The 112141-nt window shown below is 47.0% G+C and overlaps 1 protein-coding gene across 1 annotated transcript; it reads left to right on the forward strand.

Moving 5' to 3' along the window:
* Positions 1-15398: 15398 nt before the first annotated feature.
* Positions 15399-93660, forward strand: PARD6G (par-6 family cell polarity regulator gamma). Its single transcript, XM_055559201.1, has 3 exons — positions 15399-15854; positions 56734-56956; positions 90865-93660. The coding sequence occupies exons 1-3, from the start codon at positions 15783-15785 to the stop codon at positions 91683-91685; spliced, it is 1116 nt and encodes a 371-aa protein (XP_055415176.1). The 5' UTR covers positions 15399-15782; the 3' UTR covers positions 91686-93660.
* The last annotated feature ends 18481 nt before the right edge of the window (positions 93661-112141 follow it).

Here is a 112141-nt window from a genome sequence, read left to right on the forward strand (position 1 = left end):
CCACGGGATTTATGTTGTATTGACATCTTGCCCTAAAGCATACAACATCATAGTAATTTGTCGTGGGCAACATGACCAGAGAGATTTTTGTCATGATTTTAATTACAATGACACGCTACTGCTACTGCTGCTGCTAAGTCGCTTCAGTCGTGTCCGACTCTGTGCGACCCCATAGACGGCAGCCCACCAGGCTCCCCCGTCCCTGGGATTCTCCAGGCAAGAACACTGGAGTGGGTTGCCATTTCCTTCTCCAATGCATGAAAGTGAAAAGTCAGTGAAGTCGCTCAGTCATGTCCAACTCGTAGCGACCCCGTGGACTGCAGCCTATCAGACTCCTCCAGCCATGGGATTTTCCAGGCAAGAGTACTGGAGTGGGGTGCCATTGCCTTCTCCAACACTGACACGCTACTGTTGGTTATATTTAAACATGTTTTACCTGCAGAAATTATCTCACAAATAACCTGCAATAACTTGAAATGCATACCCTTTTGAACACTTCCTTTTCTCATGAATAAATTAAAATGTTTGCTGCATTTTGCAAAAATAAAATAAAATATATCTTTGACCCCTTTTTTTTCTTCACTTGAAGTTTTAATTTGCCCAAGGCTGAGGTCTCAGGCAAAGCTGGCTGTGTATTTCAAGGACATGGAAAGGGTTAACTTCAAGCTTTCCCCTGGGCAAGTCTTTTTACAAGCTCATTGTTTTTAATTGCAAATGCAAAAAGAATTGGTTTTGTAGTTTCCAAAAAGAAAAATTTCTCTCACTCTGTTCAATCAGCCATCACGCACTCACAATCATCAGACGCTATCACAATGCTTTCCTTACCCTGAGTCCCCAGGTCTCCCTATCTGATGCTCCCTTCCTGGGAGTCCAAGGAGGTGATCAGTCTCCTCTTCCACCCTTTGGGGTAGGTTCCTGCCTGGGGATTGGCCCTGGGGCCTTACCTTATCCTGTGGCCATTCCTGGTGAGTTGGTCCGTCCCTCCAATGAGTACGGTTGGGGCTCGGCTGTCTGGAGAGTCGGAACGCCGGTCCAAAAGAGAACCCGGAATACCGTCAGGTGGCGCGCCTCCTCCTTCATCTCGGGGTTCCTTCACTCCAGCCTGGCCGAGCCACCAGTCTGGCGCCTCAAGGGCCTAGCGTGGTTGGAATCTCGCTGGGGCCTTCAGAAATGTTGCAGAAACCAGTACTCAAGAAACCAAGCACCACGCTTGGAGAGTTGGAGAACTCAGATTTATTATGCCAGCGGGCCCAGAGGAGTTAACACTCCAAGCTCTGAGCCCAGAACAAAGGGATTGCAGAATTTTAATAGACAGACTGTAGTGGACAACACTAGCTGTTAATAGGCTGTTTAAACTAAGGGGTTTCGCACGCATGGGAACAGTGGTCAAGATGGGGAGGGGGATGCCTGACCTGGACAGGCATGATTAAACAGATTGGCAGGGGCTGGGTGATTGCAAAGAGCAGGAAAGGGTGTGTAAGATAAACCCCAGTTCCTAGTATTGCAAGTCCCCACTTTGTGAGACTACGTGATCCAGACTTTGCAAGGGGCAAGGTGAGTTACAGAGGCAGAAGGAAGTAAAATTTTAACTTTTCCTCTTCAGGAGGAGAAGGGGATAACAGAGGATAAGATGGTTGGATGGCATTGCAAACTCCATGGACATGAGTTTGAGCAAGCTCTGGGAGTTGGTGGTGGGCAGAAAAGCCTAGCGTGCTGCAGTCCGCAGCGTTGCAAAGAATCAGACATATCTGAGTGACTGAACTGAACGGAACTGGACAGCAAAGAGATCAAACCAGTCAATCCTAAAGGAAATCAACCCTGAATATTCATTGGAAGGACTGATGCTGAAGCTGAAGCTCCAATACTTTGGCACCAGATTTGAAGAGCTGACTCATTGAAAAAGACCCTGAAGCTGGGGAAGATTGAGGGAGGAAGAGAAGGGGGCAAGATGGTTGGATGACATCACCAACTCAATGGACATGAGTTTGTGCAAACTCTTGGATTTAGTGAAGGACAGGGAAGCCTGGTGTGCTGCAGACCATGGGGTTGCAAGGAATAGACGCAACTGAGCAACTGAACAACAATAAAAATGAAATTACCAAAGAAAAAAAAATTGGGGCATGAAGAAATGCTGCCATCTTGTAGCCATTCACTGTAACAGCAACTTTTAAGGTGTTTGTGGCTCAGTTGTGTCTGAGTCTTTGCCACCCCATTGATTATAGACTGCCAGGCTCCTGTGTCCATGGAATTTCTCAGGCAAGAATACTAGAGTGGGTATACATTCCCTTCTCCAGGGGATCTTCCCAACCTGGGGATTGAACCCAGGTCTCCTACATTGCAGGCAGATTCTTTGCCATCTGAACCACCGGGAAGCACTTAAAAGGTGTGCTGATGGGCATTTAATGTTCACACAGCCTGCAGGGCTGTAAGTAAAACTCACCTGCCCTCAAGAAATGTCATAGGCATGGTCATTAATTTTAAAAAATCCAATACACAGCAGAAGTTCAAGAAGCCAATTTCAAGAGACATGTTTCACTCACACCCTTTCAAAAAAATCACATGAAAAGAAAGATGTCAGCATTGCTAAATATTAGAGAAATGCAAACCAAAACCACACCGAGGTATCACCATAGAGTGGTCAGAATGGCCATTGGCAGAAACCCTACAAAGGATAAATACTGGAGACAGTATGGAGAAAAAGGAACCCTCCCACACTGATGCTGGCAATGCAAATTGCGAACAGCCACTCTGGAGGACAGAGTGGCGCTTTCTCAAACAATGAAAAGGCCAGTGAAATTAGAATACTCCCTAACACCACACACAAAATTAAACTCCCAACAGTTTAAAGATCTAAACCTAAGGATGGGTACTATAAAACTCCTGAGGAAAATATAAGGAAGATGTAAATCACAGCAAGTTCTTTTGGGATCTACTTCTTACAATAATCAAAAACAAAACAAGAATAAACAAATTGTGCCTAATTAATCTTAGCATTTGCACAGCAAAGGAAATCCTAAAATAAATTCATTTCTTCTTCTCCAGAAAATAATTTAGGATGCCCTGTATATATAACCACAAACTGAGTCAAATATTACAGTAATGCTTTCCTATTATCCAGACAAAACATATCTTAGAGATGTTTTCTTAGGAAACATATGTATATATATGTGTGTGTGTGTATATATATATATATCAGTAACAGATATTCACATAAAAGAGTCACCCACTTGATTTTCTCCTAACCCCCACCTTTACAGATTAAAGTCTTGGTGACCAGTGACTATTTAATAAATGCATTTAAGAAATTCTTGGCAGAGATGGCTCTTTTAAACAATAACTTATAGTTATATCTCAGAACATAACTTATCTACAAAAAACACTTTAAGTATAGGGACAGATTGCTTCTGTTTCCCTCGGCTGCAGGGATGACTGCAGCGGGGTGCAGTCTCCCTCACGCATCACCCTGGGCAGGCCTAACCCTCAGTCGCTCGCTGGAGCTCAGCTGCAGGGCTGGCCCAAGGAGCCTCTTCTGTCGAGGGGGATTCAGACTCGTGCTCCCCTAAGAGCCCACAACACGTGGACCTAGGAGTGCTCACTGCAGCCCCCAGGTTACGTGGTCTCATGAGGAGCTACTGTGGGAACAGAGGCAGTTCAGGCCTACACTCCACATCAGTTCGATTTACCAACTCTGATTTGTGTCCTGAACTGCTTTTCTTTTCTTTTCTTTTTCTTCTTTTAGAAAGCTATTTTTCTGGTTTTATTTGTATTTGCTTATTTATTGGTGTCATGGTATGGTTTTCAGGATCTTAGTTTCCTGACCACACTGGTGCCCCCTTGCAGGGGAAGCCGGGGAAAAACCACAAGGGAACTCCCTGGAACTGCTGTTCTTGGGGTGGTTCTGCTCTGTCTGTCTTTCACCCTTTAATTTTACATAATAACCATTGGAACCAGTTTGTAGTTGAAGACAAAAGGATGATTTTTCACTGGGAATTAGCCAGTTATTTCGTAAATCCCTTGGGAATTCAAACATTGATGGGTATTCCTATTTGCAAACAGTTATTATACAAGACTAAATGCCATGTTACGTGGTTAGACGATGTTGTCATGCAGAATCCACTTGCATACAACAACTTGCACCTGGAAGGACCAAGAAATCCCAGGCCCCACCTTGTCCCAGGCCCTGCACCCACCGAGGCTGGGGGCACGTAGAGAGAAAGGTTTGCCCTGCGCATCCTGTTCTAGGACTGCCGGTCCAGGATCCAGGCAGCTATCGTCAGTCAGCCAGCACACCCAATGGAAATTCACATCCAGTGGAAAGGACAGACAGAGAAACAGAAAATGACAATGTGGTGTGGCACGTGCTACGAGAGGAGACATTCAGGGGAACAACTCAGACAACAGGAGGGCCAAGGCGGTGTGCAGGGCCAGCCAGATCTGGTGGAGCTGTAGAGGCTCCAGGAGGTGGACACAAAGGTTTCCTTGAACAGCACAGGGGTCGGTGTGACCAGGAAACAAGTGGCAGGGGATGCTGAGGAGCTGACCAAGCACCAGGAAGAGATGACGGTTGGCCTAGCTCAAGACAATCAGCCAGCACCTTGGGTCACCCAGGCCTGCTCTGGCCTTCTGTTTCCCCGGACACAGGCCACCTCTCGAGACAGCTCTGGGAAAAACTGTGTCTTCACCCACCTCCACCCAACTCCCTCCTCACTCACCTCAGGTCTTGCTGAGCCCAGAGCGACAGGGATGCCCACCATCCTCCCAGTTGAAGCCCACCAGCCAGCCCTTCGAGGTCCTGCCAACACACTTACATGGGCGGTCACGAGATGCAGCTGGAGTCCAAATCGCACAGTCCACTCATTTCACCTTGAGTTACTAGGAAACAGCTCTTTACCCATGAATCATACTTTGCATTTGCACTTTCACACATTTCTGGTCCTTTACAAAACACATTTTCTTAGGGACTTTTACACTAAAGTGTCTTTTGCAAAGCAAACATTCAGTTATAACGTTTATTTTGGTACAGTTTCCTTTTATGTGCATAGATGTGTAGTTAAAGAGGGCCATGTATAAAATGAGCTGCTTAGTTTGCCATTTCTTTAAAGTCTGAGGCACCTGAGGGTGAGCTCGCCTGGTGTTTAGGATTGTTTTCTTAGTGTACTGTCTTCCCACCTTCATCTCCAGACACAAGGGAGATGACAAAACAGGTCTGCATGCTGCAAAATGTCTTCAGGAATCTTCAAACCCAGCTTCTTCCAGGAGTTCAAGGTTAGGGACCAGGACAGTGAGCGGGTGTGTATGGGAGGGAACAGCAAGTCACCGAAACCAAGTGTCTGTGACCAGCCCACCTTCTGTCAGGGGCACCACCTGGAGCTGGTCTCCGCATGGGCCAGCCCTTGTGCTGAGACGGGGGAGCAACTGACCCCAGAAACCACCAGCTAAGTGCCTGTGGGACCGACTGTCAGCCCCGAGCTAAGGTTGAACCATGACTACATTTACCTGCATATTTACTGTGAGTGGCTGTATTCTCCCCTATTCTATCTATTTTCTATAAACCCGCTTAAGCTGAGTTTGGAAATAGGTTACATCCATGAAGCCATGACCACAGTCTACACAGTAAACATTTATTTATAATTACCAGTATCATCATCATTTATGTGTACAGTAAGAATACTTAAGATAGGATACATCTTATCGTAAATTTTAAGTACACAGTGCAGTATTGTGAAGTACAGGAGCCATATTTAACAGCCAACCTCCAGGACTTATTCATCTGGCGTCACTGAAATTTGTGCCCTTGCACCAGCACCTCCCAACTTCTCAGGGACTCAGGAGGGTGAAGCATTTGCCTTGGGCCTTTATAGCTGGGATTGTAGCAGCAGAGACTTGGTGTCTTCCTGCTCTGTCCAGACCTACTTGAGGTTGGTAAATGCTCTGCTCCCAACCCCAGCCCCTTGCTCACACACTCTGGTATAGAGCCCTGAGTTTGGACCCCACGCCCACCCATTCACTAGCAACAGAAGCCCTTGCTCCCTGGACCTCTCTGCTCCTCTCTTCTGGTCTTCTTTCCCCCTAACATGCCCCTCCTTGCTTTCCACCGGAGAAGGAGCTGGTGGAGAAAAGGGAAGCCATCAGGCTACAACCATGGCTCGCACATAGGTGTTTCCTGGCGTGAGGGGCTGCTCTGTGTGTCCTGTTAATCTTCACGACAACCTCATGAGGGGAGTTCTCATCACTACGTCTGCTTCACGGATGAGGGCCTGAGGCGGGGCAGTGCGGGAACATAGCCACCCTCGCACACAACGAGACCCAGACGTCCTTAACCTGTGGCTCACCTGGCTCCAGCCACTGCCTCCTTGCGTTCTTGGAGACTCTGCTAGGACCTTTCCACAAATCCCCTCAAGACTTACAGGCTCTTAACTAATCTATGTGGGCAAGTTACTTCAAGTTTGCCTGAAAAACAACCCCAGGCAGGTTTCTACCCAGCTATGAGCACACAGAGAAACTGAAGACAGACGGGAGAGCCCAGGTCCCAGCAGACAGGAAGCAGCTGGTTTCACTGGAAAAGCAGAGACAGACCTTGGGACTGGACAAGAGGAAATGGGCCTGGGAAGGAGGGGCAGCGATACCTCCTCACAGCTGCGTCCTGCACTCGAGCACAAGTCCACAGCAGGGCGCTGGCTCTGCAGTCAACACACTGAAGATGACATGCCCCGTGGGCCAAGGCCAAGTGCCGGCCAACATCCACAGAGGCGAAGGAAAACATGAAACAAAGAGCTGTGCTCTGAGTTTTTGAGATTGAACTGTGATGGGCAACAGCAGCATCACCCCTCTCTAGCACATGTCTGTGCCCAGAGTGGCATTCTCCAAGGGCATTTGTGGACATTTATGGACATTGTTGTTGTTGTTCAGATGCTCAGTCGTATCCGACTCTTTGTGACCCCATAGACTGCAGCACGCCAGGCCTCCCTGTCCCTCACCACCTCCCGGAATTTGTCCAAGTTCATATTCATTGCATCCGTGATGCTGTCCAACCATCTCATCCTCTGCCGTCCTCTTCTCCTGCCCTCAACCTTTCCCAGCATCAGCGACTTCTCTAGTGAGTCGTCTGTTCGCATCAGAGGACCAAAATCCTGGAGCTTCACCTTCAGCATCAGTCCTTCCAGGGAATATCCAGTGCTGATCTCCCTTAAGATTGACTTGCTTGCTCTCCTTGCTATCCAGGGGACTTTCAGGAATCTTCTCCAGCCTTCTTCGAACCACGGTTCAAAGGCATCAATTCTTTGGTGTTCTGCCTTCTTTTCGGTCCAGCTCTCACACCCATACATGACCACTGGGAAGACCGTAGCTTTGACTGTATGAACCTTTGGCGGCAAAGTGATGTCTCTACTTTTTAACACACTGTCTAGGTCTGTCATCGCTTTCCTGCCAGGAAGCAATCATCTTCTGATTTCATGGCTGCAGTCACTGTCTGCAGTGATTTGAGAAAACTGAGAACCACAGAACTCAAGTCTCCCAGAAAGGAGCGTGCCCTGTCTACAGGTTTTAAGTTGTTTCAGAAGGTCAGCACTGCTGGCCAGGCCCCAGCTTCACACAGAGGGTCAAAAGTCGGGCAGGATCCTTTTGCAAAGCTGCCCCACTAAGCTTCCACTCTAAGAAGGTCTTGATTACAGAAATGTATACTCATGCAGATGTTTTTACAATGCAGAAAATAATGGAGAGGAAGTCAAAACTCCCTGTGATTCCATCCCAAGAGATACTCGCCACTAACCTATGGATCTATGTCCTCTCCGCCTCAGGCTGACTGACCCCTCTGACCTGGACTTTAGTCTGGGATGGACATCACATCCCTCACTACCCCTAGATGTCCAGGGCAGAGCTGGCAACACACTGAGGGTCGAGGTGGGGGTGTCTGGCTGGGAGAGCCGTCTGAAGGGGCACACTCTGAAGGGCCTGGGCTGCAGACTTGGTGTGAGTCTGTGTCCTCGTCAGACCTCTGTTTATCAGCTGACCCCAGAGCCATGTGACTAAAGGGTTCTCCACAGAGCAGCCACAACCTCACTACTAACTGGCCCAGTCTGTCTCTTTCTACCCCAAATTCCACATTGTGTATTACCAGTGAGACCAAGACCAAGCCTGCTAGCACCAAGCCCAGCAGCACCCCCTGACTTTTCAGACCCTGCTCCACAGCAGAGGAGAGGGCAGGGAATTGGGGAGTTAAGCAGGCCCTCGATTTCCAACTCCTGAGGCCAGGCCACCAGGTCATTCACAAACACTGGACAACAAAATGTCCTTAAGTCTCACCAAGCTACAGGAGAGGCTTGTCCCTGACTCGTGGGCAGAGAGAGGGATGGGCTGTCCTCCTTCTCTGCAGGCTGGCATTACACATGCCTAGGCTTCTCCCCCTCAGCATTGCTGACATTCTGGACTGAACTGCTCTGTGTAGGGCTGTCCTGGGCACTGAGTGTCCCGGCAGGGAGGGCCACATGGTTCTGCTCTGGAGCCCCGCACTTGCCCTCCTGCTCTGGTCAGCCCAGGGCGCCCGCAGGCAGGACTCACCAGGCACTCTGGAGTCGGGGGTGGGACTGGAGTCTCTTCTCCACCACAGTTGGCATCCAAAAATCCTAACTGCTGATTCAGTAACTCATGTGAGGTTGACATTTCTCCTGTCTGTTATCAGGGTCTTAAAATCAATTTATCTCTGTGTTTTCATTATTAAATCCCTTTTCATTCTGATGAAACACCTTTGGTCTTCAAATACCTAGAAGTTTTGGGGGTTTTTTTAAGATATCCTTTTTTTTCCATTTATTTATTTGGCTGCACTGGTTCTTGGATGCAGCATGCAGGACTTGAGTTGCAGGATACTATCTCTGGGTTGCAGCCTGTGGGATCTAGCTCCCTGACTAGGGATCACACCTGGGCCCCCTGCATTGGGAGTGTGGAGTCTTAGCCACAGGACCACCAGAGAAGTCCCTAGTGCTTAGGATTTTAAATCTACTGCTACTTCCATTTTGGATACTGATGACTGTGAGGGCATACCCAGGACTTGGGGAAACACATTTCCCTGGGTCTGTGGCATGTTTCCCTCGATACTGGGGGGATGGGTACCAATTTCGGATGGACTATTTGAAGCCATAGACATGAGGAGGACTGCACCCCTACACCTGCCCATTTTCCTTCTTGGTCTCTGTCTGTAACTAGTCTGTAGCCGTGTACACATGGGGAGTGTGAACCTCTGCAGCTGGGCCTTCCGTGCAGACTCCCGACACCCTCTCCACGAGACCCAGCCGCGGCTCAGGGAAGGTGCAGCCACTCTGACTGACAGACCTCTTTAAAGACTTCAAAGTGGGGCCACGTGGTGTTCTTTTGCTGCCAGGATACGGCCAGGAAGTGGGTGAGGGAAGAGCCGCGGTGCCCACCTCACAAACAGAGAAGGCCGAGGCTCAGCTGAGAGGACGGTCCAAGCTTGCCTAGACCCAGGGCCCTCATGGGTGCCTGCAGGACGCACGTCTGAAGTAAAAGGCCTCCCCGTGCTCCCAGCCCCCTGCTGAGGGCCTTCTCATTTAACGGCACTCACAGCTCTGGACACCCCACTGAGGCAGCCAGCTCAGTGATGACTAACAGAACGGCATCTTATGTCGGGATTGGGGGGCAAGCATGTACCTTGCGTCTGCCAGCCGCAGACAGCCTCCCAGTGAGGCCTCCCAAGGCTCCATGACCCCATGGTGCCAGTCAGGTCAGGATGCACAGGGAGGTTTTCAGTCAAGCTTCTGGACTTTGAAGAGATTTTCCCATTGAAAGACTTTGCTAGGCAAGTTGATTGTCTACACTGAACCCACCCACAGGCTTGGAGCCCTCAAGGACCTTGTTCAAGTCTCAGCTGGATGCTCAGCCTCCACGCACAACCAGCCAGTGTTCCCAGCCTTTCCTCCTGCTGATCGCACCAACCGACAAGAGACTGCAACAGAGGAGAGGAGAGATGGGTAGGAAAGGCTGCAGCAGGCCTGGGGGTCACTGACGGCGCTGAGCAGACACGTGGCAGGGCTCTGACCACAGGCCACCAGCGTGGCAGAGGTGACCGCTGCTCCACCAAGTCCTGTGGCCTCAGCCTCCTCTTTCCCCCATCCAGGGAACTGCTCATCTGCCCTCAGCCTCTTTCCCTCTTTCTTAGAACGTTTGGGCGGGAGCACCCCGTGAGCACGCCCAGAGCTGCTCCTACCCCGGGGGACAAGCGGCAGCAGCAACCTGCAACTGTCCTTGGGGCTGAAAACCTGCATTCAGCTTAGGAAATTTCCCTCTGAGAGAAAGTCAGCACTTCTCTATACAGTTTGCTCTGCTGCTTGCCCAGTGTGTATCTTTCACATTTTCTGGTTCTACCTGGAATGATGAGACTTTGTGTAGACGACAGGTTGATCCCTTTCTAGCTGTCAGAACAATGCTCATGCTCAGTGTGCTGTCTGGAGTAGTCTCCTCTTGACTCTGCAGAAATCTCTGAGCATTTCTTCTGTCTGCCTGCTTACTTCACTTGTTCTAGAACTCAAGTTCTGGCCAGCCTGCTGTTTCTCTTAAGAGCAGGGACTGTAAATCGCTGCCTCTTTGATCATAGTCCCTGGCATCCAACAGCATATTTATTAAAAGGAAATAAAAATTATTTTTGAAGTACTGCAATTTTGCAATCTGTATTGAAGAGGTTAGAGATATCTGTGCTTTATGGCCTAGTATTTTCATTTTTAGGAGTTGATTCTAATGAAATCAGAAATAAGTAAATTCAAGAAACAGAGGATTATATAAAATCTAAACATTGGAAACATTCTAAATATCCAATAATGAAATGATTAAAATTATACCTGTATTCAAATATTAAAAACAATATTTTCTAAGAACATTTAATGAAAATGCTTTTTATATAACATGAGATAAAAAAAGATCAAAATTTTTAAGATATATCAATCAGATGAGATCAGATCAGATCAGTCACTCAGTCGTGTCCAACTCTTTGCAACCCCATGAATCGCAGCACGCCAGGCCTCCCTGTCCATCACCAGCTCCTGGAGTTCACTCAGACTCACGTCCATCGAGTCAGCGATGCCATCCAGCCATCTCATCCTCTGTCGTCCCCTTCTCCTCCTGCCCCCAATCCCTCCCAGCATCAGAGTCTTTTCAATGAGTCAACTCTTTGCATGAGGTGGCCAAAGTACTGGAGTTTCAGCTTTAGCATCATTCCTTCCAAAGAACACCCAGGACTGATCTCCTTCAGAATGGACTGGTTGGACTCCTTGCAGTCCAAGGGACTCTCAAGAGTCTTCTCCAACACCACAGTTCAAAAGCATCAATTCTTCAGCGCTCAGCCTTGTTCACAGTCCAACTCTCACATCCATACATGACCACTGGAAAAACCATAGCCTTGACTAGATGGACCTTTGTTGGCAAAGTAATGTCTCTGCTTTTGAATATGCTATCTAGGTTGGTCATAACTTTCCTTCCAAGGAGTAAGCGTCTTTTAATTTCATGGCTGTAGTCACCATCTGCAGTGATTTTGGAGCCCAGAAAAATAAAGTCTGACACTGTTTCCACTGTTTCCCCATCTATTTCCCATGAAGTGATGGGACCGGATGCCATGATCTTCGTTTTCTGAATGTTGAGCTTTAAGCCAACTTTTTCACTCTCCTCTTTCACTTTCATCAAGAGGCTTTTGAGTTCCTCTTCACTTTCTGCCATAAGGGTGGTGTCATCTGCATATCTGAGGTTATTGATATTTCTCCCAGCAAGCTTGATTCCAGCTTGTGTTTCTTCCAGTCCAGCGTTTCTCATGATGTACTCTGCATATAAGTTAAATAAACAGGGTGACAATATACAGCCTTGACGTAATCCTTTTCCTATTTGGAACCAGTCTGTTGTTCCATGTCCAGTTCTAACTGTTGCTTCCTGACCTGCATACAGATTTCTCAAGAGGCAGATCAGGTGGTCTGGGATTCCCATCTCTTTCAGAATTTTCAGTTTATTGTGATCCACACAGTCAAAGGCTTTGGCATAGTCAATAAAGCAGAAATAGGTGTTTTTCTGGAACTCCCTTGGTTTTTTCCATGATCCAGCAGATATTGGCAATTTGATCTCTGGTTTCTCTGACTTTTCTAAAACCAGTTTGAACATCAGGAAGTTCACAGTTCACATATTGCTGAAGCCTGGCTTGGAGAATTTTGAGCATTACTTTACTAGCATGTGAGATGAGTGCAATTGTGTGGTAGTTTGAGCATTCTTTGGCATTGCCTGTCTTTGGGATTGGAATGAAAACTGACCTTTTCCAGTCCTGTGGCCACTGCTGAGTTTTCCAAATTTGCTGGCATATTGAGTGCAGCACTTTCACAGCATCATCTTTCAGGATTTGGAATAGCTCAACTGGAATTCTATCACCTCCACTAGCTTTGTTCATAGTGATGCTTTCTAAGGCCCACTTGACTTCACATTCCAGGATGTCTGGCTCTAGGTCAGTGATCACACCATCGTGATTATCTGGGTCATGAAGATCTTTTTTGTACAGTTCTTCTGTGTATTCTTGCCATCTCTTCTTAATATCTTCTGCTTCTGTTAGGTCCATATCATTTCTGTCCTTTATCGAGCCCATCTTTGCATGAAATGTTCCTTTGGTATCTCTGATTTTCTTGAAGAGATCTCTAGTCTTTCCCATTCTGTTGTTTTCCTCTATTTCTTTGCATTGATCGCTGAAGAAGGCTTTCTTATCTCTTCTTGCTATTCTTTGGAACTCTGCATTCAGATGTTTATATCTTTCCTTTTCTCCTTTGCTTTTCGCTTCTCTTTTTTTCACAGCTATATACACAGAAAAAGAAATAAAGATAAAATATACCAAAAGGTAATAGAGTTGATTGCTAAGTAGTATGAGCGATTTTAACTTTTTCTATTTTGTGTTTGAATTCTCCAGATTTATTTCACAATGAATTCATGGGCTTCCCTGATGGCTCTGTGGGTAAAGAAAGTGAAGTTGCTCAGTGGTGTCCAACTCTTTGCAACCCCATGGACTGTAGCCTACCAGGCTCCTCCGTCCATGGAATTTTCCAGGCAAGAGTACTGGAGTGGGCTGCCATTTCCTTCTCCAGGGGATCTTCCCGACCCAGGGTTTGAACCAGGGTCTCCTGCATTGCAGGCGGATGCTTTACTATCTGAGCTACCAGGGAAGCCCCAGCGGGTAAAGAATCTGCCTACAATGCAGGAGACAATGGAGATGCAGTTAGATCCCTGGAGTGGGAAGATCCTCTGGAGGAGCACAGGGCAACCCACTCCAGTATTCTTGCCTGGAGAATCTCATGGACAGAGAAGCTTGGAGGGCTACAATCCATAGGGTTGCAAAGAGTCGGACATGACTGAAGCGACTTAGCACAGCACAGCGCATTTTAACAAAGGTACAGTAGTTAATTTCACATTCTATTTCCTGTCATTTTATTTTGTGAATGCTGATCAATGCAGTATTTACATATATTAGATCTTCATGTTGGCATACCACCATTTTCATTATAAAGGTTCATTGTGTGTATGTGTTCCAAAAAATAGAGCCTTTTACTTAAATATCATGTAAGAGATTCCAAAGTCTTGTGAAGAGTTTATAACAACTGAGTAAACTTAACAGGAGTAAGGAATAACATTATCCTTAAAAAAATTTTTTTGTCCATACGATTTATTTTTTTCTAAAATCCTCTCCTCTGTGGTATCTCATTTTCATTAAATAGGGTAATGCCTTTGTCCCTAAAGCCACATAATCTTAAATTAAGAACCCCATTTTCTCTCTTTCACTGATATTTTAAATTTCATCCTTTCTATGTCACTGTGTTGTAGTTGTATCTCCTTTACCATTTTTGACTGGGTATTACTCAATAAACAAATCTGGAAGTCTTAAAATAGGTGTGTTTTATCTCATTCACATTTATAGGCATGCAGATATATATACTCTCAGTTCCTATTTATTTTACGTTGTGTTTTCTGTCTGTGGAACTGCTTTCTGGCTGCAGGGGCTCTGCACTGCAGTCTGCAGCTCCTTCTGCTGCACGTGCCCCTTTAGCTGCTGGGCAGCATGTGGGACCTTCGCTGCCTGGCCAAGGATAGAAACCCCGTCCCCGGCACTGGAAGGTAAATTCTTAACCACTGGGCCACCAGGTAAGTCCCTATCTAAAGAATTTTATAATGAATTTTATAAATTCTAAAGAATTTTTAGAATTTAAAATTCTAAAGAATTTTTTAATTTTAAATTTAAAATTTTAAATTCTAAAGAATTTTACAATATTTTTGCATTAGTTCGCACTCTATATATACATAGAATGTTCTGAAAATTTGGAGAGGCTATATTTTTGTTCTAATACTGTTTTTTATTACATTTAAAACCATAAATTTAACTAATACACCCCTCTGTATGTATAATTAGCACGTTTGTATTTCTTCCTTTTTCTCCAATTAATTCAACTAAGAAAAAGTGATATATAATCTACTAAATAGGATTGTAAGTTTGTGTAGCACGATTTCACAGCACTCTTGAAGCACCTACTTGTCCTGTGTTTTTCTTGGCTTCATCAGAGATTCCTCAAGAGCGAGGATTTCGGTTTCCGCAGCCCCGCTTCCAGAGCGCTCTAGATAGGAAACACCCATGACATTGCTCACAACTGACGGCGTCTTTCTTCTGTTTCTTGCTTCTACCAGCCCTGGCAGAAGTCTTCCTTCTCATCAGACAGGCCTATAGGTGCTTCTGACCCTTCTGAACACTTTACCTTTGGCCTGTGCTAGACTACGCCTTAGAATGTTGCCTCCGTGCAGAACCTCTGCCCAAACCATCTACCACCTGGCAGCTCTAACGGACAGATGGACCCAAGGGGGGGTCAGACCTCCGTGAGTCCGGTATCACCCAAGACAACGTTAAAAATCAGCCCAAACAGACCCCTTTCCTGGACGACGGAAGGATGCTAACAAAATCTTGGCGGAAGCGAGCAAGGGAGAAAAAGTGTGGGCGCCGAGGTGGGAATGGGGCGACCCGGGCGAGTCAACCGGGCTTCTTTCCCCGGCTCTTGATTTTGCGGACTGGAGTGAGCACCCACCCGGGAGCGGCGTCCTCGGGGGCGGGCCCGTGGGCGGGGCTCGGGGCGGGGACTGGCGGCGGCTTCTCCGGAGGCGGGCCGACGAGCCCTGGGTGGGGCGTCGGGTGAGTCTTCGGGACGGGGGGCGTGTCCTCCAGACTGAGAGGGTGGGTCCTCAGGGCGCGAGGCTGGGCCTTGAGGCTCGTGGGGCCAGTCCCCGGGACGTGAGCCGGGTTTTCTCGGCGCCGGGCCGGTCCTTGGGGAACCGGATTAGCGGCGGGTCTACGGGGCGCCGAGCGGGACGTGGGCCCTTGGGGCTCGTGGGGCGGGTCCTCTGGGCTCCGGGCGGGTCCTCGGGGGACGGGTGCTCTGGGCCCGGGGCGGGGACTGGCGGCGGGTATTCTGGGCGCTGGGCAGGGATTGGTGGCGGATCCTCCGGGCTCGGGGCGGGACGTGGGTTCTAGGGTATCGGGGGGCGGGTCCTTGGGGCGGCGCGCGCCGCCGTACCCCGCTCCTCCCGCGCGCGGCCCCTGGAGTGCCCAAGGCGCGCGGCCAGCCCTGCTCGGGCCGCTGCACTCGAGCTGCCCCGCGGCCGAGCGAGCGCGGGCAGGGGCCGGGGCCGGGGCCACGGCGGCGGGTGGCGCACCCAGGGTTCTTCTGCAGTCCCCATAGGGAAGAGCGAGGGCGAAGCCAAGGCTAAGCGGGGCCGGAACCATGAACCGGAGTTTCCACAAGTCTCAGACCCTGGGCTTCTACGACTGCAGCGCGGTGGAAGTCAAAAGCAAGGTGAGCCGGGGGCCGGCAGTCTGCGCAGCCCCCCTTCCCGCCCCACGAATGAATGGGCACCCCGAAGGGGACTGGGCGGCGCGAGAGGGGCCGGCGCCGACCACAACTTCGGAGCGCGGCGCGCGTCCGTGAGATGCGCCGGGGTCCCTCAGTCCTTCCCGCCCCTGCGCGCGCACAAAGCCCAGCAGCCCGGTAAGGTTCGGCTCGAGCCCCGGCGCTCAGAGGGCCGCGCGGCCGCCGGACCCTTCGCAAGAGTGGCTCTTTTGTTCCACAAGCCGGCGGCGATCCGGCGCACCGCGCGATGGAGGGGCGATGTTTCCGGGGCGACCCGGGGGCTGATCGGATTCGGGGCCCTGGAGGGGCCTTGGGGGCCCGGGCCGGGGGAGGGCCCTGGCTGCGCCGCCTCCTTCGCAGCGGAGGAGCCTCGGAACCGGCGAGGGGGAGACAGGCAGCGGGTCCTCGATCCCCGGACCGGACCCCCGGTCCCCAGCACGGCCCTGCGTACCAGCCCCTCAGCCTCCCGACGCGCCCCAGGCCCAGATTCCCCGGGCGCGCCGGACCGGCGGCCCCTCCCGCTGCCCGCGCCCCGGCCCAAGCGTGCCCGAACTTGCGGGTGGCTGTGCGCTTTGGATAATTGGCTGATAGGATCTGGCGCTTCTGCCCGTTGCGGGGGCGGCACCTTCGCGGCAGAAGCTTTTGTCTGCGAGGGTCTCAGGGGTGGACCTTGCCGCAGATGAAGAGCAGCAGTTGTTCAGGGTCCTGGAGGAGGGGGCCTCGGGCTTACTGCTGCCTGGGATCGGCTTTCGCCCTTTCTCGGCGCTCCCCGCGCCTGGCTTGGTCAGGCAAGGAGGAGAACCTGAGTGGTGGCAGAGGGGCCAGACCCGAGGGTGGGCTCTGACCTCCAAATCTGTGCACACTTGGTCGCCGGCGTGTGTGCCCTGGTTCGCTCTCTGGGAACACTAACCCGATGGCCCCTGTCTGGGCTGACCGTACCGATCAAGGTGGGGTCCTTTGGTGTAGGATTTCCAGGGCTTCCTCCGAGGATGGGGGTTCTCTGCAGGAATCCCACAGAATGAGTTGTGGGATTTCATCACATCTTGTTAGGCAGTCTATTTATGAACCTTCATTTCTAATTACCTCCAATGCTAATTCTGTGACCCTGGCCCAGCACTCATCTCTTTTTAGCCCCAGAACTCCCCACACCCCCAAATCAAAAGTGACCTCTGTGAGTTGTGTGGGGGGAAGAACCAACAAGCCTGAGTGGGAGCACCAAATAACTGACGTTTCTTCAACTCAGTGGGAATGTGGCTTCTTAGAACTCATTGTCCCCTGACAGTAGCCACTGAGCACCCATGGTGTTTCACTTTAACTCTTTATTTTGGGATCATCATAGATTAACAGGCAGTTGTGAGAAAGAACACAGAGACTTCCCACAGGTGCCATCTTGTATCACAGTGTCACATCCAGGGCCTTGCGGGGTTTTCAGGTCGCAGTTTGTCATGCGTGCATTCCTGAGGCCCAGCAGTCTCCACAAGGACCACTTCCGTCGCGAGGGGACCTCCTGGCAGCCTTTCACCCCTGCAAGGTGGCCGTGTGGTTCTAAGTGATGAACAGCACAGGCCGTTCACGAGTCTCACTGGCCGAATTCCCTGGGCTCCGCAGCCATGGTGGCAGGCAGCTGCCTGACCAGATGCAAGTCCGGAGGGCTAGCCCTGGAGGAAATGCCCTCACCAGCCTTTATTCTGCAGTCATGCACTCTGGACACTGAGGACCCCTGAGGCCTGAAGAGTAAGAGTCTGCCTTTGCCTCTCCCGGGGAACTGGGGGCCATGGGTGTTCTGGTGGCCCAGTGGGTTACCTCAGGCTGCCGCTCCTCCTTGACGCCCAGTGAAGAAGGAGGGCTGCCCCATGGCCCGAGCCTGGGTTCAAGTTCAGATGCAGTGACTGCTCCTCCAGGGGTGAGTGGCAGAGGGGGAAAGTTTTCGTTGAATTTGGGAACAGTCCTGGAGGGCCACACCAGGCTGGGCCCTGCTGGGCTGGCTGGTTACACACAACACCACCTCCCCAGGCCCTTTTGGATAGGCGGCTTGCCTTACTGTTTGTCCAGTGGGGCCACGTGGCTCCCCCTTCTGTACCACTCTCTCACCCACCCACAGGGTCCATCTCTGCAGGGAGCCTTATTCCAGCTGCTCTTGTCAAAATATGGGAGGCAAACCATTATGACAGTGATGTCTTTATCCAATCTAAATGGTTCACCATAACACCTGGGTTTGCTTGTGGAGAAAATCGTGCCAAAATCCAGCCAGTTCTACCACCCAACCTTGTGAGCTTTCAGGCAAGTCATTTAACTTTTCTGAGCCTTAGTCATTTCATCTGTACAATGGTCATTGAACCTATTCTGGTAGCCCGACAGGATCAAATGAGGCAATGAATGGGAAAGCACCTCTAAACTGCAGAGCACCCACAGTTATAAGAGCTAAGCACTGCAGATCAAGACTCTGTGGCATTTCAGGATATCAGGTCTGAAAATTACCTCTGATCCTCGCAGAATTGTTGGTGTTAGCCCTCTGCCACAGCTGGTCAATTCCCAAAGCCTTGAGACAGAGAAACTGTCTGGATCTGGTGGCTCTCCCCCATCAGATAGCCCCTAACTCTACCCAGCATTTCTCTCAAATACCTGTGATTTGTCTGTCCCTCTCCCAGCCGGCTGCATGCACTTCTGACTCCCCAGTTCTGGTAACGGGGCTGCCATTTCACATTCAATCTGACTTTTTCCTCTCTTCCCAGAAGACCTACAGTGGGAAGGGGCTATGCTGATGTCTGGGGAGAATGTCTCAGGCCAAGGGGAGCAGTCTTGGCCCTCCAGAGGGATAGCAGGAAGTCCAGTGCTGGGGATGAGTCTACAGGGCCCAAGTAGTTGGAGTTGACTGGCTGTGTGAGGGAAAGACAGAAGGCCACACAGGCCATTGTGAGCTCTGTAGTAGATTTCACTGTGTGACTGTCTCATCAGCCCCACCAGCATCTGCATATGCCTGAAAAGTCTAAAGGAACACAGCTTCCCCATCTCCGCAGTGTGCTCTACACTGCACCCCCCTCCTCCACCCCTGCCTGGAGACCCCTGCCTTAAGTGAGGTCCATGGTGTCCCAGCTTCCTTAGCAGGCAGCTCTCTTCCATCTTCTCCTTTGGCCTCTGGGGCCCTGGTTCTGTGGCTTCCCACACCTGAAGTGTTTTCTCCAAGAATCAGTGCTATCCTGACATTCCTCCTGCCAAGCCGCCTTTGCAGGCCGAGCATTCTCCATCCCATGCCCCTTCCCCACGTTTCTCTCGTTTTGTGGCCTTGGTACTGGTGACGGGGGCCCAGGGCTATATGACACAGCCGTGGCCTCTGGTGTCCCTTGTGTGGGGGGAGAATAACACTACTAAAGATTTTAATCCAGTTTGGGCTGCTTGGTTTAGATACTGAAAAGTGAAAGTCTCTCAGTCTGACTCTTAGCGACCCCATGGACTGAACAGTCCGTGGAATTCTCCAGGCCAGAATACTGGAGTGGACAGCCCTTCCCTTCTCCAGGGGATCTTCCCAACCCGGGGATCGAACCCAGATCTCCTGCATTGCAGGCAGATTCTTTACCAGCTGAGCCCCAAGAGAAGCCCAAGAATACTGGAGTGGGTAGCCTATCCCTTTTTCAGCATATCTTCCCAACCCAGGAATTGTACCAGAGTCTCCTGCATTGCAGGCAGATTCTTTAACCAACCAAGCTATCAGGGAAGCCCTACTGCTGGAAACTTTTCTGTATTCTAAACAAATACACTATCATTGTGGAAGATGTGGAAACCACAACAGGCACAAAGCAGAGGTAATTCTCACATTCCAAGCGTGGTCGCATGTCCTTCTGACCCTTTATGTGCATCTGTACATGCAGATGTCTTCGTTTGACAGAATCAGGGTCATATTTTATAGGTGTATTTTTCTGTAGCCTTCAGCGTTCCACTTTCAACTTAACAGTGAAGTGTTGTATTTTCTTATGTCATTAATAGTTTCAGAAGACATATTTTTGAAATGAATACATAGTATTCCATCTTATATGTGAACCATAATTAACCTAACCAATATCCTATTTGGGTTATTTTCCATTTTTTTAGAGTAAACAATGTTGTGAATAACAACTTTGCATTTAAATGTTTATATAAACAGTACATATAGAATGTATATCATATGAAGTATATAAAGCATGTCAGGGATTGGAGAAGGACATGGCAACCCACTCCAGTACTATTGCCTGGAAAATCCCATGGACAGAGGAGTCTGGTGGGCTACAGTCCATGGGGTCACAAAGAGTCGGACATTACTGAGCACACCAAGTTTATAAAGATGTTGATTCTCTTACTTCGCTGCAGGACTTTTATTATTTCTTTAGGACAGATTCTTAGAAATGAAATTACTAAGTGAAACATAGGCAAACTTTTAAGACTTTGAACACATATTGCTGAATTTTCTTCCAGAAATTCTCTTCTATAAACGTGTACACCCTGCTTCGTGTCTATCCCCTCCCTCCCTCTGGTATACCGTCCAGTACTGGGTATTTTCTTATTCTTTTCAAATTAGATAAGTGAAACACTACCCCACTGTTTTAATTTGTAGTCTTGGGTTATTGGTGAATGGAATATTCTGATATGTGTTAGATATCTCTGTGTCTATTTTTAGCTGCCATATTCTTTCCTGCATTCTTTTGTCAGTGATCTTATTTTTCACTGAGTTATGGACCTGCTCATACACGGGAGATTTTCCAATTGGTGCAGATGCTGCTAGGTGTCAGTGCACTCTGTGGTCCCAGATTTTGTCTCTGCCTGGCCATGCCCTTGCATCTGGGGGCTGGAGCAGGGGCCATGCCCTCCCCACGCGATGGCTGGGCACTTGCCTCCTGCGGGCCAGTTGAGAACCGCCTGACACGGTTTGACTCACCTCTATGTGCGGCTACACCCTTTTAAGATTCTGGTTTTGTTGTATCGTGCACGTCTGTGTTTAAACAGGTTTGGTGACTTGATTTGGGAAGTTGCGTCCAGAGGAGACTGTCATCAGAGACCCAGGTGGGGAGTGTCATCTGGTGGGCATGGATGGTGGTGCTGCCCACACCCTGTGAGCAGCAGAAAGCCCCTGTGGACCTTCCTGGGGGCACCCAGTTAGCAGAGGTTCCAGCCCTTTCCTGGGACTTGTGACATTTCAGATAGAGGGGTCTTCCAATTTTAGGGCAGGGAAGGCATGTCAGGGATTGGGAGGTGCAACCATTCAAGTTGCTTTGAGGAGTCAGAAGGTTAGGGTCAGGGTTAGGGTTAGGGCTACTGTTTGTGAATCAGCAGAAAGAGAGCAGCATCTTGCCCCTTTCTCACAGAGGGGCCTCCTGGACTTTTAGAGGCAAGCAAGGAGGGAGCCCGGAGTGACATCAGAGCATCGCTGAAACGGACCTCGGGGGCCAGGCAGCTGCAGCACGGTTAGAGTCCAATGGACTGCTTACCTGCTTACTGCTCCCTACCTCCTCTCGCAGGTTTCTCCTACTGTGATCCTGAGGAGCAACGAGAGGTGCCGTACACCTTCCAAGCCCCAGGACATACCCTGCAACCCTCCTGAGGCGCCCCTGAACACAGGGTCCAGGCTGGACACTGCCCTCTGTGAACAGGTTGCATCCAGAAGTATTTCTTTATACATATATATATATATATATATATATATATAGGCTTCCCAATTGGCACTAGTGGTAAAGAACCACCTGCCAGTTCCGGATACATCAGAGACGTGGGTTCGATCCCTGGGCTGGGAAGATCCTCTGGTGGAGGGCATGGCAACGCACTCCAGTATTCTTGCCTGGAGAATCCCATGGACAGAGGAACCTGGCAGGCTATAGTCCATAGGGTCGCAGAGAGTTGGACATCACTGAAGCAACTTAGTGTGTGTGTGTGTGTGTATATATATTATATATACATATATATAATATATATATGTTTTTTTTAATTTTCCTACACCAGGTGTTAGTTGCACTGTGAAAGATCTTTTAGTTATAATGTGTGGGATCTAGTTCCCTAATCAGGGATTGAACCCGGGCCCCCTCCATTGGAAGCATGGAGTCTTAGCCACTGGACCATGAGAGAAGTCCCAGAAGCATTAAAATAAGTTTAACCACATATATATATATTCATAAATACATTTTAGTTGCAAACAATAATTCATTACTCTCCGTCACAACCTTGCCAGATAGGTTCTATTATCACCCCCATTATACACTGAAAAGTCCAGGGGGGTCCACTCAGCTGGCCCAGGTCGGAGAACTCAGGCTGTTCGGCTCCAGACTCCAGTCTCTACCACACACTGTCTGTGGCCCTAGTGAAGGAGGGTTCCTGCCCCGCCTCCTCTGACAAGCCCTCAAGTCCAGTCCAGATACTGACAGAGGTATTCCCATGTAGAATGAAACAGACCCCTTGGGCTCTCTGGATCCGGAGTTTGGAATGGTTAGGCCTGGTGCTCTGAGGAAGGAAGTTCTATTTTGCTTCCATCCCTGAAGCAGGTTTTAGCTGTGTGGCCTCAAGGGAAGTACACTCTCCAGTAGGTATTCTTAAAAGTCTACCATCCACTCATGTATTCATTTACTGAGCACCTACTGTATGTGAGGCATGGGGTTCATGCTGGGGAACAAAGGTAACCAAGATAGCCACTATCCCCAGCTTTAAAGCAAATGGCCCAACGAAGGTCCAGTTGTGTGTGTAGGCAGTGGGTGGGCGTGGGGGTCCTTTATTCTGATGCCCGAAGTATCACCAGAGCCACAGGGTCACAGCTGGAGGCTGAGGTCTCCAATCCCCCTGCCGCCCGCCCGCACAGCAGCAGCAGTCGTGGTGCTCGGGCCTCCAGGAGCTGCTCTCAGCTTCTCTGGAACCAGCGGCAGCGGCACCTGCGCAGGCCGCTTGGAGCTGAGGCAGAGCGCCCTCTCCCCTCCGTGCTTCCCGGAGCAGCTGGGCTCCTCCGGTCTCCAGTTTTCCTCACCTGGGGACTCTAGTTCTCTCCCAGCCCTGCATTTCTCAGTAGTATGCTCCAAGGAAAGATTCAGTATCTGAAGTGACCAGCAGGGCTTTGCATGAAGTAGGTGCCCAGTAAATGTCACTCAAGTTAAATTCAGATGAGGAACAGGTTTTCCAGATAGCTACTAGTGCAGGAGACAGTGAAGAACAGGGGAGCCTGGCATGCTGCAGCCAACGGGGCCTCAAAGAGTCGGACACGACATAGAGACTGAACAACAATGGCTAGTTCAGCAGTGGTCTTTTAGGGTACTTTAGAAAGGAACTGCTTTTTGAGGAAGGTGACCAAAGCTGGATTCACTAATTGACTTAGCCCCAGGGCATCTCTGAGAGGGCTCAGGGGCCTTGTCCCCTCCCCACTAGTGCCATGGAGGGAAGGGAAAGAAGCGGTACAAAATGAGCTAAACAAAAAAGAGAAGCTTTGGAAATCCAAAGGAAGCTGATTTAAAAGTCCACATTGGGGGCTTCCTTGGTGACTCAGGTGGAAGAGAATCTGCCTGCCGATGCAGGAGACACAGGTTCGATCCTTGGTCCAGGGAGATCCCACAGGCCAGAGAAACTAAGCCCATGTGCCACAACTACCCATCCTGCACTGTAGAGCCTGGGAGCTGCAACCAGAGAAACCCCCGCAGTGAGCAGCCCGCATCCCACAACTAGAGAGTACCCCTGCTCACCACAACTAGAGAGAGCTCACGCAGAAATGAAGACCCAGCACAGCCAATTAAATAGATAAAATTATTATTTTTTTAAGTCCACGTTGATAGTGTCACCTAATTTCCTTAGTGTTAGACTCTAGGCTGACAGCTTCGGGGGCTCAGGGCACCTCCTCAGAGCCAGCCCCACACATCTCCCTATGCAGGGCTCATACCCCTTCCCTAGAGACGGCACCGGCCTCCCTGCCTCCTTCAGAGCTGCCCTGTTACCTACAGGACTGGGTGGGGCAGGACTGGGCACTCACTGTTACAGCTGGGGCATCAGCGACCTTTGAACCCTTTCCCCAGTCCCCTCATTCAGTTCTCCTCTGGTTCCTGGGCTCTGGGAGGTGTGTCCCACACCCCACCGTCCAGCTCTCCGACTTCCAAAGGCTGTGCTCCTCTGGGGCTCTGTGAAGATGCTTGTTGGCAGAGGAGACAAGGGAATGGCTTCTTTCACCATCCCAAGCCAGAGCATCTGCTGTATATTTTGGGGAAAGTGTGTAGCATTTTACTTGCTGCTGCCAAGTTGCTTCAGTTATGTCCAACTCTGTGCGACCCCATAGACGGGGGTCCATAGACGGCAGCCCACCAGGCTCCGCCATGCCTGGGATTCTCCAGGCAAGAACACTAGAGTGGGTTGCCATTTCCTTCTCCAATGCATGAAAGTGAAAATTGAAAGTGAAGTCACTCAGTCATGTCCGACTCTTAACTACCCCATGGACTGCAGCCTACCAGGCTCCTCCATCCATGGGATTTTTCAGGCAAGAATACTGGAGTGGGATGCCATTGCCTTCCCTGAATTTTACTTGAGGAAAGTAAAAAAAAAAAAAAAAAAATGCTGCTTAAAGAATTCAAAAACCACCTGGACCCTTCTGCACTGCTCATCCCTGTTAATTCTTCGTTTTTTTGGCCTCCCCGGGTCCACAGGCTGCCCTTGCACCTGATCCTCTCCTGCAGTTCAGTTCAGTTCAGTTCAGTCGCTCAGTTGTGTCTGACTCTTTGTGACCTCATGGACTGCAGCACCCCACACCTCCCTGTCCATCACCAACTCCCGGAGTCTACCCAAACCCATGTCCATTGGGTTGGTGATGCCTTCCAACCATCTCATCCTCTGTCATCCCCTTCTCGTCCTGCCCTCAATCTTTCCCAGCATCAGGGTCTTTTCAAATGAGTCAGCTCTTCACATCAGGTGCCCTTTAAAGTATTGGAGTTTCAGCATCAACATCAGTCCTTCCAATGAATACTCAAGACTGATCTCCTTTAGGATGAACTGGTTGGATCTCCTTGCAGTCCAAGGGACTGTCAACAGTCTTCTCCAACACCGCAGATCAAAAGCATCAATTCTTCAGTGCTCAGCTTTCTTTATAGTCTAACTCTCACATCCATACATGACTACTGGAAAAACCATAGCCTTGACTGGATGGACCTTTGTTGGCAAAGTAATATCTCTGCTTTTTAATATGCTGTCTAGGTTGGTCATAACTTTCCTTCCAAGGAGTAAGTGTCTTTTAATTTCATGGCTGCAGTCACCATCTGCAGTGATTTTGGAGCCCCCAGAAATAAAGTCAGCCACTGTTTCCACTGTTTCTCCATCTATTTGCCATGAAGTGATGGCTAATAGAGTTTTGCCAAGAGAACACACTGGTCATATCAAACACTCTCTTCCAACAACACAAGAGAAGACTCTACACATGGACATCACCAGATGGCCAACACCGAAATCAGATTGATTATATTCTTTGCAGCCAAAAATGGAGAAGCTCTATACAGTCAGCAAAAACAAGACTGGGAACTGACTGTGGCTCAGATCATGAACTCCTTGTTGCCAAATTCAGACTTAAATTGAGGAAAGTGGGGAAAACCACTAGACCATTCAGGCACGACCTAAATCAAATCCCTTATGATTATACAGTGGAAGTGAGAAATAGATTTAAGGGACTAGATCTGATAGACAGAGTGCCTGATGAACTATAGATGGAGGTTCGTGACATTGTACAGGAGACAGGAATCAAGACCATCCCCAGGAAAAAGATCCTCTCCTGCACTTGCCCAGAAAGCTCTGCCGTACCTTGAGGCTGAGACTGCTGCTTTTCAGGGACCTGTTCACATGTGACACCCGAGTCATTCCTGTGTGGAGTTCAGTGTGCGTGACAGTGTGTGTGTGTGTGTGTGTGTGTGTGAGTGGCTCAGTCATGTCCAACTCTTTGCAACCGTATGGACTGTAGCTCACTCACCAGGCTCCTCTGTCCATGGGATTCTCCAGGCAAGATACTGGAGTGGGTAGCCATTTCCTTCACCAGGGGGTCTTCCTAACCCAAGGATCAAACCCCAGTCTCCTATTTTGCAGATGGATTCTTTACCATCTGAGCCACCAGGGAAGCTGTGCATGACAGTAAAACACACTAATCTCAGGCGTGCAATCTGATGAAATTTTACATGTTTGCACACCTGGTGAGCACTGTGCACATCACAGTAAGTGTGCAACATTCCAGCGTTTGAGAAGGTCCCTCCATGTCAGCACCCACCCCCAGCGTAACCACTGTCAGGGTTCTGTCACCAGGGTGAGCATGCTGGTGCTCAGATTCAATGTCACAGTGCACTCTGCGTCCAGAGGGTCCATCCATGTTGTGTGCGTCCGGAGATCGGTTTTTTTTAATGGATTCAGAGTATTCCTTATGCATCTGTCTGTATGGATGGAGATTCAGGGACCCAAAGCCTCCTTTTGGGCTCCTCTTCAACACACTCTTGGATTCCACTAGCGGTTCTCGATGCTGCTGTGAGCTGGCTGGGCGTAGCCCTGGTCAGCCTCCTCCCAGCCCAGTGTGCTGCCCCGGAGCCCTGTACAGACCCCAGCCCTGGCCTTGAGTGGACCGGGGTGGAGCAGCTGCTGCCGGAGGTCTGAGGGTTCAGGAGTTCCTGAAGGCCTTGAACCATGGCTTATTAATTACTTGTCGATTACTAAATCAAAACAAATCAGGGATTTGTTTACCAAGTTGAAAGGCTTTCCTAGCCCTTCCTCTAATTCTGCACTTTGACTCACAGCTTTCATGCCGTCCTGTGCGTTCCGTTACCCGCTGCAGCCCTCCTGGGGGGCTGAGACACCAGGTGAACAGGGTCGGGCCTGATGGTGCTCAGTGGGTCCAGGACAGCACGTGCCACAGTGTCTTCGATGGAGGTGAACAGCTGTCCTTTTGAAAGTTGTCTTTCACGTGTGGAATGAAGACCCCACAGCAGCCTTGACGGTGGTGGGCTGTGGGGCCACGCGCTTCAGGTGGCCTTCACCTGGGGTTTGCCTGTGTCTTCCTGCAGCTTCCCACTCGCACACCTGAGGGTGTTGGTGAGTCACATCCTTTGCCTTTGGGAATTTCTGTGTTCCTCCTAAAAGTCCTGCCTAGTGATTGGGTATGTTTATTTTCCACTTCATCACGTCAGTTTGTCTGTCGAAAGCTGGACTGTGTGTCCATCAGTATGCAGAGCTTATCTCTCTGCACCTTTGCTTCCGAGACAGGACGCGGGGGACTGATGCACAGGCCCAGAAAGCCCCCTCAGATGGCCTCTCCTGGGAGGTGTGCTGTTGTGCTTGGGCCCTGGGTAAGGGCCATGGAAGAAAACCACGCAGGCCACTAAAGCTGTCGTCTTTACATGCTGTGCTAGAGAAACTGGGAGACTAAAGTACTGTTCGCATCCTGTTTTCTGTGGCTCGGGGGCCTGAGCCACTGGCTCCCCGCCCACACGTCATGACCTTGCTTCCCTCGCTGGTCTGGAATAATAACGGGGTGTTGCTATGGGACAAAACAAATACTCTGCCTGTAGTGTGGCCCCTCTCGTGGAGGAGGAGCCCCTGGCTCCAGCAGCAGCTGCAGGGATGAGCAGGGCCCCCAGCCTTCACAGGAACGCGCTCCTTTTGCCAGAAGGTGATGCCGAGGCTCCACAGGTCAGAATGCTTTTGTGAGAAATGGTGTGTTGGGGCAGCTGTGCTCCACCCTCAGGAGAGGAGCTACCCTGGAGCAGCTTTGTCCCTGTTCACCTGGAGCTGGAGTCACTGCGCTCCCCCACCCCAAACTGGGAACAGTTTTCCAGGAATGTGACCCACTGCTTGTCAGTGGTGAGCTGAGGGTCCAGGAGGGGCTGGGGAGGGAGGGAGAACACCACACGCAAGCTTCCGCACCAGGTAGGTGTTGTCTGTCTCCTCACAATGCCTCTTCTCCACCACCCAGTCACAGCCATTCATCGGAGGAGGGTCAGCACCTGGCCCTGGAGAGTAAGCCAACGTGCACTGTTGAGGTTGCCCTGTGGTTCTTCCTGGAAAGAATTCTGGGGGGCCACAGTCTCTGGGCTCCCTCCCTGCCCTAAGAGCTTGGTCCAGCCTGGTAGGAGCAGTTGCCACCTGGTCACATCACCTGAGTCCTTCTCTCAGCTTGGGGTTACAATGTCCTTTCTTAGAGCATCGGCTCTGTGCCAGCCCTTCTACTGGGCACTCAGCTCAGGTGCTTCCGTGATGCTCATGACACCATAACTGTGGGCTGCAGAGAGGAAGATCTGGGGTCTGGACCAGGCTGCTAACTCGCCCCAAACAAGGCCCCAGCAACCTTCCATTGCTCTGCCATCCTGCTTCTCACCTAGTTCTTGTTATCCCCTGATTCCACCTCGTGGAAAACGGACAACACCTACCTGGTCTGGACTGCTCTGCAGCCACAGCGTGTATCGCTCACTCTCCCTCCCCAGCCCCTCCAGGACATGGCTCAGGGCTGCACTGCCTCTTCAGTATCCCTCCCATGTCCTGAGAATCCCCCTCTCTGAGGCCGCCCCATGCACTTTGGCCTGTGTGCAATCTGCTGGGGGCGGAAGGGGTGCTGCAGGCAGAGCCCCCCTCTGCAGCTGTGCTCAGAGTGTCAGCAGTGACCGAGCAGAGGCCCCTTGGGCTGCAAGGCTGGGATGGGCAGCTTCTGCTCAGCTCAGCTCTGAGTCCCCGTCTAGAGATCGGGGTTAAGGTCATGCTCCTGAGCACCACTTTTCTCTCACAGAGTAATAAAAAAGTGGTTTCCTTGTGGAAAAAAAAAAAAAAAACACCCTGAAAAATAACTGCCAGTGATGGAAGGGACAGGGCCTAAAAAAGTCATGACTCGTATTCAGAAATTAGGAAGGTGGCTTAACTGAAGAGGGGTGTGCTCCTGTAGGGACATGCTTCCTGCTCTTTTATAAACCACACGGGCGGAGGTCTCACTGTGTGGTGCTTGCAAGTCTGGGTGTTTGAGAAGGGCTCTGGCAGCCCTGGGGTGCGTGTGGAAGCCTGGTGTGCCCTGTACACCTTCTCCACGTGCACTTGGCCAAGAAGAGCACAAGCTCTGGAACAAAGTGATCAAGTGCAAGCTGCTGTTCGATGGACTCTCACTCAGGACACGGATTTGATTCAGGACTCACACCAGCCCTCTGGGGAATATATTGTGTCCTTCTTTTACAAAGGAAGAACTATGCTTGGAGAAGTTTAAATGATCCAGAGTCACCCGCCAGTTCAAGGTGAGTCAGGAGTTTGAACCTAGGTCTCCATCCAGGGCCTTGCCTCTTGATGCCTCTGCCTTCTGCCTGCTAAGGCACCACTGACCCAGGCAGCGTCCCCTCAGCCCATCCCGTCCCTGGACACTGCCTCTTTTCCAGGCGCTTTTCCTGAGCTCAGGTCCAGATGTGACCTTGCTTCCCTACTCGGGCTGGGGCTCCAGGCTTCTGCCTGAGTGGATTTCTGCATTTCTGTTCCAGGGAAGTGCTATGAAGGAGAGACAGATGAGCAGCCTGGCACTGACCTCCACACTCTGGCCCAGGTGGACCCTCCAGCCCGCCAGCTCCACCTCAACAGCAGGGCTCCCTGCACCTTTACCTCAGCTTCTAGAGCAGCTGGTTCTGGTCTATGGTATTCCGCCCACCATGTGTGCTAAGTTACTTCAGCTGTATCCAATTCTTTGCAACTCTGTAGACTGTAACCCACCAGGCTCCTCTGTCCATGGAATTCTCCAGGCAAGAATACTGAGGGCTGCCATGCCCTCCTCAAGGGGATCTTGAGTAACATTGAGTTATTTTCTTGTTGATAAGTTTGTAAGAGAATACCAGGTATTAATTTAATACTGAATATTTCCCAGTTCAAGTGAACCTGAAATTCACTTAACTTCTCTTATATTTAGAATTGTTTGATTTGTAAGCACTTACTTTTCTTCAAGCCAATTAAATAGAGCTCATTTACAAATTAACCATAGCAATATTATCCAAAGACACATACTGACACATACATATACCCAGACAGACATGAGAGATTTAGCTTCATTTTCTAAACTTAGTCATGAATCAGCTATCACAATGTAAAATTCACTAATTTATAGTGAATAAATAAAAATTGGAATAAATAAAAATTATTGGAATAAATTTGGAATAAATAAAAATTCTGAAGGCTTCTCCTGCCCACCATGGCCCCCTTTGTCCACGTTGCCAGCTGGCCTGGGTGTCGGCCCTCCCACATGGGGCGTCCCCTTCTCGTGGAATTCTCACGCCCCCACTGGCGCTCCTTGGACCTCGTCTAGACGCTCTCCTGTGTCAGCCTCAGGTCCTTTCTTTGCTAGTAGCCTTGTGCCTGTGCACAGTTGTTGAACCTTCTGGGTCTCAGCTTCCTGGTCTGTAAAATGGGAACAGCGACACCTCTGGGGTGCTGTGAGGAGAGCTTGGCCCGGACCACACCTTCTCTCCCACCGTCGGGACCACAGCCGTGTCCCGAGATCTCTCTGCTCCCTTCTCGGCCCTGCCCCACTCCTACATTCAGCAGTCCTGGGTCCATAGGTGCAGATCACGCTTGTCACCTGGACAGCACACCGTGTGGAGCACACGCAGGGCTCACACAGCCCCCGGCAGCTGCTTGGCAGCCTCACGAAGGAGCCGCTGCTTGTCTGAGCAGTTCTGCAGGCGCTGACAGCCACGCCATCACTGCTCCGGATTGAGGTGGGTGGACGCGGCACAGCAAGGGGCCAGGCTCGGCTGTCCGCTCCACCCCATCTGACTCACAGGTCTGTGGCCTGATTTTAAACTGTCCCGACGTGTCCGCCCCGGAGGTCACCCCCTGGCAGGTCCCACGCTCTGGCAGATGCCTCGTGAGGTTGGCAGCCTGTGCTGCCTGATCGTCCCACAAATGGACGTCTCTGCATGGTTTTCTTACACAGCATGCGTGTGTGCGCATGCTCCTTGGCCCTGTCCTGAAGTGGCCCTGACGTGTTCGTTCTCCTTCACGGTTGGATGTTGTGTTGATTGTGACTCCAGGACCCACCTTAATGAAAAGCAAGCAGGACGTGAGGCATCACAGCCCATGGGGCTGCCCTGTGGCCTCTGGCGCGCAGTGAAGTCCTGCCCCCCTGGTCCCGGGCCGCGGTGTGGGGCGCGCTCTGGCCCTCTCTTCATCTGATTACTGCTTTCCTGATAGGCTCAGTTTAAACCAGGGCCTACGTCTGTCATACAGCGTCTTTGTGTACTTTTCTCAGTTTGTCCTTACACGTTTGCACATGCGATTACTGTTCAACATCTCAACAATGGGCTCTCAAACAAACCGTCAGCCTTGTGAAGACACTCAACACTAGCCCAGGGCCATACTGGGCATTCAGTGGAATCTGAATGGGTTCTTAAAACTAGCCTATAACAGTAACTAGCAAGGTGCTCACTGGGATGTTCATGACACAGCTTTTTAGACTCGAATGTGCATCTGAGTCCTGGGGATCTTGTTAGACTGCAGATTCTGAGTCCCTAGACCTGGGGCCTAAGGTCATGCATCTCCAGCAGGTCCGAGATGTTGCTGGCGTTGCTGCTTAACAGACCTTGAGCAGGAGTTGGAACGTGGCACAGGCAGGAGTCCAGGCCTGGGGCTGGGCCTTGCTGCTTTGTTCTGTGTTCAGCCCGAGTACAATATTTTTCGATCTGATTGGGTCACATTGGAGACTTACCCTTGGGTTGTGTTTTCTCTCACTTTCCATATTGTAAAGGCTTCCTTGAGTCCTTCAACCCTTTCTAATACAGCACTTCTGTTGGCTTCATCCTGGGAGCATGCTTCATCTGTTTGATGAGCTTTTACAGTTTCCACTTTTCACCTTTGTGCATATTTTGATGATGATTTTCCATCCGAATCTACCTGTGCTTCTGATGTCCTGTGATTGCTTTCGCCTGAGAGGCCTGGGGTGGCGCCTTGGTATGGGTGGGGCTTCGGGGGTGGGGCCTCGGTGGGCGGGGCCTTGTCTGGGGGCGGGGCCTCTGCTGCAGGGTCCGGAGTGCTTGGCTGGGTTTCTATCTGCACTGAGGAGCTGGGAAGGTGAGTAATGTATGGGCTTCCTTTTAACTTCACGTCGTAAGATAGACTTTAATTACAAGGGGTCATTCGTCTGTGAAAGAACACAATAGCTCCCTCGATGCCCTGAGTATGTTCACGATAAACACAACATTTCACGACAGAACAAGCTAAGAAGGAATCCTGGGTGCTTCAGCCCCAGGCTCCTGCCAGGGAGCAGTCGGTGGATATTGGAATGTCTAGGATTCTTCTTGGTCCCTCAAGACTGGGGCAGTTTCAGAATCACTGGAAGAGTCTAGCCCTGAAGGATTTTCCAAGGAAAGTACTGCTATTGTAGCAACGAGATGTCCCTTGTGGCACTTACAAGACGGGAGCCAGACAACTTGACTTTTCTCATGTTCAGGAGCACCTGCAAGTTCAAGATACCTACCTACCTCCTAGGACTATAAACATCCAGCAAAAGAATGTTTTTCAAGTATAGCAGATAAGTGAAAAAAAAAAATCAAAGTAGACCAGTGTGGACAGCGTGCTGCTTGTCAGAGACGAGGTCACAGATATTGTTCTCATGTACACCAGATGCCTTTTGAAGGAACAGAGGACTGAAATCATTGGTTCCTGTGGAGACTGTTCACTGAATACCTTTTGAATTTTGAGCTGTGTGGTTCTATTCCACTCACACCATAAAGAAAAATATACCAGGCTCTGTGATCCTACTTTTTCTTTAAAAAAAAAAAAAAAAAAGCATGTTGGAGAAGGTTGAGGAGTGTCCTCTCCACCATGCAGAGCTTTAGTCACTGGGTCTGCCCAGGTGGGGCTGGGATGGCTGCAGGACAGTGAGCCCTGGGCTCCCAGGGCACCTCAGTGTCACACCACACACTGGACCTTGATTTCCCTCCTTCTTTTCTGTCCATCATGAATCTTGCTGCTTTCTCCAGAGTGACTGTGTTCACGGGCACAAGTAGTCAGCTCTGTGGACTGCCTCCGAGGTGAAGATTACCATGAGCTGTGTATGCAGGAGGGAAAAGAATGTTGTTGTGGTTTTTTTTTAAGAGTATTTTAAGGAAATGATGAAGGAGGATAGACATTCAGAGTTGCAGACATTTGTCCTTAAAGTTCAGTTCCCCCTTTTTTATGAAAACTAACCTGAAAGGGCGGAGAAGGCAATGGCACCCCACTCCAGTACTCTTGCCTGGAAAATCCCATGGATGGAGGAACCTGGTGGTCTGCAGTCCATGGGGTCGCGAAGAGTCGGACACGACTGAGCGACTTCACTTTTCACTTTCATGCATTGGAGAAGGAAATGGCAACCCACTCCAGAGTTCTTGCCTGGAGAATCCCAGGGACGGGGGAGCCTGGTGGGCTGCGGTCTATGGGGTCGCACAGAGTCGGATACGACTGAAGCGACTTAGCAGCAGCAGCAGCAACCTGAAAGGGAAGGTGAGCTGGGGGTTGGGGGTGGTTGAGTCAGATACGGTTGCAGAGAGTGACCAGAAACATCTCTGGATATCAGTTACCTATATCAGGGATCGAGGACGGGGCAGCTTGAAAGCTACAAGAATGTGGTGTGCTTCCTGCCCCCAAAGAGCTGTCAGAGACACAGCCCCGTGTGCACCGTCACCTCTCACAGCCTCTCCCCAGGTGATGGAAGCAGTGGCCCTGGGGCCACCAAGGGGCACCACATGGGGTCAGGTATAGGAGCCCTCCCAAGACAGAAAGACAACAGCATGAAGGCCTGAGGTGAGAAGACAATACCATTTATAATTTTCCTCTCCCTCCTTTGATGTTAGATCAGCAGGAGGGTGCTTTACTCAGACTAGGTTTCTTTGGGAATGGTATTCCGGTATTAAGCCAGAAGTGCATCTCAATCATCAAAAACATGCTAGAGTTTTTAAGTGAAAGTAGCTAAGTGACTTTAAGATGAAACCTGGGGACCATGATTTCAGTTGTAAAAAGAATGAGCTTTTTGGTTGAAGTGGCAGTAGCTTAGTGCTGCAGACGGAACACAGGACCAGAGTCAGGAGATGGAGTCTGTTTCCATCCTGGAATCCAACAGCTCAATGGCTCTGGGCAGATCTCTCTCCGAGCCCCTCAGCATAGGAGTTCAGAAGTGCACTTCTAGGGGGAACTTATGGTTTAGTTGCGGGCATGAAGACAGCCAGCAAGACTTGCAGTGCATACCAAATGAGCCTGGCATGTGCTGAACTAAATGTTTCCATACAAAAGGGATTTGTTTAAACATATGGATAACTGTAGAGAGAACTCCTCAGGTCTCAAGAAAAAGAAAAGTTTACATTGTTAACCTGGAAAGTAAGAGATAATTATGGTAGTGGTAATGAATGAACCATACAGTGACGTGACTTCGGATGATGAAAATACATTTGTATTGTCAGAGACTTGTGGCTCCAAAAGCATCATTCATATAAAGTTTTAGCTTCTACATTGGACAAGAGGGCCTGAGGGCCTTTTGCAGTTTGGGGTCAGGGTGGAGATGGGCATGTGAAGAAGGCAAGTCCTACCCTGTTCAGAGTGCCTGCCCTCTGTCTTCCCTACCAGTTCAACACTGTTGGACCAATTCAAACTGGAAAAGCTTGCCCTTCCAGCTTTGATGAAGTCTCACATCCTGTTCTCCTCTACAAGGGCCAGCAGTAATGGGAGTGGGGGCTTCCCTGAGTCCTTAATACATCTTCATCGTCTAAACTGATGTGTGCTGACAGGGGATGGCTGGACCCTTAGTCTCTTAGTGTTTTCTATCTGCCTGGAGCAAAAGCAGGGCCACCATGTGCACCAACCAGTCTGCCACCACCTTCTGGAGTTTCCATATTTCTCAACACAAACTTCCAAAAAGCCTTCAATTGGCTGTTAAAAATTATTATTCTTAGGCTTCCCTGGTGGCTCAGTGGTAAAGAATCTGCCTGTCAATGCAGGAGATGTGGGTTCCATCCCTAATCCAGGAAGATCCCACATGCTGCAGAGCAACTAAGCCCATGCCCCACAATTACTGAAGTCCGAGAGACCAAGAGCCCATACTCCCCAGCAGAGAAGCCACCACAATGAGAAGCCCATGCTCCGCGACTAGAGAGTAGCCCCTGCTCGCTGCAACTAGAGAAAAGCCCAAACAACAACGAAGACCCAGCACAGCCAACAATAAATAAATAAATAATTTTTTAAATTGTTCTTTGAAGTGAAACGTCAAAAAGCCCTATAAACTACAATTCATATGAAATAAAATTCGTACCTTTGAAGTATAAATTCAGTAGGGTCTAGTATTTTTGGCTTCCCTGGTGGCTCAGAAGTTAAAGCGTCTGCCTCCAATGCGGGAGACCCGGGTTCAATCCCTGGGTCAGGAAGATCTCCTGGAGGAGGAAATGGTAACCCACTCCAGTATTCTTGCCTGGAGAATCCCATGGACAGAGGAGCCTGGCAGGCTACAGTCCACGGGGTCACAAAGAGTCGGACACGACTGAGTGACTTCACTTCACTTCACTTCAGTATTTTCAGAGTTGTGCAGTCGTTACCATTATTTAATTTTAGAACATTTTCTTCAGCCTAAAAAGAAACCCCATACCCATTAGCAGCCATTCTCAATTACTTACTACTTTAGTCCCTAGAAACCACTACTCTACTCTCTTTATGAATTTGCCTATTCTGTATATCTCATATAAATAGCATCATATAACATATGATCTGATGTGTCTCATGTTTTTCATTAAGATAATGTTTTCAAGGTTCAAATTTGTCATACTTCTTTCCTTGTCATGGATGAATAATATTCAAGAATAAGAGTATGTATGACTTTTGGTTTATCCATTCATCAACTGAGTAGTTTTCCCTCTTTGGCTATTCTGAATAATGCTGTTATGTACGAGTTTTTGTGTGGACCTATGTGTTCCTTTGTCTTGGGTACATACCTAGGGGTGAAATTCCTGGGCTATATGGCAATTCTTTGTTCAACATTTTTAGGAGCTGCCAAACTGATCACCAAAATACAGACATATTTTCTATTCCTACAAAAATATATGAGAGAGTCCAGATTCCTCCACATTCTTACCAACACATTGTCATTTCTGTCTCTTTTTTTCCACATCAGATGGCACATAGGATCTTACTTCCCTGACCAGGGATCAAACCCATGCTCCCTGCAGTGGAAGCATAACATCTTGACCACTGGACAGCCTGGGAAGGCCCTGTCCCCTATCTCTTTGATTGTAATCATGCCAGTGGACGACATGGTGGCTTATTACAGTTTTGATTTGTGTTTTCCTAATGACTAATGATGTTGAACATCTTTTCATGTTTTTATTTGCCATGTGTATATCTTCTTTGGAGAAATGTCTATCAAGTCCTTTGCCCATTTTTAATAAGGTTGTTTGTCGTCATTGAGTTTTAAGGGTTCTTTATATATTTTTGGTGCAAGTCCATTATATATATAATTTGCTAATTTTCCTCCCATTCTGTAGATTATCTTTTCATATTCCTGATTCACAGAAGTTTTCCGTTTTGATGAAGGCCAATTTATCTAATTTTTTTCTTTTGTTTTGTATGCTTAGTATCATATTGAAGAAATTATTGCCTAACCAAAGTAATGAATTTAATCCTATGTATTCTTCTAAGAGGTTTAAAATTTTAGTTCTCACATTTATGTCTTGGATCCAGTTTTAGGTTCACTTCATTTCAGTCGCTCAGTCATGTCTCATGCTTTGTGACCCCATGATATGCAGATGACACCACCCTTATGGCAGAAAGTGAAGAGGAACTAAAAAGCCTCTTGATGAAAGTGAAAGAGGAGAGTGAAAAAGTTGGCTTAAAGCTCAACATTCAGAAAATGAAGATCATGGCATCCAGTCCCATCATTTCATGGGAAATAGATGGGGAAACAGTGGAAACAGTGTCAGACTTTATTTTTGGGGGCTCCAAAATCACTGCAGATGGTGATTGCAGCCATGAAATTAAAAGACACTTACTCCTTGGAAGGAAAGTTATGTCCAACCTAGATAGCATATTCAAAAGCAGAGACATTACTTTGCCAAAAAAGGTCCGTCTAATCAAGGCTATGGTTTTTCCTGTGGTCATGTATGGATGTGAGAGTTGGACTGTGAAGAAGGCTGAGCGCCGAAGAATTGATGCTTTTGAACTGTGGTGCTGGAGAAGACTCTTGAGAGTCCCTTGGACTGCAAGGAGATCCAACCAGTCCATTCTGAAGGAGATCAGCCCTGGGATTTCTTTGGAAGGAATGATGCTAAAGCTGAAACTCCAGTACTTTGGCCACCTCATGTGAAGAGTTGACTCATTGGAAAAGACTCTGATGCTGGGAGGGATTGGGGGCAGGAGGAGAAGGGGACGACAGAGGATGAGATGGCTGGATGGCATCACTGACTCGATGGACGTGAGTCTGGGTGAACTCCGGGAGTTGGTGATGGACAGGGAGGCCTGGCATGCTGCAATTCATGGGGTCGCAAAGAGTCGGACATGACTGAGCGACTGAAGTGAACTGAAATGAACTAAATTGCAGCACATCAGGCCTCCCTGTCCATCACCAACTCCCGGAGTTCACTCAAACTCATGTCCATCGAGTCAGGTGCAATCCAGCCATCTCATCCTCTGTCATCCCCTTCTCCTCCTGCCCCCAATCCCTCCCAGCATCAGAGTCTTTTCCAATGAGTCAACTCTTCGCATGAGGTGGCCAAAGTACTGGAGTTTCAGCTTCAGCACCATTCCTTCCAAAGAACACCCAGGACTGATCTCCTTTAGGATAGACTGGTTGGATCTCCTTGCAGTCCAGTTCACTTCAGTTCAGTTCAGTCACTCAGTCATGTCCGACTCTGCGACCCCATGAATTGCAGCACGCCAGGCCTCTCTGTCCATCACCAACTCCCGGAGTTCACTCAAACTCACGTCCATCGAGTCAGTGATGCCATCCAGCCATCTTATCCTCTGTCGTCCTCCTCTCCTCCTGCCCCCAATCCTTCCCAGCATCAGAGTCTTTTCCAATGAGTCAACTCTTCACATGAGGTGGCAAAAGTACTGGAGTTTCAGCTTCAGCATCATTCCTTCCAAAGAAATCCCAGGGCTGATCTCCTTCAGAATGGACTGGTTGGATCTCCTTGCAGTCCAAGGGACTCTCAAGAGTCTTCTCCAACACCACAGTTCAAAAGCATCAATTCTTCAGCACTCAGCTTTCTTTATAGTCCAACTCTCACATCCATACATGACCACTGGAAAAACCATAGCCTTGACTAGATGGATCTTTGTTGGCAAAGTAATGTCTCTGCTTTTCAATATGTTATCTAGGTTGGACATAATTTTCCCTCCAAGAAGTAAGCATCTTTTAATTTCATGGCTGCAATCACCATCTGCAGTGATTTTGGAGCCAAAAAAAATAAACTCTGACACTGTTTCCACTGTTTCCCAATCTATTTCCCATGAAGTGATGGGACCAGATGCCATGATCTTTGTTTTCTGAATGTTGAGCTTTAAGCCAACTTTTTCACTCTCCTCTTTCACTTTCATCAAGAGGCTTTTTAGTTCCTCTTCACTTTCTGCGATAAGGGTGGTGTCTTCTGCATATCTGAGGTTATTGGTATTTCTCCCGGCAATCTTAATTCCAGCTTGTGCTTCTTCCAGCCCAGCGTTTCTCATGATGTACTTTGCATAGAAGTTAAATAAGCAGGGTGACAATATACAGCCTTGACGTACTCCTTTTCCTATTTGGAACCAGTCTGTTGTTGTTCCATGTCCAGTTCTAACTGTTGCTTCCTGACCTGCATATATGTTTCTCAAGAGGCAGATCGGGTGGTCTGGTATTCCCATCTCTTTCAGAATTTTCCACAGTTTATTGTGATCCACACAGTCAAAGGCTTTGGCATAGTCAATGAAGCAGAAATAGATCTTTTTCTGGAACTCTCTTGCTTTTTCCATGATCCAGCAGATGTTGGCAATTTGATCTCTGGTTCCTCTGCCTTTTCTAAGACCAGCTTGAACATCTGAAAGTTCACAGTTCACGTACTGCTGAAGCCTGACTTGGAGAATTTTGAGCATTACTTTACTAGTGTGTGAGATGAGTGCAATTGTGCGGTAGTTTGAGCATTCTTTGGCATTGCCTTTCTTTGGGATTGGAATGAAAACTGACCTTTTCCAGTCCTGTGGCCACTGCTGAGTTTTCCAAATTTGCTGGCATATTGAGTGCAGCACTTTCACAGCATCATCTTTCAGGATTTGAAATAGCTCAACTGGAATTCCATCACCTCCACTAGCTTTGTTCATAGTGATGCTTTCTAAGGCCCACTTGACTTCATATTCCAGGATGTCTGGCTCTAGGTGAGTGATCACACCATTGTGATTATCTGGGTCATGAAGCTCTTTTTTGTACAGTTCTTCTGTATATTCTTGCCACCTCTTCTTAATATCTTCTGCTTCTGTTAGGTCCATATCATTTCTGTCCTTTATCAAGCCCATCTTTGCATGAAATGTTCCCTTGGTATCTCTAATTTTCTTGAAGATATCTCTAGTCTTTCCCATTTTGTTGTTTTCCTCTATTTCTTTGCACTGATCGCTGAGGAAGGCTTTCTTATCTCTCCTTGCTATTCTTTGAAACTCTGCTTATATCTTTTTTATACTCTGCCTAGAATTATACTCTGCTTATAATTCAGATGCTTATATCTTTCCTTTTCTCCTTTGCTTTTTGCTTCTCTTCTTTTCACAGCTATTTGTAAGGTCTCCCTAGACAGCCATTTTGCTTTTTTGCATTTCTTTTTCATGGGGATGGTCTTGATCCCTGTCTCCTGTACAATGTCACGAACCTCCGTCCATAATTCATTTAGATCTCTATCTATCAGATCTAGGCCCTTCAATCTATTTCTGAAGTAGGAGTCCAACTTCATTGCTTTGCCTGTGAGTATCAAATTCCCACAGCACCATTTGTTGAAAAGTTTATTCTATGCCGCCATTCAGTTGTCTTAGAATTCTTCTCAAAATCAATTGATCACAAATGTAAAGGTTATTTTCCTGGACTCCCAATTTTATTCTATTGATTATATGTCTACTTTTATGCCAGCAGTACACTGTAAGTTTTGAAATTCAGAAGCATGAATCCCTGCTGTTCTTCTTTTTCAAGAATCTTGTGGATTTTCTGGGTCCCTTGCATTTCCATATATATTTTAGGGACAGCTTGCCAATTATTTTAAAAAGGCAGCTATGATTTTGATAGGGCTTGAAATGAATCTGTATTTAATTTGGGGATTATTGCCATCTTAACAGTATTAACAGTCTTCCAGTTCATAAACATTGAATCTTTTTTCCCTTCTTTCCTTCCTTCCTTCCGTCGTTCCTTTCATGCCATAAGTAACCATCTGCTTCCTGAAGATGTCTGCCAATAACTTTGAGAAAAATACTTGGCAAAATGCGAACTCATCAGAGAATTATAGGTAATATATAAGAAATAAAGAACAAGATGGCTACTATTCCCAAAAAGTCTTACTTTATGAATTAAAGACTGTTTATTTTGTCCTTTCTACATGTCTCTATATGTGCTCACACTATTCAGGTCTTCTTTAATTTTTCAACAGTACTCTGTAAACTGTAGTTTTCAGTGTATGAGTCTTTCACTTCTTTTGTTATGTTTATTCCTAAATATTTTAATCTTTTCTGATGCTATTATAAATGAAATTTTCTTAATTTCATTTTCAGTTGCTCATTGCTAGTGTACAGTAATAAAATTTATATTCATGTGTTGATACTGTACCCAGCAATCATACTGAACTCATCTATTTGGTCTAATAAGTAATTATTGCAGATTCCTTAGAGCTTTCTACCATTTCTATCATTTGGGGATAGACATATTTTTAATTATTCCTTTTCAATCCAGATGTCTTTTATTTTCTTCCCTAGGTGCCCTGGCTAGAACCTGTAGCACAATGTTAAACAGTAGTTGTGAAAGTGGAAATTCTTTCCTTGTTTCACATCTCAGGTTGAAAATCTCTGTCATTAACCATTAAGCATGAGGTGTTGGGACCTTCCTCGTGGCTCAGATGGTAAACAATCTGCCTGTAGTGCAGAAGACCCAGGTTTGATCCCTGGGTCCAGAAGATGCCCTGGAGAAGGGAATGACTACACACTCCAGTATTCTTGCCTGGAGAATTTCATGGACAAAGGAGCCTGGTGGGCTACAGTCCATGGGTTGCAAAAGGTCAGACATGACTGAGCAACTAACACACTTTCAGGGTTTATTTGGAAACAGCAAAAAATTGCAATATGAGCATGCAATCTATGGCAAACCACAGGCATGTTCAGAGAACAAAGGAAGGGAATCTGCTTTTATGGGGAAAATGGGGAAGTTGCAGGGTCTGTTCTAAGTGAAAGTTCATTGGAGGAAGGTAGTGGTTCATACTGGTGATGGCTTCTCATTGGTTGAGCTGTGATGTTTCTCACTGGCAGGACTGTTGCTGAGCAAGGAGAAATTCTTCCTTTGGGTTAGTAATGTAGTCACTTCCTGTTTGGGAGTGCAAGGTATGCTTCTTCCTGTGGGGTGTGCACATGAAGATCAGTGTGTGCAAATGACGGTGCGCGGTAATGCATGAGAGCTCCCTCTGACTCTAATTTTAGTTGCTGCTGCTGCTGCTAAGTCACTTCAGTCGTGTCCGACTCTGTGCGACCCCATAGACGGCAGCCCACCAGGCTCCCCAGTCCCTGGGATTCTCCAGGCAAGAACACTGGAGTGGGTTGCCATTTCCTTTAATTTCCAGAGGTTACCTATGGATTTTCTTAGAAGCCCTCTATCAGGGTGGAGAAGTCCCCTTATATTCCTAATTCATTGAGTATTTTAGATCATTAAAATGTGTTCAGTTCAGTTCAGTTCAGTCGCTCAGTCGTGTCCGACTCTTTGCAACCCCATGAACCGCAGCACTCCAGGCCTCCCTGTCCATCACCAACTCCCGGAGTTCACTCAGACTCACATCCTTCGAGCCAGTGATGCCATCCAGCCATCTCTTTGTCAAATGCTGTTTCTGCATCTACTGAGATGATCATGTGGCTTTGTTCTTTATTACTATTATATACTACATGATGTTCAGGTGTTAAACTGATCTTGCATCCCTGTGATAAATCTCACTGGTCATAATATATTGTTCTTTTTGTATAGTTCTTTACTGGATATGGCCTACTAGTATTTTGTTGAGAATCTCTGAGTCTCTATTTACAATGGATATTTGCTTGTAGTTTTCCTATAATGTCTTCTTCTGGCTTTCACAGGGTAATGCTTCAAAGAATAAGCTGGAAAATGTTCCTTCCTCCTCTTTTACATTTTAGAAGATTTGTGAAGATTGGTGTTACTTATGTAAATGTTTACTAGAATTCACTAGTGAAGCCATATGGACATGGGCTTTTCTTTGTGGGCAGTTTCAAAATTACTAATTAAATATCTTGTAATAAGTTTAATCAGGTTGTCTATTTCTTGTTGAGTCAGTTTTGGTAATCTGTGTATTTCTAGGAACTTATCCTTTTCACCTTGGTTATCAAACTTGTTGACGTACAGTTATTAGTAGCATTCCTTTGTCATACTTTTAAAAAGAAAACTTTTAAGTTTAGAACAACTCTAAATTGATAGAAAAGTTGAGAAAATAGTACAGCGAATTTCCATATGTATACCACATCGAATTTCCTCTGTTATTACTATCTAATGTTAATAAAATCTAATGGTACATGTGTTATAATAGGTCTGTAAATATTGATACATTTCAATGGAATGCATATTTATTTTTCCTTAGTCATCATCTAATATTCTTTTTAGCTTTGTGTTTCAAAATCCTGTACAGGATACATTATATTTGTTGTGATATCTCCTTAGGTTCCTCTTGACCATGAGAATTATGCTCTGTTTTTTATTACCTCTATAAGTTGAATGTTGAATTTAATCTATATGCTGAACCCCTAATCCCCAGTTTGATGGCATTTGGGAGTTAATTAGGGTTACATTAGGGTCATGAGGGTGGGGACCTCATGATGCAATTAATATCCAGAGGAAAAGATACAACAGTGCTCCATCATGTGAGGACACACAGTATGAAGGCAGCCATCAGCAAATCAGGAAGAGAACTCTCACCAGATACTGAATCTGCCAACACCTTGACCTTGGACTTTCCAACCTCAAGAACTGTGAGAAAAAAAAAAAATTGTTTAAACTAGCCAGTCCATGGTATTTTGTTATAGCAGCTCAAGCAGGGACCTGAGCAGTTTTAAGGAGTGTTGGTCACTTCTTAAAAATCCACTATCTTTTGTGGATTGTCCTTCAGTGAGATGTGCCTGTTGGGCTTCTCATTACTGTACAGAGAGTACTGGTTTGGGGAGGAAGACCACAGAGGTAAAGCGCCATTTTCATCACATCTTATCAAGACTGCACACTGTCAACACGGCCCGTTACTATTGCTGTTGACCTTGATGACATGGCTGGGAATGTTTGCCCCATTTCTCCACTTATTCTTTCTCTCACTTTCCATACAGTATTTGGGATGAGCTCTGGGGTATGTTCTATCTCCTTGAAGGTGTGTATCTACATCAATTATTTGGAGTTATTCTGCATGATAGATCTGTCTATTCTCTCACAATTACTGTTCACCCATTTATTATGTCATTATGGACATGTGGACATTTATTGTGTACACTGAGTTTAATCCTGTACCACTACTGATTATGTTGCTCATATTATACCAGCTTCAGCAATTGGGAGCTTTTTCAGTTGGTTCGTATTTCTGTTTGACATATCCCCATGCTTAGGTATTTTGCTTTTAGCACTTTCTTACTGTCTGGTATTATAAAATTTCCCAGGCTCATCTTGTGTATTCTGTATACCATTTCTAGAGTCAGTCAATTCTTCAAGGAGTTTCTTGGGTGTTAGGTATGATTGTTACTACTAGGATGCTTATGATCCTTCTTTTTTTTTAGATATAAATTTATTTATTTTAACTGGAGGCTAATTACTTTACAATATTGTATTGGTTTTGCCATACATCAACCTTCTTAATTCCTTAAGCTCAATAGTAATGTTTCCTCTTTCATTACTGATTTTAGTACTCCAAATCTTTTCTTCTTGACCCTCCTACCTAAAATTTATCAATTTTGTTGATCTTTGATCTTTTCAAAAACCTATTTTTGCTTTTGTTATTTTCTATATTTTTTCTATTCTCTATCACATTCTGTTCTAATCTTTATAATTTCTTACTTTCTACTTGCAATTGGATTACTTTTGTGCTTCTTTAAAAAGTTTCTAATGGTGGTAGTTTTCAAAACTATGGTTTTTCTAATAGTCATGTATGGATGTGAGAGTTGGACTATAAAGAAAGCTGAGCACTGATGAATTGATGTTTTTGAACTATGGTGTAGGAGAAGACTCTTGAGAGTCCCTTGGACTATAGGGAGATCAAGCCCATCAATCCTCAAAGAAATCAGTCCTGAATATTCATTGGAAGGACTGATGCTGAAGCTGAAACTTCAATGCTTCAGCCACCTGATGCAAAGAACTGACTCATTTGAAAAGACCCTGATGCTGGGAAATTGAATGCAGAAGAAAAAGGGGAAGACAGAGGATGAGATGGTTGGATGGCTTCACCAACTTGATAGACATGAATTTCAGCAAGCTCTGGGAGTTGGTGCTGTACAGAGAAGCCTGTCATGCTGCAGTCCATGGGGTTGCAAAGAGCTGGACAGATTGAGCAACTGAACTGAATGGTGGTAGTTTAGGTTATTGTTTTGAGATTTTTTTTTTTCTTTCACTATGGCTGTTTATAGCTGTGAATCTCCTCTAAGCACTGTGTTAGCCAAGACACATAAATTTTTGTATGGTGTGTTTTCATTTTCTTTAATCTCTCTGTGTTTGCTAATCTATTGTGATTTATTCTTTAACCCATTGGTTATTTATTGAGTGTGTTGTTTAATTTCCTCATATTTGTGAATTTCCCCAATTTCCTCCATTGTTGATTTCTAATTTCATTCCATTGTGGTTGGAATTATACATATTTTGTATTATTTCAGTCCTTTCAAATTTATTAAGGCTTGTTTTAGGGTCTAAAATAGGATCTATCTTGGAGAATGTTCCATGTGACAGATTTGCCTAGCTTTTGTTTATTTGGGAATCTCTCATTTTGCCTTCATTTTGAAGGACAGTTTTGCTGGATATATAATTCTTGGTTGATTTTTTTTTCCACCCACAACTTGGAACATGTCATTCTGCAGCATTTTAGCCTCTGTGGTTTCTGATAAGAAGACAATTGTTAATTTATTGAGGATCATTTGTACACAACAAATTGTTATTCTCTTGCTGCTTTCAAGATTTTCTCTTTGACTTTGGATTTTGGTAGTTTGACTATAATGCATCTAAATGTGGGCCTGAGTTTATCCTACTTATAATTTGTTGAACTTTGAGATATGTAAATTAAACTTTTTCATCAGATCTGGGAAGTTTATGACCAGTGTCTCTTCAAATATCCTTTAGCCTTTATTTCTCTCACTCTCCTCTAGGACTTCCAGATGTGTTCTTTGGTATGTCTGATAGTATGGCACAGATAGTACATCTCTAAGACTGTTCATTTTCCTTCATTTCTTTTTCTTTTCTGCTTCTTAGACTGGATACTCTCAATTGACCTATCTTCAAGTTTGCTGATTCTTTCTCTGCCATGTCTAATCTACTGTTAAGATTAGGGAATTTTTCATTTCAGTTACAATTTTCAACTCTAGAATTTCTATTTGTTTCTTTTCAAACAAAAGATTTTCATCTCTATTATTCTCTATTGGTGAGACATCATTTTATGGTTTCATTTAGTTCTTTGTATATGGTATCCTTCAGTTATTTGTAAGTATTTATAATAGTTTATCTAAAAATCTTTGTCTAGTATGTGCAACTTCTAGGCCAGCTCAAGGACAGTTTGCATTGAGTGTTTAACTCTGTTTAGGCTTTTTTCACAATTTCTTTGTATATCTCATAATTATGTTGAAAACTAAATATTTTAAATAATATGATATGATAACTCTGAAAGTCAGACTGTTCCCTCAAAGGTTTGTGGTTGCTGCTACTGTTTGTTCAATAACTCTCCTGGGTTAATGCTGTAAAGTGTATTTTTCCTCGTATGTGACCACTGAAGCTCTGCTCATTTAGCTTAAATGGTCATCTGATGATTGGACATAGATATCTTTAAATGATTTGAACCAATAAGTCTCCTGTCCTTTGGTTTATATTTATGTACTAGGGTACATCTTCAGCACTCCAGCAGTTTACAGCTTGGCTTTAGCCTTCAATTCCTGATTGCACAGAATCTCACAGTCAGCCAGCTATGAGAGATTACAACATTCTCAGGTCTTTCCTGACCATGCCCACAGTCCTGCACCTGTATGTGCACTTATATATTTCCAGGAATATATCAGAGCTTATCAAAGCCTTCTTTGGACAACTCATTCCCCAGCATTTCAAAAATGTTCCTCTATTTTTCTATTGTAGTAAAATTTACCATCTTAGCCATTTCAGGGGTACAGTTTAATGGTATTAGTGCATTCACATTGTTGTACAGTCATCACACTGTTATACTCACAACTTTTCATCTTGTTAAACTCAAACTCTATACTCGTTATGGGCTTCCCAGGTGGCACTAGTGGTAAAGAATGTGCCTGCCAGTGCAGGAGCCTCAGGAGACACGGGTTAGATCCCTGGGTCAAGAAGATCCCCTAGAAAAGGGCATGGCAACCCACTCCAGTATTCTTGCCTGGAGAATCCCTGGCAGGCTACAGTCCATAGAGTCACAAAGAGTCAGGACTGAAGCAACTTAGCAGGCATGCATGCATACCCATTAAACAATAACTTCCAGGAGTTCCCTGCAGTCTAGTCATTAGGGCTATATGCTTCCACTGTAGGAGGCATGGGTTCGATCCCTGGTTGGGGAATTTTTTGAGGAACCTCCCTACTGTTTTCTATAGTGGATGTATCAGTTTACATCCCTAACAACAGTGCTCTAGGGTTCCCATTTCCCCATATCCTCCCCAACACTTGTTTTCTGTTTTTTGATAGTAGTCATCCTAAGAGGTGAGTATCACCAGCATTCCTTTTTATTGTCTTCGTCCTAGCTGGTACCTTGACTCGGGTATTTTTGTGGCAATTCCTATGCCCTATGCAGTAATCTTCATACATTACAACCCCGTGAAAAGAATTTTGAGAATTACCTGTATAGTGAAGTGAAGTGAAATTTGCTCAGTCATGTCCGATTCTTTGTGACCCCATGGACTGTAGTCCATGGAATTCTCCAGACCAGAATACTGGAGTAGGTAGCCTTTTCCTTCTCTAGGGGGTCTTCCCAACCCAGGGATTGAACCCAGGTCTCCTGCATTGCAGGCATATTTTTTACCAGCTGAGCCACAAGGGAAGCCCAAGAATACTGGAGTGAGTAGCCTATTGCTTCTCCAGGGAATCTTCCTGACCCAGGAATTGAACTGGGGTTTCCTGCATTCCAGGCGGATTCTTTACCAACTGAGCTATCAGGGAAGCCAATATATTTTGAAGTTTACATCTAAGTTTTCTTGTAATAAATGTAGTTTATTACCCCAGGGACTGTAGCCTACCAGGCTCCTCTACCCATGGGATTTTCCAGGCAAGAATACTGGAGTGGGTTGCCCTTTCCTTCTCCAGGAGATCTTCCCGACCCAGGGATTGAACCCAGGTCTCCTGCATTGTAGGCAGACACTTTACCATCTGAGTCACCAGGGAAGCCCCTAATAAATGTAGTTACAAAAGATAATTTCTGGGGATTTCCCTGGTGGTCCAGTAGATAAGACTCAGAGCTCTCAATGCAGGGGGCCTGGGTTCGATCCCTGGTCAGGAACAAGATCCCACATGTGGCAACAAAGACTGGGCGTGCTACAACTAAGACCCAACATAGCCAAATAAATAATGATTTAAAAAAAAAAGATAATTTCCATCACATTGTAAAAATTCCATTTAAAAATGAAACTTGTACCATATAATCTTTATTCATTAAACAATTGCTGCTGATTGTTCTTAACAAATGTCCTGAGGAAAGGGCTTTTCCCAACAAGTGAGTTCTGACTCAAGTCAAACAAAGACAAACCCTGTGAACAGGGCTTTTCTAGGGACCTGTGAAACAGGTTTAATGATGACAGCTCTGTGCATACGGGGCTCTGAGGCGAGCTCCAAACCAGTCTGCCCCCTGTGAAACTATTAGGCTGCTGGTTTCCAAAGCTGAGGAACAGGGGACAGGAAGTTAAAACACCATAAAGCTTGCCACTCTGAGATTCAGCTGCTTTTCTGGAATAAACCCACCTTGCATTGTTGCTTGCAAACCTTTGATTAATTTCCAGAATTCTCAAAAAGTTGGATTTTTTACTCTCTTTGCCAGTGCTCTCATTGCTTTTATGGAGGAGCAGATTTTTGCTGATCATTACTCCACTGTTTTAGAAGTACTTCAAGGTTAACTTTTAGGACAACAAATAACTTGTGTTTCCCAAGTTCTTAGCTTTATTGGGTTTCTACCACTCTTTTTGCCTCTTTGCTTCTTGGCCAAGGAAAGGCTTCTCAGTGAAAAAGAACTTTATCGGAAACATAGTTTACTCAATAGCATATTATGTTTGTAGCAACTGAGTTCTAGGTATTATTCATTCAACAAGCACTTGTCAGAACTATCCCTTCTTCCTGAAGGAAAAGAGTGTCAAAATAGATAAGATAGATATAGATAGATAAATCTTTGTTTTGAAATTATAATGGTCATTTTATTACTTAATATTTTAAAGGAAATAAAAGTGAGTTTCATTTAAAGACTGATTCATTTTTGCTTACTGACTTCCTTATTTCATTTGAGATAACTAAAAATTTTAAAGACGTTAACTCCACCCTCCCCTGCCATTTTTACTATTCTATTGTAGGAATACAGAGAAGGCAATGGCACCCCACTCCAGTACTCTTGCCTGGAAAATCCCATGGACAGAGGAGCCTGGTAGGCTGCAGTCCATGAGGTCGCTAAGAGTAGGACATGACTGAGCAATTTCACTTTCACTTTTCACTTTCATGCATTGGAGAAGGAAATGGCAACCCACTCCAGTGCTCTTGCCTGGAGAATCCCAGGGACAGAGGAGCCTGGTAGGAGGTCGTCTATGGGGTCGCACAGAGTCGGACATGACTGAAGCAATTTAGCAGCAGCAACAACAGCATTGTAGGAATAACAGGTATGGTCAGCTGTAAAATTCAGCAAATATTAATGCTTGATTCTTTCTTTTTATTTACTTATTTTCAAAATAGTAGGTTGGGACTTCCCTGGTGGTACAGTGGATAAGAATCCATCTGCCAGTGCAGGGCACATGGGTTTAATCCCTGGTCCAGGAAGACTCCACATGCCACAGAGCAGTTGAGCCTGTAGACCACGACTACTGAACACATACTCTAGACAAGAGAAGCCACTGCAGTGAGAAGCCCACACACCACAACACAGAGTAACCCCCCACTCACAGCAACTAGAGAAAGCCTGCACAGTAACGAAGACCCAGCACAGCCATAATTTAAAAAAAAAAGTAGATTGGTTCCTAGGAAACTTCCAGAAATTATCATCCTTATCAATGATAAACACACAAATGATCCACTGTTGGGAGATTATTCAAACTAGTTCCTGAGTCCTTTTGATATGACCCTAATAGTCTTTGATAATTCCTTGCCTCTTAGAAGGATGAGATTTTAGGCTCATACAAATTTCTTGACTCTTATCTAGAATTACCCCGTTTGATAAGGAACCCTAGGTCTTTTTGAAAAATTGTGTTAAATACACAGAACAAAATACACAAAGCTAGTGGAGGTGATGGAATTCCAGCTGAGCTATTTCAAATCCTAAAAGATGATGCTGTGAAAGTGCTGCACTCAATATGCCTGCAAATTTGGAAAACTCAGCAGTGGCCACAGCCCTGGGAAAGGTGTTTTGATTCCAGTCCCAAAGAAAGGCAATGCCAAAGAATGCTCAAACTACTGCACAATTGCACTCATCTCACACGCTAGTAAAGTAATGCTCAAAATTTTCCAAACCAGGCTTTCAACAGTATGTGAACTGTGAACTTCCAGGTGTTTAAACTGGTTTTAGAAAAGGCAGAGGAACCAGAGATCAAATTGCCAACATCCGTTGGATCATCAAAAAAGCAAGAGAGTTCCACAAAAACATCTATTTCTGCTTTATTGACTATGCCAAAGCCTTTGACTTGTGGATCACAACAAACTGTGGAAAATTCTGAAAGAGATGGGAATACCAGACCACCTAACCTGCCTCCTGAGAAATCTGTATGCAGGTCAGGTCAGTTCAGTTCAGTCGCTCAGTCGTGTCAGGAAGCAACAATTAGAACTGGACATGCAACAACAGACTGGTTCCAAATTGGGAAACGAGTACATCAAGGCTGTATATTGTCACCCTGCTTATTTAACTTATAGGCAGGGTACATCATGAGAAACGCTGGGCTGGAGGAAACACAAGCTGGAATCAAGAATGCCCGGAGAAATATCAATAACCTCAGATATGCAGATGACACCACCCCTAAGCCATAAAGCAAAGAACTAAAGAGCCTCTTGATGAAAGTGAAAGAGGAGAGTGAAAAAGTTGGCCTAAAGCTCAACATTCAGAAAACAAAGATCATGGCATCTGGTCCCATCACTTCATGGGAAATAGATGGGGAAACGGTGGAAACAGTGACAGACTTTATTTTCTTGGGCTCCAAAATCACTGCAGATGGTGACTGCAGCCATGAAATTAAAAGACACTTACTCCTTGGAAGGAAAGTTATGATCAACCTAGACAGCATATTGAAAAGCAGAGACATTACTTTGCCAACAAAGGTCCATCTAGTCAAGGCTATGGTTTTTCCATTAGTCATGTATGGATGTGAGAGTTGGACTATAAAGAAAGCTGAGTGCCAAAGAATTGATGCTTTTGAACTGTGGTGTTGGAGAAGACTTTTGAGAGTCCCTTGGACTGCAAGGAGATCCAACCAGTCCATCCTAAAGGAAATCAGTCCTGAATATTCATTGGAAGGACTGATGTTAAAGCTGAAACTTCAATACTTTAGCCACCTGATGTGAAGAGCTGACTCATTTGAAAAGACCCTGATGCTGGGAAAGATTGAAGGCAGGAGGAGAAGGGGACAACAGAGGATGACATGGTTGGATGGAATCACTGACTCAATGGACATGAGTTTGAGTAAACTCGGGAGTTGGTGATGGTCAGGGAGGCCGGGCGTGCTGCAGTCCATGGGGTCGCAAAGAGTTGGACACAACTAAATGACTGAACTGAACTGACCCGGAGTTGATTTAAAGTATGGGCATGTGGAGTGTGTGTAGGTTACATTCAAATATTGCAGCATTTTATGTAAGGGACTTGACCTTCTTAGGATTCTGCTGAAATAAAGGTAGGACTGTGCTCACCCCTTTTCAAAGCCTTTTTACTCTGTGGATATTGTCCTCTGATGAATAAAATTAAGTTTTTAAGAATTCTAGTGTCTTTTTTTTATTTTGTTACCTGTGCATTTTGTGTCATATCAAGAAATCATCACCAAACCCGGTGTCCTGAAACTTTCACCCTATGTTTTTGCCCAAGAATTTTATAGTTGTATGTGTTATATTGAGACCATGGATCCATTTTGAGTTAATTTTTTATAATGGTGTTAGGGAAGGGTCCAGCTTCAATATGACAAAACCATTTTATTTTTTAATTTTCTATTTTTACTTTCACGTTAGATCAGATCAGACAGCTTTCCTCTAAATGAAGGAATTAACTGGCACAATTCATTGCCATATAATTCTTGGTATAATTACCAGAAATTGAAAAAGTGAATGGCTTTAATGACTGGACAATAAATCTTCCAAGTCACATATTTTCCAAATCTGTTTTCAGCAAACTTGAATGTGGTCCTAATTGAATTGTCGTCTAATGGACTGTTTGAAATAATTCTAGTCATAGGCTGCTCTGTGGATATTTCTGGCACAAGACTTGGTGAGACTCACAGGCTGAGCATCTTTATGCCTTCAGAGTTCTCACTGCTGTCTCCTCCTGTTACATGAAAGGTCTCTCAGTACCAACACCATGACAATGAGAAGCCCCAGAAGAATCAGTGCTACCCGTGCCACATTTAGCAATCAATACTTCTCATTAAACTAAAGATTTTTTAAATGTTTACTTTGGAAGGCTAATAATCATTTGGCAAATCTTATAACTATGTTCCAATTTGATTTAATAATTGCAAAGACTCAATCTAGAAACTTTTTTAGTGTAAAAATCGATTTTTTTACATTACTTGATTTATAAATGTGATAAAATACACATGCATAAAATTTACTATCTCAGCCACTTTTTAGCATATAGTTTGAAGTGAAGTGAAGTGAAAGTCACTCAATCACGTCGACTCTCTGCAACCCCATGGACTGTAGTCGGCAAAGCCCCTCTGTCCATGGAATTCTCCAGGCAAGAATACTGGAGTGGGTAGCCTTTCCCTTCTCCAGGGTATCTTCCCCCCGCCAAGGATAGAACCCAGGTCTGCCGCACTGCAGGCGGATTCTTTACCAGCTGAGCCTCCAGGGAAGCCCAGTGTACAGTTTATAGTGTTAATTACATTCACATTGTTGTGCATCTACTCCAGAACACTTTCCATTTTTCAAAACTAAAACTCTATTCCCAATAGAAACAACTTTGAAATATTTTCACAAAGAGAGACTTACGGCCTCAAGGGTAATGTTTAACTTCAATTTATCTAATTTTGTTGTAGAGGAGAGTGATAGGGTAACCAAGCATAAATTATTAGGATAAAAGATCAGGATTAGCGCTTACAAATAAGGTCTATGGGAGTAGCATGGAAAACGTTTGCTGTTTTTCCCTTTTTTTTTTAATTGCTTTTGTTTAAAATTTGATCGCCTTAACTACTGTAAACATAGCCTATTTTTGTGCTTAAGATACTGAATGGAGAACTCCATTGTGTGTTGCTGGACTGTTTGGGACATATTTGGTCAAATGTGTGTTAATTTGGCTGTAATGGCATTTAAAGCAAACAAACAAACAAAACAAAACAAAAGCTGTGAAAATGGCCTTGGAGCATTATCTTTAGTTACTTGAAGAGTTTCTAGTTTTTTTTAAAGTACAGTTTATGTTAAGATAATTTTTATTAATTTAGAGAAAACAACCAATGTCTGTGAGAAAAGGGACTTTCTTTTGGATTTTCTTTTTGTGGTCATTGTAAGTGATTGCTTTTTCCTTTTATTAGTCTCACATTCTTCCTTTGTTCTAAAACTTAGACTGACATCTAGCTTTGACAATCATAGTATATTTTATTTTCCTGAGGGGGGAATAACTTATAATGCTGTTTAGTTTTGTACTATTGGTGTGTTGGTGAATTTTTAAACTGTGTGCTAACTGCAATGAATTATATGAACTGAGGAAAAAAAATATATATATATATATCAGGATTAAATTCTTCTGGGGCAGTGCAATGGAAACCAGAGATCAAAGAGAAACAACCTTGTTGGATTTTTTGATTGTTATAAAAGAGCTCGTTCATTCTATTTTAAAATGCATGATGGTAGTAGCAAATGACTATGGCATTTAGATTTCATTGACTATATTTAAAAGATCATATGATAAAATATTTATTTTTAAATAAAATATTTACAGCTTGCTGGAAATTAGGGCTTCCCTGGTGGCTCAAACAGTAAAGAATCCGCCTGCAATGTGGGAGACCTGAGTTCTATCCCTGGGTTACGAAGGTCCCCTGGAGGAGGGCATGGCAACCCAGTCCAGTATTCTTGCCTGGAGAATCCCTTGGACAGAGAAGCATGGCGGGCTACAGTCCATGGGGTCACAACGAGTCAGACACGACTGAGGACTAAGCACAGCACAGCTGGAAATTATATCCTTTGCAACTATTTATTTTTATTATGAAAAATTTAGATGCCAACCTAAAGGTGTATTATCCCTTTTATACTAGTAGGTTTTTCCAAAATTCTTGACGGGATATGTCACATGTGAAGACCACAGCATTAGGGGAGAGGGATCCCTATGGAATACTGAACCAAAATTGAAATTCACTGGAGACTCACATCCTAACGTGTTCAGTATCTCACTGTGGACAGTGTCTCCACAGCAGGACTCATGAAAGGGTAGCCGCTGAGCTTCACCCCTTCGTCTGTTACATTATTCCATAATCAACCTGTAAAACAGCTACCAATTTCAAGGAAAGTTTTAAGAAAAACTTGCATTACTGTGCCTGGCCTAGGTTAGGAAGTAAGTTACAGAACTGTATCAAAAGTTTATCTTTCCCTCCCAACACCACAGAGTAAAAGACAGAATGGGAGGAGAGGTTTACAAATCATGTATCTGATAATGAATTTTATGCATATACATATATATAGAGAGAGAGAGAGAGAAATCTATACATATGTAGAGAGAGAGAAAAAGCAAAAGCACAGCAGTGGTTGCAGGGTCAGGGAGCTGAGAAATGGTAGTTACTGCTTGATGGGAGCAGAGTTTTAGTTTTACAAGATAAAGAGTGAAGGCAGATGATGGTGGCGTTGGTTGTACAGCAATGTGAATGTACTTAATGCCACCGAACTGTACACTTAAGAATGGTTAAGATGGTGAATTTTATGTGTATTTTGCCACAATAATAAAAGTTCAAAGAAATGCTTTTATCATCTCACATTTCACACTTCTTTTTGCCCAACTTTGGAACTCATTCAGCATATGCAGCATAGCCAACATACAGCTGGATTGACAAAGCCAGCCTCTTTATCAAACACGAACCAGACTTGGCTTTCTGTCAGGAAAAAGTCAGAATTCATCTGCATTTCAAATTAACGTGTATTTTGAGGAAAAGTACTAAAAGAACTACGAAACAAATTGAATTTCATCTGAGATTAATACCAAGTGCAGTCAGGACTATAACACTGCAGAACTAACCTATCTAATACACGCTGCTTCTCATTACTTAAATTATAAGATGTGGCCTAAGGCTAGTAGTGAGGCAGGGGGGACAAGGTGTCTGATGTCCCTTGGGGGGAAGTGAATGTGTTGTGTCCAGTTTGGGGGAATATTTGACTGAGAATTATAGGTAAAAGTCAAAAATATTCTTACTGGTTTCATTAGATATGATTAAACTCTTCTTGTGTATTTAGTGAAAATGAGGCAAGTGTTGATAAAAACTAATTGCTCTGGAAATTAGCATATGTGAGATATCAAACAGGAAAGATGATGGGCGACTGTTATTGAAATAAACATCATGATGTGACTGGATAACTGATTATGAAAGAAATCACATTAAACTTGTGTTGTCTGCTTGATCTCGTGTCTTGAAAAGTTTTGCCAGCCTAGGATGTCTCCCTGTGTGTAAGAGGGGGTGTGCCTTGCTCCCCGGCAGCCTGGCAGCCTGCTCATGTGAGCGTGCTTGGAGAAAATATTGAGAAGTAACGGGGAGAGGGCAAGGGGATGGAGGAGACCGCACCCCTGGACCTCAGCGTGTGGAGCAGGCTTTACTTTAATTAGCCACTGAAGGTGGCTTTTCCCAAACTTGAAGTTTTTTATTCCAGGGGCAATGAAGAATAGTGTTTTCCTTTGCTTTTTAAAAGGGAAATGGGATCTGAGACTGTTTCTCAGAGATCTGTGTAAGTTGAGGTCTGGTGATATTCCCTTTAAGTCAGTGGTTTTATCTGCGTGATTCCCAGACCAGCAGCATCAGCTTCTCCTGGGAATTTGTGAAAAATGCACATTCTTGGGCTGCATTCCAAATTAGCCAGTTCCAGAACTCGGAGGTCCTCTATGACTGATGCCTCCCCACATTTTAGAGCCACTCACACCTGCATGGTTTGAGTTGCATTGCCCTTGTAGTTGACATGTCTAGGTGATGTAACTATTAGTTTTATGTAAACATTAGACATTTCATTTTTGTGTTTTTTGGAACCAATGTAATTAGTTTTCAGTTATATAGAAGAGCACAAAGTCTGTCCTGCCTGATGAATAAAGTTCCCTTTTGCCAAGTGAGGAACAACAGCGTGTCCTAAGCCAGCGGCCTCAGGCCAAACAAACAGGCTGTGTCCTTAGATCGCTGGACAGGTCAGCCTGCGGGAGGTGACCCAGGGTACGCCTAGCAGGTGGCCTGGAGGTCTGCAGGCAACGCTGTGGGCATTTGAGTCAGAGCCAGGGGCTGACAGGAAAGAGGTGGGCCCGGCTGTTTCCCAGAGCGGGGCCAAGCTGCATCTTTTTTAAAGGGACCTGCTCTGTCTTTTTAGCCAGAACCCATGCTCCTGCCTCCCAGAGGTTTGTGAAGCATGGTTTTCACCAGGTTCTTTTCTTCTTTCAATTTTGCTGCCACTTGTGATCCTTTTGAAGTGCAGCCATTTGGTGTTTTTAAAATGCAAATCATATCCAGTCATTTCCTTCCTTAATATTAAAACTGCCCAGGACTTCCCATTCCCCTTAGGGGAGAGTTCAGAAGTTGCAGCTGGCCTTTGCTTCACTCACGCCTCTGAGTGTCTGATGGCTGTCCCGGGCTGTGCAGACAGTGTGGCCCAGCCTGGGGATGCTCCAGGGTCCCCAGTGAGGGAGGGGCCCCCACCCTACAGCCTGAGCTGCACACCTCTCCTGGGGTGCGCAGGACAGAGGTCCATGTGCATGAACTGTTCCCCCACACTGCCGTCTCCCTTCTCTCAAGGCTCCACGAGGACTGGGGTGCTGATGCAGCCATGTCCAGGCCTCCGGGAGGCCCGGTCATGACGCCTCATCTCCGATGCCCGTCCCTGCTGTTCACGCGCCCGCTATCTTTTTCCTCCTAGTTTGGAGCCGAGTTCCGAAGGTTCTCTCTGGACCGCCAGAAGCCTGGGAGGTTCGAAGACTTCTACAAGCTCGTCGTGCACACCCACCACATCGCCAACACCGAGGTGACCATTGGCTATGCAGACGTGCATGGCGACCTGCTGCCCATCAACAACGATGACAACTTCTGCAAGGCCGTCTCCAGCGCAAACCCCCTGCTCAGGGTTTTCATCCAGAAACGAGGTACTCAAGAGGCTGAGCCCATGCTCCTGCTTGGCGCTCATTTAAAAAATAAATACACTTTCCAGTTTCGTCTGTCATTTCAGAACCATGTTATTCTGATTTCTTTTTTTAATTTATTTTTTAATTGGAGGAAAATTGCTTTACAATGCTGTGTGGTTCCTGCCGTACAACAACACAAATTATATACATATCCCCTCCGCCCATCCCACTTACTCTGTTTTCTAGCCTTTGATGAGAGACTAAAGAAATTAAGATCTGTTTGGTCAACATTAATTTCTTAGAAAATATTCTTAACAATATTTAAACTGCATTTTCCACCTGAAATTGTGTTGACTCATGATTTTTAAATACTGAGGGAAAATGACATTGATATTTTCAGTATTTTAACCGGAGTCATTAGCCAGTAACCCAAGAATTAAAGTAAAGGTTGTTAGTATATGTTTTCCACTGTCTTTTTAGGGTTGGAAAAAAATGTAAACTTTAGATTATAACTTTGGTTGGTTTTTAGCTCTGAAGGCCTGTAACAGCAGTATAACTTTATGTGAAAATAAATCGCTAACACAGGTTAATGACTGAGGTGGGGGCACTCCGGTGAATTTACTCCTCAAAGCTGCACATTAGACTTGTTTTCTTGTCTCTAGACTTGGGAGAACCTTAACAATTCTAAATACCGTCCTGGAGAGAAGGACACGAGCAGGGGAGGCCTGGCGTGGGGAAAGGGCACTTTCCAATTCCCGTGGGGTGACTGTCCCTCCTTCCCTGAGGGGCCTCTGCGCCGCCCTGGGGGAGCAGTGTGGTGGGCGGGGGCACGTCTCACAGTGTTCTCTGCTGCGGACTCCGACGTCTGGGGAGGAGGGAGACTGGCCTTAGTCCCTGGGGCTGTGGGCTCTTCCCACCGGAAGCAGCAGCAGTGTGCGGGCGGAAGGCCCAGACGCGGAGCCCAGAGCTGCTGGCATGGGGCCCGGGGACCTGGTTCTCTCTCCTCCACTTGAGTCCCTGCTTGACTGTGTTCTTACATCGCTCGCCACCAGTTGTCCTGTGGCGAGGGGGCCACACATGCAGAGCGCGCTGAGCATCGGCCAGTGCCTCCTGTGTGCGGTGTTGGAGGGGACGTGGAGGAGGGCCCGCATGGGGGCCGCTGACCTCACCTCGATCTGGTTCTCTGGCACCAGATCAGAAGCGCTGCATCTGCGGCCCTGGCTGAGCCGGGGTGTCCTGCTGCTGGTCCCGAAAAGTCAACACAGCTGCCACTTCCTCACGGAGACTGGGGTGGGGCGGCGCGGGCACTCCGGTGCAGTCGCCGGGGCTTCGGGCCCTCCACGGCCCCTCCTGTGTGGCTATACCTGCACCCACTGCCCCTCACGTCTGGGTGCCTGTTCTCCTGTGACCCTCTCAGCCAGGACTGATCTCCATTAGCTTGCATCCCCGCCATCCTCTCGTCTCTTTATTCTGGCTTCTCCGTGTTGTATCGTCAGTTGCTCCCAGGGCTGGTGTGTTGTCCAGATCCCACGTCCACAGCTCTGCCCGCCATCCCAGGTTGTGGCGTCACCTCCCGAGGTGCAGAAAGTGAGGCGTGGGTGTGAAGCCGTGCGCGTGTGTAAGAAACGGGTCTCTGTGCCGCTGGCACGTGCAGTGGGGTGGAAGGCACCACAGGCGCCCTCGTGACACACCTGTGCCGTCGGCTGACCAGGGGAGGCAGGACGCTGCCCGTGGGGCCGCACACACGGCTCTGCTGCTCGGACGTGCGGCCTCAGGCCCCGAGTCCTGTCCTTTGTACTTTTGCTTTTTCCCTGGCCTCACTGAAGTGGCCCAAAGATTAACCAGCTGCCTCAGGGCTCTAACCTTCTTGTAAGCATTTCGAGCGCGGGGTGGGGCTTCGCCTCCAGCAGCTGCCTTTCTGTTCCGTGACCGCAGGGGGCGCTCACCCCCGCCCCCCCCCAGCACTTTCTCAGGGACCCTGACAACAGGGGGCGCTCACCCCTGTCCCCCAGCACTCTCTCAGGGACCCTGATATCAGGGGTGCTCACCCCCGCCCCCCCAGCACTCTCTCAGAGACCCTGATATCAGAGGTGCTCACCCCCGCCCCCCCCAGCACTCTCTCAGGGACCCTGACAACAGGGGGCGCTCACCCCTGTCCCCCAGCACTCTCTCAGGGACCCTGACTGCAAGGGGTGCTCACCCCCACCCTCCCAGCACTCTCAGGAACCCTGACTGCAGGGGGTGCTCATCCCCGCCCCCAGCACTCTCTCAGGGACCCTGATATCAGGGGTGCTCGCCCCCGCCGCCCCCCACCCCCGCACTCTCTCAGGGACCCTGACTGCAGGGGGCGCTTACCTCTGCCCCCAGCACTCTCTCAGGGACCCTGACTGCAGGGGGCGCTCACCCCCTGCCCCCAGCACTCTCTCAGGGACCCTGACTGCAGGGGGCGCTCACCCCCTGCCCCCAGCACTCTCTCAGGGACCCTGACTGCAGGGGGCGCTCATCCCCGCCCCCAGCACTCTCTCAGGGACCCTGACTGCAGGGGGAGCTCATCCCCGCCCCCAGCACTCTCTCAGGGACCCTGACTGCAGGGGGCGCTCATCCCCGCCCCCAGCACTCTCTCAGGGACCCTGATATCAGGGGTGCTCGCCCCCGCCGCCCCCCACCCCCGCACTCTCTCAGGGACCCTGACTGCAGGGGGCGCTTACCTCTGCCCCCAGCACTCTCTCAGGGACCCTGACTGCAGGGGGCGCTCATCCCCGCCCCCCAGCACTCTCTCAGGGACCCTGACTGCAGGGGGCGCTCATCCCCGCCCCCAGCACTCTCTCAGGGACCCTGACTGCAGGGGGAGCTCATCCCCGCCCCCAGCACTCTCTCAGGGACCCTGACTGCAGGGGGCGCTCACCCCCTGCCCCCAGCACTCTCTCAGGGACCCTGACTGCAGGGGGCGCTCATCCCCGCCCCCAGCACTCTCTCAGGGACCCTGACTGCAGGGGGCGCTCACCCCCTGCCCCCAGCACTCTCTCAGGGACCCTGACTGCAGGGGGCGCTCATCCCCGCCCCCAGCACTCTCTCAGGGACCCTGACTGCAGGGGGCACTCACCCCCTGCCCCCAGCACTCTCTCAGGGACCCTGACTGCAGGGGGCGCTTACCTCTGCCCCATCCCCCCCCCCACCTCCTCAGCACTCTATTACGGCCTGGTGGCCCCTGAGCCTACCGTTCTCACCGGTTCTATGGGGGAGCCCACCTCTGGTTGTTGTCAGGCTTCAAGAGGAGAATGTTCCTGCTGTGTAGGAAGCCTGGCCCCTCGATCCTATCGCTGTTGCCGGGAGAGGCAGGGGCAGCTGCGCTTCTCCGGACGGCAGGCGGGAAGCAGCACCACCCTGATGCCCGCCGTGCTCAGGAAAGGCCCACCAGCCCTGTGACGGGGCTGTCCTTCCTGGGGATGGACGGGCCTGAGAGTCCTGGAGGGAACTCTCCAACCCCACGTCCTTTCCCACAGCATGGGCTCTGAGCTTTGGGTCACAGAAATGCTATTTCTGTGATTTTACTGTAACCACACCCGCTCTGTCATCTACTTCATAAATTTCTGTACATTGATGGTGGATGAACAGATAAACAAAATGCGGTATATCGGCCCACCAAGGTTTTATTCAGCCATAAGAAGGAGTGAAGCGCTGGGGTCCAGCCTGCAGTACAGCTGGGAAGCAAGGCCTCGTGGACGAAACCGGCCTGTGTTGTACGGCTCCAGGCATGATCCACCACGTCGTGTGCGGGTTCTGTTTGTGACCAGTTTATCTGTAGCAGCGCTTTCACGGCCGTCTGTGGACGCGCACAGGTTGCCAACGCACGTTCCCACCGAGGCAGAGTAGGCGCTGCTCTGCCTGCCTGTTTCAGCTCACACTGAGAAGTGTGTGCTTTTCACGGTCTATTTAGTGCCACATTTTCCACATTTTTCTTTTTTTTAATGTATTCAAATACATATAAAATTTAGCAGTGTAGGGGCTTCCCTATTGACTCAGTGGTAAAGAATCCACCTGCCAATGCAGGAGACACAGGTTGGATCCCGGATCCGGGAAGATCCCACATGCCGCAGAGTCCCCAAGTCCATGTGCCTTAACTACTGAGCCTGTGCCTAGAACCTGCGGGCCACAACCAGAGAAGCCAACACAATGCAAAGTCTGTGCACGATAATGAGAGAGTAGCCCCCCATCTCCACAACTAGAGAAAAGCCAGCACAGCCACAGAGACTCAGCAGAGCCAAATAAACAAATACAATTATAAAAAGAATAGTTTCGCGTTGGGACCATGTAAGTGTTCAGCTCACTGGCTAATTAAATATGCTCCTGCTGTTGGGCAGCACCCACCACCATCCGCCCCGGTAACTTCATCTCATAAAACTGAATCACTCTACCTGTTAAACACTGACTCCCCATCTCCCCTCCCTCAAACCTGGCAACCACCACTTTTTGCCTCTATGATATTGACAACTCTGAGTATCTCATAGAAGTGATGTTAGACAGTATTTGTCCTTTTGTACTGGCTTATTTCAGTGACTGAGCAAAATGTCCTCCAGACTTCATCCATGCTGTAACCTATGTCACAATTTACTGTTCCTTCAAGGCTGAATAATAGTACATTCTATGGCTACCACATTTTGCTTTTCCACTCATCCATTGACGAACACGTGGGTTTCTTCCACGTTAAGCTATTGTGAATAATGCTGCTGTGAACATGAGAGACAAAAAGCTCTTCAAGACCCTGCTTTCAATTCCCAAGTATGAACCTAGAAGTGGAATTGCTAGGTCACATGGTAACTGTATTTTTTATTTTTGTGAGGAAGCCCCATACTGTTTTCCACAGTGGCTGTTCTATTTTACATTCCCACCAACAGGGAGTAAGGGTTCCGGTCTCTCCACATGCACACCAACACCTGTTTCTGGTTTGGGGGTAATAGCCATCCTGATGCATATGAGCTGGTAGCTCACTGTAGTTTTGATTAGTGTTTCCCATTATTAGTGATGTTGAGCATCTTTTCATTTGCTTAATCATCATTCATATGCCTTCTTTGGAGAGATATCTATTCAAGTCTTTTGCTCATTTTGCACTGGGTGGGTTGTTTCCGGTTGTGGAGTTTTGGTTCTCTATTTATCTGGATATTAATCCCTCATTCAGAGGGATTTCCTATTCTGAGGGTTGTCTTTTACTCAGTGGCATGTGTCTTTTCTAAGGTATAAATGCACCTTTATCTGTGCCGCATCTCAGTTGTGACATGCGGGACACTTAGTTGCAGCGCGTGAACTCTTATTTGTGGCCCCTGGGATCTAGCTCGCTGACCATAGATGAAACCCACGCCCATAGCCTTCACATCTGCAGGTTCCTTTCCTTCTGCATTTACTACACTATCCCTCCTCTGCCAGGGCTGTCTACTGTTACAAGCTGTGCAGGTTTTCCCCGTGGAAGGGTAAGAGATGTCACTGTAGCTTTCACTTTAATGCTTTGCCCACTTAAGAAGAACAGCAGTCCCCAGAATGAAGTACTCACAGTGGAGGAATCCAAATCTGGTCAAAATCTGCTCTCTCCCGGCACACTCCACCCCACCCTCGCCCCCCCCACACACACACTCCTGTCCTCCCCGGGCCTGTGAGAACAGCGGGAGACTGGCCCAAGGCGGAGGGAATGCAGGAGGAGACCAGCAAAGGCACTGGGAGTGTCTCTATTTTCAGCAGAATAAACAGGAAGTACAGACACTCACTTGTCACCACTTACCCACAAAATAAAACCTCCCAGTACTAGCGACCCCTGTGTTCTTATCATCTATGAGATGGGCCTGTACCCTTCAGGCCCCAGACCACAACCAGAGGAGGGGCCCTAATGGAATCTCAGTGGCTCTCTGCCTCTGGGATAAGGGGCCTCCCACAGTGCCAGGGGAGGCTTGATGACTTAAGTATACCAAAAGATTCCCAGCATAATTAGAGGACTCTCAGCAACTATTTACTTTTAAAATAAACATAAATATGGGTCATTTGCATGTGTCTGTTAACTGCTCTTGGCATTCTGGCATTCTTTTGGGTTCCTAGAATGAGGAAGATACATTTTAAAACTTTTTTGGTTATCAGAAACTGTATGATTGGGGGTAGAGTAGGAAGGTAAAGGTATTTGCTTGTGATGTCACTTAAGTGAGTTGCCAGAAAAAGTAATTAAGAGGTGTTCTTCAAAATAAGTTGGTTGCAAATTTGGTTACAGATACTGGCAGAATCTATAATTTCTGCTTTATAAATGCTTTTCTTGGATTCTGCATTAAGTAGCAGGAGGTGTGTTTGGTTTTGGAGTTAGGGGTTCACTGCTGAGCAGAAAGCATTCAGTGGGTGTAACCTTTTAAGTTGCCACAACTGAATTTCTGTATTTTTTTCCTCATTTTATTCTGTTTCCTAAGATACTGCCTAAGGTTTTGAGGCTGTGTGTTGAGGGTAGGGTAAAGATGTAATTTCACTGAATTCACTTCCTCTCTGTGGCCACACTTTTTGGAACAAGCGTAGAACCTGCAGGTAAACACCCTCTGCTATGGGAGATGTTTCACAAGACACATTTACTTTTTTGTCACTGATTTCTGGACGTTTACATGTTTGGAGGATTTCCTTTTATTTTCTAATTATAAAAAAGGACAAAAATTCTCCCACTGCTCTACCATGGGAACGTGCAGAAAACAAAACGCCTGAACCCCGTGTTCACCCTGGAGTGGGAGTGGATGTGGGAGAGAATGTGCTGACGCAGCGCATTAAAAAGCAAACAGAGCCCGAGCCACGCACTGTCCAGAAGAGTCCAGGGCTTGTCCTGGGGAGGCTGGACACTCTGGAGGCGCCGTCAGACAGCCAGGGCCGCCCCATCTCCTGGACGCGCTGCCTCCATCCGTGTCACTGCAGCCTCTCCTCCAGTTGGGCCTTTGGGAGGGAGGGAGACACAGCTGGCTGAGCCTGTTCTCTGACCACCCCACAGACACCCTGTATAAACAGCGAGCGTTTACACAGATGGAATTGGAATCTGCTCCTTTCTTATTTACTTGCTAGTCATATATACTTTTCAATGCTTTCAAGCCCATAGTATATTAATAATTTGGATTCTTCTAAAAATATTTACACATCACAAACATATCCTAGGTCATTAAATCCTCTGTAAAACATTTGTTTTAAAAAATGTTTTGTTTTACTTTTTTTCTGGGACGTCCCTGGTGGTCCAGTATAAGAATCCACCTGCCAACGTAGGGGACACAGGTTCAATGCCTGGTTCAGGAAGATCCCAGATGCCACAGGCAACTAAAGCCCGTGTGACACAGCTTCTGAGCCTGTGCCTCGAGCCTGCGAGCCACAGCTTCTGAGCCCCTGGGCTGCAACTCCCGAAGTCCGAGCACCTCAAGCCTGTGCTCCGCAGGAGACGCCACCATAATGAGAAGTCTGTGCAGCAGCGAAGAGTAGCCCCAGCTCGCCACAGCTAGAGAAAGCCCTTGCACAGCAACAAAGGCCCAGGTCAACCAAAAATTAATTACTTTAAAAAGAAACGTTTAAAATTTTTTTACTATTTATAACATATTTGTAAAAGAAAATTCAAACAACATGGAAATAACTCCACCAGCCTGAGGCGACCACTGTCAGTAGTTTGGTGAGGCGCCTCCAGACCCCTTGGTGTAGATACAACTAGTCGGATACAGTTTTATATAAACAGGGTCATAATACACATACTACAGAGGTTATTTTAGTCTAGCATCACATTTTTGACTCCTTGTAGATTACATAGTATTTACCATCTTTTTAACAGACATAGCAATTGTATGAATATAACAAACTGTGACTAATCCCATATTAATTTAAACTGTTCCAATTTTTCACTATAGTAAACTGTGTTGTACCTTTTATATACATGTCAGATTCAGGATTAATTGGTAGAAATGTTCTTGCTGGATTAAAAGGCATATTTTTAACTAAAGTGTATTTACACCAGTGGGCCTCTCTTTAGCAGGGCATTAAAATGACGTTTGAATTGGGTCTTTTAAAACACACCTTTGAAGACTGTTCTTATGTGGCATGAAAACTCGTGAGCTTTGAATTGACCCTCCTGAACGCTGCAGTGAGGCCAGCAAGGGTCTAGCAGCGCTGTGGGGTAAGGGGCTGCCCTTGGGTAAGACAGCACCACCTGGGGCCACGGGGGACTCCAGCCTGACCACACCCCCCAGTTCAGGGAGCCCCTCCCAGCCAGGTCTCCCCGGGGGACCTTCAGGACAGGGCTCCAGGGGAGAGGTCGTGCAGGGGGCCAGTACCTGCTGAAGCAGCATGCTTCCACAGGGGCCGGAGGGTCATGGGGCTGAATGTGGTCACGGTGTTGTTTTCCTCTCTGGTCCGAGTGGGTCGTTTGCAACAATTAACACGTGTGTTTAAGCTGGTTCTTCAGTGAGCATGAGCTCAAGGATTTCCAGTCTGATGGGAAATAAGGCCCAAAAACAGAAGCACGGTTGGGGCTTTCTTTTCATGTTTGAGCTGATAATCCTGGTTGTCAAGCTGCCAGTGTGAGCAGGATTTCTGTTTGTAAAAAGCTGTCTAAACAGAAAGCAGCAGACTCCTCTGGTAACATAACAGGGCTGTGTTTCTGTTTCCAGAGTGGGTTAGGGTTATGTGCCATTGCCCATTTTTAGAAGGGAGAGATTCTTTGGCCTTCTGGAACAGCCCTGCCTATAGACTCTGTGACTGCACCGCCAGCCTCCCCTGTGTGCCTGGCGCTGGGGCACCTCCCACGGAGGCAGAGCCCCGGGGCCCACCTAGCATTCAGGCCGGCGAATATGGCCGCTCCTTTCTGGACTTGCTGAGTCTCCAGCGCTGTGGCAAGCAGGTTGGTCCTGTTTGTCCTTTGGGGGGCAGGTCGCGGGGCCACTGCAGCTCCAGAGAGGGGCCGGGTCCCGCAGACTGTGCAGGTTGTGCCAAGGCTGATGCAGAACCATGGGGAGGTTTAAGCAGATGCTCTGTGAACTGGTGGAGTGTCCTTGTTTATAAAGTGGCTGGTTAAAACAGGGATTTCCCTGGTAGTGCAGTGGATAAGAATCTGCCTGCCAACACAGGAGACGTGGGCTTGATCCCTGGTCCAGGAAGATCCCACATGCCATGGAGCAGCTAAGCCCAAGAGCCACAACTACTGAAGCACTAGCTCCCTAGAACTCACATGCTGCAAGTACTGTGCCCACGCACCTAGAGCCTGTGCTCCACAACAAGAGAAGCCATCCCAGTGAGAAGTCCCTGCCCCGAAACGAAGCGTAGCCTCTGCTTGACACAACAAGAAAAAAGCCAAGCAAAACAGCGAAGACCCAGAGCAGGGAAAAAAAACAGTGGCTGGCTAAAACATCTTTTGTTTAGGTGAGAAATAGTTGATGAGTATTCATCTTAACTGTTTAAAGATCTTAAGCGTTTTCTATTTGATGCATTTTTGTTGGAAAAAAGCTCCAGGATACTGGAAACTTAAATCTTCTTTCTTACCCATCTAGTCTACACCTGCCTGTGTTCTCACGGTCAGTGAGCTGAGGAAGCTGTTTTCATTCCTGTTAGTAATCGCTTTGAATCCAATTAAATGCCACTGCATTTGGAGGGAAATCTTTCGGGACGAGAATGAAGACAGCTGGAGGAGAAGCTGCACTTGGTGGGGGCTCCATAGGCGCCCCCAGGGAGAAGGCTGCGCCCCAGAGCAGCTCCCATGAAACTGCCCCACACAGAGACACTAAGGGTGTTCTTGCGACAGGCCATTTCTGTTTAAATGGCTTCTCGTGGCAGAGGACAGCTGTGGAGACCGGAGGCAGGTGGAAATCCAGAGGGTGTGTCTTCAGCCCACCCATCCACAGTGATGCAGCCTCAGTGGGGCTCACCAGTGAGGAGGAGGGAACCGCTGTGAACAGGCAGCAGCCGAGGAAAGGAAGCCCTGCTTTCAAAGAGTGGCCCCAAGCCTGGGATGAAGCCTTCCTGTGCCGCCTTCCTCCAGGCCCGAGCTCTCAGCTCTGGAGATGCTTGCTTGCTCCTTTTTACCTTTTCCTTCTCCTTCCTTCCCAAACTCTGGCCTGGTTCCCCGCACTGCAGACTGTTTCTCAGCCTTCTGCCTGTCTTGCCCCCTCCTCTTTCTCTCTGGCTGCACTGGGCCAGGCTGGCTCCCTGCCCATCACTCCCTACTGGTTCCACAGCTTAGAGGCAGGACTGGCCCCTGACGCACCGCCCAGCCCCACAGCAACCTCAGGGATCCTCGTCACGTTTGTATTACGGTGCATCAAGGCGTGTCTCATGGGCATCTCACACTGTGCCTTCTGTATGTTTGTGTCATTGGCCAACTCCATCGCAGCCTGCTTGTTTCCCTTTAATGTCCATTCCTGCCTAAGATCCATGGCTGTTATCTGCCCGCTCAGGGAGCCCTTAGAAGTAGCTCCCATGTGGTCCGGAGACCACTGGCATCAGCGCCCCAGGGAGGGGAGGGGCTTGTGAGATGCTTGTCCCAGTTGCAGCCAGGACCCCCGGGTGAAGGTCAGAGCTGCTCCTCTAGCGCCTCGTGTTCATGGCCCCAGAATGCACCTATCCCTTCTACTCTCATAACAAATGCTCATTTAACAGTTTGCTGTTGACCAAGGACTTTCCAGCTATCATGTGACTCTCACAACAAACCAGGCTATATGATTGTTCTCATTCTGTGTATGATGAAACTGAAGCTTCAGAAAAGGTCAAAGCTTCCAAACATAATTGTCAACTGAAATTGTTTGGAATCTATTTATAATAGCCCCTGGTGAGGGCTTATCTGGCACCTTTCAACAAAGGATGTACAGGGGTGACATCCAGGCATTTCACTGTGATGGGTGTGACATGTGACTGTCGGCAGTCAGAGGAAGCCCCAGCCTTGGGAGCTGGAACAGAGGTGGGCCCCCACCTCACGACCATGTTGTCTTCATGTCGCCAGGAGAGCCCTTATTTAGAATACAGTCAACTTCAGTGGGCGGAGAAGGTGATGGCACCCCACTCCAGTACTCTTGCCTGGAAAATCCCATGGACGGAGGAGCCTGGTAGGCTGCAGTCCATGGGGTCGCGAAGAGTCAGGCACGACTGAGCGACTTCACTTTCACTTTTCACTTTCATGCATTGGAGAAAGAAATGGCAACCCACTCCAGTGTTCTTGCCTGGAAAATCCCAGGGACAGGGGAGCCTGGTGGGCTGCCGTCTATGGGGTCACACAGAGTCGGACATGACTGAAGCGACTTAGCAGCAGCAGCAACTTCAGTGGGACCTCAGCGCAAGGTGCTTCTCATGGGAATGGTTTACCTGTGCTGGTTTGGAGTCCAGAGATTAACATTTCCATCGTGAACTTTTCTCTTTTCCAGAGACGTAAGCAAGATTTGGATTTCCTCTTGCATAGTGATCTGTCTTCCTGTTTTTGCCCTTTTCTCTGTACTTTCCACCCTCTCTGGTGGGAAAGTGATTCAGCCCGGAGCCACGTCTCCATTAGACTCCACCTGCACCCGGGGTCTCATAAACCCAAGCTATCTTGTAGCATTTAACAGGTGCAGGCAGACATGAGGGCGATACTGACAGTTGGCACTGGAGCTGCTCACTCCTGCCTTGTCTTCTGTGGGGACACCAGGGCAGGCCATGCCCCCAGCCCGCCCGCCACACTCCCCATCCCTCGAGAACCACAGAGGGAGGGAGGTGCCCCGGAAAGCTGCGCCTTGTCAGCCTACAGAGGAGAGAGAGTCCTGACACTACCCACATCGAAGGCTGTTTCATTGTGAGGAAGCATAGGCAACACCACACTGACCATTTTACCCATTTTTGAGCGTATGGGTCAGGAGCACTCAGCACATTCACACTGATGTGCAAACACCATCCACCTCCTAAACCTTTTCGTCTCCCAGCTGGAACTGCACCCATTAAAAATAGTGTGTTTTAGGGAGTTAAATCAAATGCCAAAAAGTACCTCTGTCCATATAAGTATAAATCCCTATAAAATGCCCATGGGGCACATTTATAGCTGATAAACATCTACAGTCCTGTTAGAATTTCTAATCCAAGGTGAGGGATTACACTTTTTCAAACAGTAAATCACTTAGGAAATAACCGTCACTTGCTAGTTGGAGTCGTCACGTCCCTGCAGAGATCCCACGCCTTCCTGGGGCCTGTGTCTGCAGCCGACCCTCCCCCTGGTTCCCCTGCACTGACTGTCCCGGCCTGGAGGCCGGCAGTGGGAGCTGTGCTTCTTTGACTTCAGCTGCATGTGGAGTCTCAGCAACTCCGGACATGTCAGGGCATCATCAGCAGTGACTCAGAGGGTCGAGTGCCCTAACTGGTCTTCCTCTTGCTGGGACCCCAGTGAGCTGGCAACTGCAATCTGTGTCATGACATGTGTTTGCGTGTTGGGAGTAGAGTCCCCTGAGACACTGGGACCCCTCGGCCAACAGCTGTGCTGCCTGTCTGCCTCCCTGCAAACCTTCCTCCTTCCGCCTCCCAGACTCAGGAGAGGGGAGCCAGGTGACGGCCATGCCCGCATGGCTCCCACCTGCAGCTAGTAAGCCTTTGACCTTGGAGCCACCCCAGTCTCTTTAAGCATCTTTTAGTGAATGAAATTTCTTTGTGCAGTTGACACTGAAAACACCAGATGCATGTTTCTGATGCTCAGGACCATCAGAGGGCAGAATCTGAGACTGAAGTTTAGATTCAGGGTTTGTCAGCGTGAAGAGGAGAACCCCCAAACCATCTCTCCAGCAGCTTTCTGGCAGCCCTCATTGTTGAGGCACGTGGTCACACTTAGCACACACTGATGGATCTCCTGCGCAGGCAGAATCAGTGGAATTGCCGTAATTCAGAAGGTGAGGGGACCCTGCACTTGGTGCGGCAGCTCCCCGGGCTTTGCATGAGGAGGTTTCCAGATCCTGTGGCCCTGGGTACTCCTCAGGCCCCTTGGGAGATCCCTGCCGACCACGCTGTATCGTGAGGTGCTTCTGAAACTAAAATACGTCCTCCTCACCTTTGTTACTTTTTAATTCCTCATCCACTGGTGCCGCAGACCAGTTAACCTCGAGTGCTGTGAGCTGCTGGGGTCGCTCTGCAGACACTCTCTGCCAGGCCCCGTGGTAACTGACTGGCAGGGGTCCTGGCGTCCCAAGGACAGGGGTGAGGGAGCTGCAGAGACTGTGTGTGTTTCACCAGGAGTCAGGCGTCAGGTTCAGGGCTGTTGTCACAGCAGGAACTCAATGAGCCCTGTTTCCTGCAAAAGGAGCTGGTTTTTTCGTATGGGCTGCAGGGCCCGGGGAAGACTCCCGGGGCTGCGGAGCCTCACAGGCAAGCCTGGCGTCCTCGAGTCCATGGTCTCTCTGAGGGGGGTGACCTGTCCCTCCTTTACAAAGGACAAACCTGAGTCCCAGAGAGGTCATGTGGCTTCTCAGAGGTTCAGGTGTCTCTGCGTCTCCTCCCACAGCTGGAGCTGCGAGTGAAGGAGGCTGTGGCTCTCTGGGGCGGTCAGCAGAGGAGCTGGGCACTTGCACAAGCCTGGCCCACAGGCTGCAGTTTCCATGGGCCTAAAGGCGGCATCAGAAAGTGTCCCTGGACAGACCACAAATTCCTCTGGAATGCAAAAAGGATGCACACTGTGGTTCCTGGCTGCCATGGTTTTTCCGTCTTGGATGCCCCTACTGTCCAGCCCCTCTGCTGACCTGGCTTGTTGCCGGGGTACCAGGCAGCTCTTCAGAAACAGCAGGAAGATGGCCTATTCAGCTCTTAAAATCTGGGTCCTCAAGATGTACTGAGGAGAAAACACAGGGTGCAGAATTGTATGCACACGATGTTACATTGAGCAGCGGGTAAGAGTCTGTGTTCATACCTGCTCATATTTGCACAGACAGACTCTGGGGTGATTGATAAATGAGCAAAGTCGCAGCCTCGGGTGGGGGTGGGGAGCAGCGAAGGCCTTGGGGCTTGCTTCTGGGGTGATGACAGTGCTCTGGAATTAGGCGGCAGTGACGGCGCACAGCTGGGCGCGCTGCTCTCGAGGGCCGCCCCGGACATGCTCAGTGATGCTGCACAGCTGAGCGCGCTGCTCTCGAGGGCCGCCCCGAACATGCTCAGTGACGCTGCACAGCTGGGCGCGCTGCTCTCGAGGGCCGCCCCGAACATGCTCAGTGACGCTGCACAGCTGGGCGCGCTGCTCTCGAGGGCCGCCCCGAACATGCTCAGTGACGCTGCACAGCTGGGCGCGCTGCTCTCGAGGGCCGCCCCGAACATGCTCAGTGACGCTGCACAGCTGGGCGCGCTGCTCTCGAGGGCCGCCCCGAACATGCTCAGTGACGCTGCACAGCTGGGCGCGCTGCTCTCGAGGGCCGCCCCGAACATGCTCAGTGACGCTGCACAGCTGGGCGCGCTGCTCTCGAGGGCCGCCCCAAACATGGCTCAGCCAGCAGTGAAAGCGTCTTCTTGAAGCAGGTGTTTCACTTGACTTTGAGCCTCTGCCACGTATATAACACGAGCTGGTCTTCGACTCTGCTCTGGATTCTTGGACTGAGGGTCCCTGTGAAGTTGTGTCTTCTGCAGAGTCTTCAGGGTGTATGGAGTAGAGGACCCGGGGAGGGCAGGCCTGAGTGTGTGCAGGGTCCTGCGTCTGCTTGCGGGTATTCATCCTCAGGGGCTGCTGGTGAGGCACCTGGGTGGCATCGGTGGCCTTTGCCGTGGGCTCACGAGACAGACATCTGCCTGTTGGCATCACGCAGTGCCCAGCGGCCTCTGCTGAAAAAGGGCTGCTGCCGTGTGTGTGCACTCAGCTGGCGGGTGCTGTGAGGCTCACAGTGCCTGGAGGGCGCAGAGCTGGGCCAGCTGAGGGCAGGGGCAAGGGCCTGTACCCCCTGCCCGGCCGCGCTCTGGCACATCTGTGCCCTCCTCTGCTGTCGGGCCCAGCTGTGGGAATTGCTGAAGGAGGTCTGCTCTAAGTATGGGCTTTTCTGCCAACAGTTATTTTCAGCTGTTTGAATTACAGTTGTCCCCTCTGGTACCCGCTGTAGCGTCCTGTAAGTACAGGCTGAGTCACAGCCCCCGGCAGGAAGGGTGGACACGTGGATGGCTCCACTCCTCCTGGTGGGGCCGGCGACCCCTGAGGCTTTAAGTGGCCGCTCGGAGGCAAGGGAGCCATGGAACACGGCCCTTTCTCTCTGATTCAGTCCTGATACTCTTCCCACACCCTCTGCTCTGCAGCTGAACCAGGAGCCCACCATGAGCTGGTGGCAACCCACCGGCTCCAACGTGGGTTGGAGAGCTGGCTTTTCAGAAGTGTCCAACCCCGTTCTGCCCCTGGCAGTCCCGTCCTACTCCTCAGACAGACTCCTGAGAGGCCCTGTGTTTTCCTTGGAAATTGAAGGTTCACGTTTCATTTCATCTGACCTCTTGCCTATTTCATAAAAACGACTAAATGTGAGAGAGCGGGAGATGGGGACAGCTCTTCCTGGGGTCGATGTCCATGAAGTGGAGGGCCTGAATCAGGCTTAGCCCCCAACCCAGTGTGCTGGGGCTGGTGAGACGAGACCCAGGGTCTTTCACGACTGTTAGTCTTGGGGTGTGGTGTCTGGGCCACGAGCCAGCACAGCAGCCCCAGCTGGAGGTGAGGGCGGAGGAGGTGAGGGCGGAGGGCAGGGCTGGCATCGGGGCCCCTGGTTCCAGGCTTCTGAAAGTGTGCCTCTTGGGAGAGACACCAGCTCCATCTCCTGATGCTTCGTGAAGCGATGGGTCCACAGAACGGCTGCTCACAGCCTGCTCCCCGGTTGCTGAGCTGGAGCTGTGGCTTAACCACACTGTAGGAGGGCACGGTGCTGAGTCTTCAGCTGAGCTTCTTGTCTGAGGTCAGCACCTCAGGCCCGGAGGCAGGAGGCTCCGGACAAGACCTGCCTGGGGACCCGGGGAGAGGGAGCAGGGCATTCATCAGGGCCCCACCGTTAGCCCTTCTGCAGTGACACTGAGGCCTGTGACCCATGGAAGGCAGGACACAGTCCTGGCAAGGAAGAACTGTTCTCCCGCGACGGCCAGGGGGCGGGAGGCATGTTGCTGCAGGTTGGGGCGTGCGCGCCTAGCTGAGAAAGATGACTTCACCTGCCCTGGCCTCGCATGTGTCTGAGGCAGCAGCCCCGAGACGCACCTGAGTGATTTCAGATCCCAGAGTAACCAAGTAAAAATGTTCCCCTCTAGTCAAAAATATGACTGCAGCCCTCCTGCCAGGCCCTCCCTGTGGGCTAGGCTGTGGGCACAAGGCCGGGAGGCTTGGCAAGAAGTCCTCCCACATGGGCCTGAGGCGGGAACGGCGAGTTCCGATTGGTGCTTTGTGATCTGTCCCCCTTTGTGGCTTCTGCAAATATGTAAGAAATCGGGCGGTTGGCTCTGTGTTTCCCTTGACTCGGCATGTTCTTTATTAACCATCTGCCCAGGCGGGTTGTCCTCCTCCCTCTTCTTCCCAAGAGGAGCAAATGGCCTGCAACCTTCAGGCTGTTTGGAGTTGACATGGCCCCCCAGGTGGGAGGGGGCTGGGGCCGAGGAAGGAGAGAGCGCGCCCTCCTGGCAGCCTCTGCAGCTTGGCTTGGGGGATGACATTCAAGGAAGCCATGCTGGATACCCCGAACTGTGTTCCCTGCCCCTTCTGTCTTAGATCAACGCCCTCTTGGAGCAGCAGAGCACTGGCCCCCAGCCCCTCCCATGTACCTGGTCTACACTGCAGGCCCTGGAGTCAGCAGCAGGAGTGTCCCCAGAGGACCCATCCTCCTCTATCTTCCAGGCTGATCCTCACCACAAACCCAACCTCTCCTCTCCTCCCAAAGCCCCTCCTTCAGAAAACCGCTTAGGATTTCCTGTTCTCTGACCAGAAAGACATCACGGTGTGTTGCTGGGGCTCATGGCCAGTTAGGGTCACTGGATTTAGAGATGCTGCCTGCAGCGACATCACAGAAGCGGGCCTGGGGCGGCTCACCACGAGTGTTGACCCAAAGCTCAGCAGCCTCACTTCCAGGAAGAGCCCACGGAGAGGCACGTAGAGTGGGGGCCTGTGGGGGGCCCCCACAGAGAGCAGTTGGGGGGTAACATGGGTACGGAGGCCTATCCCTGCAGTGTGCACTAGACATTGCAGAGTGACAAAGACCTGTCCCACACGGATGGCGCTGAAGATACAGTAAATGAAAAGAGCTGGCCGTGAACCGCGCACACGCAGCACAGACCCAACTCTGTCCCAGAGCCGCACGTCGAAGCCCTAACCCCAACCTGAGGGTCTTCAGGAGGCAATTAAGGTTAAATGAGGTCACGGGAGGGGACCTGTGTCCTTCTAGGAAGAAGAGAGCCACCAGGGTACGCCCTCCACTGTGAAGAGGCCTCACAGGAGTCCAGCACGCAGCACCAAGTGCAGCTGCAGCCCCAGGACTGAGAATAAACTGCCTGTGGCGCTTTGCACAGCAGCTCCACCTGGCAGCCAACACAGCTCCCCATTCCGCTCAAAACATCAAGTGTTACTCAGTGTATTTTCTGCATTTGTGTCTCTATGGTTAATCGTACATGTCAGCTTGACTGCCGTGAGTGACGCCCAGAGAGGCTGTGTCTGTGCTCATGTCTCCAGGAGAGATGGGCATCTGAACTGGGGACTGGCTGGGGCCAGTCTCCACCACCCCACCGGCCAGACGACCAAATGAGGGCAAAGGTGAACCAGGGGGTCCTCTCTTCTGGGGCTGGAGGGTCTGCCTTTCCTGCCCTCAGACAGGGGGATGCCCGGCCTCCATAAACACCACCATGAATCTCCTCTCCTGTCTGTGTCCACATGTGCTACCAGCTCCATGTCTCTGGAGAACCTCCCCACACAGATACATGTAAGGTGCACGAAACAGCCTGGGAAAGTTTGCACGGGACATTTACTAGGAAGGAGCAGGAATGTCGGGGCGTTTTCTTTCTGTTTTGTGTATTTAATCCACTTGATCCAATCTGTTTAGTGTTGGCTCCCGACAGGTGCCGAGCACTTTCTCTGTACATGGACTGAATGAACGAACCAGCAGGAGGGAGTGAGTCTTCCTGACGCTGTCTTCGCTCCTGCCACCTCCGGAGCAGTGTGCAGGCGAGCACCGGGGTCCTGTACCTAGTGGCGTCTGCATCTAGCCTCAGAGGGAGGTGCCCTGGGCCTCGGGAGCCCTGAGGACTGAGGAGAAGGGGTGGGACGCTCTTAGCCAACTCGGACTCCGGGAAAGGGTGATCCCAGCTGACATGGCCTCTCCAGGCCTCAGGAAAGTTACCCAAGTGGCTCCTGGCCCCCTGACCTGCCTGTGTCTGTGGGCCTGAGGCTGGGCCCTGAGCACCTGGAGTGGGTTGGAGAGGGTGGTTCAGACTTCCTGGCTCCATGCGCCTTTGCTTTCTTGCTCTGGAGCCCAGTGGAGGTCGAGGGTGGCTCAGAAGGAGCAAACCACTCCGTGGGCTACAGTGACCCAGCTGGGCCTCAGCCTGGCTTCTTCCATGTCCTGAAGCCATAAAGCTTCACTGGTCATTGACCTCAGAGGTCCCACCAGCAATCTAGACCCTGAATCTCGGTGGAGAATCTTGGGTGCTGCCCAGAACTGGCCACGCAGGACCTAGCACTGCTCACAGTGGGCTTTGACAGCATCTCAGCCGACTCTTTGGGGAGTGGATCAAACGTCTCGCAGAACTTGGGCATGGCTTCCTCTTGGCAGAGAAAAGTGTTTCAGAGTTGAGTTTATTTTCACTTTGAGGTTCTTTCAAGATTCATCTGTTTGAGGAAATTTTTAACAGAAAACACGGACGATGGTCTGAGTCTTGTCTTCCTGGTAAACTTGTTCAGCCTCCTGGCATGCGTCACCCTCACACGAGGCTGGGAAACTGGGAGGGAACGCCGTGCTTCACTTTTCAAATCAGGACTCAATGCATTGTGTGGTTTCATTGCTCATATTCTCATCATGCTGGTTCCAGCAACTTCTATTAACGCATGGTATTTTGTGTTGGGCCTCTTCTGCAGGGCAGACAGAAAAGAGCTCCTAAGACCAGATCCCCCACACACGGTGTTATTTATGTTTCTGTTTTTTAGAACCAGGGCCATAGCTACTTTTGTTTGCTGCTTTACTTAGAAATGCACAGGGACATGACCCTGGGTTAGGCGATGGCTTCCTAAATATAATACCAAAAGCACACCCAACAGAAGGAAAAATAGATAAACTGGAATTCATCAAAATGTAAAACTTCTGTGTATCAGGGGACACTATCAAGAAAATGAAAACCGACAGAATAGAATATTTTCAAGTCATATACCTTATATTTGTATCTAGAATAGAAAGAAAATCCTCACCAATGACAAAAAGGCAAAGTATCTGAACAGACATTTCTCCAGAGAAGATATTCAGATGCCAATAAGCACATGAAAAGATGAAGACAACGAGAAACAAATGTGGAGAAACTAGAGCCTTCACGCCCTGCCGACAGGAATATAAAATAGCATGGCCACCACGGAAAATAGTTCAGCGATTCCTCAAAAAGTTGAAATTCTGGTTACCATATGACCCAGCAATGTCACTCCTAGCTATCTACCCGAGAGAAATGAGCACGTGTGTCCACACAAGAACATTCACACAGCACAGTTCACAAAGGCCCAAAGTGGAGACAAGCCAAGTGTCCATCAAGGATGCATGAATTTAAAAAATGTGGTCCATCTGTACAGCGGAATATTATTCAGCTGTAGATAAGAAATTAACTTGAAAATATAAAGCTCACTGAAAGACGTCAGACACAGAAGGCCACATACTGTATGAGTCCACTTATATGAAGTGTCCAGACGACAGAGACAGACAGTAGACGAGCATTTGCTTGGGGCTGGAGGGAGGAGGTTGTCTTGAATGGTGTTTTTTTCTGGGGTAATGAAAATGCTCTGGAATTAGATAGTGGTGATGTTTCCATAACATTGTGAATTTACTAAACATCCCCAGGATTATAAATTTTTAAATTGGTTTACATGGTGAATTTTATGTTATGTGAATGTTATCTCAAGAAAGCACACAATACTGTTTAAGGCAAACGCTCAGGGAAGGAACACGGGCTGGTGAAACACACAGCTGGGCAGTGCCGCTTGGCGCTCCGTGCTGACACCTCTCCATGGACTGGGGCAGGTGTGGGGGCCTGCAAGCTCCTCTGTCTTAGAGATTTTGCAGGGGAGGAGGGTGGTGTGGAAATATCCTCCTGGGGTGGGGATACCCTCTAGCTGCGTCCATGCTCACCTGCTCAAGGGATTCACAGGGGAGCAGGCAGGCACGGCCTGAGACAGTTCTCATGGGAAGAAGATACAGCGACAGTGGTGACCGAGCAGTGGGTTATGGCTTTGGGGTCTTTCGAAGGAAAATTTAAACCCTATCCTGCTGATTCCTTCCTTGTGTCTCCTTGTCAGGGCCAGCAACACACGCTCCATGCCCTGGATTTGGGGTGGGGAGTGGCCTAAAGAATTCTATGTCAAAGTTACCGAAAACAGTACCCAGGGGGAAACTAGAACAGTTGACCCTCTGTATCCGCAGTCTCACGTCCACGGATTTGGTTGAACTGAGGACTGAAGAGGATGCGGATGCAGAACCCACAGACATGGAGGGCCAACGGCACTGGGCCATTTAAGAGGCCTGAGCCCTCAGACACCCAGGAATGACTTACTTTGTTTTGTTTTGTTTTTCGTCAAAAGAAAGCTTGTTGTCAAGTGCCCAGCCTTTCTGAAGCTCACATGAGAGGAGTTTACTTTGAAAGAACATGTTTTAAATTCAGGGAAGCCGGGCTGGAGGACTGGAGAGCTTGTTAGGGAGGGTTTCTCCCAACTGGTGCTCCAGCCTCCCCGCTGCAACCACCGCCGTATGAGTTGGAGGTGCTCCTTCCCACCTTCCCAGCTCTCGATGGGCACCTGTGGCCCACCTGTTTTCAGGTTTCTTTGGCTGTCTGCACACCTAGCTGACGGGTGTGTCTCAGCCCACCTGCCTGCGGCTGATGCTCACCTGAGCACCCCAGGGCAGCTTCCAGGCCCGTCACCTGCTTGGCAGATGTAGGACCCGAGGTGCTACTCTGCCGCGAGGTGGTTATAAGTGAGTACTGCTAATAATAAGGGACCAAAGATTCTTAGAGTTTATCAAAAAGGGTGGATCCACAGGTGTGATTATAAGGAAGCTTTGTCACTCAGTCAGTTTTTGGGGTTGGGGGAGGAGGCTGCTGGCCGTCCCACAACCCAACCTATGTGGGAGGCAGAGAGGCTAGGAAGCTGGTTAGTCCCTGGCCCCGACGTAGGTGGAGGCCACTGCCTGAGACCTGCTGACCACCATCTGCAGTTTGGTCAACCGAGAGCCAGCCTCGGGGTTGACAGAGCCTGTCCTGCTGAAGTTGCAGGGGGGTGGGCGGGGGCAGGGGGCAGGTAGGCAACTAGCATCTTTCGTGGAAAGAGGAGAGGGGAAAAAAAAAAAAAAGAAAAGTCAAGCAACTGGGAGCAGAACACAAGCACACAAGACACCTCTGTGCTGGTCAAAACAGATGTTGTCACCTGAGAAGCACAAGCCCCAGAAGCCGACTCTAGTTCACGGACACAGTTCAGGGCCCCTCCCTGATCTGGACGTGGCGCTCACAGCCTCTGAGAAGGCCGCGCCCCGGGAGCCCTGTGAGCAGCCCTCAGCCCTGCTTCCTGTGCTCTCCTTCCAGGCTCCTGACACTGGTCTGCGGGGGTCTCTGCAGATGGCACAGACAGTGCACCTGCATCCCTTCGTCCCCAAGATGGCCCAGTGACCCAGGGCTACCAGGGCTTCCCTCCTGGGATGATTAGCAGAGATGCTTAGACATGTGCTGAGTGTCCACGGCAAGCCCCCCAGAGCCTGTGCACCCCCTGCTAGAACAGCTGTGTCTGCCGTCGGGAGGTGCCACACCCTAAAGCAGCCCCTTCCTCCCAGAGAGAACTGAAATGCAGGTTTACCTCTAGGAAGGGTCCTAGGACCACAGCTCCAAGAGGGGCCCTGACTGGCCTGAGCCCAACCCCAGCCCCACCCAAGATCTTGGTTCCGGAACCAGCTGAACCATTGCGGTGCAGGAAGGGACATATGGCCACAGACTGGCAGGTGCCAGGCTGGCTTTCGGCTCCCGAGCCATGCGTTCCTTGATCCTTAGAGCAGTTTACTGCTGGGAGGTCTTTAGGACTCACTGCCCTACGCCTGACTCTGCATTTATTTTGAGTCATTTCTTTAAAATCCTCTTTAAACTTCCTTTGATTCTGGAACCAGACCTGATAAAAGCACCATGATGCCAAACCGATGCCTGGCGCAGGATCAGTATGTGGCCCTCGGGTGCCCCTGGAGCCGTCCCACCATGCTTCCCCCACAGGGGCTCAGCAAGCCCGGGGGCTGCACTCTTGGGGGAGATGGGGGCTAACAGGACAGCTTCCTTTGAGGAAAACAGGGGGTGGGGTGGTGGGGGCCAAGACGGAGCATCTGGAAGTGGCATCTGAGTTCCTGCAGCCCAGCGAATCAGAGCTGGGAGTGGAGAGAGCTGAGTGCCTGGGGTTGGGGGTGGGGGGACCCTCCAGGGAGTTCTGATCGCTGCAGGAACTGAGTTTATCAGGGGCACTGAGGGAAAACAGTCTAAGGAGACAGGTCTTGAGGCTTCAGGACAAAGCTAGTGAGGAAAGAAAACTGCAGGAGTTTCAGATTCCTTTGCAATATGTGGCACATTTTGTTTTTCAGCTTATGTGGCAGACTTTTTAAATGTTGACGTTTCCAGTGTCTCTAAGAATAGACTCGTTCTGACTTGTGTTTGATCCAGCAGTGCAGCTCTTCCGGGAGGCTCCCATGTCTGCTTAATCATGGGCAGGGGAGCTGCTTGGCCTTAGCTACCCTGGACAAGCTCAGACTGGAGGCAGTATTTGCACGCAGCTGGGTGACGGTTAATTAAAGTCTCCGTGTGAGCTTCTCAACCCGTGGGGTACGCGTCACCGAAAGGTAGAAGGACGTTCTTGGGCCACTCCCCCTCCCCACCGTTCCCCTCCGCGCTCTCATTTCTGTCTGGAATCCCTTTCATTTGTAGAATTCTTTTACGCAGAAGCCAGCAGTCTGCTTGCACCACTTGCTGTGCTGTGGGTCTGGGTGCTCCTCCGGTGACCATGCAGCAGTCACGGGGGCTCTCCTGTGATCCTGACAGCAACCACACTCATTCCTCAGCTCTTCCTTCTCTCCATGATGTTAACTCTGCTAGGAGGAAAGCAGACCGCCTCAGCTTGTGTCTGGAGAAACTGAGTCAGCAGCACAAGACGGAGGACAGTGGACCCGGCTTATTGGACGGCAGGCGGGGCGCCTGGAGAGGCCCTCTCCTCCCCGCAGGCCTAGCCTAATCGGCAGGAAAAGCTGAGGACACCCCTCTGAGCACCAGGGCAGGGGCTTTCTGTCAGGCGGGCAGAATGTGCCTTGGTTTCTACATTTGTCTGGAGCTTCCCAACTTGAGCAGTTACAAGAACGGAGGGGAGTGGGTGGGTGGAAGTGTGGCCTGTAGGCGTGAGGTGTCTGGGTGCTGAGGTCCAGCACGGCCTGGCAAGGCCACAGCCACCTGCCTCCCACACTTTATTTGAGGGCTTTTTATTGTCTCATTGATCTGTGTCTGTTTTGTGCCAGTACCATATGGTTTTGGTTAGTATAGCTTTATAATAGCCTGGACTCAGGGAGCGTGTTACCTTCAGCTCTGTTCTTCTCAAGATTGTTTTGGCTATTCAGGTTCTCTGTGTTTCCATACATATTTTTTAATTACTTGTTGTAGTTCTGTGGAAAGTCTCATGGGTATTTTGACAGGGATTGCATTACATCTGTAGATTGCCCTGAGCAGCACGGTTATTTTCACAGTATTATGATGACTCTTCAGTCGACAGCGTATGTTTCCTTCTATCTGTGTCATCATCAACTCCTTCCGTTAGTGTCTTCTAGTTTTCCAAGCACAGGTCGTTTACCTCCTGGGATTTATTCCTATGTAATTTATTCTCTTTTGATATGACTATAAATGAGACTGTTTGCTTAACTTCTCTTTCTGATAGTTCATTCTTAATATATAGAAATGAAACATTTTGAATATTAATTTTGTATGCTGCAACCTTATTGAATTAATTGATGAGGCCTAGTAGGTTTTTGGTGGCATCTTTAGGATTTTCTATGTATAGGAGCATGTTATCTTTAAATAGTGACAGTTTTATTTCTTTCCAATTTGGATTCCTCTTTTTGCTTTTTCTTGTCTGCTCTGCTTAGGACATCTAATACAATGTTGAATATAACTGGTGAAAGTTGGCAATCTTGTTTTCTTCCTCATCTTAGGGAAAGTGCTTTGAGCATTTCACTGTTGAGTATGATGTTAAGTGTGGGCTTATCCTATATGACCTTTCTTCAGTTCAGTTCAATCGCTCACTCATGTCCAACTCTTTGCGACCCCATGGACTGTAGCACGCCAGGCCCCCCTGTCCATCACCAACTCCCGGAGTTTACCCAGACTCATGTCCATCGAGTCAGTGATGCCATCCAACCATCTCATCCTCTGTTGTCCCCTTCTCCTGCCTTCAATCTTTCCTAGCATCAGCGTCTTTTCAAATGAGTCAGCTTTTTGCATCAGGTGGCCAAAGTATTGGAGTTTCAGCTTCAGCATCAGTCCTTCCAATGAACATTCAGGACTGATTTCCTTTAGGATGGACTGGTTGGATTTCCTTGCAGCTCAAGTGACTCTCAAGAGTCTTCTCCAACACCACAGTTCAAAACCATCAATTCTTTGGCACCAACTTTCTTTATAGTCCAACTCTCACATCCATACAAGACTACTGGAAAAACCATAGCCTTAACTAGACAGACCTTTGTTGGCAAAATAATGTCTCTGCTTTTTAATATGCTGTCTAGGTTGATCATACCTTTTCTTCCAAGGAGTAAGTGTCTTTATTTCATGGCTGCAGTCACCATTTGCAGTGATTTGGGAGCCCCAAAAAACAAAGTCTGTCACTGTTTCCACTGTTTCTCCATCTATTTGCCATGAAGTGACAGGACTGGATGCCATGATCTTTGTTTTCTGAATGTTGAGCTTTAAGGTAACTTTTCACTCTCCTCTTTCACTTTCATCAAGAGGCTCTTTAGTTCTTCTTCACTTTCTGCCATAAGGGTAGTGTCATCTGCATATATGAGGTTATTGATATTTCTCCCAGCAATCTTGATTCCAGCTTGCACTTCATCCAGCCCAGCATTTCTCATGATGTACTCTGCATAGAAGTTAAATAAGCACAGTGACAATATTCAGCCTTTACATACTCCTTTTCCTATTTGGAACCAGTCTGTTGTTCCATGTCCAGTTTGAACTGTTGCTTCCTGACCTGCATACAGGTTTCTCAAGGAGCAGGTCAGGTGGCCTGGTATTCCCATCTCTTTCAGAATTTTCCACAGTTTATTGTGATCCACACGGTCAAAGGCTTTGACATAGTCAATAAAGCATATATAGATGTTTTTCTGGAACTCTCTTGCTTTTTCAATGATCCAGCAGGTGTTGGCAATTCGATCTCTGGTTCCTCTGCCTTTTCTAAAACCAGCTTGAACAACTGGAAGTTCACGATTCACATATTATTCAAGCCTGTCTTGGAGAATTTTGAGCATTACTTTGCTAGCATCTGAGATGAGTGCAAATGTGCAGTAGTTTGAGCATTCTTTGGCATTGCCTTTCTTAGGGATTGGAATGAAAACTGACCTTTTCCAGTCCTGTGGCCACTGCTGAGTTTTCCAACTTTGCTGGCATATTGCATGCAGCACTTTCACAGCATCATCTTTCAGGATTTGAAACAGCTCAACTGGAATTCCATCACCTCCACTAGCTTTGTTCGTAGTGATGCTTCCTAAGGCCCACTTGACTTCACATTCCAGGATGTCTGGCTCTAGGTGAGTGATCACACCATCGTGATTATCTTGGTCATGAAGCTCCTTTTTGTACAGTTCTTCTGTGTATTCTTGCCACCTCTTCTTAATATCCTCTGCTTCTGTCCATACCATTTCTGTACTTTATTGAGCCCATCTTTGCATGAAATGTTCCCTTGGTATCTCTAATTTTCTTGAAGAGATCTCTAGTCTTTCCCATTCTATTGTTTTCCTCTATGTCTTTGCACTGATCACTGAGGAAGGCTTTCTTATCTCTCCTTGCTATTCTTTGGAACTCGGCATTCAAATGGATATATCTTTCCTTTGCTTGTCACTTCTCTTCTTTTCACAGCTATTTGTAAGGCCTCCTCAGACAGCCATTTTGCTTTTTTGCATTTCTCTTTCTTGAGGATGGTCTTGCTCCCTATCTCCTGTACAATGTCACGAATCTCTGTGCATAGTTCATCAGGCACTCTATCAGATCTAGTCCCTTAAATCTATTTTTCACTTCCACTGAATAATCATTAGAGATTTGATTTAGGTCATACCTGAATGGTCTAGTGGTATTCCCTAGTTTCTTCAATTTAAGTCTGAATTTGGCAATAAGGAGTTCATGATCTGAGCCACAGTCAGCTCCCAGTCTTGTTTTTGCTGACTCTATAGAGCTTCTCCATCTGTGGCTGCAAAGAATATAATCAATGTGATTTCAGTGTTGACCATCTGGTGATGTCCATGTGTAGAGTCTTCTCTGTGTTGTTGGAAGAGGGTGTTTGCTATGACCAGTACATTCTCTTGGCAAAACTCTGTTAGCCTTTGACCAGCTTTGTTTTGTACTCCAAGGCTCAATTTGCCTGTTACTCCAGGTGTTTCTTGACTTCCTAATTTTGCATTCCAGTCCCCTATAATGAAAAGGACATATTTTTGGGGTGTTAATTCTAGAAGGTCTTGTAGGTCTTCATAGAACCGTTCAACTTCAGCTTCTTCAGCATTACTGGTGGGGCATGGACTTGGATTACCGTGATATTGAATGATTTGTCTTGGAAACAAACAGAGATTATTCTGTCATTTTTGAGACTGCATCCAAGTACTGCATTTCGGACTCTCTTGTTGACTATGATGGTTCCTCCATCTCTTCTAAGGGATTCTTGCCCACAATAGTAGATATAATGGTCATCTGAGTTAAAATCACCCATTCCAGTCCATTTTAGTTTGCTGATTCCTAGAATTTTGACATTCATTCCTGCCATTCTCCTGTTTGACCACTTCCAATTTGCCTTGATTCATGGACCTAACATTCCAGGTTCCTATGCAATATTGTTCTTTACAGCATCGGACCTTGCTTCCATCACCAGTCACATCCACAGCCTTGTCTAACACAGTGAAACTATGAGCCATGCCGTGTAAGGCCACCCAAGACAGACAGGTCATGATGGAGAGTTCTGACAGAATGCGATTCACTGGAGAAGGGAATGGCAAACCACTTCAGTATTCCTGCCTTCAGAACCCCATAAACAGTATGAAAAGGCAAAAAAGATAGGACAGTGAAAGATGAACTCTCCAGGTCGGTAGGTACCCAGTATGCTACTGGAGATCAGTGGAGAAATAACTCCAAAAGAATGAAAAGATGGAGCCAAAGCAAAAACAACACCCAGTTGTGGCTGTGACTGGTGATGAAAACAAGGTCCAACCTTTCTTATCTTTAGGTATGTTCCCTCTATGCCCACTGTGGAGAGTTTTTATCATAAATAGATGTTGAATTCTGTCAAAAGCTTTTTCTGGATCTATTGAGATGATCCTATGATTTTTATCCTTCAAATTTGTGAAAATGCTATATCACATTGACTGATCTTTGAGTGTGGAACCATACTTGCTTCCCTGGATTCATCCTGTGTAATCGTGGTGTATGATCTTTTTAATATATTGTTGGATTCAGTTTGCTAACATTTTGTTGAGAATATTTGTATCTATGCTCATCAGAGATATTGGCCTATAATTGTCTTTTTTGATAGCTTTTTCTTGATGAGTCTTGCTAAAAATTCATCAATTTTATTTATCTTTTCAGAGGACCAGCTCCTAGTTTCATCTGTTCTATTTTTTAAGTCTCTATTTCATTTATTTCTGCTGATCTTTATGATTTATTTCCTTCTACTAACTTTGGGTTTTGTTTGTTCTTTTTCTAGTTCCCTTGTGTGAAAGGTTAGGTTGTCTGAGATGTTTCTTGTTTCCTTAGGTAGGCTTGTATTACTGTAAACTCTTCTTACGTTTGCTGTGTCCCATAGATTTTGGATCAGTGTGTTTTTATTTTCATTTGTCTCCAAATATTTTTTTATTTCATCTTACTAAAGATCCATTGGTTCTTTAGTAGTATATTGTTTAGCCTCTACATGCTTTTGTCTTTTGCAGTTTTTTTTTTTTTTTCTTGTAGTTGGTTTTGTAGTCTCATAGCATAGTGGTTGGAAAAGATGCTTGACATGATTTCAATGTTTTAAAATTCACCAAGACTTATTTTATGGCCCAGCATGTGATCTATCCATGTGCACTTGAAAAGAATGCATATTCTGATGCTTTTGGGTGGAATTCTATAAGTCCGTGTAATCTAATGTGTCATCTAAGACCAGTTTCCTTAATGATTTCTGTCTGATCTGTTTATGTTGTTGTTGTTTAGTTTCTCAGCTGTGTCTGACTCTTTGCAACCCCATAGACTGCAGCCTGCCAGGCTCCTCTGTCCATGGGACTTCCCAGGCAGGAATACTGGAGTGGGTTGCCATTTCCTTCTCCAGCAGGTCTTCCCAACCCAGGGACTGAACCCACATTTCCTGCACTGGCAGGCGGATTCTTTACCACTGAGGCACCAGGGAAGCCCTTGCTGGTGTTTGTGGGATGTTAAAGACCCTCACTTTTACTGTGCTGCTGTTGGTTTCTCCCTTTGTGTCTGTTAACATTTGCTTTCTGTATTTAGGTGCTACTGTGTTGAGTATGTATATATCTACAACTATTATATAGTTTTACTTGGGTGATACCTTGATCATTACTTAATGTCGTTCTTTGTTACTTGTTACAGTCTGTCTTAACATCGATTTTGTCTAGTATTCTTTCTTGGCTTTATTTCCATTTCCGTTTGCATGGAATAAATTTTGCCTATCCCCTTTCATGTGTTTTTAGATATGAAGTGAGTCTCCTGCAACATATACATGGCTGTTGTTTTTTTAGGCATTCAGCCATTCTGTATCTTTTGATTGGAGGATTTAGTCCATTTACATTGAAAGTAATTATTAATAGGTACATACTTATTGTCATTTTAGTTAATTTTGAGTTGCTTTGTAGCTCTTTTTTTATCCTTTCTTTTTTTGTTCCCTTGTCTTTTGATAGTATCTTTAGTGTTATGTTTGGAAAACTTTTTCTTTTGTTTGTATTATAGGTTTTTGGTTTGTGGTTACCATGAGGGATGATAAGTTGTTGATCTCGCAATTCCAAACACATTTAAACAACTGCAGTTTTACTCCCCTCCCCCCACAATTACTGTTTGACATCACATTTTACATATTTTTTGTTTTTCTATCCCTTAACTACCTATTGCAGATACAGATGATGTACTACTTTTGTCTTTTAACTTTCCTACTACCATTGTATGTGGTAGGTTTACTATCTTTCCTATATATTTGGTTTTACTGGTGAGCTTTCTTCCTTTCATAGTTTTCATGTTTCGAGTTGTAGTTTTTTCTTGTTTGCTTTAAGAAGTCCTTTTAACATTTCTTGTAAGGCTGGTTTCATGGTGCTGAACTCTTTTAGCTTTTGCCTAGCTGTAAAACTTTTTATTTCCATCAGATCTGAATGAGAACCTTGCTAAGTAGAATATTCTTGGTTGTAGGTTTTTCCCTTTCATCACTTTAAATATATGGTGCCACTCCCTTCTGGCTTGCCGAGTTTCTGCTGAAAAACCCCTTGTGTGTTGCTTTTGTTTTTGCCTTTAATATTAATGCTGCCATTAATATTCTCTGCCATGAATATTCTCTTTATCTTAATTTCTGCCATTTTAATTACAAATTATCTTGGTGTGGTCCTCTTTGGATTGATCCTGCGTGGGCTTTCTACTTCCTGGACCTGGATGTCTGCTTCCTTTCCCAGGTTAGGGAAGTTTTCAGCTAGTATATCCTAAATGTATTTTCAGCCCCTTTTTCTATTTCTGGGACCCCTTTGATGCAAATCTTAGTACAGTTGATATTATCCTAGAGACCTCTTAAACTATCCTCATCTTATTTTTTTCTGTTCAGCTTGCACTACTCTGATTTCCACTGCTCTGTCTACCAGTTCGCTGATCCAGACCTGTATCATTTAATCTGCTGTTGATTCCTTCTAGTGTATTTTCATTTTAGTTATTATATGTCTCTGATCATTCTTTATATTTTCTTGCTCTTTGTTTAGAATTTCTAACTTTTCAATCTGCTCATCCATTCTTCTCCCAAGTTCTTTGATTACCTTGATGATCATTACCATAAGCTATTTACCAGGTAAATTGCTTATCTCTATTTCTCTTGGTTCTTATGGGTTTTTTTTTTTTTTTTTTTTTTGGAATCTGTTCCTCTATTGCCTAATTTGCTGTTTTTATTTCTGTGTATCTCATATGTTGGTTACATTTCCTGATCTTTGAGAAGCAGCCTTTTTTAGGAGATGTCATGCTCCTCGCAGCACACACCTCTCTGGTCACCAGAGCTATATGCTGCATGAGGGCTTGTGGGCCCTTCTGTTGCAGCAGGATGACCCTATGGGCAGTCTGGTAGGTGCAGCTGGCCCTGTCTGCTGGTTTGCCAGGCTCTACTGTGGGTGGAGACCACTGGCCTCTGGGTGGCAGAGCCAGGTCACAGGGCAGCTGGCTGCAGAACCCTGCCTGCCTGCAGGTCTAGTGCTCACTGTTGGGTGGAGCCTGGTTCCAGGGTGGATGGCTGCAGAACCAGATTTCCTGGATCTAGTGTTGGCCTGTTGGTGGATAGGTTCTCCAGTATCCCAAAGCTGATACCGGCCTGCTGGTGAATGGGACTTTCTCCTTGGGCAGCTGGCTGAGGATTCTAAGGTATCTCAGAGCTGCTGTTGGCTTTAAGGTGAGTGATTCTGGGGACCGGGGGTCCAGGGGTTAGTTCTGGCTCACTGGTGGTTGAAGCCAGGTCCTGAGGCCTCTCACCGAAAGGCCATTGGGGTTTCATAGCAGGTTTCATCCCACTGTTGGGGGGGGGGGGGTTGTTGACGGCTGGATCCTGAGATATCCTGAGACTGTGGCCAGCTTGCTGATTGCCTGAGAGCTGATAAGGCAAGCTGCAGTAATCCTATGGCCAGTGTCCACCCACTGGTGGGTGAAGCTGTGTCCTGGAGTCTCTGGTTGTGGTGTTCCTGGGGCTGGTGTCTCTCTGCTGGTGGCCAGGGCTCAGGGGGCTCTGAGGCTCATTGGTGAGCAAAGCTAGGTCCTGGAGTCTCTAGCTGCAGTGTTCCTAGGGGAACACTGGCTGTAGCTCCAGTGTGTGGTGCCAGGGCCTTCTGGTGGAGAAGGTGTTTGCAGGAGTAGCTGTGGACTCAGGGGGTCTTTAGGCAACCTGCATGCTGGTAGGTGGGGCTGTGTCCCTGCCCAGTTCCAGTGCTGGTGCCTTCAGACTTGGGCAGGGGATGGGCTGGGTCCTGAAGCTAATAAGCTAGAGGGAGAAGTCAAAGATGGCACTTTCCAGTGCTAGAGTCCATGTGACAGAATGAGTTCCCCTAAATGGCTGCCACCAGCACCTGTGTCCCTAGGGTGATCTGCAGTCGCCTTCTACCTACCCAGGAGACTCTCTGAGATCAACAGGTGGGTCTGCCCCAGCCTCCTTTCGTATTACTGCTTCTGGGTTCTGGAGCATGTAAAATTACATTGTCTTAATTAAGTTTGATTATATTGTCATCTTGGGTCTCTTTGACTTCTTCTTAGAGTTCGTTGAGCATGGGCTTTTACATTTGCACATTTCATCACATTTGGGACTTTTTAGCCATTATTTCTTCAAATAGTCCCTCCACCCTTTTCTCTTCTCCTGCTGCTGCTGCTGCTAAGTCGCATCAGTCATGTCCGACTCTGTGCGACCCCATAAACGGTAGCCCACCAGGCTCCTCCATCCCTGGGATTCTCCAGGCAAGAACACTGGAGTGGGTTGCCATTTCCTTCTCCAATGCACGAAAGTGAAAAGTGAAAGTGAAGTCGCTCAGTTGTGTCTGACTCTTAGCGACCCCATGGACTATAGCCTACCAGGCTCCTCCGTCCATGGGATTCTCCAGGCAAAAGTACTGGAGTAGGTTGCCATTGCCTTCTCTGCTTCTCCTTCTGAGTGTTTCACAAACTACACGTCAGTTTGCTTAATGATGTCCTGGTGATTGCTTAGGCTCTGTTCACTTTTCTTTAACCTTTTGTTGTTTTTCCTCAGAAAGGATAATTTCTACTGTCCTGTCTTCAAGTTCACTAATTCCTTCTTCTGCCTGCTCAAATCTGCCTTGGAATCCCCCATTCACTACTTTCCATTATTGTAATTTCATCTCCAGAATTTCAATTTAGTTTCCTTTTAGGTTTTCTGTCTCTCTCTTGATATTTCCATTTTGTTCACACATGGTTTTGTTGATTTGCCCTATATCTTTTTGTTTGTTTTTAATCATGTCTTAGGCCATTGTTTTAAAGTCTTTGTCTAGTAAATCTGCCATCAGGTTGTTTCAGGGACCGTTTCTATTATGATTTTCCTTTGAGTTGGGGCACACTCTTGTTTCTTTGTAGGCTTTGTGATTGTCTGTTGTTGTTGAACAATGGGGATTCATAATGTGGTAGCTCTGGAAATTAGATTGTACCCCTTCCCCAGGATTTGCTATGGTTGTTTTTCTTATTTTTTTTTAATTGTTGTAGACTGTCTTTGTGCTGAGTATCAGCATTAAAGTGTGAACTTAAGGTCTTCTAAGGTCCTTTCTGAGCCTTTCCTTGAGCATGCACAGTCACTTTCTAACTTTCCCTATATATGCAGCTGTTTTCAATGTCCTGGACTTTAAGCTTTGGCTCCCAAAATGGGAAAAGGTGAAAAATGAAGGGAGAGAAAGGGTGCCAGTCCTCTTACTCTCCGGAATGTTCCTTCAGGTGGAAGGGGAGGGGCTTGCAACAACACAGGGAGGTGCAGCAAAAGCCACCCACCCGTCTACACCTTTGTGATGAGAAGGATCAATCAGTAGTCAGAGCAGATACCTGATGTTTGGAGGACAGGTCCCACAAACTGCTCCAGGATCAGTGCACAGCTGCCTGCCAGGGTGCTGGGGGTGGCCTAGGTAGCTGCTACTGCACTAAGAGTTGAAATTACCCAGAATTGACTGCAATTAGCATCCAGCTCTTCCCTTGGAAGTTGAGCCTTCAACAGACTCTCAAGTTCCAAATTAGTTACATCAGACAGACTCTGCCCCTGCCATTGCTGTCCAGGTGGGGGGCCATTCCTGGTGTCCCTGCTCCACTGTCACTGCAGAATCCAGTCAGGCACGTTTAAACCTTGCATCTATTGTTAATTGTCTTAACCTTTCAACCATTCTGTTGGTTGCCTTTAGAGCTGAATTTAGGGAGGTGATTGTGCTTGAACTTGGCATCCAACATTTGCCTGGTGAATATTGTTGGGCCAGTTTGGCCGATGGCAGGATTGCTGTGGGCTCATCAAAACCACTAGTGAAGCTAGTAGCCTGCATGTCATCCAAGAAGCCGAGACTCTCCCAAAAGCTGACGTGTGACAAAATGAATTGATGATTCAGCTCCAAGGCATGTGTGGGAGTTCTGTGTTTTAGTTAGTTCTTTACACCATTTGATTTACTCACCGTCTCAGACTTCCTGGGATCACACATCAGAGAGGTGGTGGGAGGCGAGCTGCAGAAAGTCAGGACTTACCTGACGCTCTGAGTGTTCAGCGCAGCCTGACTTGTGCTTCCCCGCTGCCCCCGATCTGTGCTCTCACTGTCCTCTCTGTGCTTTTCCAGAAGAGGCTGAGCACTGCAGCTTTGGGGCGGGCTCGCTGTCCAGGCGGCGGCGCCCACTGGCCCTGCGGGAAGATGGCCCCCGCCGGCGCACACACCTGCACATCGGCCTGCCGCACGACTTCCGCCCGGTGTCCTCCATCATCGACGTGGACATCCTCCCTGAGACGCACCGCCGCGTGAGGCTGTACCGGCACGGCTGCCAGAAGCCGCTGGGCTTCTACATTCGTGACGGCACGAGTGTGCGTGTGGCCCCGCAGGGGCTAGAGAAGGTGCCTGGCGTCTTCATCTCCCGCATGGTGCCTGGCGGCCTCGCCGAGAGCACCGGGCTTCTGGCCGTGGATGACGAGGTCCTGGAGGTGAACGGGATTGAGGTGGCCGGGAAGACACTGGACCAGGTCACGGACATGATGATCGCCAACAGCCACAACCTCATCGTGACGGTCAAGCCTGCCAACCAGAGGAACAACGTGGTGCGGGGCAGCCGTGCCTCAGGCAGCTCCGGCCGCTCCTCGGACAGCACGGCCAGCCGCCACAGCCTGCCCGCGGCCCATGTCCTGCAGAACTTGCCCCCGGACGAGATGGAGAGCGACGAGGAGGCTGACGTGGTCCTCGAGGGCGTGCTGGAGCCCCGGCTGGCCCCCAGGCCGCCTCCAGGCAGCCTCGCGCGCGTCAACGGCGCAGGCCTGGCGCCCAGCCTACACAGCCCCGGGCGGGAGGGCAGCGTCCAGAGGCTTCTCAGCTCCCTCCGCTCTGACCCCCGCCACAGCCTGGCCCTGCCCCCGGGAGGGGTGGAGGAGCACGGGCCGGCGGTCACCCTGTAGGGCCAGGAACCAGACAGCTCAGTTTACCAAGGAGAAACACTTCTAAAATTCTATTCCAATTTTAAAACAAGAAAAAATTGTATACTTCACTCCTCCTATTTGTTGTTTTTACTTATCCCTCCCTTTTCATCCATAACCCTATTCTTTCTTTCAATTCATGAATAGAAAAAAACTTTATAGAGTTTCTCCATAGAACATAAAATACACACACGTGCACAGTCTATACTGGCCCAGGTGCAGGGTCCAGCACCTTTGTGAAGTGGTAGAAATGACCTAAGTGCAGAAAATATTTCATTTTTAAATTTTAAAAACATACTTTTTTTAAAATGAAGCCTTTAAATTACTTTTGTATTGGGTTGGCAAAAAATCTCATTCGGGTTTTTCTGTAAGATGCTATGAGAAAGCCCAAAGAAACTTTTTGGCCAACCCAGTAAATAGTCGTCATGTTTTCACTGTGCTTCCTGCCGACTTGCACTGATCCTGCTGATGGGCCAGAAGGCTGTGAAGACAGAATGTGGCAAGAAGGCAGAGACTGGAATTTAAGAGCAAGTGCACCCAAACCTGTACTAAGCATGACTGCAGAGGATGAATTTCAGAATTTCACAGTTTGTAGTCCTGTCTCAAATAGCCAAGTGGGTGTTGAACTCCCACACCTCGCTGGGAAGAGAGAACCCATGTGAAGTGGTCATGGTGGTCGTGGCGGGGGACTCACCTTGTGGGCAACTTTGTGAGACCCTTGAAGGTGAATTTAACTTTGGAAGAGAGTGGAAGGTGCAGCTCACCATCTGTGATCAAAAGCCATTATCTACTCTGAGATAAACACCACTCTGTTCCTGGGACTGTGACTCTGAGGGTGGTTTTGACATGTTTCCATGAGGAATGGTGGCCAAGCCAGCCACATGTCACTCAGGCCTCTGAGAGGTCTCAGCCATTCAGATGTATGCATTCTGCATCTTTCCTTTTAAATAACAAGTCACATGAAATGTAAAGATTTTTAACACAGAGTAAATTCATTGTCACTTCCCTTTGATATTCGATCAATATTTACATATTTAGTAATCTTAAAGGTTTATTCATGTTTCATCCAAATTTTATATGTATTTTTTGCTTGAACCCAGTGTTGAGGAGAAAATGTTACGCTTATCCTTTGAAAACTAAACTTTCACCCAAAAAAGTTTCCATGTAAATACAGGTAGATGTATTTTTGTAGGTTGACCTTTGGGAAACTACGCAGCTGCTTCTCCTGTGGTCTAGCACCCCCTGCTGGTCAGTGGCAGAACTGACTTTATGGATGTCAGTTTGAGAACAGATGTCAAACCGTGTATCACAATGTTTTTATTTCTCCTGAATTCATTAAGTGAAAAGAAAATTATTTTTCTCTTAGAAACTATTTATTGGACATAAATAGCTTTTACTGAGTAGCTGTGGTCTCCTGCACCTTTGTTTTTGTTATTTGTATGCCAGGATCACTGTTTGTTTTGGTCCTAAAATACAGGGAAGACCAAGGATGCTCCCCCTCTGAGGTCTAGGACCCCCAAGTTTATGGGCTCCAATGACCTGTATGAGCATTTGGGGGCCCCAGGAGTAGGAAGTATTTCTTTTACTATGACACGTGTCATAGAACCAAAACTCTAAGGCAAAGTTTCTATCACTAAGTTATTGCTGGTCACTGAGTATCTTCTCAAAAAACAAGGTGTGTTACCAAGAAGGAAAGTTATATTTCTTACCGTATCTTAAGTTTTTAAACAAATGTGAATAATTTTTTTAAGGAAAAAAAAGGCTTATACTGAGATTTGTGTGCTATTGTTCATAATTTTAGGAGTTACAAATTGTCTTGAGCAGCTGCTTGAGTGTATTTTTCTACCCAAGTCTATATTTCTGCAATTTTCTTCTTAAAAAAAAAGAAAAAGACAAAAAAAACTATGTTGTATACCCATGAAAGTCTTCTTGGTTTTTATATATCAAAGAATAAAAACTCTTTCTTTGCTCTTAATATTTTCCAGCTGGTTCTAAATATCGGAGAGCATGTGTGTTAACAATCAGCAGAGATAAACTTACCCTCAGGATGAAACACCTCTAATGTTTACCAAGTGCCTCTCGTGTGCCAGGTTTGTTCCCTTGATGCTCACACATTCTTCACAGGCAAGCACCAGTAGCCCCACTTTACAGAGGGCAAAATGGGCTCAGACTGAAGTAGGCAGTAGGGCATTTCAAATGACAAACTGCACTCATATTTGACAGGAGGTGGTTGTGTCTTAGGTCCAGAACCTTCTTTGGAAGTCAATATGAAACAGCTTTTCTGAAAAACTAACCATGCAGCTTTTTGAAAATACACCCTGGTTTGAAAATTTTCCAATAACACTTATACATTCAGTACTGTCAATGATAAATACATCAAGATCCACTCATGCAGTAAATTACAAATGACAAGGTGATGGCAGCAAGTAGCAATTCCTGGAAGAAACAGCACATATGCTTTAGCAGCATGAGGCACTGCATGACACCCTCCCTGACACGCTGGGCTACAGACAGCCCTTCCCATTGGGAGGGACACCAGCAGTGCTTCTAGAGTGACCCCACACCTGTGAGGGGCAGCTGGGGAGGCGGGGACTAAGGCTGGATCCATGCTCTGCGTTGACTCAGGGGTGGGGTCAGAGATGCAGGGGAACATACCTGGCTGACCAGCTGGGGAGTGCAGTGACACATGTTGCCAGCCCCAGAGCCTGCAACACCTCAGAAGAACCAGCCTTGCAGCCGACAAGGAGACCCTATCCACCAATCAGTGGTTATGTAGCGTCTCAGTTTTAGAGCAGCCAAAGACTGGCAGTGACGTCTTTTGGTGAGTCACAAAGATGTCTGGAAAATGCTGGTACTAAGATCCTAACTTAATATCAGGTAACCTTCAAAAAGTGTTTCCTGATGGGCAGAAATACTATTTGGTGATTAACTTTTTCTTCCAACACCACACCTATTCCTTTCTGCCTCTGACATCAACTTGCTATATATTTCTTATCCCAAAGACCTCCCAGGTCAACACACAAGTTCCTTTTCCATGTTTCCTCATTTATCTTATTTTCTTCAGGATCTTCATAAAAAGATAACTTTCAGGGATTGAGAACTTGCCTTACCAGACAGTTTCCTAAGGAATGGTCCCCCCTCCAGGAAGCAAGCACTGTTTTCCACATTCCCTTTCCCAGGGAGCTTTGTAAGGAAACATTTCTTGAGTTGAACCCTCTTGATCCCAAGCTAGTGTGCCGGGGGAAGAGCTCTCTCCACACAAGTGTTGCTTCTAGTGGATCCAGCAATTGCATCAAGCATGCCCACACGTGTTTCATGGCAAACCAAGGGTCTGTGTTACTGCTCCAGAACCAAATCACAGTCTTCATACAAGCCCACCCACATGAACTGAATATAAACTGAAGCAACTACCAGGGAAGCACTGCAAATACCACACAGAATGGAATACTACTACACACACACACAATGGGATATTACTACACACACACACACACACAATGGAATATTACTATACATACACACAATGGGATATTACTACACATACACACAATGGGATATTACTACACATACACAAAATCGGATATTACTATACATACACACAATGGGGTATTGCTACACACACACACACACACACACAATGGACTAGTACTACACATACACACAATGGGATATTACTACACATACACACAATGGGATATCACTACGCACACACATAATGGGATATCACTATGCACACACATAATGGGATATTACTACGCACACACACAATGGGATATTACTATGCACACACACAATGGGATATTACTACACACACAATGGAATATTACTACACACACACATAATGGGATATCACTACACATATACACAATGGGATATCACTACGCACACACATAATACGATATTACTATGCACACACACAATGGGATATTACTATGCACACACATAATGGAATATTACTACACACACAATGGAATATTACTACACACATACAATGGAATATTACTGTACACACACACACAATGGGATATTACTACACACACACACAATGGAATATTACTCAGTCATAAGAAAAAAAGGAGTCACTGCCATTTGCAGCAATGCGGGAGGACCTAGAAAATACACTTAGTGAAATAAATCAGATGGAGAAAGACAAATACTATAATGATATTTATTTCTGGAATATAAAACTAATGAATATATATATCAAAACCAAAACAGACTCACAGATAGAAAAAACAAACTAGTAGTTACCTCTGGGGAGAGGGAAATGGGAAGGAGCATGTTAGCAGGATGGGACTAAGTTACAGAAACTACTGTGTATAAAATTCATAACCAGCAAGGATATATTGTACAACACAGGGAATTATAATCATTACTTTGTAATAATTTTTAATGGTATATAATCTATAAAAATATGTATTCACTATGTTGTACACTTGAAATTAATGTAATATTGTAATTCTATACTTCAAAAAAAGCAGCAAGAGAAAAACAACTTATATACAAGAGAAGCTACATAATACCATCAGCAGTATTTTCAGCAGAAACTTTGCAGGCCAGTAAGGAGTAGAACAATATATTCAAAGTGCTGAAAGAAAACATTTCCAACCAATAACACTCTCTTGGCAAAGTTATCATTCAGAACTGAAAGAGAGATAAAGACTTTTCCAGACAAGCAAAAAGTAATGGAGTTCATCACAAGTAAACCAGCCTTACAAGAAATGTGACAAGAATGATTTTAAGCTCTAATTAGTAAAAAGAAAATATATGGAAGTCTAATTCTCACTGAAAAAGGTAAAGGTAGTGGATTGTTGTTGTTGTTCAGTCACCAAGTCATGTCCAACTCTTCAGGACCCCATGGACTGCAGCACACCAGGCTTCCATGTCCCTCACCATCTCCCAGAGTTCGCCCAAGTTCATGCATAACTCGAAATTATGAGCCATGCCATTTAGGGCTACCCAAGATGGATGGGTCATAGTGAAGAGTTCTGACAAAATATGATCCACTGGAGAAGGGAATGGCAAAACACTCCAGTATACCAGCTGTGAGAACCCCATGAACTGTATAAGAAGGCAAAACATGGATTTATCACTTATAAAGCTAATATGAAGGTTAAGAAACTAAAGTAGTAAAATAACTCTTAACTACAACATATACATAGTAGAAAGGAATCTAAGAACACATCAAACCACAAGGGAGAGAGTAAGAAGAAGCAGAGAAACTACAAAACAGTCAGAAACCAGGTAACAAAATGGGAATGTATATATACCCATCAATAATAACTTTAAATTTAAATTGGTTAAATTTTCTAATCAACAGACAGACTGACTGAAAAAAAAAAAAATACAGTGGCTGATGGATTAAAAAAAAAACAAGACCCATCTCTATGCTATCTACACATCAGATGTAAGAACACATATAGGCTGAAAATGAAGGGGTAGAAAAAGATGTTCCACACAAATGGAAACCAAAAGAAAGCTGCAACAGCTATGCTTTAAAACAAAATAGACTTTAAAAACAAAGTCTGTGATAAGAGACACAAAGGGCATCACACAATGATTAAGGGGTCAATCCACAAGAGGATATAACATTTGTAAATATTTATGCTGGAGGAGGAAATGGCAACCCACTCCAGTATTCTTGCCTGGGAATTCCATGGACAGAGGAGCCTGGAGGGCTACAGGTCAGACACGACTTAGCAACTAAACAAGAAGTACTATTTATGCACCCAACACGGGAGCCTCTACATATATAAAGAAAATACTAACAGGCCTAGTATAATTATATACAGATAATTTTCATTAATATATTTATATAAACACATATACATACAAAGGAATACTACTCAGCCATAAAAAAGAATAAACTCTTGCCATTTGTGACAACATGGATGGACCTGAGGGCACCATGCTAAGTGAAGTCAGTCAGACACAGACAGACACTCTGATCTCACTTATGAGTGGGTCAATTGGATTTAATCACATTTTCCAACTGGTAACACTGTTAGATGACACACCCCTTGTATTTTTAAAGAACTGAGTGAAATTTTAGAAAATTTGTAAAGTACAGAAAAACACCAAGAAGGGACTCACGGCTCATCTTGCACCAGGCGCAGCTTGCCCTTCCCTCATCACGTGCACATCACAGCTGACCCTCACTGGCCCATATGCCCTGAGCATTAAGTGAAAGCAGATGCGTGAGGCCTTTGGGCACCCATGTTCACGGCCACCTTGTTCATGGAAGAACGGGTAAACAGAAAATGGAAACACATACAATGGAATATCATTCAGCCTTGAAGAGGAAGGACACTCTGACACACACCACAACATGGATGAATCTGGAGGACTGTGCTCAGTAAAATAAGCCACTCATAAAAGGACTAGCGCTGAATGACTCCATGTAAAGGAGATCCCTAGAGTAGGCAAAAATCACACAGAGACAAAAACCAGAATGCTGGGGTCTAGGGGCTGGGGGAGGTGAGATTTGGGAGTCACTGTTGAATAGAGGCAGCATTTCAATTTGGGAAGATAAAAGTGTTCTGGCAACTTGCCTGGAGGTCCAATGGCTAAGACTCTGTGCTCCCCGTGCAGCGAACCCAGGTTTAGTCCCCGGTCAGGTATCCCACTTGCCGCAAGGAAAACCAAGACCCCATATGCCACAACTAAGACCCAACTCAGTCAAACAAATAAAAGGTTTTAAAAGTCCCATCAACCCATAAAACAAATATTTTTTTACAATGTTCTGTGGATGGATGGTGGTGACAATGTAGAAGTATTTAATGCCACCAAACTGTAAACTTAACTGCAGATGGTGACTGCAGCCATGAAATTAAAGGACGCTTACTCCTTGGAAGGAAAGTTATGACCAACCTAGACAGCATATTGAAAAGCAGAGACATTACTTTGCCAACAAAGGTCTATCTAGTCAAGGCCATGGTTTTTCCTATGGTCATGTATGGATGTGCGAGTTGGACTGTGAAGAAAGCTGAGTGCCCAAGAATTGATGCTTTTGATCTGTGGTGTTGGAGAAGACTCTTGAGAGTCCCTTGGACTGCAAGGAGATCCAACATGTCCATTCTGAAGGAGATCAGCCCTGGGATTTCTTTGGAAGGAATGATGCTAAAGCTGAAACTCCAGTACTTTGGCCAACTCATGCAAAGAGTTGACTCATTGGAAAAGACTCTGATGCTGGGAGGGGTTGGGGGCAGGAGGAGAAGGGGACGACAGAGGATGAGATGGCTGGATGGCATCATTGACTTGATGGACGTGAGTCTGAGTGAACTCCAGGAGTTGGTGATGGACAGGGAGGCCTGGCGTGCTGCAATTCATGAGGTTGCAAGGAGTCGGACACACCTGAGCAACTGAACTGAAGATGGTGTATTTTATGTTCTGTATATTCTAACACAATGTTTAAAACTGGGGGGGGGGGGGGGGGGGCGGGGGGAAGGAAAGGAGTCCAAAACTTCTGGTCCTAAGCCGTCTAGGAATATGCTTTGGACTCTGAGCTGATTTGTTCATTTGGCTCCTTCCCTGTCTCTTCAGGCTGCCTGGGTACAAACATCCTTTTGCACACACCCTACCCTGTTGACCTGTGGTCTGATAACCAGCAAAATGTGGACCATGAATCACTTTGGGGTCCGTGCTTGAATGGGTCCTAAAGGTCACATGACGCTTTCCTGGAGTACATTAACTTCCCAACAACAAATCTAAGGATAACGCTGGTCCTTCCAGATCAAGGAACAAAGAAGTAGCTGATTGAAGCGTCATTTGACTTCCCTGGTGGCTCAGACAGTAAAGCATCTTGTCTACAGTGTGAGAGACCTGGGTTTGTTCCCTGGGTTGGTAAGATTCCCTGGAGAAGGAAATGGCAACCCACTCCAGTACTCTTGCCTTGAAAATCCCATAGACGGAGGAGCTTGGTGCAGGCTACTATCCATGGGGTCGCAAAGAGTAGGGCAGGACTGAGCGACTTCACTTTCACTTGAAGCATTCCAGGCGGAAACAGAAGGGCAGCGAGGTCGGGGGACGAGAAGTAACTTGAATGGGATGTTTCCTAACTGAATGCAGAATTCAGTACCCAAAGGAAAAGCACGGAATGAACCCCAGACCCCTAAAACAAAGACGGGACTTAGGCACCATTTATAGTCCAACTGTTTAAAAAAAAAAAAAAAGTGCTTTTCGGACTTCCCTGGTAGCTAAAGGTTAAGAATCCACCTGCTAGTGCAAGGGACGCGGACGGTTCCACACGCCGAGGGACAACTGAGCCCACGCACCACAACTGCTGAAGCCCAAGCGCCCCAGAACCCAGGCTCCCCACAAGCCTCCCGATGAGAGAGAAGCCAGCGACCGCAAGGGAGAGTAGCCCCCTCACTGCACCTAGAGAAAAGTCTGCGTGCAGCAAGGGAGACACAGTGCGGCCACTAGACAAATAAATGACGTTTCACATGTGCTTGGCACAAGGCCAGCCAGCACGGCGACTAGGGCAGTGCCAACACCCACCTTGGGAGAGCAGGCAAGCCGGGAGGAGGTGGTCCAGCCGCCCGGGGCGAGCGGGGCTCAAGGCCTCAGGCCGTGGGGTCTCCGGAGCCGGAGGCGCAGCGCAGACTGGGATTCTCCCCGCACCTGAGGGGGTGAGGCAGAGGCAGGAGAGCAGGCGGCTACAGGCCGCGGGCGCGCACCACTCAATGAGTGCTCGGACCTGACCGCCGGCCCTTCAGGCGCAGCCCTCTCCCCGGCGTCCGCAGCAGGGCCCGCCTGGTGGCAGGCCGCGGGAGGAGACACCCCAGCCCCGTCGGTGATCCGCTTGGGCGGCTGCACTGTCCAACTCGGAAAGCGGCTCCTTCTCACCCTCCTCAATCTCTGCAGGGTGTTTCTGCCCTTTCCAGGTTGAAAAGTGCAGTTGGAGAATATGAAAGCCAATACATCTTGAGTCAGTTGGCCAGTCCCTTCCCTCCGCGGGGTTCAAGGGCTGGGGGCCCTGCGGGCCCGGTTCCTGCCGCCCCCCGGCGCCCCCACCCTCCGCGCGGCTTCGCGGTGCTCTTGGAGCAGCCGTCCTGATTCGCGCCGCACGGCAGAGCCACACGTGCTTGGCAGGCAGGCAGTCACCCCCGCGCTCCGTGTCACCCAGCCTGAACAAAGGCACGCATCGCTCCGGGCGAGCTGACTTGTCTGCAAGTAGAAAAGCCTAACCTCTCTCTTCCACAGGATCAACAAGAGGCTCAGGTGAGCGGCCTGCAGGCATTATGCAAATACACACTCTCCGGAACCATTTCTATTGAAAAAAAAAAAAAAAAAACTTCACACCTGTTTTTCATTGGGACTCTCAAAACTTGCCTTTAAAGAAAGCCTCATTTCTCATCAAACAAATGAGAAGGGACAAGGAGTATGAGCCTGTGTTAAGAAAGCTGCTCAGGAAGCCAGGACTTGCGTGCTGGGTTCGAGCTCGGGTTACCCCGAGGCGAGTCTGTTTTCTGCCCCTTCACCACTTAAGGGAGCGGGGATGATGGACGAAGGAGTGATGTCCCCGGCGGCTACTAGGCTCGCTGTCTACGGCCACACCAGTGTTGCGTCACAGACATAGCAGGCACCTCTGCACGTGATCAAGAATTGAATAGGTATCCTTTAAAAATAATACAAGTAGAAAGAACCTCAGCCCCTGCTCCACTATTCCTATCAGGTTTTACAAATTGTGATAACGGAAACAAGAAGTTAAATTAACACTTCTATTAAGCAAACCTATCAACTTAAAAACAAACATTCCACGTGAAAATAGTTTTGCAATTCAAATTATCTAGTTAATAACAACACTACTCTTTGCACACTACTAAGTTTTTGTTAAAAACTTGAAAACTTTTTGTTCATAAATTCAATGCACAAATTTAGCTACTCCTAAACAGTGGAAACAGTGTCAGACTTTATTTTTTGGGGGCTCCAAAATCACTGCAGATGGTGATTGCAGCAATGAAATTAAAAGACGCTTACTCCTTGGAAGGAAAGTAACGACCAACCTAGTTAGCATATTCAAAAGCAGAGACATTACTTTGCCAACAAAGGTTCGTCTAGTCAAGGCTGTGGTTTTTCCAGTGGTCATGTATGGATGTGAGAGTTGGACTGTGAAGAAAGCTGAGCACTGAAGAATTGATGCTTCTGAACTGTGGTGTTGGAGAAGACTCTTGAGAGTCCCTTGAACTGCAAGGAGATTCAACAAGTCCATCATAAAGATCAGTCCTGGGTGTTCACTGGAAGGACTGATGCTGAAGCTGAAACTCCAATACTTTGGCCACCTCATGCGAAGAGTTGACTCATTGGAAAAGACCCTGATGCTGGGAGGGATTGGGGGCAGGAGGAGAAGGGGACGACAGAGGATGAGATGGCTGGATGGCATCACCGACTCAATGGACATGAGTTTGAGTGAACTCCGGGAGTTGATGATGGACAGGGAGGCCTCACATGCTGTGATTCATGGGGTTGCAAAGTCGGACACGACTGAGCAACTGAACTGACAAACTAATTCGAACAGAGCGACTGAACTGAAAACTAACGTTTTCTTATTACAGAACAAACCTTCAGATAAGAGTCTTGAAGACCTTCTAATGAGAGCTGATGAGTTTGTTGATATGTTGGATTATATCTTAAACACTGCTGTCATTTAAACACTAAGATATGGTCATATGTCCAAATTACCAAGATATATGGATTTTTAACTAATCTATCCAAATGTTTCGGAGGTGATGGCACCCCACTCCAGTACTCTTGACTGGAAAATCCCAAGGATGGAGGAGCCTGGTGGGCTGCAGTCCATGGGGTCGCTAAAAGTCAGACACGACTGAGTGACTTAACTTTCACTTTTCACTTTCATGCATTGGAGAAAGAAATGGCAACCCACTCCAGTGTTCTTGCCTGGAGAATCCCAGGGACGGTGGAGCCTGGTGGGCTGCCATCTATGGGGTCTCACAGAGTCAGACACGACTGAAGCGACTTAGCAGCAGCAGCATCCAAATGGTCAGATGCCAACTGAACTTGCAACAATAACAAAAAAAGCTATTTCATCTATTTACTATCTTTTCATTTCAGGTTATGACTTTGTAACCAGCATGTGGCAAAGAATAAACATTAGGATCTAAATCTCTAGGGCAGTTCATGCTTTCAGTCTGGGGCAGTGTAACACCAACTCACAGGTGAGCTCAGGTGAACCATACAAGGACCAGAAGCAATGTAAACACAGACCCACATCACACACGTGTACAAACTCCACGATCCTCCAGTGATGAGGGACTGAGCTACTGAACTCAAAGGGTCCAACATTAATTAATGGCCAAGATTTTGACAACTTTTAGAAACCTCTAATACGTAATACAGTAATGAAGACCACATTTATACCAATCAGAGTAACTTCTTGTAGGCTCACCCTTTTCTTTTCCAGTTTAGGTTTGCAACAACTCCACATGACTGTAGGGAAAGTGCATCTCACACCCTAACCCACTGAAGTAAGGCAGACACACACCTGCACACACTTGATGTGTGTAAAGCATTCTGAAAGCTTCAGAGGGTCTCAAGTTAAAGCACTTGCTTCAACAAGCTCCATAGTTAAAGCACTTCACCTTGCTTTATTGGGACTCAGGTTGCCCTTTGCATCTTTATTACCATCTTTCTACTCCTGGACGTGTCACTCTCAGTCAAGATAAGCTTTGATAGGCAGACAGATGTACACAGCACATAACCAGGGAAATGTGGACCAAAGGCACTTACTGCTTTAAGAACAAAGGTCTGTAACATCACCCCTACAGTGAAATTTTATAAAAGGATGTTACTGATGCTCTTAGGTGTGCACACAAATAGTATCTCAGCCATGATAAACCACTATTAGAAGATTGTAACATTACCAAATGTAGGTAGCAGCTTAACTTTTCAAACATATATTAAATTTTAAGTCAAAGAAAATTAATCATTCCAGCACTGTCTTCCTTCACATCGCTTATCCTCATGGGGAGAAGATCCTGACCGTAAGGAGTGCATGGAGATATATAAGAAAAGACAATTTCCTAGACTCATGCTATTCTACATAGTTTTGAGGCAAGAAGTAGATGTTATACACACACACACACACACACACACACACACACACACACACGGTAAAGCAATTGGAGATTCATTCCCTGTGGCCCAAAACTCCCAAGACAAGAAGAGTAGGACAATTAAAGGAGGAGACTGATCCCTGACCAGACCACATATTTCACATTCTCAAAGTCAGGAGGCCTCGGTGACCACATATGCGCAAAAAGTCTCCCCTGGAGGTCAAAGGGGAGTGATGCTAACTAATGACAGTCTACCCACAGGCCTCTTCAGTAGAATCCATCTTGGCTAAGAGATGCGTGTGAACACATGGGAGGATCCTCAGTTCAGTTCAATTGCTCAGTTGTGTCCGACTCTTTGCGACCCCATGGACTGCAGCACGCCAGGCCTCCCTGTCCATCACCAACTCCTGGAGTTTACTCAAACTCAATGTCCATTGAGTTGGTGATGCCACCCAACGATCTCATCCTCTGTTGTCCCCTTCTCCTCCCGCCTTCAATCTTTCCCAGCATCAGGGTCTTTTCCAGTGAGTCAGTTCTTCCCATAAGGTGGCCAAATATTGGAGTTTCAGCTTCAGCATCAGTCCTTCCAATGAATATTGAGGACTGATATCCTTTAGGATGGACTGGTTGGATTTCCTTGCAGTCCAAGGAACTCTCAAGAGTCTTCTCCAACACCACAGTTCAAAACCATCAATTCTTTGGCGCTCAGCTTTCTTCACAGTCCAACTCTCACATCCATACATGACTACTGGAAAAACCATAGCCTTGACTAGACAGACCTTTGTTGGCAAAGTACTGTCTCTGCTTTTCAATATGCTGTCTAGGTTGGTCATAACTTTCCTTCCAAGGAGTAAGCATCTTTTAATTTCATTGCTGCAGTCACCATCTACAGTGATTTTGGAGCCCAGAAAAATAAAGTCAGCCACTGTTTCCCCATCTATCCGACATGAAGTGATGGGACCGGATGCCATGATCTTTGTTTTCTCAATGTTGAGCTTTTAGCCAACTTTTTCCCTCTCCTCTTTCACTTTCATCAAGAGGCTTTTTAGTTCCTCTTCACTTTCTGCCATAAGGGTGGTGTCATCTGCATATCTGAGGTGATTGATATTTCTCCCAGCAATCTTGATTCCAGCTTGTGCTTCCTCCAGCCCAGCGTTTCTCATGATGTACTCTGCATAGAAGTTAAATAAGCATGGTGACATATACAGTCTTGACATACTCCTTTTCTTATTTGGAACCAGTCTGTTGTTCCATGTCCAGTTCTAACTGTTGCTTCCTGACCTGCATACAGGTTTCTCAAGAGGCAGGTCAGGTGGTCTGGTATGCCCATCTCTTTCAGAATTTTCCATAGTGTATTGTGATCCACACAGTCAAAGGCTTTGGCATAGTCAATAAAGCAGAAATAGATGTTTTTCTGGAACTCTCTTGCTTTTTCCATGATCCAGCAGATGTTGGCAATTTGATGTCTGGTTCCTCTGCCTTTTCGAAAACCAGCTTGAACATCAGGAAGTTCACGGTTCACATATTGCTGAAGCCTGGCTTGGAGAATTTTGAGCATTACTTTACTAGTGTGAGATGAGTGCAATTGTGCGGTAATTTAAGCATTCTTTGGCATTGCCTTTCTTTGGGATTGGCATGAAAACTGACCTTTTCCAGTCCTGTGGCCACTGCTGAGTTTTTCATATTTGCTGGCATATTGAGTACAGCACTTTCACAGCATCATCTTTCAGGATTTGAAGTAGCTCAACTGGAATTCCATCACCTCCACTAGCTTTGTTCATAGTGATGCTTTCTAAGGCCCACTTGACTTCACATTCCAGGATGTCTGGCTCTAGGTCAGTGATCACACCATCGTGATTATCTGGGCCGTGAAGATCTTTTTTGTACAGTTCTTCTGTGTATTCTTGCCACCTCTTCTTAATATCTTCTGCTTCCGTTAGGTCCATACCATTTCTGTCCTTTATCGAGCCCATCTTTGCATGAAATGTCCCCTTGGTATCTCTAATTTTCTTGAAGAGATCTCTAGTCTTTCCCATTCTATTGTTTTCCTCTATTTCTTTGCACTGATCGCTGAGAAAGGCTTTCTTCTCTCTCCTTGCTATTCTTTGGAACTCTGCATTCAAATGGGTATATCTTTCCTTTTCTTCTTTGCTTTTTGCTTCCCATCTTTTCACAGCTATTTGTAAGGCCTCCTCAGACAGCCATTTTGCTTTTTTGCATTTCTTTTTCTTGGGGAGAGTCTTGATTTCTGTCTCTTGTACAACGTCACGAACCTCTATCCATAGTTCATCAGGCACTCTATCAGATCTAGTCCCTTAAATCTATTTCTCACTTCCGCTGTATAATCATAAGGGATTTGATTTAGGTCATACCTGAATGGTCTAGTGGTTTTCTCCACTTTCTTCAATTTCAGTCTGAATTTGGCAATAAGGAGTTCATGATCTGAGCCACAGTCAGCTCCTGCTCTTTTTTTTTGCTGACTGTGTAGAGCTTCTCCATCTGTGGCTGCAAAGAATATAATCAATCTGATTTCGGTGTCGACCATCTGGTGATGTCCATGTGTAGTGTCTTCTCTTGTGTTGCTGGAAGACGGTGTTTGCTATAACCAGTGTGTTCTCTTGGCAGAACTCTATTAGCCTTTGCCCTGCTTCATTCTGTACTCCAAGGCCAAATTTGCCTGTTACTCCAGATGTTTCTTGACTTCCTACTTTTGCATTCCAGTCCCCTATAATGAAAAGGACATCTTTTTTGGGTGTTAGTTCAATATACAGCCTTGATCCTGAAAAGTACCAAATATGGATTGTGAACCAGGCAAATTAAAATGATTGGCCAAAGGAAACCCAGAAGTGCCCCACAGAAGTAATTCAGACTGCCACCAGGGTACAACTCAGGGACTCGTGAGTCAACCCCTTGTCTATCCACATGTACTGTATTCTCTTCCTCCTAATAAAAACTTCACTTGCTTCACCACTTTCCATCTGTGGAAAGCCAAAGGGCCAGTGGCCTGGTCACTGACCACTGGCCTAGTGGATAGGCTCCGGTGCTCTCACCACTGTGACCCGGCCTTAATTTCTGGCTGGAAACCCAAGGCCCGCTCCAACCTGCAGCAGGCCGAGGCCACCCCAGATCAGTATGAGGTGGACCTTATATTAGAAGGCAGAAGACCCAGGGTTACTCTCTAGTATATAATGTGTTCTCAACTCTTTGAATCTGTCTAGTTTAAATTGAAGTATAGTTGATTTACATGTGTTAGTTTTAGGTGTACAGCACAGTGACTAGGTTTTTTCCATTATAACCTAGATTAATTAATCTAGACTAATTTCCATTATAGGCTATTACAAGATATTGAGTGTCTAATGTTTCTTTGTAGCCACTCTGTCAACACTGTGGGACAGGAAAGCATAGATACCAATGAAACTGTCCTTACACAGGTCACTGCATGAAAGCAGCTTGCTAATTCGGTGTTCAGGAAGTGGCAAAGACTTATTCTGTTTCTAGTGCACTTAAAATAAAACATGGTTATACTGAGGCCATTTTTTTAATGAAATACAGAGCAATCACCTCTCCACACATGCATTTTGTAAATGGAAAAACAGGCATAGTGTGGTCAGAACCTGGTGTAGATTCTCAGATGGCAGAATAAGGTTAAATACCTCATACCCTGGACTTCTTAGCAAATTAGATTGGGAATGTCATTTAATTATATGTCAATCCTCAGACATTACAGGTATTTTGATCCTTGAAGTAAGATGTTTCTTTAGGACAACACTGTGCAATTCTGGGAATCCCCTGGCAGTCCAGTGATTACAACTCCATGCTTTCACTGCAGAGGGCATGGGTTCAATCCCTGGTCAGGGAACTAAAATCCTGCAAGCTTTGTGGCACAGCCAAAACAAACAAAACAGAAAAAAAGAAAAACCAGTGTGCAGTTATAAAGGTATATTTAAAGATTCATTTCTAAGTGGGGCTCAAAATATATAAGAACTTGCAATCATGGTCAAGTTCCTAGAAAATCTAAATTGATTACCGAATAAATCTCATCATGAATTTACCAAGTTTTCCATTTTCATGTTTCTGAATTGATCCTATGTTGTCAGTAACATCTATTTTCAGTATCCCAGCTTCCCCTTTAGTCATCAAGTCATTTAGCACAGAACGTCATGTAGAAGCTAAAAAGTTGGCAATGCCAATAGCTAGGATAGAGTTAGAAAATACGGTTAGTACTGGGTGTTGATATACGTGTATTCTGCTTACTTCTAAATTAGCAACTTATTGGACCAAGATGGTCACCACCACCACCTGTGAACAGAAAACAAGGTCAGCAATGAAATACATGGTGATAAGGAACCACTGTGGTAACAATGAGTTCTGATGCAGTTATTGATTTTCTAATAAGTTATTAGAAAAGCACTCACCTTAAAGCTGAATATAATTAAAAAGGCCTCTGCTAACATCCTTGGAGTCATGTGACTGGAGCTGCAAGCAATGTGCTAGACTTGGGCTTCCCCAGCACATTCCAAAAACTCCTGCACAGCTACCGTGCCTTCTTTCTTTGTCTACAGTTGTCTTATTGATGTAATCACTCGTTATTTGAGAGCGTGTATAAAATCCAAACAAAATTAAATTTTAAAAATAACCAGAAATTGCCTTTCCTGCAAAATGCATTTCTTTAAAATGATCTCGTGAATTCCCTGGTGTTTTCCTAAGTCATCTTCCACAAGACAATGGCAGAGGCTAAATCTCCTGTCCTTTTTAGGACCAAAGATACTTTCCTTGCAATGAGACCTTACATCTGTCTGCATGGAAACTCCTTCCAGAATCTGAGTGTAGTCTGTTTGATATCATACTAACGTGTGTGTGTCAGTGTCATTTCATAGACCATGTAGGATTTTCTGGGTCTTCAAACAGTTCTGAAAGCTGCTCCATAGGGGTTGGGGAAGCAAAACGAGTCAACTTATCTATAAAAACCTAGCAAAACTATTGTTTTTATTGATTTTACAACTTAAAACTCAAGATAGATCTATAGAAGAAAAACTATTGAACCATTATAGATTACTATTAATTATTCAATTTTATCTAGCTTAGACAAGTGATAAATTATCTAACATATTAAACTTTCCATATCATGCATTGTAAACCATAAGAAACTAATTTTTGAAAAAATATATTCATTTATGACAACTAATTCTGAATTTGCCCTTGATAATAAGACCACGATCTTAGTTTATCTATAGCAAACACATCTATATGGCTGAAGTAGCATTAATAAAGATTAATAAAATTTTAAATCTTTTATTATCAGAAGTTTTATCTCCAAAAAGGAATTTATGTAATTTTTGTTTAAAAGTAAATAATCATTGCTCATATTTTACGGGTGGGATAAAAAAAGTGGTTTCGGAAGCACTTTCTTTAATAGCATGTAGGAAACGAATGTTACCTACTATTTAGCAGTGTTATTATATATATTTTACCTTTTGAAAGATGAGCTAGGTCATCCGTGAATGGTGTGTTTGTTTTCCACCTGCCAACATAGCGGCCTTAGAGATCCCAGTCATAAAACAGATTTTTATTCTGATTTTTATCTACTTTACATAGTGACCCTCCTAGATATCTGATCCCAAATAAGCATACAGTTTAGGCTGCTTTCATATGTCATTATCACAGGTCTTTGAGGTTGATAGTGCCGATCAATTGTCATATTAACTGTGTATTATAAAAATCTGGTAATTTAGACTTCAACTTTTATCAGTGTTGACACTTTTTACTCAGATGGTTCATGGATCACAAATTTTAAAACTCCTGGGTTTAGAATCTGAAAGTAACTAGAACTACTGGGCACTGTTACAACTAACATGTTCTCAGGGCTCACTCGTATAAAGAGTTTCCCTGTATAAAATTTTCATTGCTAAAATGATTTCTATATTTTTAAGCTTTAAAAACTAGGTAATGATTATTAAAAGTGTAATTCCATAAGTGTGCATCAGCAGGAGCGCGACAAGGTAAGGCTTTGTATTACGGACTGCGTGTTTATATGTTTACTCACCACCTACCAAAAAAACGATTGGTTTCAGGACAAAGGTGACATTACGTTTAAGTTTTTAAAACTTAAGTTTTCTGGCAGTACCTCGTAGTTCGAATTTGTATTCCTTGGTTGATAGTTCAGCAGGGGTTTTGTTTAATAACATGTGGAGACATTCCAAAATACTAAATGAAATAGCAAATTTGTATTTTTTTGTTGTTCTAATCAAAGACTCCCCTCCTCTCACTTTTCATTCAAAAACTGCCACCTCACTGAGTTCATCATGCATTCAGAACAGCACCCGGCGCGCAGGGCACTGCTGCCGTCCCCGCTGTAACCATCCAGGACAGGGTGCCTGTGCCTCCACACCAACAGGGCTACGTGCACGTCCAGAGAACGGACATTTATTAGCAATAGAACTACATCCCTTAAGTGATGTGTCACTGTGGGGAGGTGAACTGACCTCTGGGTAGGGTGACCAACTTGTCTCCGCCTGCCTGAATATTCCCAGTGTTGGTATAAAAGTTCAGAGAAATCCCTGTCGTGAGCAGACTGTAACAGTTGGCCACATTACCTTGGAATCCATGTCTTCACCTTGAAAACAGAGGCAAAATAATACCTACTCACAAGAGTACTGAGGCTTAAATAGGGACCTATTAATACGTGCACAGAAGAATGGAGCACAGCAGCACTACCGGTCACCTCCCTACTTCTTCCACCTGACTAGCTCCCTGCCTCGGGCAGCTTACTTAACCTCAGCTTCCTTTATAGGGAAAAAGGAAAAAGAATTTTACATTTTCCTTATGCATGGATACTACCATTCACCTCGTAAGACTGCTGAGAGTTAAAATGCACATCAGCTGCATCAACACAGAGCCAAGTAAGGAAAGCAGATCATCACCATCATCATTAGAATACTCAGCCCATTTCCCAGCAACGGTGAACTGTTGATAAATGTTTATCACTAGATAGACAGTTTAAAAACAATGTATAAACTAGGTTAGTGTCTGGGGGCTCTTTTTTCTTTTCTTAGTCAGGGCTGTTGTTTCCTCTAGTAAGAAAGAGAGAGCTGCACGTAAGCATCAGATGTGAGGCTGTTGGAAAGGCTAACAGAGATGGGTGACCACCAGCCCTGGAGCCGACACATCCCTGGGGACTTGGGGCAGAACCACCAGCTCCCGCAGGCCTGGCACAGCTGCTGCTCTGAGAGCAAAGGAAGGTGGCTGAGAAGCAGCCACAGCACAGCATTCCCAGAGGCCTTACTGCAAAACCGAGTGAAGAACCACAACCATGTGGCTTCTGCAGGGAGACAGACCTGGCCTGAGCCTGAGGGAGAGGACATGTCCACCCTGCTGGGAGGCCGACTGCAGGGCTAGTGTGAGCAACAGCCCTTCCCTGGGATGCACCTGCACCAGGGCTTCCAGAAGAGCACCTCTGCCCAGGATGCCAGTCCAGGGGTGATACAGCAGCCATTTTTGTGGTTACCTGGTGGTAGGTGGATGAGGGTCTTCTGTCCCGTCGGCTTTCAGGACGGGCCTGGCTTCTTCGCTGACTGTGTCCTGTTTGATCGCACTGATGAGGGTGAGGGGGCAGGAGTGGGCGACCCTCTGTGCCAGGTTGTCTCCGCGCTCCTGTGGTGCCGACACAGCCCTGGCACCAGCGCTGTCCTCGGCACAGCGTCCCGCAGCGTGCGCCCTTGCACCGGCCTGTGGCCCACAGCACAGAAGCTGGAGACTCGACTCCCGCCTCTTTGTTGGGGTCTCGCAGCTTGTGGCGCAGTCAGCGCCGCGAGGCCTTGCTGCCCACTAGAGCTGCGGGAGCCACGCTCTGCCCGTCCGACCTCATTCGCCTTCAGCTTCTTAAAGAAAACATTCAAGGGCCTTAGGATGAGGTGACATCAAAGCCAACCTGTTCCTCAGCTGAGTTACCAAGGCAATCTGACAAAGATTTGCAGAGCTCCATTTGGGAAGCAGCACGCTGACAGGGAGGTGGGAGAGCAGTCACCAAAAGAAAGATCAACCACAGGAGCAGTGGTCAAGGAGCCTGCCCTGTTACCAGGTGGATGAAAGGCTTTCTGGGGCCTCCGGAGTTCTTCTCATTTACTGTTCACTGTAACAAATGAAGTGACGAGGTTCCTGGCTGTTAAAAAATAACACATCCCAAAACCATGGTAACAGAAGTCAGAAATTACACTAATATGCTACATTCTAATTTGTCTTTGACCGAATAGACTTCAAATATGTAATTTGGGGGGAAGAGGGAAGGAGAAGGATTTATCACTTGAAGCAAAAACACTGGGGATATTTCCCAAAGCAGTGTCTCCAAATATGTAATAGTTTTAAAGT

This window comes from Bubalus kerabau, chromosome 21 (assembly GCF_029407905.1).
Source record: "Bubalus kerabau isolate K-KA32 ecotype Philippines breed swamp buffalo chromosome 21, PCC_UOA_SB_1v2, whole genome shotgun sequence".
Classification (NCBI taxonomy): domain Eukaryota; kingdom Metazoa; phylum Chordata; class Mammalia; order Artiodactyla; family Bovidae; genus Bubalus; species Bubalus kerabau.

What these genes read in the sequence shown, in the direction of transcription:
- PARD6G (XM_055559201.1), top strand. Translation starts at nt 15,783, where the DNA reads ATGAACCGGAGTTTCCACAAGTCTCAGACCCTGGGCTTCTACGACTGC. An exon ending in CGGTGGAAGTCAAAAGCAAG is followed by an intron (nt 15,855 to 56,733) that starts GTGAGCCGGGGG and finishes TTTTCCTCCTAG; the next exon opens with TTTGGAGCCGAGTTCCGAAG. An exon ending in GGTTTTCATCCAGAAACGAG is followed by an intron (nt 56,957 to 90,864) that starts GTACTCAAGAGG and finishes GTGCTTTTCCAG; the next exon opens with AAGAGGCTGAGCACTGCAGC.